This window comes from Betta splendens, chromosome 3, assembly GCF_900634795.4.
Source record: "Betta splendens chromosome 3, fBetSpl5.4, whole genome shotgun sequence".
Lineage (NCBI taxonomy): Eukaryota > Metazoa > Chordata > Actinopteri > Anabantiformes > Osphronemidae > Betta > Betta splendens.
In genome coordinates this window covers 9,768,791-9,908,552 of record NC_040883.2, presented here as the reverse complement: position 1 = coordinate 9,908,552, position 139,762 = coordinate 9,768,791, and the positions used below count along the sequence as shown (strand labels likewise).

The following is a 139,762-nucleotide window of genomic DNA, read 5'->3' as shown; positions in this document are numbered from 1 at the left end:
TCTCTCCTCCTCCCTCCTCTTCCTTTTTCTTCCTCCCTCCTTTTCTCTCATCTTCCTCCCTCCTCTTCTCTGCTCTTCCTTGATTTCTCCCCCCTTCTATTCATCCTCCCTCTTCGCCTTCCTCCTCCCTCCTCTTCCTCCCTCCCTCCACCTACTTTTGTTTTTCTAAAGAATTCTACTTGCCAAGAGCTGAAACAATAGTAGAGCTTTCCAAAACCTCCCTGGCTTTAAACAATGCCATCAATCACAGAGAGCAGCCGGCACACACACACACACACACACACACACACACACACACACACACACACACACACACACACACACACACACACACACACACACACACACACACACTGACACACATGCACACCAACATGCATGCACAGATGCACACACAAACACACACGCACGCACGCACTGAGCTCCACATTTAACTCTTCACACTGACGAAGGCTGAGACCAAGACTGACGAGTGTTAAACTCTCATTAGCATAGAAGGTTTGGGACCGAGTGAAAACATGAGCCTGTGAGTCAGAATTGAGGGGGAGTTATTGGACCCTGTCAGCACCAGGCCCAGTTTGGATCCCACCCAAAAACTGTTTTAAAGCATTTCCTTGTGGTTCAGTTGCTCTTGTGTGTGTATGTGTGTGTGTGTTTGAAACTGAAATCTTTTACTTTTCTCTTCATAAACTGAAGATCAGAACTTTCGGTACTGACTTCATGAGAAGCACTGGACCTGCAGCTGCTTCCTACAGAGTGTGTGATCGTGTGAACCATCCTCCATCTTATTATCTTTCCATTTACTCTGGTTCTGATTTTGTCTCCCTCAGGATCGGAGGAGGAGGTAAAATCTGCTCTGACCTTTGACCTTGGCCTTCAAATCGAAATTGTTTTGCCCTATTGGAAAGATTTGGTTGCTCATGAATTAACACTAGATACTCATCTCAGCATGTGCTCAGGCTTCGTCGTTAAGCTCCAGGATCAGCTCTGCTTTACCTCTGGACACTACATATCCCATCATCCCCCGAGCTCACCTCTGCCACATACCCCATCTGTCCTACCTGAGTCTGTGTTTGGTGCCTTCTGTGAAACCATTAAGCTTAGGTTTCATCTTCTCTTACTGTTATTGGGTGAGTAATCTGATTACTGGTCTACTGCATCCACACAGGATTTACAGGAATCAGATTACTTTGTCTTGCTTCTTTTGCCAAGAATTCCTCAGTTAACGAGCTTTGGCCTTTTTACTCATTTAATTACTGAATCAGATTAAATATAAATGTCCCCATCGTAAATTCAGCCACTAGGCTTTTGAATTTCTTCAAGTTGTCACTTTGGAGCTCTACAGTTGGAGCAGTTCTCTGGCCTCCTCTAGGTCAGGGCGACTGGACTCTGATCCCCTCACCCCCATCCGTCCTATCTGCTCTAGAGCAAACAGCGGGAGGACGCACCTCTGCTGCATGACTTTGATCCCCGGACTTTAACCAGTCACTGGGCAGCTTGTTAATGAGACCCTCCCTGGGTAAACCTGCATGTCCAACGTGTTCAACACATGTCAGTTAGCAGGATAAAACAGGCAACACTTAAACCACTGCAGGAGAAGCTGGAGAGGGACATTTTAACAGGTTTTCAGGCCTTGACTCAATCAAATTTTTTAAATATCTAATTTCAGCTGTCGGTTGAGTGTATGTTTAATACAGTATGAGTCAGAGGTATTGTCATCTGTCAGTAGAAACTGGATAAATAAGTACAACTTCTCATCTCGTTTGCTCGTTTACATGCAGTAACGCAAGTTCAGATGTATTCACGCTCACTGCTTCTCCTCCACAGAGGTCAGAGGTCAACCTGTGGAGTTTAGGGTTGATATTGGGAGTTCGTGGAGGCTGGAATGTGAGTGAGTGCTGGTCTGAACCAAACACGCCTCAGAAATGAAGTGTAGGAATTTTCCTCAGGGGTTTATCTTATCAGTGTTTACTGTAAGCACATCTCAGCTTCTCTGCTGAGTTTAACAGACTGACTGAAGCTGTGGCTTCACTCCAGACGGCTGTTCTAACTAATCTCTCACTGGCTCAGATGGATGTGAGCAGCACCACGTTTAGCGACTGTGGTTCATTCACATTGTGTCAGAAGCCTTAGAGCTGGTGGTGGCAGCAGGTAATATCACATCCAGAACATATTGAACCATGAGACGGTGTGTTTCCGTCTGAACCTTATAGTCTGCTACATTTCCCATGATGCACCTCTCTCATAAGCTGGCAATTATGGCAACCAAGCTGAACCTTTGAGAACCAACGTGTGCATTGAATTTCCTCTTTACTTCCGCTTTACTTCCCCCCTGGTGCTTTTATTTTTTTCTCTGCCATGTCACCGCTGCTCATTAGTTTTGCCTGCGTCCACTCTCTCTCAGCTGTGGTCCTCCTGTAGTTAAAGCATGCCAGCATCAATCGGTCATCTTCTTTGAGGATGTGCTGTCCTCTGATTGGACTCACTCCCTTTTCTCTCCACATTCTCCCTGTCTTGGACCTGCAGCAGGAAGCTAAGCAGAGATGCAACAGCTCCAAAACTCTCGGACTCTCGTTGGGCTGAACCGGTCACTCCCTCAGGAGCAGGGGTTTTGCTGCATTCAGGTTTTGGGCGGACATGTCAGTTTTACTTATCTCTTATTTCTGCAGCAGTGGCTGATGATTCCTAGCCTATGAATTCTTATTCCATGCAGCTCATCTGATCAGTTTCGGAGTGTGTGGTGTTGTGCTGATCGGTTCGTCTTTAACGTGTGGACGGCTGCTTTCAGACTAAATTAAGCTTGGTTCCCTCTGTCTTGCGCTCCTTCCTCTGTCTCTTCGTGGGAACTGCTTGAGTGAACTGCTTGCTCATCCACCACAGCGACCTGTCAGCCCTGCTGTGGCAGTGTCTTCAAGGCGTCGCTCTGCTCAGTGATAAAGTCAAAGTTCCTCATTTGTGCATTTGTGTGGAGAAAAGTTGTCTCGTCACTGCAAAGGAGACGAGATCCTGCCAGGTGATGAAGGCGTCAACTGATTATACACAAGACCCTGGTTCTGTCCTAAGCTGCGTTCACTGACCCAGCAGACATGACATAAACAGCAACATCATTATTTAAATTAATGGGCCTGAATTCGGGGCTGGTGCAGCAGAACGTCTGTCACCCTGACCTCGATTATCCCCTCGGCCTTATCTGTCATCCATGATCCCTGTGGCCTTTGGACTCACTGTCGATGAGGACTGAGAAGGACAGAGACTAGCTTTTGATCCTGAAAGCATCGCAATGTGTTCACGGGTCCACTTCTTGGTCTTCTTCTCTGGCGTCTCGCCGGCCACAGGCCTCGCAGCCGCTGAACTGAGGCGTGCAGCCGGCCGAGCGCTTTGGGAGCAGCCTGAGAGCCGGCGCTGCTCATAACGCTGTGAATTATTAACGCTGCTCAAACGCAGGGAGCAGCACCAGGGTTATCAGATTCAGGTCCGCGCTGGAGCTGCACTCACATACTGAACATTTATTCACCCGTTCAGCTCTGTTTGTTCTGGAAAAACACCAATCCAGTCTGTAGGTTGTTTATTCAGCCTGAGCCGAAGGAATAGCTGCGGAACGAAAGAAGAAAAGAAAGATTTTTAGTCAGAGTGGCATCAAACAGCCTTTACTGATCGGCCTGCTTCCCTCTCATATATTTGTTTAATAGTGTTTTTGTTTCAGTTGTTTACTCATTTGTTTCATCGACATGTGATGAGAGTCTGCTGGAATGTGTGAACTGAGCTTTGCTCATGTCCTTCATCCTCTACAGCATCAGAACAAACAGATGAACTGCAGCATCTTGTCTCCCTGACATCTAAGCTCCTGGGTTTTTACAGCCTCCGCTCAGCAAGTCGCCCAGTGGGGATTTCATGTGTGTTTGGCCTAATGATGGCGACAGACCAGTGATGGTTTACAGAACCCTTTGAGGGAAAGTTCTCTAATTCAAAGAAAAATCTAGTCAATAAGTTTGGTGGTCAGAGGTCAAGGTCACTGTGACCTAATGCCCCGTTTATTGTCATCTCCATTCCTCGCACAAAGCTTCACTTGCCCTTGTGAACCCACCACGGAACCAGGCCCTCACATTCTGGTCTCAGTGAAACTGGAGCAGCTGCTGCTCCTGTTTGTTTCTGTTCACTGTAAACGTGGAATGTGGACTTTTATTGGGAGAAGCTGCAGATGTTGAGCTGTTTACAGAACATGCGTAAGGCCTGGAGCTGACGGTGCGTTCAGGGACAGTAACGCAGTTGTAAACAGGAAGAGCCTCGGTCTGTTAATGTCAACAGGTCGATCTCTACTACTGAACGTCTAACAGGCCCGAGCCACATGCGCACGTTGGACTTCATCAAAGCCGCCTCAGCACCACTAAAACCTAAAGGGTTCGACCTCTGAGGAGCAGGAACGCAATCAGGATGTTGAATCGCAACCTGCAGAACCCTGACTGTTCATGATGTGAAACATGTTATCTGCTCCAATTAACCCTCATCAAACTTTCATCTCTTTCTGATGAATGATGTGGGATCAGTTTTGAGATCTGAGGGAGCTAAGATGCCTGATGGTTGGACCAATCTCTGTGATGGACATACCGGGCCAAGCTCTGTGATGAAAGAACTGGGCCAACCTGCTGTAATGGATTGGACTACAGGTGATGCCGAAAAAGTGGAATTTTTGGCAACCGTTCAAAATACCCGTTTTTCTGTGTCACCCTGTATAAGGTAAAGGTCAGAAGAAGTGTTTCTTCAATGCCTGCGCATGGTATTTTTCTTGGTTTGGACGTCTCTGGATGCTTTTGTTAATGAGGAGCAGCTGGCAAACAAAGACAAACGTTCAGAGCCTCACCTCCAATTATCTGACAGAGAAATCAGATCGGCTGTAATTAAGCTTCATAAATCACCAGCGTGAGGCCGAGAGGAGAAAACAGAGTGCAGATGATGAGACGCAACATGAACAGAAATCTGCTGAGTCTCAGAATGAGCTACGAACAAGTCGAGGCGGCGACGCAGGCTGTGTGTGTGTGTGTGTGTGTGTGTGTGTGTGTGTGTGTGTGTGTGTGTGTGTGTGTGTGTGCGTGCGCGTGTGTGTGTGTGCGTGTGTGTGTGTGTGTGTGTGTGTGTGTGTGTGTGTGTGTGTGTGTGTGTGTTTTCTACCAAAGTGGGGACATTTATGAGAAAGTGGGGACGTTTGGCCAGTCCCCACGACTTTGAAGACTTGTTTGAGGGTCAGGAAGGAATTTTAGGGCTGGGGTTGCATCATTGTTAGGTTAGGTTTGGGGTAAGGGGCTAGAAAAGTGTGTGTGTGTGTGCGTGTGTGTGTGTGTGTGTGTGTGTGTGTGTGTGTGTGTGTGTGTGTGTGTGTGTGTGTGTGTGTGTGTGTGTGTGTGTGTGAGACACACACACTGACACACCCCCAGGCTTTGCTAACTTTCCTCATAGCTTCACACTGAGCCAATAAATGCCAACCACTGTACAAACAGGGAGATATATTTCCTGTCTTGTTGTTCTCCCACGTAAACTGTGGATAATTGTGGCGGAGGATTAAGCTGAGCTGCGTCACAGTCACAATCAGACAAATGTCTGTGTGACGTCTGAACAGCGCATTTCTCTGTCTGCTCTGTTAGGTTCTGCACCTTGGTCTGCTGGCTGCAGATGCAGGCGAAGGAGGAACCATGTGGTTCCGTTGTGTCTGCAGCTTGAACCGTGGACTCACCAACGCTTCCAACTGTGGCTCTGGCCAGTTTTCACTATGATGCATAGTAATAAATGTGACTGACTGGACACCTTCTTTAAGGTCCAGGATCCAGAACCAGTCCTGCTGAGTCGAATGCTGCACTAACTCACCAACTAGAGAGGAACCATGGTCCAGTTGGGTCTATTGGACCTGAGAACACGCCTGCAGGGCTACAGTGGCGCTCGGTAAACTCTGGCTGCTTCGAGTCAAAGAAAAGAGCTGGTTAATGTTTAAAGGCGGACAAACAGAAGAAGTGTGGAGCCAAACAGAGCAGATAGAGACACAGAGCTGCTGACACACTCTCCACACAAGCTGTCAATGAAAGCCAAGCACTTTGAGACTGCAAACACAAAGAGTCTGAAAATAACCACATGTTCTCTCAGCGCTGCAGACACGCAAAGTACACGAGGACATGGAGTCAAGGGTTGCTATAGCGACCGGCTTCATGTCCTCCTGAACTCTGTCAAACTGGAGAACAGCATTGGTCACCGTGAGTCAAACCCAGGTTCAGGCGCATCTGTGTGATCAGCCTAAAGTCCAGACTCAACAGCATGAGGCTGTGGAGAAATAATCAGGTTCTCCAGCTTCTTATCTTTGTGAACATCCTTCATTTGGCTGATGGAGGTGAGAGATGAAAGGAGCTAAGTAGTGTCTCAGTTTATTGAGGCAGCGTAATGGACACGTTCCTTCTGAGTGTGAAGCTAGTGAAATGAAAACCAACCAACACTGATGTCAGGCCAACCTGTCCCGTTCCGACGAGGAGAACACCACCAGACCAACCTTCCGCCGCTGATGTCTTCCGTCTGTCCTCCCTGATCCAGTCACAACATGAAAGACCCGCATCCCTCACAGAAACCCCATGAGTCAGTTGGTCGTCAGCTCTGAGCTGAGAGCTGAAGATGCGAAGAGAGACGAGCCGAGAAGGAAGGATGAGGAAAAGCAGCAAACGTGGAACAGACACAGGGCAGGAGGAGAAAACCCATCCAACACATTTAGGTTCACACGGTGCAGGTCTACATAGAACCACAGGAACCAAGCAGCATCTGAATCAGCTTTTTCATCCTTGTGCTTTCAGCAGCTTCACCATTGTCTCAGAACTATCAACTTTCCCAGTGACCTTTGACCTTTTCTGTCGTGACAATACATAAGAATACGGCAATCTCGGTATTCGCCTTTTGCCCAACCGTTGTCTTCCTCACCTTGGACCCATTCACCTCCTCCCTGCACTTTTCATGTCGAATCGTATTTCAGTCAGTCGAACATGTGGAAGTCATCGCCTTCACAAACACATCTCCATCATCTGTCCAGCGCTCAGCCCAGTTCACCTGGTTCTGATACAGACGCTTTCACGAATGAGCTGATATTTATGTTTGCTCATTTACTGGTTCTCCGCTGGCCGCGGCTGAACCGCGCTCACTGACGCAGAGCGCGTCTGTTTTGGTTTAGTTTCACTCTAAGTGGTTCTACGGCCCAGTTCGCTGTCAGGGATCTTCCCACACGGCTCCACTTCACACACGTGTAGCAGCGACTTGAATAATGTGAGCATGTCAAAAATGTGTTGCGTTAACGGACATTTAAACCGATGATGAAATCTAACATCAAACTATCCAATCAGAGCATTTTGTTGGGCTCAGACTCAGGTCTGACACATTTATTCACACGTCTCCTGTGGAACCTCAGGATTCTGGACTCCTTCATCCATCTGAACCACCTGCTACTGCCTCTAACTCCTCCTCCTCACCTGTTGAGACCGGGTACAGTCCAACTGTCGGCTGCTCAGCCTCCTTCACCTTTATCTGCTCTGAGGAAAAAATCGTTTGCTTCGCTTTGTTTTCACCCTGTTACACAAACACATGATGGATTTGCTTTAATAGGTTTTACCGTGAGGTTTGGGTTCTGATCTGGACCAGCTTCTGCCTCTGAGCTCATTTATGTGATATTTGGCTTTTTTTATGTCAAACACATGTTTTCAGCCTGAACTCAGCATAAATCTGAATTGTCTTCCTTCTTTTGCGTCACTTCACCTGACACTTTTATTTCTCTGTCTCTTGGCTGAGAATGTTGTTGGGTCGGTCCAGTATTTCATTCACGTTACCGGGGCTTTGTTTCCTCTGGTTTTAAGTTCATGAGAACTTTCTTTTCGTTTGTCTTTTTCTGTGTCGAATCTGTCACATAGCTGAGAATATGGGGAGTATGGATCTGCAGCAACGTGCCAGCATTTGTTTGATCCACTGGACCCTCGGCTGTGTGCTGCACTGAGTTGTGTGCGTTATAGGGAGGGATTGTGTTTAGCTGCTTGAGTTGCTTTGTTTGAGGTCTGTCTTTGTCTGTGGTTCTGACCCGCAGCCGTACCTGCTGGGCTGGACCTCACCTTACAGATAATTCAGGTTACCAGTGTGTGAAGCTACCTGAGTTTTACTGACAGACACAGAAAACGCAATCACACGATACTGGAATTCTTCCATCTATAATTTCCACTTTTCTACCACATGACCGGAAAAGGGAAAGACAACACACAAAAACACCAAACCCACGACAGACTGAGATAAAACAAACTCTTTTATTATAGTAATTCAGATTTTTTTATATTTATATATTTGTGAAGAGGCTTATTTTACAATTGAGACATTGACAAACATCAGTTTCAACAAACCAAGATCATCTTTACAAATCTTTGATGAGCCAGAGGTCAAAGGTCATGTCAGAGGCTCAGAAGGCACTGAGTGTGAGTCTGTGACGATCTGGCAGTAGAATAAAGGAAGAGGACACTTTGCATAGAAACCCTTTTCACATTTAGTTTGTCTTTCTCCGAAAAACAGCACATAAATACGAGTCTGTTTGTCTCAGTACCTGCATGTGTGTCAGACGACACCGTGCTTCGTTCCAGGGCGAATAGTGCACATGAGAAATCAGCTCCCACTGTCACCTCCTCTTGGACCAGACACGTCCAGACCTGCAGCAGGTCGTTGTAGCAGGTTTGGAGGTTCTGGACGGTGAGCTGAAGGAGCAGGTACCACAGGTTTGATTTTAGTCTTAGTTACTGTACTGTGTATTGGTCGCTTTGGCATGAAACAGGGAACTAAGAGAGAAACGGCGTCTTGACTTTGAGCGGGAAGACAGATATTTGAGATGATTTGTGTACAATGCTGAAAACAACCCCCAGTGTTCAGTAAAACCTGGCAACAGCTTTTCCTGTACCGTCTCTCAGCTCTTGCACTTCGTTAATGCGAAGGAACACAAGTGAAAACGAGCAGAAATGGTTCATTACTTGTTTCTGCAGGAAGAAAATACACGTCGTGCACATGAAGCTGAGCTTATACACAAGCAGTTGCACGTTGCCTTTCACACATCTATAAACACTTGAACGCATCAGGACAGGATATGATGACGAAGATGGTAACTAGTATAAAACAAACAATAATTAGACAAAGGCGCACAGCAGGCTGGTCTGGGATCAGCACCGTGTCCTACCTTAGCTGCTCTGATATGTGAGATGAGTGCGTCATGGCACAGTCTGTCTAGAGAACAAGGCACAAACAACCAGTCTTCAACCAGCTGATAAAGGCACAAAATACAGTCTGAGCATCCATGGCGTTTGACTGAGTCAGTAAAAGTCATCAGGTGGTTTCAGCTGGGCTCGGTCCGTTTGGGTCCTTTTTGTGAGCTTCCTGGCTCCGCGTTTCACCTGCGCTGAGACTGAGGAGACTTTTAAGCCTCAGTGACACAACGCGATGCTCAGACAGATATTGTAGCAGTGAACAGCATCAACTGGCTCAGTCTCCTCAGTCCGTCCCTACACATGACGACACGTAGAACCATTTGTGTGTATTAATCCAGCAGTTCACCAGTCCACCTCCGGGCTGGTTCCGGTCCAGTTCAGTAGTCTCTCAGCTGCCCATGGGTTTGAAGGAGCCGTCGGGCAGCTGTCTGAAGATGCCCCGTAACGTGTCCAGCTCCCGGGTCAGGTGCTCCACCCTCCGCCTCAGTCTGTCGTTGTCGGCCGTCAGCTCAACCACCTTGTGCTGGGTCTCCATGTTGCGCATCTTGGCCTTGTCCCTGCTCTTACGCACGGCCACGTTGTTGCGCTCGCGCCTCAGCCGGTACTCGGGGCTGCTCTTGTCGACGTACTTCTTGGACTTCCCGCCTCCCCGCTGGTGGTCCAGCAGCTTCGGGCCGCCCTGCTGCGAGTGCTGGTGCTGATGCGGGCTGGGCACCGGGGTCGGCGGAGGAGTGGGGTGTCCCGGTTGGAGGTGCATGGTGGTCTGCGCGCAATGCGCAATCTGGTACTGGAGGTGCGGCATCTGCTGCTGCGGCTGCTGGGAATGCTGAGAGTACTGCTGGGAATGCGGGTGTGGGTGGTGGTAGGTGGGCGGCACGCCCGAATTCAGGTCCTCGTCGTCGCGGGGCTCCTGCTTGATGGCCACGGGTCGGATGCGCTGCGGGTTGTGCTCGTAGAGCGGCTCCAGCTTCGAGTCCATGTAGTTGGACACGTAGAGCTGCTGGGGGCCCGGGACGCACGGCACCGAGTCGTACTCCCCGTTCATTATCTTGAGCTTGTCCTGCCGGGAGCTGTGGTGGAACAGGTCGGCCAAGAAGTCGTCGTTGAAAGCCGACGGGTCGATGTAGGCGCTCAGGTCGATGGACGTCTCGCTGTCACCGATGTCACCGCCGAGATCTGCCGGGTCTCTGTAGCCGTTGTGGGGCTGCTGACCGTGGTTCAGGCTGCTCATCGGGGGTCGGGGCGCGACCTCGTACAGGTTTGAAAGCTCCATGGAGAATCTAAACCCGGGCAAGCATGGCGAGGAGCTCCGGGAATCCAGTTTGCAGAACGCCAGAAAGTTTGTCTGGTCCCGAGGAGGGAGGGGACACGCACAGGACGGCGCACGGAGGACGGTGGGAAGGAACGGGCAGAGCGGAGAGACGCGCTTTTACGCAGCAGAGAGTGCTCCCGCTCAGTAAACTCTCAACTGTCAAAGGGCACTTATATAGCTGCACGTTAGTGGGCGGGGCACACAGGCGCACGCACACAAGCACGCGCTTCAGGATTCAACCCACTATCGCTGCGCAGAGACACTAGATTAAAATGTTAATTGCATTCACAGCCGCTCATTTCAGCGCTGCTGTCGCACTGGACGGGACCCGCGCGGAGCCGGAACCAGCTCACGGTTTGGCTGAAGCCATCGCGCTAACCTGCAGTGAGTTTGGATGTTGTTGGTGAAAGTCTGAATGACAGAGTCAGACAAGTTACACGCTGCGTTATACGAGCAAACCCCGCACGGACCCGTATTATCTGTCTTATCAGCGACCGTGAGGGAGCGGCGATGAGCCAGGTCACGAATTCTGCAGCTCGCTGAGTTTATCACAATCCCATGAATAAGCGAGAGACGACCTGGTGCCTGATCTGTAGGCGCCACGGATGCTAACTTTAGGTTCTGATGAGGTTTTTCATTGTGGTTCGTCGGAGCAGGGGAGACGAGGGGCTGCGATGAGCGTGAAGACGTAGACAGGAGCGCCCCCTGTCGGCAATCACTCACATGACTGGGTTAGTCTGAGCGGGTTCTCGTCCCAGAGGAAGCTCAGTGCTCGTCAGGGTTCTAGTAGGCTTGGGTGGATTGGTGTGTTCTGGATCTCTGCAGACTTTGACAGCGAGTACATTCAAGTCTGGCCTGGTTCAATCATACTGGTACTTGAAGTCAATAGATACATTGTAGTGATGCTTGGAAAGTTTTTTTTTTAATTTTTCCACAATTCCAAGGATCCACAACAGGAGTTTTAGAGTTTAGAGCTTCTGACATGTCTTTTGTGTTATTAACTGGTTTGTTAAATCAATCACTCACCTTGAGATGGACAGTTCTTTCTAAAGGTCCGCGACTGAATGTGGGACTTTTTGGAACAAATTCAAGTCCACCGTATATATGACTGAAATTACTGCTCCTGCACTTTGTTTTTTGGCAACTGTATAAAACTGACCTGAAATCAGTTTTCTACCTTGAATGAGGTCCGGAAATAAAAAAAACTGAAGTCGAGGACATAATGTACTCTACAGTGAGTTTGACTTGGCCCAGAGAGAGCAGATGACTCAGACAGGGTGTGTTTGCTATGTTGACCTTTGACCTCTGGCTGACAGCATTTAACTGATTACAATGCAGCGTCTTAACACTTGACCACACTGATTCTACCTCCTTCCAACACACCTTTATCTCAGAACCACTACTGATCTTATCTGTAAAACTTTATTTATCTTTTTAGCTTTTATTTTTCTTATCTGGCACCTTGGTTTTCTCCTGATGTTAATCCATTCAAACTTCTAATGTAGTCTCCATGTCACAAACTGCAGCTTAACCATATGTGGGGCAACAGCGGCCCAGTTGGTGCCGTTGTTCATGGGTTTAACTCCTGGGGTTGAACAATCAGCGCCTGGTCCAGTGGAGGTTGCTCTGCAGTGAATGTGTTTAGTAATAGCACATAAATGTTTATTTTTAGTATGTTCTATCATGACTGAGAAGAGCAATGGTCATAAATCAGTGAGCATGACACGAGGGAGTCAAGTGGTCGGAAAAAAAATACAGCGTCACTGTCACAAATGCAAACAACCTACAAAACAACACAGTCCAATCTGTTCAACATACTTAACATAATCAACATAATTATAACAGAAAATTGTTTTTAATGTCAAGTAACAGCAGGTAACTGCTGTATTAGATTACACAGTTTAGTGGTTCCTAATAAAGTGGCATGTGACTGTATTCCTAATAATTTGTGTGAAGGAGAGCCTTGTGTGTAAAATATAAAACAAGGCAGCGGGTTCTATTCTCCGGAGAACTACTGAATAATAACGTGTTGTATGTCGTTCAGTAACAGGCCATTGCTTAGCTCATATCTTCATGGACCACAAGCTCTCAAAACCATCATACCAGAGTGGGAGGAGTGAAGTGACACAAAAAGGATTTAAACGTGTGTAAATCTCTGTAAATAAAATCATATAATGTTTTATCGATAAAATATCAACCTATATGACCACTAAATAGAGGCAGGCTCAGGAGCATAATCAGCAAGCATCTGTCTTCAGAATAGCTGCGTATCTGCAGCATCAACATCTGCTGGTTTGATTAGAAAATAAAAAGTCTAGAAACACACAACGTGCTGTGTCCTGCAGTCTTGGAAGAGCTCCGACCGTGACGCTTCCAGCTCAGAAGGAGAAAGACAACATAATTCATTTCCTGCCAATCAGAGCTTTTTCTTTGTTTTTATTTAGTGACTCAAATCTGGTGAAAACCAAAGCTGCTTCACTGGTAAGAGAAGAGAAGGGAAGGCTGTTTGTAATAATGGCCTTTTGGAACCATTAGCTTTCAGGACATGGACCCAAAGCTCAGCTTCACACTAAAAAGCACTATTCAGGGACAAGCAGTCAGCTGGTTTACTGTGGCCAGCACACTCATTCTGAACTAAGTCCTCAGTCATCCAATGGACGTTGTCATGTTTGTTTAATGTGTGGCTGTTTCTTGAACTCTATCTGAATGCCTCACACTGTACTTACATTGGGGTGTTTTGTTTTTGGTGTTTTTTGTTGTTGTGTAATCTGTATGACATTACAGGTTAATTTGATGTTACTAATATGATGTTTGTGATTCCGAGATGACGTCACTGTATGTATGAACTCATTCGACCAACCTGACATTACATAAGGAGAACCGAGAGAAAACTGTCTCCTCCTACTGGTCTAATCACATGTCCGTTTAAGAACATTGCGTCACACTGCTGCACACTTAGCTGTGATTGGACAATCGCAGGATAAGCTCCCACCTTCTCGCCTGTGATTGGTCCAACCTAGACATTACCGTACATGGTAACGAGATTTCGCAATCAGCTTCTCTCCATGTTCCAAACAAAAACACTCACTCTGACACAGGCGGGATTAAACGACAACTTTGTACGTTCGCCTTTTCTATTTTGATGGATGGTTGAGCCCACCGTCGCCCCGTGAAGGTAAAACGTCTCTTAAACTGTGTGTGTAAGAAAAGAGCGCACTACCAGTGCGGCTGGGACTTGTTAGCACCATATGCTAACTAGCTGGCTAGCTGCCCGGCTAACCGGGCTGTGTACGTGTTTGTTAAAGAAAGTGAACTAGTAACGTGCCCTTTGTTCGTATTCAGCGCTTACTTGGGTTCCTGTCATCGTTTGTATTCAGAGCATCGACGCCTGTTGTTGAGTGAACACTGTGTTGGCTGCTTCTAATCTACAAAAAGTTGACAAAAGTAGATCGAAATTCAGAGGTGGCGGGCTTAAAGCGACTGCTTTCGGCTCGTCGACCGAGGCGAGGCGTGTGTCGTGTTTTTATTTTGTCAATCCGGATTAAAGTGACATAAATCTGCGAACTATGGTTCGCCCCGCATGACTCCGGAGTTCCCCTTTTGCTCTCACAAAGCGAGCCGATGATGATGCAACAGCAGGCAACAGCCGAAGCTCCGCTGGGTTTCACCCGGAGCGTTTTTCCCTGCGCACCGCTGAATGGCTGCATGGCAACGGCGCGACCAATCAGAGCAGCGCTACTAATTGTCCGCGCGGAATAACAATTCGACCAATTATCGAGTCGTAGTGGAGGTGGTGGGTGTCTGCGGGGGGTGAAACCACCTGACTGATGGATTCAGGTCAGCTGAGAGTCTGCAGAGCTGCTGCAGATGTACACAAACGGAATGTATTGGTGTGTGTTAAATAAATAACTGATTCTAAATCTATGTTACACATTATACATTTTGATTTTATATATATATATATATATATATATATATATATATATATATATATATATATATATATATAATATATGAGAGAGAGAGAGAGAGAGAGAGAACCATGACCAAGAGGCCAGAGAAATAGAAATTTCATTACCAGCCTTTTGAAGTATATATTTTTTTATTTGTGATTTCATTATTTGTATATCCCCAGCTACCTCCCTTTCCTAAATCATAACAAGGTTGCTTGATTTATGAAAGACTGGGAAAGTGGCCACACGGCCCGGCTGCGTAGCCCCTGTACAACGCAATGTTGCCGCAGAACTGTTACGTGTCTCTGGACATAGTGCAGAACAACAGACTCCCTAAAGCAGCTGACGATTCAAGCCAAGTATGTGTTGATAACTGTTCATGAGCATGAGATACAAACATGCACAGTCCTTGGTAATGTTTTTTTGTTAACGATGCGCCTCAACACGGGGACCAAGGCTGGATACAAGCCCCTGACATCGTGGAGCATCAGATCTATGTGTAACGACCTCAAAGGAAAACAGGAATCACGTCGCTAGTTAAACAATCTCTTTTTTTTTCTTTTAATTAGTATCAGCATTCTTTGCTAATTCTGTGTTGAGTTCATACCTCCACCAGCACAGATGTGGAGAGACGAGAATGAATTAGGTCCCATCAGAACAGCATTGTTTTGGGAAACCGTACTTGTATTCTTCTTGTTTATTTGCGTCTTTTATCCGCATGTGTGACACAGGGGCTGGATAGGTATAACTGACAACAGGGGAACATTAATGCCTGTAATGTAAATGTAGTCTCTGAATGAACAGTAAGTGATGTTCTCCTCTTGTTGTTTAGGTTTGCTTGAGGTGAAGACTCTTTCACTTCTGCTTTCTGTTCTCATCTCATCTCTACACCTGAGGAGACTCTGGTCAGAGATCAGTACCTGAAGGCAACACATCCAAATGAGCCGGCCGTCCCAGCCGAAAATAAACACAGCTGACCACAACAGCGTGAGTGTCATCCAGAGCCAGGCCCACGCCTCATCCTCGTCTCTGCCGGCGTCCGTAGCTGGACTGCAGCAGGTCCCCCAACTTGTACCGGCCAACCCATCAGCCGGAGGCGGCAAAGCCCTCCCTCCTAGCAAGATGAAGAAGCCTCCAGCAGATAAGGACAGTGACGAGTACCGCCAGCGGCGTGAGCGCAACAACCTGGCAGTGAAGAAGAGTCGCATGCGCAGCAAGCAGAAGGCGCTGGACACGCAGCAGCGCGTCAACGAGCTCAAGGAGGAGAACGAGCGTCTGGAGGCCAAGATCAAGCTGCTGAGCAAAGAGCTGAGCGTGCTCAAAGACCTCTTCCTGGAGCACGCACACAACCTGGCCGACAACGTGCAGCCGCCAACAGGGGCTGATGGCTCCAGTCCTGCCCCCAACAACTCCTCCACCAATGGGCAGTGAGGGTGCAGGACATTAAAAATCTGCAGGATACACGGGCTCACTTGTTCTTCAGTGCTTTCATTCATTATTTTTCTTTTATTATTCTGGTCATCCACCACATGCCCTCAAAACAGGATCAAAACTGTTTCTTTTTTATTCTTTTTTTACTGAGCATAGTAAAATTTAATTTTACTTTTTATAAATTCTGTTTTATTCCCAATCTGTTCTGGAACCTGAACTGTGGTCATGTGAGGAGCCAGAAGGACTTAAAGGTCACGTTGTGTTATTCATTGATTGATCAATCAATTGATTGTCTGCAGGACTGGGAGGAGATTAATGTGAGATCTCCAATATTCTGAGTTGTCATCCATTGAACTGACTGCTGTCAACCTGATAAACATCTGGGAATTTGTTGAAAACACCAGATGTGTGACTCAGCACCTCGCACCCCCAGGATCAAGATGGAAACTCCTAAATTCCCTTTTTTTAGATGTGGATTTTCTTCTGATGTTTTGCAGAATTCTTGAAAATATAAAAGGAAAAAAATCTGATGAGAGAATTTTTAGTGTTGTATCTATATTCACTACAAGTTGATGATGTTTTAAGGACATTGCTGGTATTTCAGGGCAGATCCCAGAGAAATAGACACATCCTCTACTAATGGTTTGGAGTCCGTCCATGAAGAGGGGTACATTTAGTTTTACACTCCGGGTCATCCCGTCACATTTGTGGTTGACACACCTGCAGATGAGCCTTAAGCAGGTGTTCTACATGTCCTAGAAACCTGGAATACCTCATTCCATTTGGCTAGTGATAGGGCAAAGAAACAAAAACAGAGCAAAAACAAAAAGTGTTTAATGTGGAATGTTTTGTTTTCAGCCTACCCAGATTTAAATAAGTTGTGCGTCAGGAAGCAGCTGAGCTTAGTGATGTACCAAATCAGAGGACAGGGGACGTCCCAGCAGTCGTAGTAGCCCCAGCTACCATTGATCACTTAATGTGTCATCACTACATATATTATTTTCTTACATTTGATGACTTCAGTCGTTCTTCAGTCAGTTATGAAACTGTAGACGTTCACTTTGTTGCTGGAGGCAGATCACAAGCTCAACTTGTGTGACAATGCTCCTGTTGACTGTTTTTGTCTGATAGTGATTCCTTGAAATGGATTTTGATGATGTGATAATTTATTTACTTTTATCAGCTGAAAACTGGCCACAAATATGACGGTGAGACCCAGGCTGTGTTCAGCTGTGGCCTTGCCCTGTCATCCCCCTCACCTTAACCTGAAGGACTGTCCCGGTCCAGACAGGTGTGAGTTTGTGGTGCTGGGTGGACCCAGACGCCTGTGAGTATCAGACACATCAGGCGAGCCGCAGCTTTAATTAAATCCAGATTTAACCGGGCCGGGTCGTTAGCCGCCTGCTAATGAGTTGTGAGCAGATCTGGACAGGTCGGCGGGGGCTGCGGTGCGTTGTTGTTGTCAGACTTTGTAATTATGTGAGCTTTGTGCGGGCGTGGAGTGTTTCCACAGGATTTGTCTGTCAGGAGCTTCGCCTCCCTGCAGGAATGTTGTTGTCTGTCTGAGTCCTGATGCTCCGGAGCCACTCGCAGAAACGTTCCCACAGCGTTCCCGTGTTGTCATGGTGTGCACTCATTTATAGGAGTGTCTGCCATAGTGGACTTTGTACCACAGTGTGCAAATACTCCGATGCCCCAAATGTACTAATTGAACGTGACTTCAAATCAGGACGACGTCTCATATTATAGGATTATGATAATAGATGCACTTTAAGACAGTGATGTTGAACAGAGGCTGAAGGCAACGTTGTGGGAGGCTGTTCTCTGGTGGATCCTTGCTCAGCACACGATTCGTCTTCACACTTTTCTATGGATGTTTTTCTACAGCAGCATGTTTCTACCGGTGTCTTTGCATGGTGGGTGGGGGTCGTACTGTGTGAAATACCCTGATGTTGGTCTAAATGTTGCTGGGCAGCATTTGTGTCACTCAGCTTTTTTATACCAGAGGAACAGGGTCGGTGTCGTGCAGTGCAAATTAAAAATTGACTATAAAAGTTAACTGTGTTTCGTTTTTTTTATGAATGTTACTGCACAAAACAGCAGCAGTTAAAAACTGTCTGAAATATTTTATTGTTATTTTTATTGTGTCCAAAGATGATTAAATTATTTCCTGCAAAACCAAAACAATTCAATCAAGTTTGTGGAGCTGTTGTTTTTCAGGCCACGTCTTTCTAACATCAGGACTTGTTTCATCTGCTGAGGAGCATTAAAATGTGACAAACAACAACTGGTCTGTGTTTTTCCTAATCAACGATTAACTGGGGTCACAGTGTTAATATCTCCTTAGACTCATAGGAGATGAAGTTTTGTTGGTTGTTGGAGCAGGTATCATACTGAGTGAAGCAGGAGAAATAGAATTAGGTTTGCACTTTGTGCAGTGATGAAAGTCCCATCTTCACTGTTGTAGCTTTGAACCCATTTTTTTGAGTCTTCATGGACTTGACTCCACGCACAGTTCAAGCTGTACCAGATTCTGCTGCTCGAGTTCAGAGTGGAACCTGAAGAAGAGGCAGGTTGATTTCCTCAGATTCGTCATTGCTGGTGTTCTGGATGGCAGACTCACGTGTAACAGCAGCACAGAGGAGCTTCATTCCTCAGTGTCTCGGGATGCAGCTGAACATCAGAAGCACCTCAAAGCTTTTATTCCTATGTTTAAATCATTCAGTTGAGTGTGTGCTTAGGTGAAGCTCTCAGATTGGCCCACTGAAGCTGATTGGCTCCAGTCAAACAGGTGTAGGGTTAAAGGTTGTGGCTTCAGGTTTGTCTCAGCTCCTGTCTGAAGCTTCAATAAAACAGTATTTGATCGCCCTGGAAAACTTTTTTAAGGTAGGGGCAGATCTGCTCAGGTCTTATCATGAGGTGTGACACAACGTGACTGACCTGTAGGTGAAACCACGTCACCCTGCACATAAACACGAGATCAAAATTACTGGTTCTCTGTTCCACCAGAACATCAGTATATTCACAGATATCTTTCCGGAAATACCAAAGACAAACAAACGTGACTGAAACAGTTGCCAAAACTCCCTTCTCTTGTTGAGCTTTTTTTGCCCACATGTTTTCTCTCAGCTCTGATGTTCCTCTTTCAAATGAGACTTGATGCAGATGAGCAGGTGATGTATTGAAGGTTTAAAGGTGTTGAACTTGGGGGTTTTCAGATCAGTGTAAGTGTAGATAACGTTCTTATCAAACGGACACCAAACAAAGAGACTGGATGAAGTTGATGGTGAATGATTGACAGGCTGACGTCGTGATCACCTGAGCAGGTCCAACGCATTTCTTTTGTCTCCTCATTGGTTAAAGGTCACCAGGTTGTAAACGGTCCTGGTGAGGAGCCAGGCGTCTCTGCCTGATACAGCTCCCTCCTCCTCCCATCAGGTCAGCATCTAAAAATAACCCAGCGGCTGCCGTCATCCCTCTGAGAAACAACTCCCTTACAGCTGTGAGGTGAAGCTTGATGTGAAGGGCAGTGGGCCCTGTCAGGTGATGAAACGTCATCACCTGGTTTGGGGACAGCACCTTACGGGACGGAAAAGCTCTTCAGAGGGTGAATGCTGTACCTGACCCAAGCTTCTTCCCACAGGCCATGCAGGCTCTAAACCAGAACTCCACAAGACCCCGAACAAGGCTCATCTGCTCTTTGCACAAACACATGCACAGTATAGAGTACCCGTATATGATGTGCATTGTACATTGTACTATGGCACTTTACATCATACACACACAGAGTTTACAGAGCCACAGAGTTTACTTTAGATTTGTTTAGACTTTATTTATTCTTATTACTATAATTATTGTTCTCCACTCCATTCTTAGCCACATGTAAGCGTTTCATTGCATAACGTATTATGTATGATAGCGCATGTGACAAATAAAATTTGAATTTGTAAGATGGAAGCAGTGGCGTCTTCTCTTCTCCTGTTGCCCCCCCCCCCCTGTGGAGGTGTTTCTGGCCAGGGAGCAGATCTGTGAATGGAAACTGATAAGTTATCAGGAACATTCTTCAGTGTTTGTCTTTCTTTTTTTATGGTTCCTGCTCTTTTTTAGGAGTATATTAATAACGAATCCGAGGGAGGATCAGAACTTTAGGAGCCAACGTCTGGTTCAGCCTGAGGTTCAGGTTGGTCAGAGCTGGTGAATGTGGCTGGGGAAATGAGATCAGGTCGCCTCTGCAGAATCAGGACGCTTCTGCATCACAATCTGACGGCTGAGTATCAGCGTCTTTTTCCATCTGTTTATTGGCTCCATAGATGTTGCCACATCACTTTGATTATTCTGCACTTGCTGTTGATAAAGCTGAATCCCAGCTCTGATCCTTGTCAGGTTGTTGCTTTTGCATAAGGATGGAACTGAGATGGCAGCTGTGAGTTTGATTTATTTCAGTGGTGTCCAAACTACGCATCCTTTTTTAATTGGCCCGTATCAAATCCCAATTTTTCCTGAAATCTTTCTGCAGCTTTCTGATAAAATGAGCACATACGTTTCTGTGATTGCATCTCTCGTGATAGAATTTTCTCATGACTTCCAAGATTTTTCTACCATTGAGAACGACCTAAAGCTGTTGGTGACTTGCCTTCCATTTTCTCCATCGTTCTAAAGACGATTAAAGGAATACTTCGCCAATTTTCAACGGTGGTTGACCAAAAACATGTTGAGTAGTCTTTAAGAATGAGGGGACACTAAGATTCCTCCATAATTTCTATGCAAAGAAATTATCATTTATTCCTCCGCCAAGACATCTCGGTGGATTGAGTGTTGTGTTCCCACAGACTACAACCAGTCTGGTTTTCTTTGTACCTGCCCCAGCAAGCGTCCAGCTGACAGGGAGGTGGAACCAGCCTGCTCAGGCGCTACTGCTCTCTCCGGCCATTGTTTTTCCTCACACACATGTACATACACTAATATTCAATGCTCTGGATTAATTATGGTACGGCGAGTTCTTGCGAATATTTGCACAGGCTGATATTCGTGGTTACTTGTATGAGCCAGAGTGCAGCACAGACGAGTTACGCCGTGTGGTGGAGGACAAGGCTGCCTGCGTGAGCTGGGAACCGGCATCCAGCATGTGGTATGCTGATTGATTTGGTTTAATTAAATAAACCAGGTGAGGCAATACATACTTCATCTTGTGTGAGTGGCCCGGCTGTTTGTGTTTTTTACCACATACTGTACATTATGGCCCCTGGTGAAAAAAGTTTGGACACCTGATCTAGAATCAGATGCAGATTAAGATTAAGGGCTTCTGGTGTTCTGTATTTGCATGGAGGCGCAGGTGAACATTGTGACATAATAACATCTTGTGCCTGTTCTGTTCTGTATGCGACCTGTCCATCAGGTTCTTCTGGTTCAGGCTGTTGTTTGCCTCTTTGTCACTTTTCATTTCTGTAGAAGAGCCGATAAGGAGAATAAGGTTTTTAGTGCTGAAGCCTCGTTCTTCCCACGATGTTTTGCTCTTTCTTCCTCTCCAGATGGGGAGACATGAAAACATTAGAAACTTCAAACATAAAAATGAGCGATGGCCTCGTCGTCCGCAGCCAAGATACGTTTGTTTAAAATCCACCTCCTCCGAGAATCTGGCAAAGCGCCTCACGCAGGAACATCTGGAACACATGATTCGCTTTTGTTCCTTTTTTCTTCTTCTGAATGTGAATGAGTCGCTGAAGCACAGTCGTGTTTTACCAGAGAAACCGGACACGATTCATTGTGCTCAGCTGAGACACCTGCTGACACCACAGACACGCGGCACCGTCCACATGCAGACACGAGCAGAGGCCTGAAACCACGGCAACTCCACCATGTGCAAAATGTGTTTTTAATCTGAAGAAGCTCCACTTCCTCATCCAGCAAATCCAACAGATTCCTTTGAAGAGAAATAAACAGAATCAGAAGTTGACCTGACGTGTGTAAATAAATTATGGATCCATACGTGTCTGACTGTGAGTCTGGGTAGACTGGGCTCACTGGGATGGAACCAGTATAAACAGAAAAGTTTATCTGCTCTGTGCAGATTAAAGATTTGTTCCAGATGGAGCCAATCAGCTTCCTCCCATGACCAGCAGCGGCACCCTCCTCCTCCTCTCCTCCTCCTCCCCCCGCTGCTTCCTCAGGTGTCTAGCCCTTTACCTGGATGAACGGGGGCATTCAGAGACCCAGTAGTAAAACCAGTTGTGGGAACAAACTGTGAGCAAAGAACTGTGGGCTGGAGCCGTGTGGTTCCGACGCGTTCTAGCAGCAGAGTCATTGTGCATGTTGACATTTTTGAAAAGTCACTCAGCAGCTGTGGATAATGACCTTTACTCTTGGCTTGGCCTTGCTCCCGGCTCCAGGGAGGCTGACCTTTGACCTCCTGAAGTGTGTTTTCTCTGTCTTGGCTGCACTTTTCTTCACTTCCTCCCGTTGACACACTCTTACTGTGGCTGACCCTCTGGCGTCCCGCTCCAAGGAGTCCAGATCACTCAGCGTCAACGTCTGTGTGTCTTATAGGTGTGTGAGCAGCTCATCACTGAGCTCTCAGCTTGTTTGAACGCTGCAGTAATCATTCGCAGCCAATCACAGTGATGGCAAGTGTAGCCGGGCATCTGACACAGCAAATGATTGTCAATGTGGAGCAAATAACAACTTTAGCACAGGAATATCATTGTTACTGACTGATGTTTCCCTGGCGGGTGACTGATAAGTGACTGATTGGTGACTGCTTGTCACATCCTGGTTTTAGATCCGCTTTTTTGTTGAAAGGACTTCCTGCTACGTCACATCATCAGCTGTTCCCTGTCTGTACCGGTTCTCATTATCCACACCTGCACCTCATCTGCTATCATTCCGCCGCGTATTTAAGCCCCACCTCTCACCCTTGTCATTTGCCAGATTGTTGCGTGTTATCACCACTTTCCAGCGTTCGTTGATCTTGTCCTGTTGTGTATCGTGCATCCTGTTCTTGACCTTTGATTCCGAGCCTGCCTAGTCCCTGCCTGCCTTGTCTGCCCTGGTTATCTACTATTGCCCGTTACCGACCTTGCCTGCCTGCCTGACCACGATTCTTCTCCCAACGATTTGGTATTGTAATCAGCCTCTCATGTACGACCTTGCCTGTCTCCGACGCCGTCTCTGCCTGACCTTGTTTAATCTCGTATAACCTCCCGTGTATGACTCTGCCTGATCTGGATCCTGTACCTGGAATAAACTATCCTTTTAACATCCCCAAGCTGTGTTGTGCTGTGCATGTGGGTCCGTCATCTACAACGCCCTGACACTGCTGGGTCCCTAACGTTTTTTTAATGTGTCTGTCTTATGTAGTGAAGATCTAAAGTTTGGCCATTTCTGTAATAGTTCAAACCTATTCAAGATTTCAGTAAGGGAGTCAGGCTAATGGTATCGGCTGATGCTAACAGCTGATGCTGTGCTGCTGTGTCATCCCTATGTTACGTTACCTCATCAATAGGTTAGTTTTTAGTTTGTTTTCTAGTTTTACTTCTCACAATTCCAAACACAGGGAAGTGTCCTGAGGTGAGGCTGTTTAAACCAACCAACAAGAAGCCGCAGCCGGAGGAGAACTGTCAGACCTCCAGATGCCTGCTTGATGGACAAGCTGAGGCTTCACTTGTCAGGATGAATTACACAGGAATAACGTCTTCTGTGAACCTGATTCATGGCGGAGGTTGATAACGTCACTGGGAGCTTGGCAGCGCTGCTCTCCACACTGCTGATTTATTCCAGGTTTCACAACTCATAAACAAGATAAACGCTCGGTGCAGGGCTGAGCTCAGTGTCAGTGAGCTAAAATGATGGGAATGCTGTCGACCAGGCTTCACCTCGCAGAGCTGAACTGGACTCCGCTACTACTTCCTCTTTGTAAGGCTGGTCGTCTAACTCACATTGGACCCGCATGGACCCAGCTCTGGTCCTGACATGTCCACTTGTTACTGCTACATCCCCCTCAAGGAGCAGTGGAGCACTTTAATGTGCTGACTGTGTGTTTGTGTGTTTGCTGCGAGGCAGTGAACCCAGCAGGAACGTGGACCTGGACCAGAGGCCTCTGCTGTTTCTCATCGCTCCTCCACACAGGAGGAAACATGAACTGGAAACTCTCCCTGAGAGCTGGACAACAACTGCGAGCATAAATTCCTCAGCATGCTCAGTGTGTGTTTTTAGGCCTTTTCCAAATGAGACATCACATTTAACCCCTCGAGTCCAATGTTCAGCTTTTCGCTTTCTCATTCAATAGCTGGTGAAGTCGACATCATCGTTGCTGAGTGTGAGCCAGTTTAAATCCAATCAGAGCTTGTTTTCTTTGAAGGGTCACATTAGTTTTTTCCCTCCCTTTGGTCCCAGACTAATCTCACTGTAAATCTAATTTATTATCTTCATAAGCAGAGACAATTCAAGTCCAGCTTTGCTTCCTTCCTCCTGCATCCTCTGAGATGTGGATTAGCTAATCGCGGTTAAACGGGCCAATAAGTGCTGAGTTGGGTCCATCGTGAGTTGTGAGCTCCGCCTGGTGATTTGGCACCAGCTGGTCGACCCACAGTACCGGCTGACGACCTGGTGGAGCTCTAACTGCTGGAAATACAGCTGTGGAACCTCATCAGCTCTGACGGGTTTGTTTCATGTCTCAGTACCTACTAGTTATTGGATAGTCAACGTAGACTGTGTCTGCTTCAAGCACTTAATGGATAAACCAAGCTCAGGTTTGATTTATCAGCCCCTAAGTGGCCCTCAAGGCAAACGGAGAAATGGAAGCATGTGTGGAAGTGAATGAGTCAAAATGACACTGAGAGCGAGTAACTCCACACACTGAGCGTCAAACGAATGCAGGTTGTTTGGACTCCATCAGAACGCTAGCCGAGCGTCAAGGCCCTGAGCCACCGCCCTATTCAGTAAACACCCTGCAGGGCCTGCTCCACACTTTAAATATTAAATCCTCGATAGCAGCGCAGCAACATGGATTCAGACACAATGCAGGCCGGCGCCTGCTTTGTGTCCCTGTGTGCTGTATCGCCATCATTTCCAGCCCTGATAGGACACAGATAAAGAGACGCTGGCCTACTTCTCACCTGGCAACTCAGGTGGACATGGACCAGAGATAGGATCATTTATTACATGCACAATCTCCAAGGACAAAATGTACCAAAGATAAAATAAAAGTGGCTCATTCTAAAAGAATGTGGAGCTGCACAAGACCCATCTGTGGCCACAACATCATAAAAGCATTAAAGGGTTAAATCAGCTCAGTTTGTTAATGCAGATGAGTTCATCATTAGTCTGAAGATTTGTGCAGGAGCCTGATTCCTGATGAGTAACTTAATGAATTTACTGCAGTACAGCGACATCTTAAAACGGAGACCAGTGAAGGCCACACCTCAGTAAGACCTTCCTTCATAAATCAAACTTCTGCTGCATTAGAATAAAAGTGACAAATGTAAAACTGTGCATTAGGAAATTTACTAAAGATTTACTGAGGGAAAGTGTGACACCAGAGAATTTATGAATGTTCTTAAAACAGTTCAACCATTCTTTCACTAATAACCTGATTCATTTAAAGGTTCATCAAATAAGAGAGAAGCCAGTCACTCCCTCCGTGACCTCAGAGGAGCCCAAACTGGGGCAAACAGCTGCCTCCATCAGCGTTGTCATAGCAACCACAAGCTGCCTGAGTGACACAAACACAGACAGCGCCTGGGTCCTCCTGCTGAGCTGCTGTCTGCTATGACTGGGCTGAAGGTCATGTTTGACCTTTGACCTTCAGTCTGCTTGTTCAGGTCCAGTCTGTACACACTGTTTGTGTGATCCAGGGACCTGTCAGCGGTTTGTTGAGTGTTGATGGCCATGGCACCAGTACTTACTGCAGCCCAATACACACACCTTTACTGTAGTTCATCTCTCTGTGCCAACAAGTGAAGGCTTGGTTTGCCTGCAACCACTGAACGGAGCAGCACCGCGTCGGCAGCTGGTTCTAAACACCTTCCAATCCTCGTTCTGGGAGGAGGAACCGAAAGAAAGGTTCATCCTGGCTCAGACCAGACCAGGTATGGTCCACGTGAGGACACTTCCTCCCTCCAAAACAAGTTACTTGCTGTCCTCACGCTGCACCGAGACTGTGGTCTCTGAGGTCCTGGCAGTGTTTATGGGTGAAGACTGTGCACTGCACACATAAATTATGGGCCTCGTTGTAATTACTTCAGTTTGCAGAAAGCCTCTGCTGCTGTGTCGGATTAGAAGGAACCATAACTCAGCGCCTGCGGCCTGGCAGCTAGCGTTAGCCTGCAGCTAGCATTAGCAGCAGGTAAGGAGGCCTGACACATCTCTGCTGATTGACTGCTGAGGTTTTATTTTCATGCTCATAAATTAGTTGAGATTTGGGAAGCTTTTCTGAAGTAACGGCATCAGTCTGCGTTCACTTGGGTTCATCCTGACAATGTTGCAGAGAACTGTGGGATATGCACTGTTACAATAGTAGGGTTGGTGGTTTGATTCCCTTCAACTACATGTTGAAGTTTCTTTGGGCAAGACACTGAACTCCAGGCTGTTCTGGGCGGGTCAGGCGTCTGCAGAAGACACGGGAACGCAATGCAGTTATCGCTTCAAAGCTGATGGACTAAACCGGATGCGTGAGACCGAAAACTATACAAAATACAGCATTCCTGCTTTGTAACACAAATGAGGTCTGAGGTCTTCTTTCATCGTGAAGAAGACTAAAATTTGAAATCCAAGGTTCAGCTTGAAAACAGCTAAACTGCATACAGTACCTCTATTAGACACTCTTTGGCCGTCAACAGCATTTTGAATGTACAGTAAACAAATGTGGAGCTGAATGGGCAAGTTATTCCAGCTCATCCTGGGGGGGGGGGGGGGGGGGGGGGGGTGACGAATGTCTGAACACTCCATCCAGCAGTTGTTGGGACATTTGAGTCTGGACTGGTGGACGGACTGATTGACCCGGGCCGGAGCAGCAGGGCATAAATAATGTGGACGGTCTGAGGAGGGAGCTTCACCCAGCAGACGGACCCAGACTGTCCCAATGCTCACACACCACCAGTCGCCATGTGTTTGTGTGCACTGCAGCTGTCTAACCTCTGTACAGCACACATTGGTGCTGGTGGTGGTGGTGGGGTGGGGGGCACTGAATGGCTGCCTTGGGACCTTTGAGCAACACTGGAAGCGTGGAGTTCACGTGTCCTCCTCACTCCGCGCGTCTGTCTGCTCTGCTGCACATCAGGAGGATATCAGCTACAAATGGAGGCTAAATGTCAGCACAGTCTCCAGGCGCTGGAGGGGGGAGGATGGGGGTCACCCAGCTCAGCCAATCAGGTCGTCTGTCCGCCTGAGACAGGGGAACGAGAGGAGATGAGGAGACAGATGACTTCTAAGGAAAGTTACTAAGAGAATGACTAACAGTTCTGAACAGTGGCAGTCAGGTGATAATATTAAATATTTGCTTCAATCTGACAGACTCCAACCTCCAACGTTCATGCCCTACTGCCATAAACTAGAGATACAGTATAATACAGTTTGATCTCAGGCATCAGGACACGAGGAACATTTTAACACGTGTCGTCCGTGCATGTACAGTACAACGAAAAGTGTCGGCATCGGTCGGGTCCGACTGACGTGTGTGTGTTTGGACAGAGCAGACACCCTCTGACTTGTGAAACCCGTTCTGGCAGCCAGGTTTGGCAGCGCTTTGAAAGCCGGAGCCGTGTTGCTCAACGCGCCGTGCCTCTCTACACCACAGCTCACAAATTAAATATGAGCCGATGGCCAGGAGATAAGGCTCATCTCAGGCCATCTGCGGATTTTCAGCTGTGTCCACCTTATCTGCACGTTTGGCACATGAAAGCAACACGCCGTCACTGCAGCAGCGCTGTCTGACCTTTGCCCCCATTAACGGTAGGAGCTGCTCTCAGGTGGACAGATACTCAGAGCTCGACTCAAAGGGCAGCTTCCACATGTAACCAGGAAGTGGACCGGGACAGACGTGGCCCATAGTGATGACACACACCTCCCCTCATATGAACGTCTTTCATGGCTCCTCAGCTAAAGGAGAAGTGGGAACAGTTCAGCTCAGTGGGACTGAATGAGTAGGCGGAGGAGCCATCATTTGTTAAGATGAGCTCAGGGGTTCTGATCCGACTCATTTTGCTTTTGGTTTCTTCAATTGACAGGGCAGTCAAATCGCCCTCGCCAGGTGAAATCAGCAGCCACAGGCGCCGGCAGCTCCTGGATGCTACAGGCCACCTGCTGTGACCCCGCTAATCACCACGCTGCAGCCAGTTACACAAGCGCTGAGCATCTGGAACTTTTATCACCTGCAGACAGAGAACGTGTGAGCTCCGCTATCACAGGATCAAAGCCACTGTCGTTTCCTTCTGCCACCTTATCAGCGCAGCACATGGCAGCAGCGACATGACCAGCCTGCACGTGTGTGTTTACATGGGACTGAACAGTCTGATTTATTCTGCTGGATTAGATGCAAATGAATTATTACAAGTCAATTAGGGCCTTACAGAGAGACAGTAAATTAAAGTCGAGTGAGTCAGAGAAAGAAAATTACAGACACATGGTTCCTCATCTGCTCCCATCAATCATCACGAACGAGAATCTCATTAAGGATCCTGAACATGGAACGTCAGAGTCTATACGCGGTGTTTCCTCAGGCGCCATCGCACACGTCTGACTGGCTCCCACGCTGTGCTGCCTCCTCTGTCCAGAACACAACATGGACCGCCTCCAACAGCAAACAGAACCGAGACCGACCAGACTGAGACAGAAGTAGCCGTGGGCCCACAGCGGCAGGCCGCTGGACGCTACGCATCGTCCCACACCTCCACAGCTGGAGGTCGTCACCGTCTCACTTCCTGTTCGTCAGCGGTTGTTTAAAGCGTGGTTTCTATTGCTGTTGCGCAAAACTACAGAAGAAAAAGCGGAGCTTCTGTTCTACAGCGGGAGAAACGCTGAGAGATGTTTGAAGAAGGTCCAGACCAGTTTGGCTCAGTGACCTGAGTTTGTTATGAATGAGTCCTGAGCTCTGATGAAGATGAAGGTGATCGTCTTTGGTTTCCTGACCCTCAGAGGGTTTGGTCAAAGGTAAACATATTTCCTACATGTTTATGTCGACTCAACACGTTTCTGATGGTTCCGTCATGTTTTCCTGCCTGGCCTGGGCTGCCGGGCTTATTCGGCTCCAGCTGGTGGGAGGTTCAACAGGAACTTCGAACCCTCCGTTATTTGTGCTCATGTTTATGCGTGTGCTTGTATTCGATTTACTTGACTCTCGCTGCTCCATGTGTTTCTGCTTAAAAGGCTGCAGGAGCCTCCTGCTGCGTCCACGACGCGCTCATGTTGGACAGAAGCTGCTCTCAGCTGGCTCGTACGCTCAGATACATGTTCCCAGTTCAGATGCCTCTGAACTGGGCCCTGCTCGTTGTTGCGGGATTATTTTTATTATTCCGCACACACAGGCAGGTGTAGGAGAGTCTCAGGTTCAGCTCCATGCAGCGACCAGGCCGAGCTTCTTAGGACTGAGAGGTTTCTGTCCTCAGTCGGGGGTGAGTCCCTAAATGCACTGTTATGGACCAATCCGCCCCCCACCGTGATGAATAAATAACACTCATTAATCACTGGATCTCCATCTGTCCGTTAGCGCTGATGGAGCTGCTGTAACTGCTGCTCGTTGCATCAGCAGGTTTTGAAACTCGTCCCCGGGGAGCATGCAGGCGGCGAGCGGGTCGAGCAGCGCCAGAACCACACGCATCAGGCAGCCCGGCCAGTCAGAGGGAGGAACACACGGCGCTGCAGCGAGCAGCCGGCTGGCTCCCAGTGTTTGGAGCACAGGAAGCCGGGTTGAGCAACAGCACAACCCAGTTGGTCTGCTCTGTGATTGGCCCAGGAAGCGGGGGGCAAGGAGCCCAAGGGGCGTGTGAGCCCCCCCCCCCCGACTAGAGACACGCACTGCCAGGATCAAAGGTCAAAGCCTGCTGCACTGGCCAACGTGTGGGGCTGCTAACGCGGCAGTAACCGGGCTGCGTCAGGAGGCCTGGTTCTGTCCAGATGCAGGAAGCGTCAGCATCCGCTCCGTCCCCACCAACACACACGTGGTTCCGGGTTTCACTCTGCGAACTCAAAGGCATCGCATTTTCGAGTCCATAATCTGTGGCGGAACATTAGAAGTATAATGTGTATGTGTGTGTGTGTGTGTGTGTGTGTGCTGATCCAAGCCCCACCCGCCCTATGCTGCAGACAGGTTAAAACAAACACACCCAGCGTGCCAAGCGCTGACAGAGCCTGTTGAAGTTTGAAGTGTATATAATAAAAGACCTGCGTGCTGCCGCTTGCAGTCCGCTCCAACAAATACCTCCCTGACACATCAGCTCCTGAACGTCCTCGTCCGCGGGCCCTCACCCCGGAGAACGGATGATCCCGTCGGGCCTGAACGCACCACAACAGGTGGAAATGATCCGAATCGGATCACAAATTATTTAATTTAGTAATCATTATGTACTGTACATTCATGGCAGCAGAATTGGCTGCACATTAACCCAACCATGGATGATGATCTGAGCTACAGGGCCGTTATATGAGTTCTACTTCACACACATATTAAACACCACCGGCAGGTTTCTTCCTCTTTCCCCTCATGTGATGACGCGAGAAACCTCCCACTGCCCCAGATACTGGGCCCAAGTCAAACCAGGCTCGCAATCAGCTCATTTGTTCTGTTTTTAAAGTCAGTCATGGAGGAAGTTCACGTCTCCTGGAGGCTTTAGGGTCATTGGAGGCAGGAGGCAAAATCAGCAGCAGCACTGATGAGGAAACAATCGATAGTTCAGTCCAACAAAAATAAGTGGAGTCATTGAATCGTCATCTGTTTGTGACAGACATGCAGGTCCAGGCCCGGAGCAGGTGGGAACCGTCCAGCGTCCGGGTTTTAGTGAATCTGATCTGGGAGCAGTGCATACGTGGGCATGGCTTGCAGCTGTAGGTGTTGGGCAGGATCACTTTGCTCAGCGTGTTTATGTTTTACCCTAATGATTTATTAGCCTTCATGTGTTCATCGCCTGTGTGACTCTCCTCTCGTCTGCACTGGTTGGTGTTTTATCAATAAGCACCTGATGACAGAGCCAAAACTTTTCTGAGCTCAGGCCAAGTCACTGAACACACACAGCTCAGGTCCTGGAGCCTGGTCTCTGGTTGTGACGTGCTGAATTTTGCTGCTCATCGCAGGTTACATCCTGTCGTTCACGTCTGAACTCTGATGTGGGGATGTGTCTGTATTGAGGACGTTCTGATCCAATCAGATCAGCTCAGCTCAGATCAGCCACATTCTTAACATCTGGAGCATCGGCTGCTTTCTCTCCACCAACCACCTCTGAGTTACGGTTGCATGTTGCTTTAAATTTTCGCGGGTTTCCATTCAACACAACTGATCCTTTAAATCCAAAATGGACTTGTTCTGACAGAGGTTAGTACACGGATCGTGGATCATGTTTCCCACAGAGCAGCAACCTGCTCAGCTTTGCAGTGACTGTGCAGAAATCCCGCAAATGTTCAGGATGACTGGTCCAAACAGCCCTGTGTGTGTGTGTGTGTGTCTGTGTGTGTGTGTGTGGGGGGGGGGGGGGGGGGGGGGGGGGGGGGGTTCTGTGGGGCAGCCGTCCAGAGTTTGCACGCAGTCTATCATCGGTCCTGTCCTCCCCACTCAGCTCTGCGGAGCTTGCACAACCCCCGGTTCCCCCTCCAGCCGGAGAGGACGCTCGGCCGTTTATCTGACGACTCCGTGTGTCTCTCTCTAGAAACCGTTGTGAAACGCTGGCGAGCGCGTGTGTCATGTTTGCTGAGTAAAAGCGCTGGCTCAGCGCGATGGACGCTGGAGTTCAGTGGAGCGGCTGCACACCGAGGTGGTAAAGGTCCCGACGTCGTCCTGGTCTGAACCGTCTTCAGAGGTTCCTGTGGCTCCTGTGGATCTGGTCGCTGCTGAGGCCTGAGAGCAGAGCCCGGGTGGAACACTGCGGGAGAACCTTATCAATATGTCAATCAAATGCTGTGAATGCCTGAAGACTAAAGGCAGAGTCTGCTGATCACCTCCACCTGAAACTGAGCTGGAACACTCCACACCAAGCATCAGTATCAGAGCCACCCAGCGTCCAAAAAAGCACTACTCAGCTCCCAAAAACATTTGTCTTTCATGTGGTTTATGATCATCAGCTGGAACATGATGTAGATCAGGGGTGTCCAAACTACAGCTGTAACAGGCCTAAAGGAATGGCCTTTGGGGAGCGCCAAGGTGCAGAAGAGGTAACTCACTGAACAGCGCACTCAACAAAAACCTGTATAGGGAAAGAACAACTCGTACCGCAGCTTTACGCTGCTCCGACTGTTTGAGCCACAGTCGCGCACCTTCAAGGTCGCACACTTTCCGACACTTTCCGAAGTCACATCTGTGTTTCCAAAGGCCGAGCTTTCTGACGAAAAGGGGCAATATGTGTCTGCGATCGCATCTGTCCTGACAGAATTTTCTCAGCGCTCCCAAGATTTTTCTAGCATTGAGAACGATGTCAAGCTGTTGGTGACTTCCCTTCCATTTTCTCTGATGACGCCGATGTCACAAGTAGATTAAGAACCAAAAGAACCATCTCTGTGACGTCCTTCGCCTCTCAACAAGAAAACAGACTCTGGACCTGCCAGCAATCCTGCAGGCGCAACTTCAGTGTTCCCACTGAGCGAAAATATACTACATGTATATGTTTTATTAAACCCTATTACTTACTTTAATAAATGTAATCATTAGACCGCAGTTTTTTAAAAATATTTCTTGATCTGTTAACCATCCAAGCCTATTTGAATAACAAGTTTTAAATATGTAATTTATTTTGTGTCCCCACCCCCTCCAGGTCTGTCAAGAAGACTGGGACTAAGCTGATTGATTAAGCTTATTTAAATAAACCAGGCGATGCAATACGTACTTCACCTCGACTGCTTGTGTGTCTTACCACATATGCCCCCTGGTGAAAAAAGTTTGGACACCTCTGACGTAGACTTTTCACCTCGTCAGCTGGTCGGAGACCGCGGCGTGATGTCGCCCCCTGCAGGTCACACAGTGCATCTATCTAAAGAGGCTGATGCTGCAGCCACATGCAAAGAAAAGAGCCACAAGCCGGGTTTGGATCGTTCTGCGTCCTAAATGTCTCAGGCACATGTTTGCCACGTGATTTAACCTTCTAATGTGTCGCTTGTCATTTAAAGGATCATGTTTGAGACTTTTTTTTAAATAATCGCATCTTTCTAACCTTCGTCTCAGAGTCACCTTTAAGGACGACGTGCGTCTGACATTAAACCAACACGGATGATGTCAGCAAATCAAAGTCAGGTGAAAGACACTGAACAAACACGGACACTGTGAACAGATCGCTGGGACGTGTCCTCGAACGCACCCGGCGGGGTGCGGCAGCGGTGAGGGAGCTGCAGCTCGCGTTGACACACCTGGACGGCTGCCCGGATGGCAGCAGCCGCCGATAAGGCCCACGATCATATCAGTGTAACATGGAGCTGAGATAAGTGGATGTGGAACAAAGGTCACGGCAATGAGCGACAACAGGAGTCATGTGACGCTGCGCCGGCGACTGTGACTCAGGTGCAGGACGTGAATGTGGATCTGCAGAAATAGGAAGCGCAGCAAAGATGATGTTCACTCCTCCTTGTTTCCTGTCTGCTTGACTTCATTGCATTGATCTGAATACCTCCTAAAGGGAGGGGCCATTCTCACCTCCTTCCTCCTCTCCTGCCTCCATCACTTCCTTTCCTGCCACCTTACTTGCTTTTCCTCCAGATCGTCTAAAAAAGGGTTCAGGAGGCACCAGGATGTCCCGGAATAAATAAATAATAAGACTAATGAGAATAAGAACGAATGAAGTGAGGAAGCAGGAGCAGCAGTCAGTAAAGGACATGACGCTTGTTGCTGAGTTACAGCCTTTAAGGTCAGTGCAAAATAGTTCTGCTTTGGGGTGCTTCACACGGTTTCAGGGTGACTGACGCTGTTTAAACTCACTGTTGTGTCACTGATGGACAAAGTCCTGCGTGTGTTTCACTCCGTTTCATCACGGTCTTATGCAATTGTTCTGTAAACTGTCCTGGTGGAACCGCAGTGACACAGCGCCACCTGCCGGTTCGGGCAGTACAGTACCAATGACAGACACTACTAGTGGGTCAGCGGTGCAAGGACGCACGTCACCTTCTCACTTCTGTTCCAACTGAGTCCATGAGGTCTGATGTAACTTTTTATAGATTTCAGCTGTGGTCCCTTAAAGCAGGGAAACGTGATTCACAACTGTGGAAGGAGACAGTTTCCAAAAATAAGAATAAGAATAATTTATTAGTCCAACAGTGGAGAAACGGCAGCTTACAACAGCACAATCTTAAAGTACCAGTAAACTAGTAAAGAACACTTTATATTCAATAGTCAGGATGTGTCATGTTCTTAATGTTGTGCGAATATTAGCACAGCACAGTTAATCCTTTATAACTGGCCTGTTTGTGGCTGTGTTGACAGAACATCGTTCAGAGACCAGTCTTGTTCCGACCATCAATACTTCTACAAGAGGGCAGTCACATTTAATGCTGTAATTCAGTGGCTACCAAATTTGGTTGGGCCTTGCATTTTAGAAATAGTACTAACCACTAGTTGGCGTGGTTATAATATGTTGGTGCAGTTGGTTATTGTGTGACACTGACATATTTTCCCCATTTGTAAGCTACAGTAGCTTTAGCAGGGAGAAGGAGAGGATGTTATAAAACTTGTACCTTGAATAATTATGTCTTTTCAAGTGTACAACTTTTGCAACTTAGTACATACAGTAACGCGACCTTATGACATTTGATCAGTTTCTGTTTATTTCAGTTACGATGTACTATAATGCAAGAAGCGCCTTGTGTGGACTCTTCATGTTTTATTCTGTTGGCTGGCTGTCTAGCAAATGATAGAGCACATGCTGCGAGGACAGAAGAAGAATGTCAGCTGTGTGATGTAGCGCTAACATTGTACTGCAAAGAAGGCTCTGTGAATGAATAAACCCTTCTTCTCTCTTCCTGCTTTGTTAAAACTTTGCTTTCGTTTCTGATGGAAGGATTTATGCGGAGGGTGGTGCAGTGGGTAGCACTGTCCCCTCACAGCAATAAGGGCCTGGGTTTGATTCCTGGGGTAAACCAGCTGATGACCTGTCCAGAGTGCACCCTGCTTCTCACCCATAGATAGGTGTAATAGGCTCTAGTACGATCCCACATGGGACTAAGCGGTAGTAAATAAATGGATGGATGGATTTATGCTGACTGAAGCTGCTTCGGAAGTTCAGCCTGGTGGAGGTGAAGAGGTCCCGTCCTGATCCAGCAGGGGGTGCTGCTCTACAACCTGTGCTGCACTACTGACATCACACATGGCACTTACGTCATACATTGACATTTGGCCGAAGCGTTTAGTAAATAACAGGAAGTAAACCACAGCTCTCATAGACCCAGTAAATCAGATGTATACTGTACATGGGCAGTAAATAAACTGGATTTACAATGTTAATTAAACTTCATAGTTTCATAATAAATGATCAGTTAAAACGAAAATGTACTAAACTGTTGCTAAGTTTCAGTGTTTTTTGTTATTAGAAACTAACAACAAGCAAGGTATATGACGGTCAAATAAGCCGCTGTTTGACTTTCCGCGGTCAACTGAGCCGTCGCTATTTTCGAGGTGCGCGATTCGTGTGATAGTTACGGTAACAGTGTTGCTATCACAGAAGAAAGGAGACACTCACTGATGAGCAACTGAGGCGATATTATGATTAATGTCGTAAGGAGACGAAGCAAATTTAAGAAATTATGGAATTTTCAGTGAATGTTTAAAAAAATATTTACTGATTGAAAATATAAAAGAGAATTGGCCTCTATTCTAAAACTAGGATTTAAAAAAAGAATATAATAAAAAAAGAATATAATATAAATTGAATTGAATTGAATTGAATTGAGTATAGTTTTGAAGTAATACATAAATAAAATATTGTATTTTACATTGAATGAACAACTGTCAAGGAATGGTGATGTACCAATTTGAGGAAGAGGAATTATTGAAGGTCAAATTTCAGCTAGTGATGTCCATTCGATGTGCAGTACGATAGTTTATTGATGGATAACTCTAAAACTATACAGTAACTATACAGTAACAGATATTTGCTGTGGTAGTAGTCGAGGTAGTACTAAGCAAAACTGTAAAGGAATGGTGATGTACCAATTTGAAGAAGTCGTTTTCTTTAAATCCTAGATTTAGAATAGTGTCCAATTCCCTTTTTATATTTTCCATTAGTAAATATTTTTTAAACATTCACTGTAAATTCCATAATTTCTTTAATTTGCTTCGTCTCCTTACGACATTAATACTCATATCGCCTCTGTTGCTCATCAGAGTGAGTGTCTCCGTTCTTCTCGGTGATCGCAACACTATTACCGTAATTATCGCACCAATCGTGCACCTCGAATATAGTGATGTCTTATTTGACCACGGAAAAGCAAACAGCGGCTCATTTGACCGCGGTTTTAATACGTCAGACGGAGGAATCACATTTGGTGGATCAGACGGGTCAGTGAGAAGCAGATGGTTCAAAACATAATTAAACAGAACTGATTGGTATTAGGTGCTCATTACAACCTTACCGATGATCCTTCCTACCGGTGGCATCAATCTGTATAAATCCTCTTCCCTCTGTAATTAGCGAGTAATGCTTATGGTTAATAATCGATGCGAATGTGTGTGTATGAGTCTATGTGTTACCACTTTTAATCTCGCCTACTTCCTTGTGTGTAACTTTAACCGTGACAGCAATCAAAGAGGGCAAAACAATTTCCCTCTGGCATTAATAAAGTTTTTTTATCTCAAATCTTGAAACTTCGATCAAGTCTAAACTCATCAAACCGGATAATCTAGGATCTCAGCTTCAAAATAAAAGCAGAAGAATTCCAGTCTGGGTTCGTCGCGTGTTTGGATGATGTCGAGTCATTTCAGTTGAAAACTGCAATTACATTAATTGAAATTATGTAATTACTGAAAGAACGACCATATCCAGCATCTGCCAGTTTCAACAATTACACGAACAAAACGTTTATATGTGGTTCGTTTGGGTTTGCGTCCCAGGGAGGCGTTATTCGGGGGAACAGCCTCACTAGCCTCCTGGCGCAGATCAAGCTGGGCGTTTTGATCCGACTCGTTGGGTCCAGAACCATCAGAAAAACGTAGTGAAGGATTTGCAGCACTATTTTATTCTGAAAGGTTGAGCCGGCCGGTGGGGTATAAGTACCGCGAGCAGCCGGAGGAGTCCGGGTCACAGCCACAGCGGCTTCGCTGCGTCTGTAGGCGTGGTACCGCTTGGAGAACGGATCTGTGCCGGCGAGTGCGGACGGGTTGACGCAGTCATGGCCTTCGTCACCTGCCGGGTCCAGTTCTTGGACGACTCGGATCCGTTTATCTGCACAAACTTTCCCGAACCGCGGAGACCGCCGACTGTGGACCTGGTGGAGAACCTGCCGCTCAGCGAGCAGATCGCAGGGATACACAAGCTCCTGGAGGCGCCGCTGAAGGTGGGTCACCGGAACCACGTTGCCTGTCGGACCTTTAACTCTTTTCAACACGCGCGTCGAGTCGAACTGAACCGAACTCAACCGAAAATCGAAACGAACTGAACAGTAACAGCGTAAGAGTAAAACCAAAGAGAGGAACGCAGCAGAATCATGTTCATGGGAATGGATTTTGTTTAGAACTCCGTAGAACCCGACCTAGTGGTGCTTGGTACCGCGCTGGTACAGTAGACTCGCACTGAAAAAAGGAGTCAGGACTTCATGTTTGTGACAAGTCGAGGTCAAATGTTCAAGTCAGTAAGTCAAAGTAAAGTTTACTCTGAGGCTCCTTAACAGCAAGATCAACCAGTAACTGAGCAGAACCTGGTACGGCACCGAACCATCTAGAGCCGGGCCCAATAAATGGGTCCAGTGTGACCCGTTTTTTTCTAGAGCTGTGTCTACTGTGTTACAGTAGTGGAGCCGTTCAGACTGTGCTGCTGCAGCGTGTCGGACCTGATGTTCCACTCGGGACGGAACCAATGGAGACATTCTCATCTGCAATAGATGTTTAATACTGAACAAACTACTGCAGATATGACCCACTGTCGGCAGCAGATGCCTCCGCTGTCCCAGCTGTTGATCAGGTCTCGGTCCCAGTCCACTTATCACACAGGCTAAAGGTCAGCGACGCAGACAGCGTGTATTAGTCAATGGGGTAATGAAGCTGCTGATCTTTTGGATGAAATTGATCCAGAACAGTGGTATCAGCAAATTCCAGTGAGGCGTTTGAGGCCCTGCAGGAATCTTCAGGATCCCAGCCCCAGTAGGTACAGTCCTCACAGACCTCTAATGGTTCCCATCATGCCCTGGGGCTGGACCTCCAGGCTGGTAGGCTCTGAGACCGTGACAGCTCCAGCTTCTCTTTGAGGCTCTGATTTTGTTGAGTGGTGAAGTCGGAGCAGAATGGTTCTGGAGGAAGCGGGTGGGACCTGTAAACAGCAGATAAGCCTGATGGATGGAGGCACGGATGTAATAGGCACAGCAGCATGCAGATAAGAGCTGAACGGGCTTTTCCTGCCGCACATGCCAAGACGCATGTGCTCCAAAACAGCCCATGACCAGTGGTCGGATCAGTACCATGAACCGATGAAACAGGAATGTTGGAATGTCCAGTTTGTCCAGTCGCGGCTCGGTTGAATCAGAGTCCAGTTTCTCTCGCAGTAAGAAGCATCGCTGCTGCCAATGCAGGAGTAAAACCTAAAACTATTAATGACGACAGGTGGTTCCTGAATCACACTTAGCTGAGTGACGGGTTCTGAATGGACCTGCCCCCTGTGGGTGTGTTCACGGGTCCAGGTCGGCTCCTGCCTTTTGAAAAGCTTGAATGAGAGTCGCTCTGTGATGCGAACTACAGTACTGAAGGAATGTGGTTCTGCAGGTCTGAAATGGGCTCAGCATGTCTGCCTGTGCCTCACAGGCTGCTGCTGCTCTAAATAGAGTGGAAGGAGTTCTAGGTTTACCAGAACCAAGCCCGAGAACCAAGCTCACAGGGGCGATGAGATGATCACTAGACCTGTTCAACCCAAACCAGCATCTGTGGGTCGGTTTAAACTCTCAAAGGTTCAGTAGGAGCTGAACCTGCTGGTGGCGGAATCTCACTGTTTTATTGGGCCGACGAGTCCTTCGTCTGGAGGGAGGGAGCGAGCAGTGAGCCGGCACCGGGCTTTGTTCTGGGGAGGAGCGGGTCCAACCTGCCCGGTGGCTCCTCTCGTTTTCTTGTTGGCTTTTATTAGATTTGACCCTGAACTGACAAACACAACACAGACTTAATGAATCACCTGCTTGTTTCACTCCCTCATGTTGACAAGGCTATATTTGGGAACTGGGTTCTAGGAGACGGGAGGTTCTGTCGGGAGGACAGTTGTAGGTTCTTGTCATGACGGATGCTGTGGACGCTTTAGTAAAGAGGGCTCACAGCTCCGTTGGTGCTGAGCTTGTTTCTGCGTCTGATTCTGGGAGGATTCTCTCTAGATGAACAGGACCCAGATCTGTGTTTAGAGCTGCAGGCTGAAATTTTCTGTCCTAACGTTCTGTCTGTCTCTCGCAGCTGGAGGACTGCTCCCTGCAGCTGTCTCCTAGTGGCAGCTACCTGGACCTGGACCTGTCTCTGTCCGAGCAGAGAGACGAGCTGGAGAGTTTCTACGAGGACGTGACGTAAGAACCCGTCTATGAATCATCTCATGTCCACGTGGGTGACGTCATGTGAGCAGGGTCTAATATTACCCGGTAGTAGCGCCGCCTGTAGAACCGGGCTTCCAGATGGGCCGGTGTTCTGCCTGCTACCAGCTGTTATTGCAGCTGTTCACTGCAGTTGTGTCCAAACATCTGCTTTGTGCTGAAACGGCCTGCGTTCGTCTGCTGAGCTCCGCGTTGCTGGAGATCGTCTATGATGCAGATCGATGTTCTGACTCGGCCCGTTTCAGTGTTCTCTCGGCCACCACAGCTTGATGATGTGAAAATAACATGTTTGATTTGCTGCAATGCCAGAACAACCAGCGTCTGTGGAGAGATACAGGCTTTAAAAACAGAACGCTGAAAAATCTCATAATTGTTCCTTTTTTAGTCTGAAGGAGCTCTCTCTCTCTCTCTCTCTCTCTGTCTTCCCCTCTCTCTCTCTGGTTCTCTCTGTCTCTCTCTCTCTCTCTCTCTCTCTCTCTCTCTCTGTCTCTCTCTCTCTCTCTCTGTCTTCCCCTCTCTCTCTCTCTGGTTCTCTGTCTCTGTCTCTCTCTCTCTCTGGTTCTGTCTACCCCTTTCTCTCTGTCTCCCCCCTTTCTCTCTTTTTCTTAGTTTTTCATTCTTTCCATGCCTTCACGCTGTCGTTCTTTCCAAACTGTAATCCCAGCAGGCCTCTGCCTGCCTGCGGCGCTTAATATGGCAACTGTGCTGATCCTGGAGCAGCTCAGAGCACTTCTAGTCATCTTTAACTGTTGTCAGTCAACGTCACATCATCCTGTGACTATGCAGATAAAGTAGGTCCTGCCTGTACAGGCTGTGTCCTGCACGTGACCATAAAGGCCTGTTTTTCAGACAGTTCCAGCTACTTTGCTTTTCCAGGAAGCTTCTTTAGACTAAAAGGAGTTTTCACATATTTCCACAAGATGAAGCAGATTCTTTTGCATGTTCGTCTTCTGATTCTGTTCGTCTCATAGTGCTACATATTGGGTATCGTGTTCTGTCTGTGTGCAAGCCTGTCTTAATGCTGAGTGTACTGGTTTTACTGGTGAGATCCTCTCAGCTTCAACTCTCCTCTTTTTCCACAGGAAAGGAAAGAAGCCCGTCCTGATTCTGAGGACTCAGCTCTCCGTCCGCGTTCACGCCGTCCTCGGTAATTATCTCCTCATTTTTTTTCTTTCCAATGCTTCGTCCTCTGATGACTCAGGGGAAACTTTGCTCTTTGAATCTGTCCACGCTTTGACCACAGCGACATGTCATCCAGAGTCAGCCGGAGTTTTATCCAGAAAACTCAAACCTCCTCTTCAGTCCATCAGTTTTTGTCTTTAGTGTAGTGTTGATTCTCATCACTGTTTAGTTAAAATGCTTTGATGGCGTTCTCTGCTGGTGTGACGTTTCCTGCTCCAAACAGACAGCAACACAAATGTTCCCAGAGGTTCAGCCTTTAACCTTTTGTGATGTAATGTCGGGAGCAGAATCCGTTCTGACGGTGTCTGACATGTTGGACAGACGTTCCCTGTCTGGTGGCTGTGTAACTTTTCCTGGGAACGAAATGACGGACGGGAGCAGCCGATGACTGCTCACACGAGGTCGCATTTAACAATGAGTCACTTTTTAAAGTTAGGTTAGTGTGTCCAGCAGCTGACTCAGCGCTGGAGGTGACGCAAGCGCCACATCAGGCTTTATTGGGGAAACACGGGACAGTGTCCTAACAGTAGCTTAATTCATGGCTTCATATTAAGTTAAAAACTTTTATTATAATTATTCTCAAAGACATGAATTGTCCTCAGTCATGGGCTGAGACCAACCCAGCATTTGATGATCAAAACATGCTAATAATTGTGAGTAGACTGTCTTCTCTGTTGCAGTTTTCCAGCAAAGACCCAGAAGCTCTTATTTTGAAGGAGATCGAGACAGATCCCAAGTCAGCTTCTGGTCACCAGACCTCCCGTTGTCTGAGGGAGTCCGACTCTGATTGTGACTGAGTTCTGCTTATGCACCTGTTTGGCTCAAACCTGTACTGAGGATCCGGTAGTTTTTCATCAGTTTCTTATTGCTGGGTTCGTCCTCCTTCTCCTGACACTGCCCCACCCTTCCTGCCCTGGGGGGACTTCCCAGCGAGCTTCTTCCTCCTCTACGCTTTGGCAGAGAGAGAACGAGCTCAGTGTTTCTGTTGCTGCGTTCAGGGGTAAATGGACATTACAGCTTCTGATGGCTCCTCCTTGTAGGAGTAACTGCAGAAGAGGTGTCCGTGTGTCATCAGTCCTGAAGGTTCTTCTTTAAACCTGCCACCATTTATATCAAAGTAACTTTGTATGTAGAGTGTGTGTGCTCGGGTGTGTGTATGTGTGCGCGGTGGCTCACCTGAAGCAGGTGTGACGTGTGTGTGCTGTCTCACGCAGATTCTGGGTCAGTGGGTGTGAACCTGTCGCGTCCTGACATGACTCAACGCAGACAAAGGAACTGCATTTTCCTGTTGGAAACATTCCCAAAGTTTTAGTTGTTGTCTGCCGTCTCCTTTGGGTTGCAGGTTGGATTCCCCACAAAAGGCTTGAGTCACCTGCTCATGTCGTACTGTTGTGTCATCACTGCAGCGATGACTGTGAACACACAGCTCCGTGTGTCTGTTTGTATTGTCCTCGTCAGCCCTTATGTTTCAAGTCCATTGAACAGTTGTCGTGCGGTTCCGCTCTTGGTTGTGTGCGGCTCGGCTTCAGCTCCAGCCACGGCGTCGCTGTCACGGCCGCGCTGAGAAGCCTGGTGGTGATGGTTGGGAGGTAAAAGCCATCAGCAGCGTGACACTAACAGGAAATACCATGCACTAAGTTTAGCGGGGTCACTTCCTGTCTCTGCAGCATAAACAGGATTCCTTCTGTCTATCGATGGGAACAAAGAAGCAGCGGCTGCAAAAAGGAGCCCTCTGGTCCAACTGGGATTATTGGGTGTTTGCTGGGACCTGTGGCTCCGTAGTTGCTGAGGGGCTTTCAAGGACTTCCAAGAGGAGCTGATCTGACATAGAGTATAGTAGAAGTTCTACCTTTTAAATATAACCAGGAAGGCAGGAATGTCGTAAATCCTCCCTAATTAATTTCCCCTATTTGTTTGTTGATTTGTTTAAGCTCCTACAGTGAGTTTAGGGTTCAGTCGTATGACGTGAGTCATGTGACGCTCACGTTATGAGAGGCTTTTTAGATGGGCAAACAAGCAGCGACGACCGTGAATGTGAGGAAGTGCAGTCAGCGCAGAAGAATGTGCCGCTTCTGGCAGAGGAAGACCCCGAGACGCTTCCTCCTGGGCCTTTCACCTGCTGCAGTGGACCGGGCCTTGGCTGGCGGCCACGTCGCTGAGCGTGGCTCGTCACGGTCCTGTTCTGTGACTCAGCTGCTGATGTCACTGTGATAAGAAAACCTGTTGCTACGTAGCTCACCGCTAAAGGCTGAAATGTTTCACTATGCATGTAGCTACAGGAACACACACACACACACACTTCGGCCCGAGGGCTCAGCAAATGCTCCTCTTTCGATGCCCTCGCGCACATTTGGACAGTGAAATGAGTGTGGTGACCTGTGGAGAGACGCCTGCCCCAACAGGTTCTGAACACCCAGAGCCAACAAACCAGCCGAGGTTCCGCCCCCTCGGACGGTTGCGTGGCGACAGGCTGCAGCCCTGTCCTCAGGTGTGGCCTAGCAGACGCTCGGCATCACTGGAGAAGTCCCATCTGTGGGTGACGGCTGCGTCAGGGTTCGGTTCTGCTGTTCTGTTTGGTTACTGGTTCAAATTGTATTTAGCAGCTTCACTGTTCACATCTCTTTTCCTGTAGGGATTCTTGATTTTTAGAGGTTTTGAAGCTCGGCCAGTGACCTTTTGTCACAGAGCAGCGTCTTTATACAATAGTTCAGTGTTTCTACAGGATCCGAACTCAAGGACTCGCTGTTGGACCATGTTTAACATATTCCTAATAAACTCAGGATGTTTGTATCTGTTTGACAAGATAAAAACAGAGTCCGCTTGTGTCCTGACACGTCCGGATGTGGAGATGGACACTTGGTAACTGATGGACAACCGTTCCACAGTGTCTTATAGCAAAAAGACGAGCGTCTGTCTATAAGTCTGTTTGTAACATGTCCTGACCATCCACACGCTTCTTGTCTTCACACAGTAGTTAATGTGTAGTTTAAAGTTTAGGACTATGAAACCGTTGTTAATGTTTGCTACCTGCTCCTGAGGATGAAGCGGCGCTGAACTCCTACCAAACCCTCATATTTCAGCTCCGACAGGACGCTAATGGAGCTGAAACTGATGAAACTGAAGCTGTAGAAAGTGAAACACAGTCTGATTCAGTCTGTCCTTTAACAGACGTGGGGCAGATTCCACACACTGCTCTGTCTCTGGTGTCTCCTGTGACATGTATTCAGTCATCTGACACCAGGCTTTGAAAGCTTCGTCATGACCTCATAATAACTACCTGCTATTTCTGCTGCAGGAGAAGCTGTGACACCACAGCAGCTGCCTCACACAACAAAGGGCCAGTTCAGTGCTTCAGGGAGTCTCTTTGTCTGATCACGGTCGGGGTTCTGACTTTGATGGACCCGTCCAGCACCAATACAGCATATGCTATGAAGCGGATGTAGACGTGATGATGTGACCTCTGTCTGTCGTGGTTCCCATGTCTGATTGTCATCCTGCAGATGTGCAGCCAAATGCTTTTGCTACTGTTTCCTGCTAGAGATGTTGCACAATAAGAGCTGATGGATCCGGACTGAGTTTGTTTATTATTTTTTTGCGTGCACGCGCGCGTGTACGTGTGTTTGCCTTTTGGCCTAGAGTTTCCTCGTCTAAAAGTCTGTCTTGTCTCATCTGAAGCTGAGTCAGTTGTAGAATGAGATGAGAACTATGTACTGGAGCTGGATAAAGGAGAACCTCACCCTCCTCAGCAGACCACCCCGGTTCCTGCTAAAGGTCACGGTCTAAAGCCAACAGAACCACATCCCCTGCATGAAGCTGCTATGAGACACAGAGGCCAAAACCAGGAGTCCAGCTTCACCAGAGGAGCTGGACTGGTTCAGTCCTCTGGTTTCTTCCTTCTGTACAGCAATCATGGGAGTATTTTGGTGATGCAGCTGCTGGTAACCACGGTGACCTGGGAGGACTTGTGTTTCCTCTGTGTTTCCATGACTGCTGTGACACCTATGGGCGCTTGTTAGTGTATTTGTATGTTTCTGTTTCATATCCTCATTTTTGATTTGTATGTTGGAGTCATTTTCTTATGAATCTTTTTTAAATTAAACAAACTGTCCAGGGAGCTTGGAGTCTCATGCTGCTACCTGTAGTTGTCAGTGTTTTACTCAATCTTCTCTTTCCAACAGTTTTGTTTGTTCTGAAAGTCCATGACCTGTGAGCAAGCAAGAAACTGTTTTATTCCTTTCTGGACACCTCAAACACACAGAACCTCCTCTTCGTCTGGGCCAGCGGAGCCACAGCTCAACAGCCTTGTTTGACTCAGCTGATGATAATGATGATGATGATGGAACAGCTGTCCTGTCTAATGCAGCAGAAAGTACTAAATCCTCACAGAGGAACCGTCCACCGCTGGTGGAGTCACTGGTGTCTGACTCCACGCTGACTCTGGGTTTAATGAACTTCCTGTGTTTGTGTGTTTCAGAGAAGCTGTACAACTCTCAGGGTCCAGAACTCAGACGGTCTCTGTTCTCTCTCAAACAGCTGTTCCAGGTTAAACACACACTGTCATCACATTAGAATCCACTCGGCATCAAAACAAACTAATATTAATATTGTTAGTATTGCAGCTAAGGCTCCAGTTGTTTCTTCACTGTGCTGCCGTGTGAAGTTGCACGTGTCTGTTTGGTCTCTATAGGATGATAAAGACCTGGTTCCAGAGTTCGTGGCATCTGAAGGTTTGACGTGTTTCATCAAAGTTGGAGCAGAAGCTGACCACAACTACCAGAACTACATTCTGAGAGGTGAGAGGACACATTGAGCCCTCAGGTGGTACACGATGCACATCACTCTAACAGGGTCATTGGTTCTGGTGGGTTTTAACACATGAAGCTGCTGTTGCTTAATGTTCAGAGGCTGTAAATCCTAATTACTATGGTCACTTAAATCAAACCATGTCAGAAGTCAATCTCCAATCTACTCGCAGCTTGTAGTCGTGTCACCAACCGCATGGTTCAGGACTAAAGTCTTATTTCAGAGACAGTTGATGTCTGGGCTCCACAGGTTCTGTTCTCTGATTCAGCAGCTCTTCCTGAATCCTTCATTGCGTTCCTCTGCCTCTGTCTTTAGCTCTCAGTCAGATAATGCTATTTGTGGACGGGATGAACGGAGTCATAAATCACAAGGAGACGGTGCAGTGGCTCTACACGCTGACAGGAAGTCTGGTGAGTCCACAGAACCCAGAGTCCCGGAAAATAACTACAGATTTGACTTGTGCTGCACCTAGTCGGTTTGGTACAGACACAAAACTTAACCTTCCCTCCATGATGTAGCTTTTACTTAAGAGTGAAGTGTTGTTTATAAGAGCCTGTAGACCTCAGGGTTGAGCTGTGGCGCCACCTGTTGGACACAGACTGAACATATTTCTCCTGCTTTAGTCTCGCCTGGTGGTGAAAACTGCCCTGAAGCTGCTCATCGTGTTTGTCGAGTACGCCGAGTCCAACAGCGCCCTGCTCATCAAGGCCGTGGACGTGGTGGACACACGCAGAGGTAAACGCGGGGCTGTAAAGGGAGCAGACTTGGCTGTAGGCTTCCTCCTAACAACCCGCCGTGTGCTGTAGGCGTGAGTCCGTGGAGCTATGTGATGGAGGTTCTGCAGGAGAGGAACGGTTCCGACACCGAGCTGCTCATGTTTGCCATGACTCTCATCAACAAGGTAACGGTCTAGTGTGAAACTCTGACGCAGTCGCTGACAGTCGCCCGATTTCTCAGCTTGTGCTGTGTTTTTTTTTTTAGGTTCTGGCAGCGCTGCCTGACCAGGACTCCTTCTACGACGTGACGGACAGTCTGGAGCAGCTGGGGATTGAGACAGTCATCCAGAAACACATGAAGAAGACGGGTACAGAACCAGAACTCAGGGCCCAGTTCAGCATCTATGAGGTACTATTGCTGTAGTACTATGATGCACAGGAGTCCTATTAATGTAATACTATTTCTGTAGTACTTCTGTGTAGTACTACAGAAATAGTATGCTACTGTAGTACTACCAGTCAAAACACTGGGGACGTGATTGGCTGAAGCTCCACGCATGGATGACTTCGTAGCTCATGCATTCTTCAGAAACCAACCAAACTTTGCCCCTCCCTTTCCCTCTGAGGCCCAAAGGCCGCTCCACGCCTTTGTCTCCTCCAGGCTGGACTACTGTAGTGCACTCCTCATTGGGATCGCTGGCAAGAGCCTTCAGAGCCTTCCAGCACTTTTAAAACAGCGCTGCCAGGATTCCTATGAGGGTGCGGACATTTGAGCACATCACATCCTCCGGACACTTCACTGGCTTCTCATCCACCTTTGCTTTACTTACCAACTGGTGCATCCATGAGAATGCCTCACAATATCTCTAAAGAACTCCTCAAGCCACAATCTACAACAAGGGACCTTCGCTCTACAAATATCGTCTTTGGAACCCAGGACCAAACTGCATACAATGGGGGATTGAACTTTCTCAGTAGCCGCTCCACGGATCTGGAATGCCCTAGTTTAAAATACTTTCTCTTCAGAAAAAGCATATTAATAGGACCGTCATCTTTCTATTTTATTTATGTTTTACTCATGGGACTGTCTTTTTACTTATGTGTTAATGTTTTGTCGTCCACATGTTTTATTCTTTTTAATTTCTTGTGTAGCACTTCAATATTTGCTTACAAATGTAAGGTGCTTTAGAAAGAAAATTATTATTATTGTTGTTACTACTGTTTTGTTGCAGGTGGCTCTGAAGCACGAAGATGGGGAAGTGGACGACTCATCGCTCCACCTCCGTAAGGAGAGGAGAAAGGCCACAGGGGAGCAGGAAGGACGAAGGAGACGCCGCTCATCCAGTCAGAACCTCCCAGACCTGCTGCCATCCTCAGCGGGCTCCTCCCGCTCCGCATCTCCCACTACACACCTGTCTCCCACCAGCACAGACCCCGCTGGATCCGGTCCTAGCCCCACATCGGGTCCCGGCAGCAGGCCTTCATCTCCGCTGACCTCTGATTCCAGCAGCTCTGCCTGCAGTCCGGCCGGGTCCAAAAGAGGTTCTCCTGTGCCCCCTCAAACTGCCTCCAATGGTACCGTGTCCACAGACCAGGACACAAAGACCCCGTCCAGTCCGTAAGTTCAGTCTGATCATACTCAAAGATTGGGCACAGACCAACTTAACTTGATCCCTGTGCAGTAAAATCCAGGAGAACCTGGATAATCTCCTGGACTCTGACTCTGGACCCTCTCTGCTCGCTGAGATTCACTTTTGAGGGGAGGGAACATTTGTGCTCATCTCCATGTGCCCCCCCCCCCCCCCCCCCCCCCCCCCCCCCCCCCTGCATGCCTGTCTGGGATCTGGTTCTTCTGGTCTTGGGTCATTTGGTGCTTTATGGTCTGCTTCTAAACCCTGGTGTTTTCCTCCTTATGTTTTTTTCCGTTATTCCGGTGCTGTGGTCTGTTCCGGCCACCAGGGGTCGCTCTTTTCTCAGTCACCACATGTCGGCTCTGGGTCTGAGCAGAAAGTCCAGGCTCTTCTCCAAATCCAGTTCTATCTCTGAAGAGTCTTCATCCGTCTGCAGGTCTGTAACACTGAGGCCAACCTCAGAGTGCTAACTGGACTAACAGTTGAGGACCTCCATTGACATAATGCCTTCCCTAGCCCCTTACCCTAACCATTAAAACTAAAGTCAGACATTGTTCTAATCTGAACCAAAACTCAATACTAACCTCAGCCCTAAAATCATATATTAAACCTCAAACAGGCCAAGAAGTGAGGAACAGCCAAAATGTCCTTACTTTGTCAAATTGTCCTCACTTTGGTAGGAAAATATATCTTTTGGTTCTCACTTCGATGGATGCAAGACACACGCACACACAGTTGTCCAGCGTTGGCATGAACTCTCAGGGTGTTTACTCTCTTTGTCTCTGTGTTGCAGCCCGTCCTCCCCAGATCTCTCTCTCCAGGACAAGTCCTCTCAGTTGAACTCGGAGCAGCCGACCAGCAAGACGGAGACTAAACCCAGTTTCAAGTAAGTGCAGCTGATGGGCTTGGCTGAGTGGTAACCATGGTGACGTGGCTATGGTGAAATGGGCAAATTGGTTTGTGGTTTCTTGTTATCTCTGGGTTGGTCTCATGGATCATGCTCCATGGGTTAGTTCAGTTTTTCATTGTTTATCTCATGACGTCTGATTTTTTTTTGGGATCCTTTCTGTTATGTTATTTTGTTTTTGTTGAATCATCTGTGTTTTTTAATGTACATTTCACTGACTATCTTTTATTTAACGTCTAGCTGTAATCCAGGCTTCTGTCTGGTTTTCACGTTCTCTCTCTTTCCTACTGTAACTTCAGAATGTTTTGTTTCTTACTCTAATCTTTCACTTTCTCACATCTTCATTTGTCTTCCTCTCCTCCCTTATTCCACCTCAGCTCTGAGGAGGAGGATCAGCCCTACTGGTGAGTACACTCTCCCTCCGCCGCCTCCTCCTCCTCCTTCCTCCTCCTCCTCCTCCTCCTCCTGATGCTGAGCTCAGCATAAAAGAACACTTCTTGATGCAACTATTTTGTTTTGTATTCAAACTCTGTATTGGATCTGATGCAGCTTCTGGTACAGGTTCTACAGCACATGGATGTATCGGTAAAGAAACATATAAATACTACAGTATTTATATAGCTTTGAGTGGTCCCCACCACCACCAAGGCCACAAATAGACAAGAGTGGTATCTAAACAACGGTGTGTGTGTGTGTGTGTGTGTGTGTGTGTGTGTGTGTGTGTGTGTGTGTGTGTGTGTGTGTGTGTGTGTGTGTGTGTGTGTGTGTGTGTGTGTGTGTGTGTGTGTGTGTGTGTGTGTGTGTGTGTGTGTGTGTGTGTGTGTGTGTGTGTACGTGTTTTTCCTTCGGCATGGGGACAATAAACCATGTTTTTGCTAACAAGGTGAGGACACTGCGACTATGTGGCGACACTTGGCGGGTCCCCACCAGTCCAAAAGCTTTTTTTGAGGGTCAAGATTTCATTTTAGGGCTGAGATTAGAATTGACTTTCAGTTCAGATTAGAGCAAAAAATAGACGTCTGCCTTTTTATTTGTGATGGTTAGGGTAAGGGGCTAGGGAAGGCATTATGTCAATGGGGAGTCCCCACGTTGAGGTGTGTGTGTGTGTGTGTGTGTGTGTGTGTGTGTGTGTGTGTGTGTGTGTGTGTGTGTGTGTGTGTGTGTGTGTGTGTGTGTGTGTGTGTGTGTGTGTGCGCATCCAGCTCAGCTCTGTATTGTGTCTCTACAGCTCAGATGACTGTAATATGGACAAACCTGTTCTGAGGAAGTTTGCGTAAGTACTGCCTCAGCCCCACTGCATGCTGGGAGCTGGAGGGAGGACAGTGTTGGTCTGGTGCTGGTGCAGCCTGGTGGTGGGTTTGGTGTTGTTTGAAGTGTTTGTAATTTTTTGCCTGTCTTCTTCAGGTATGGTTGTGAAGTGAACTTTACTGCCCTCATCAGACTTGCGTTCTGATTATGGTGTTTGTCCCTTAAAACCTTTAACTCAAAAGCTCGGACCATTGGAAAAGACCTGAGACAGTTCAGAGTGTTTCCAACCACAGAATCCACCCTGTCTCCGTCTGTCTGCTGCGGTTTACACCACAACAATAGATAGTTATATATAATAGTTCTGCAGAGTTTTCACTGTGGTTGTTGGAGTTTCATGTCTTCAGATCTGGAGCTCTAACGGCTTCGGTATTTGTGTGTACTGAATGATATGACTGCTGAACAGTAGCTGCAGTGGGGAAGCAAGTTTAGTTTTTTGTTTTTTTTCTGCTTTGTTGTGCAGTGTTACATAATATACTTGAGTGTTTCTGTTCTGGTACTGTCACTGGTAAGCCATAGTTTTAAAATAGCATACCTTTTATTAGTGCCACAATGGAGAGATTTCTTCAGGCAGCCACACTAGCCACGCTAAAGCTACACACACAGTAGCACACAGTAAAAGTGGAAACTGGGATTTTTTTCATCTATGCATCAGGACAAGTAAGGTTGAAGAACAGCCGGTGAGACTGTAAAGTGGGGCGGGGGGTATCTACAGTTTCTGGTGGCAGTGCTGGAGGATGTTGAGCAGGTTCTAACACAGAGACCACCTCAACCAGGGCGGAGGGTCTTGAGGGAGTCTGTCTCCTCCCTCCACTGACGAGACTGGGTCCCGTCACTGCACGTCAACGTACAAGTTCCTCCCAGAACAGACAGAACAGCTACAATGTTTGTGTGTGTTATCGTTGGTGTGTTTGACTATGAACAATCTGCTGAAATGCATTTTTGTTTTGTTGAAATCTTGTTGGTTTCTGATTTGATTTTAGTCTGGCTTCACTTCTTGATCTGACAAGAAGAAAACTCCTCCTCCTTTTGCGACCTCTTCATGACATCTTCCTGTTCAATTCCGCCCTGCAGAGACACCTTCCTGCACCGCCTGGCAGCCACACAGTGGGAGAAGAAGCGGAGGAGCAGACATCTGAGCCAGGCCAGGCTGTCCACAACTGATGACATCATAACCCCAAGCCCAGAGCCGGCATCAGAGAAGGGCGGCGATGTCTCAGCGGAGGAGTCGAAGAGTCCCGGTGAGTGCTCAGATTAATCAGAATGACAGAAGTCTCAACAAATGCTTACCTTTCAGTCTAAAGAACAGTGTATGTCTGCAGTCCGGGCACCAAATGATCCAACTCCCAGAGTGAGCCACGTAACGAGCGCCGCTGCAGCATTCAGACTGAGCCCCAGGAGTCTGTTAGTCAGCTGCTTGTGTGGACACTCGGGCTCAAGATGGTTAGGAAGCAGTGAAGTGGGTTCTACAGAGGACCCGTTCTGTTTCACTGCATAAAAGGTCTGCAGGTGTGTAGCGTCATGCTCATAACCTGTGTCAGCAGATCTGGGTGGACTGGGCAGAATTTAGCTCAGCTGCGTCACTGCTGCGATGACGATGATCCCACACAAACAAATACTTTTATTGTTTGTGGCTTTAATTCTTCCTTCCATATCTCAGTCCTGTTACCGTCTAAGTTCTGACCAGAACCAAGCCAAACCCTAGTTATTGATGTTCCGCATTCTGAAAATCATAGGGGAAGGTGTGTATTAGGCGTCGCTGTGTGTTTAAATCTCCAACATGTTTTGTGTGCAGCTCCGTTGGTGCAGCGTCAGTGCAGCACCTTGTCCAACGATAAGAGGTTTCTGCTGGACATGCTCTTCTCCAAGATGAGCCCAGCAGCTGCTGCTTCAGGATCAGAGGGAGAAGCCAGCTTCCAGCCCAGTAAGAGAACCAAACATTTGTCCTGAAGGTTACAAAAACACGATCCACAGGAAACTGTTCCAGATTTACTAATCTTCTGCACTTACGAGCCTGATTTTCTGGTTCTGGAAATGAGACCCAGTGTTTTTCTCCTCCTCAGGTTGTGGGGACCCAGGTGGTCGGGGTCTGGTGCTGGATCGTCTGTCTGACCTCAGAGCACATTCAGATGAGTCCTCCAGCGCCAGCCTGGCAAAAGCCTCCCTGAGGACGGAGCTAGAGGGTCTGGAAGGTTCTGCTCAGGCAGCACGGGCCCGACTCGCTGAAGAGACGCAGGTCCGAGTCTTGCAGCAGTTGCCCTTATAGCCATCGTTCAGATTTTTATTAGACAGCAATGTAGTTTGTGTTCAACTGCCAGTAAGTTAAAACGACCCTCCATATGTGGTGATGAAGCTGATCACATCGTCTCCTGCACCATCAGAACCAGCGCCTTCGGCACCAGTCCACCGTGGACACCGAGACCAACTCCCAGTGGCCGGAGTTGACCCCACCCACTCCTCTGGGCCCCAAGGCCCCAGCTGATGCCTGGGACCAGCTGCAGCCCAGCTCTGACGCCCTGCGCATCAAAGACCTGGACTTCTCAGACCTGCTGGACGAGGAAGACGTGGACGTCTTGGACATGGACACCTTCGACTCCTCCTCCCGCTTATCTGGGATCCCTCCCCCTCCTCCTCCCCCCCCCCCACCACCACCGCCGCCACCTCCTCCCCCACCTCCTCCCCCACCTAGCGGCATAGCCCCTCCTCCACCACCGCCCCCCCCTCCACCAGGTGCACCGGCTCCCTCGTTTCTGGCAGCGTCTCAGAAGAAGAAGAAACTGGTGAAGTTGTTCTGGAAGGAGCTGAAGCAGGCGGATGGGCCTCAGAAGTGTCGGTTCGGTCAGGGAACAGTGTGGGCGTCTCTGGACAAGGTGGCTGTGGACACCATCCGCCTTGAACACCTGTTTGAGTCCAAAGCCAAGGAACTGGCTATTTCCAAGGTAACCAGACAATTTGCTCTGAACAGTGTCATAAGGTAGCGTTTAAACTTTAACATCTGCTCTGTCTCTAATGGAAAATAACAAATAAATAATAAAGCACTGTATTCTGTTGACAGCTTCATTAACATCTGTGTGTGTATGACTAGAAAGGACCTGAAACGAAAAAGGCTGAGATTCTGGTTCTGGACTCGAAGCGCAGTAATGCCATCAACATCGGTATGACGGTCTTGCCGGCCGTTCACGTCATCAAGACGGCCATCCTCAACTTTGATGAGTTTGCCATCAGCAAAGAGGGAATTGAGGTAAAGACACGTGAACATCAGAGCTTCCCAGCCTGTGGTTTATTTGGACGGAACCAGGTCAAGCTGACCCATTTTTGTTTTGAGCAGAAGATCCTGACCATGACCCCCACGGAAGAGGAGAAGCAGAAGATCCAGGAGGCCCAGCTGGCCAATCCTGATGTGCCTTTGGGCACAGCGGAGCAGTTCCTCTTCAGCCTAGCCTCCATTAGCGCCCTGGTCCCCCGCCTGCAGCTCTGGGCATTCAAGCTCAACTACGAGTCTCTGGAGAAGGTAACGTGGGGCGAGCTTAGCTCAAGCTCATTTCCTGCTTTCCAGCATGTCCTCCTGTAGCTGTTCCTGTGGTGCAGCAATGGCACCACGTGGGTTCAGTAGAGTTTTCACTGGTGGTGTCGCCCCCTGCAGGAGATTGCTGAGCCCCTGTTCGACCTGAAGCTAGGCATGGAGCAGCTGGCCTCCAACCAGACCTTTAAGAGGATCCTGGCAACGCTGCTCGCCATCGGAAACTTCCTCAACGGCTCCAACGTGAGAACACAAAGCTCAACATGTGATTCATCGCTTTTCATTAGGAAGGAATGTGAACATAGAAACAGAGAGCACGCGCACACATGCACACGCACACACACATTATGACAAACTTGATTCCAGTGTTCGGTCAGTGATGTTGGTAGAACCAGCTCCAGGTCGTGCTCATTTAAAGGACTCCTGCTGGTGATAATGACACAGTAGCTACACTGTAAAAGGTGGGAACGGAGTCTAATCACACTCAGCGCTGAGTTATAACCGCCTGCTTAGGAGTGGGGAGGCCCCTGTTTGAGTGTGCTGCTCACGTTGCTCTTCTGCAGTCGTGCTCAGAATCACGGTGAGAACTTGTCGTTCACGCTCCTTCTTCTCAAACGGACGCTAACGCACAGCTGGTTTGCAGTGATATCTGTAGCTCAGCGTGTTTGTGATCTGTACGTGTATCCACACTGCGTTTAACGTGTAGTTCAGTCCAACTAAGTAACTGTTGCGAGGCAGACTTTGGTTGAGTCGGCCTGATGTTTCCCTCTGCGCATTCACTTAACTGAGCTGAGATCTTCATAAACACAGATTAGATGTAAACACAAGCGGACTGAGATGTGCAAACAGAGGATGAAGCTGAATCTGTGTTTAGAGACGACAGCTTTAACTGCCGCCTCTGTGTCCAGGCTAAAGGCTTCGAGCTGAGTTACCTGGAGAAGGTGGTGGAGGTGAAGGACACGGTCCATCGTCAGTCTCTGCTGCATCACACCTGCAACCAGGTGGTGGAAAATGCCCCAGAATCCACAGACGTCTACTCGGAGATCCCCGCCATCACTCGATCTGCCAAAGTAAAGACCTGCTTCCTGTTCTGTCTCCGTCTGATCGGGCAACGAGCAGGTGGTGACCTGCTGAGTGCTCTTCCTGCAGGTGGACTTTGAGCTGCTCTCAGAAAACCTGGCCCAGCTGGAGAAACGCTGCAAAGCATCATGGGACAACCTGAAGGTGGTCGCCAAACATGAAACCAAGGCAGCGCTGAAGAACAAGATGACGGAGTTCCTGAAGGACTGCACCCAGAGAATCCTCATCCTGAAGGTCGTCCACAGGCGGGTCATCAACAGGTCGGGGGAGCGCGGTCCATTTCCCTGCACGTGATTTATTTGCTGACATTCACTGACGACCTCCTCTCCTTCTGCAGGTTCCACTCCTTCCTGCTGTTCCTGGGTCAGCCGTCTTCCTCGGTCAGAGACATTAAAGTCACTGCTTTCTGTCGCATCATCAGCGAGTTCTCTCTAGAGTATCGAACCACCAGAGAGCGGGTCCTTACTCTCAAACGGAAGCGGGCCACCCACCGAGAACGGACCAAGACCAGAGGCAAGATGATCACTGAGGTAAAGCCGTGGCTGAGCTCCACAGAACCAGCTGTCGGTCAGTAGAACCGCAGCTGAGATTAAAAACTATTTTTGTCCCCCTCCTCACAGACAGAGAAGTTTTCTGGGGCCGTGTGTCAGGAGGACAGCCCCACCCCAGTGTCCACCATGTCCGACGTGGGCCAGGAGGAGGAGCACGAGAACATGAAGAACCTGCTGATCAGCACCAGGGACTCTATGGATCAGACAGGCATTCGGCGCTCAAGGGCCGTTCGCAGTAAGACTCTGATCATTTCCGAAACTTTCTCCCTGAGTTTGCGAACAGCCAATATGATTCCGTCTGACTTTCTGGTCGTCTTCAGGTCTGGGCAGGGTGAGTCCATGTGTCATGTCGGTAGCCAAAGAGGACGGGACCAACTCCCACGACGACGCCACAGACGAGATCATGGATCGACTGGTTAAGTCTGTAACCCAGAACCCTTCGGACCGACCGTCCAGTCCCAAGACCCGTAAACGGTCCAGACTCAACAGGAAGTCCAGTGAGTACCAAGTTACCAGGAACACATCAGAATTAACAGCATCAGGTGTTGCGACGTTCAGTCGACCCGTTAAGCACAGACTTCCCAGCATGCAGTGCGCCCTGTTCTGGTCAGGGTCCGTGGACTTGTTCTTCCTGGTTCAGGCATGGTGTGTAGTGACACTACGGCAGCTATGTGTCCAAAACAGGCTGATATCAGTGTTTTCACTTCCTCAGTAAATCCTCAGATGTTTGGGTTAAAATTTAGATTAAAGGCGTCAGCAGCAACTCTCATCCTGGCCCAAACCGCTTCACACGGTCTGACCCAGTTAAACAGAACCTACACACAGAAGACCAGTTTAACAATGAATAGCTGAAAAATCAAGTCCACATCTTTTGCTGTAAATGAAGTTCAACTTTCTGATGCACTGACAGAACCTGATGCCTGTGTCTGTCGTGTGCTGACCCACTACAGCAAACCCTGAGTCCAGTTGGTCCACTAACCGTGTCTGTGTTGCAGTGAGGAGGACTCTGAAGAGTGGTCTCACTGTGGACGTGGTCCAGGCTCTGGGGCTCAACAAGACCGGAGAGAAAGTCTGAGCTGGACTCTACTGATCCACCGAGACCATGTTTGGACAGAACCATGGATCGGTGTCTGCGGAGGCTGGCTTGTTCACAACAGATCCATCACATTTGAACCAGAACACATCAGGACGATAGAAGCTTCAAATTGTATTTATGAACATTATAAACTTTTCACAGCGAGACGCCAACGATCTTCACTTTACACACAAAGTCTTTATTTCACGTTCACTAATGTTCACAGCAATGAGTTCTCGATGTTTCTCTGATTTAACTTATTCACTGAAGGGAACTGCACATGGAGGTGATGATGTTTTGGTTTGACCCAAACTGAAGCCAACCCGGGTTTCACAAAGGTACAGCAGCGAGTGTGCGTGCGTGTGTGCGTCTTTTAACCTGACAGACCTGAACGTTGACGGTTTTAACTAGCACCACCAGGTGTTGCTAAATTAGCACCACCAGGTGTTGTGCTGATGTGAAGTGCTGAGGATGAAATGAACCAATAAAGTGTTTTCATTAATTTCAGAGGTTTCTCAGTTCTTCCTGTTATGACGGGTCTTTTGATGATAACAGCTCAGCAGCACGGTTTAAGCAGACATTAGCTCCGTGTCCACGTTGGCTTCCTCGGTGAGGTGTTCAGGTGCACTGTGCTTTTCCGTTTTACATTGACCTGAATATTCACACCAGGAGTCGGACATGTGGTTCACCAACACCTAAAATGCGGATGCACCACTGGACTAATCAGTCTCTGCTGTAGTAATGTGGTAAATTATGGTTCTGAGAGAGGAAGAACCTGAAGATGGGTCTATTTCATTACTGCAACATTAAAACCAGAACATTCAAACTATTTGGTGCATGTTTATTCTTCACGTTATTTCAACACAGTTGTGTTACTCGAATTTCAATGCAGTAATCAGCCATTGTACTGTTCCTGAACTAAATGATCCGAGTATCCCACTACCTGAGCCACCTCAGACTGGTCCTGGACCCCGGGTCCGGAGAAGCTGCAGGGTGTGCGTCTCTTTAAAGCGAACTGGGCGGGTCACATGTCCGGCTCCGGTGTCCCCTCCTCCTGTCTTGCCGGAGCTGGTGGCTGTGTCTGTGTATATAAGTCCAGACGATGCGGGCCCGCTGAGCTCCGGGAGGAAGATGCTGCCGCTCGGTCTGATGCTGCTGCTGCTGCTGCTGCTGCTGCCGCCGAACGCCGGTACCGACCTGACGGCGACCGGTGCTGAGCCGCTCCGCGGGCCGGGGCTCGGCTTCTCCACGCCGGTCCCCGCCTCCTCCTCCGCCCCGACGCTCCTCCTCCCCCCGCAGCCCGCGGCGGAATACGGCGCCCCCGGTGTAACTTTGGCCAGGTCCGCGGCGGAGGAACCGGCCGGTCCAGGACAGGAGGAGGAGGAGCATCATCATCACGGCGGCGGGTACCGAGTGGTCCAGTGGGAGTGGAGCTACGTCCAGACTCCTTACATCATCGCCATCTGGCTCCTGGTGGCCAGCGTGGCCAAGATCTGTGAGTGTACGACCGGCCAGTGTAGTGGTACTGCTCCAGACATCAGCTACCACAGAACCCCAGGTGGATCCAGAACCCTGCCGTGAGCATATTACTGTTATAGCCCAAGGTCAGGCACCTGTCAGAACCGGCTGACTGGGTCGCGTTATGTCGTGTCAGGTACAGTTTTATTAGACACTGGACAGGCCAGCTGAGTTCTGACCCGTACACAGGAAACAAAATGATGTCTGTTTTTCACCCATAGGTCGGTCCTGGTCAGTGTCATGGACCACAGGCTTCATGATGTGGATTGTTTAGATAGAGCTGGTTCGGATACATTAGTTGGAGGCGTAAGGAAGCAGAACCGAGTTCTGTTGTGCTGGTTTCACGTTGAGCTGCTGACTGTTCTCAGCGTTGGTGTTGCAGCCCGTCTGGTGAGTGGGAGGTTCAGCTGGGCCCGTTTGTGTTTACTGCAACCTGTGGATGAGCATGAAAGTGCTCCAGGTTCTGTTCTAGACACAAACCTCCAGTCTCACTTCTCCACGTGTTCTGTGCGTGTTTGGGTCGATGGAGTTGATCTTCACACAGGATCTGTGTTCGGGTCGTGGTCACAGCATTTCATTCTAGTCTAACTGAGAAAACAGGAATCAGGCTCTAAAGCAGACTCAGAACCTGACAGGTTATCGGATCAGATCCTTTTGAAGAGTTTTAGTTTTTTTTCCTTTTTTTGAAAAACTTTTAATCCTAAAAACATTATGTTGAGATTTTCTAGTTTCATTTTCTAGTTTAGATTTGAGAGTTTTTCTACGGTTGTGCTGTTAAAGCACATAAAATAAATTATAATCCCAATCCTCTTGATCGGACACTGGTTCTGTCCAATCAGAACAGCGACAGGATCCTTTTTCACGCCTTCCAGTGACTCTAATGGATTGAAATGTGCTTTTCCATATTGATTTCTGTCTTCAGACCCGTCAATGAGAAGAAGGTCTGTTTACTGGTAAAACTCAGAACCCAGTCAAACGTAACAATCAAACAGAACCAGACTGTTCTGTGTGCTGGTCTGCAGCTCACACGCACTAGCTGAGGCTTTGATGTGTTTCGTCCTCACTCGTGTGTGTGTGTGTGTGTGGGGGTGTGTGGGTGTGTGTGGGTGTGTGTGTGTGTTCTACGTTCTACATCTGGTTCTGACTGCTGTACAGATACTGTAGCTATCAGTGTTGGATGGTGAGTTGGTTCTATAACACACATGCATGGACCAGGAGGGTGAAGGGTTCTGATTGATGGCCCGAAAAAAAGAAGATCCTTTAAATTCATGCCTCAATTTCAACATGTGATCAGTGTTTTTCCCATTTTCAGTCAGGATATGAGGCTTAAATAGTTCAGTTGCATGGTTCTAGTTCCCCTCCAGACACATTCAAACTGACATTTCATTTACAGGACCCAGCCACTCCTTATAAATAGCTGTCCAGGTTCAGGTCCACGGTGCAGATAAACCGGTTTTGGAGTTGTCTGTGTCCGCTGGATTCTGACCCACTGTCCTCTTCTACAGTGTTCCACTTCTCTCAGCGCTTCACCACAGTCGTCCCAGAGAGCTGCATGCTGATCCTCCTGGGTCTGGTTCTAGGCGGGATCGTCCTCATAGCCAATAAGAAGCAGTTGTACCAGCTAGAGCCCGCCCTCTTTTTCCTCTTCCTGCTGCCGACCATCGTGGGCGATGCCGGATACTTCATGCCGGCCCGGCTCTTCTTTGACAACCTGGGGGCCATCCTGACGTATGCCGTGGTGGGAACGCTGTGGAACGCCTTCTGCACTGGGTTCTGCTTGTACACCGCCAAACTGCTGGGGGTCATAGGTCAGTCACTGATGCTCATGAACCTGTGTGGTACCAAGACAGAACCTGGTGCCTGTTGTCTGTGTGTGCAGATGAGCGCGTGCAGGCCGACCTGATGGACTTCCTGCTTTTCGGGGCGCTGATCTCCGCCGTGGACCCGGTGGCGGTGCTGGCTGTGTTCGAGGAGGTTCATGTCAACGACACGCTCTTCATCATCGTTTTCGGGGAGTCCCTGTTGAACGATGCTGTCACCGTGGTGAGACGCGAACACGTGTTGCCATGGCAACAGCTCATCACACACTTGATGTTGTTCCCTTTGTGTTCTCATCAGTCTTGACTATGTAGATGTTCTGGTCTCTGCCGTCTCATCAGCTTCTGCTTGATCTGTGATGTTTTTCACAGACACAGTGACGCTTTGCGGCATGTTTTGAACTGTTTCTGGTGCTGCGCCAGTGTCTCATTGTAAGTTAGCAGAGCAGAGGTTGGCCTAAACCTGAGCAGCAGGGCCACAGCTGGATGTTCCTCTAAAGCTCAGACCTTTGCGCCGGCTCCATAGCGTGGTGTCACACAGCAGAGTGTGAGCAGATTAACGGCAGCGTTCTAATCCGCAGCAGCTAATCGTCAGAATATGAGCTAATCCCATCAACCAGTGTGGGATGTGGCTCCCGTGACCCGGGGGTTACTGCAGCAACATACCTCTGTACAGTGCAATGTTACTTCAGAGTGAAAAACTACAACGTCACTGTTCGTGGAAGGCAGCACAACTCACTGAGCTGTTCTGTTATGGTCAGCGGTTCTTCTGAAAGCGTCAATTGACTAGTTTGTGGTGTCGTGCAGGTTCTATATAAAGTCTACATCTCCTTCGTGGAAGTGGGAGCAGCCAACGTGCTGACAGCAGATTACTTTAAAGGAGTCGGTGAGTGGAGCAGAACTGGTCACAGTTCACTCTACCTGGACTCGTCTCTCACTCCCCCCTCCTCCTCACCCGCAGCGTCCTTCCTCATCGTCAGCATCGGGGGGACTCTGGTGGGTCTGGTGTTTGCCGTCATCCTGGGCTTCATTACTCGTTTCACTAAGAAGGTTCGGATCATTGAGCCGCTCTTCGTCTTCCTGCTTGTCTACCTGGCCTATCTGACCGCCGAGCTCTTCTCCCTGTCTGCTATTCTGTCGTAAGTGTGTCCGGCCAGTGGAACCAGAACCATGTCCAGTCAAACTCTATGTCTTTATATGGACCTGTGGAGGCAGCACAGACTATGCCTCAGTAAATGTTTCCTGGTTGTTGCCCTCTGTTCTTAGTATGACCTTCTGTGGCATTGGGGCCAATAAATATGTGGAGGCCAACATTTCCCAGAAGTCTCGGACCACGGTGAAGTACACGATGAAGACTCTGGCCAGTATCGCTGAGACCATCATCTTCATCTTCCTGGGCATCTCAGCTGTGGACAAATCCAAGTGGGCCTGGGACACGGGTCTGGTGTCCTGCACCCTCGTCTTCATCTTCATCTTCAGAGCCATGGGTCAGTCTTTAATAAGGTTGTAAGTGTCTTAATTAAACAGCTGATGCAGCGCTGCAGCTTCTACATCTGATGGTTTAGCTTCACAGGTCAGAGTTTGTGATTATTAAGCAGCTGAAAACATCACTGTGATCGGAGACAGAGGAAAAACCTGCATGCTAATGACTCAGCTCCTGTGATTTAACAACATCTAATTCTACATTACATCATCTTACTGACCTTTTATGACCCCTGTGCTCTAGGTGTGATTGGTCAGACCTGGGTCCTGAACCGCTTCCGTCTGGTCCCACTGGACAAGATCGACCAGGTGGTGATGTCGTACGGTGGGCTGCGAGGAGCCGTGGCCTTTGCTCTGGTGGTGCTGCTGGACGGCGAACAGGTCAAAGCCAAGGATTACTTTGTTGCCACGACGATTGTGGTCGTCTTCTTCACCGTCATGTTTCAGGTAAAAACAGCTCAACCAGACGTGCTCAGGGCACAGCATCATGGGTTATGGTTGTGGGTTCAGCATCATAGTAAATAGTCAGTATGTTCTGACTGGAAAAGATCAAGACAAGTGGGACTAGATGTGTGTTTTATTATTATGCTAATTGATGGTTCAGGTCTGAGGCTGATTCAGGTCTCAGAATAGTTCTGGTCTGAAGATGGTTCCGGTCTGTGAGGACGGTTTCGTTCCATTATAAATACACACAGTGGCAGACATGACTATTTGTTGGAAAGTGAGATCAGTGTGTTAATATTTCAGCTGCCTTGATGCTGATGTTTTAGAGAAGGATGAAACAGCTGATGAGCTCAGTTCCATCTGAGTCTGCAGTGATCTGGACGGTAATGACTCATCCCAATATAGGTATGAATCAAACAGGAAGCGGAAGAGAACTCCTGACGTCACCATGTTTCCACTTCGGCTCAGTTTGGGTTGGTTTGGACAGGTTGTGTTGCCTTTAAGAGGGAACAGGTCAATGAGCAGGAGGACAGATGATCGAAACATGTCGAAGAGTGATGATGGAAGACGGAGGAGGAATCCTCTGAGGATCACACTAGCTCCACGGGCGGAGCAATGTCCTGGACAGCCCCCCAGCACAATGCAATCAATAAAGAATACATAAATATGTATCTGTCTCAACGCTGTGAAAAATAGGAGCTGTGGCCACATCAAATACTGAACAACTGAAGGCAGTACAGTGGACCAGATGCTAAACCCTGGAACCAAACTAGAACTGGTCCTTTGAGTTTGTTGCTGCCAGTGTTGTCACTGGCTGATGTTTAGCAGCTGTGGTACCATCACCATGGTCAGTGTCCCAGGGTTTAATGAACTGGACTGTGTCTGACAGTAAGTGCCCTTGTTTTATCTCTGTACTCAGATGGGTGGGAGTTCTAACAGCCTTGATATGTTGGACCCGGCTGAGCCACAGAGCCGGGCTGCAGAGCTGCAGCTCTTTATTACAGGTTCCAGGAAATCAGGTTAACGCCGCTCTTACTGCTGCTACTGTTAGTTACATCTGATTAAAGGTGACCCTGCAGGACCTGGACCAGAACCAGGGCTGTTCTTCAGGCTGTGTAAGACCTGTCTTCCCTGAACAAACAATAGGTTGTTCACTCATGTGTGCTGTGGTCAGTAGCATGAAAGCTGTGGTGCCCATTTTCACGCTGGACCAGTCTGAATGCAGGAATAGGTGCTGTCTGCAGCTTGCTCCCTGTTCCGGCTTATTCCTCTGCCGTTTCAGGGTCTGACCATCAAACCTTTGGTGAACTGGCTCAAAGTTCCCCGTTCCACTAACAGGAAGCCGACCATCAATGAGGAGATCCACGAGAGGGTGAGCGCATCCACAGCATCACAGCCATGGCCAGCCTGCTGCAGGTGGTGACGACACCATTTTTATTATTTTTATTTTTAGGCATTCGACCACATCCTGACAGCAGTGGAGGACATCGCAGGGCTGCAAGGTTACCACCACTGGAGAGACAAGTGAGCCTAACACAATAACTTCCTATGGTAGTTGTTGTAATGACTGAAAATTGCCCACAGGGGGCGACACACACCACAATTAAACACTGCAGTCCAACTCAGCACTCGCTGCTCTGCTAGAATCGCTTCCTGCCACCTACAGCACCTCCATGTGCGTCTGCTGATGGTTCTGTAAATGAGTGAAAAGCAAAAAGTCTGAGAGGCTGCTTAAAGTCACAGAGCAGGAAACCGCTACAGAGAATGCTGGCTCACAAAATCCTAGGCTGACTAAATAGAAACAAAGTGACACCTCTGATGCTGATAAAATGTAAACAGAAATAAGTATAAATTCCCCCAAAACTGTTATAAATTAACTAAATTAAAAACTTTCTCTGTGGACAAAGTGTCCTTGAAACTAACTGAACAACTGTCTCTCCTCTGTCTGTCTCTCTCTTCATCTCCGTATGTCTCTCTCTCTCTATCTCTGTCTCCATCTCTGTCTGTCTCTCTCTTTCCGTCTGTCTGTCTGTCTATGTCTCAGGTGGGAGCAGTTTGATAAAAACTACCTGAGTAAGCTGCTGCTGAGGAAGTCGGTGTACAGGAAGAGCGAGCTGTGGGAGGCCTATCAGAAGATCAACATCCGAGATGCCATCAGTGTCATCGACCAGGTGGAGACGGGGGAGGGGGGGGATGGCCTGTCAGGAGGAAACTGCTACAGGGGAAATAAAAATGAAAAAAACGTGGTGTCAAGGGAAGAAACTGCCACAGAAGAACTCACTGAGGACTGTTGACCTCTGACCCCTGTCTCTGTGTGTACAGGGAGGGAACGTCCTGACCTCAGCCAGACTCTCTCTGCCCTCGATGGCAAGCAGAGCCTCGTTCCCTGAAGTCACCAATGTCACGAACTACCTGTGAGTCACATGACCTAAAGTGTGAGACCAGCGCTTTTCATGAGGACAATGACAGTGACCCTGTTCGTTCTTCCGTGTCGTTACCCGTCACTGCGCTGGCCTCCGTGGTCCAACAGTGAGTCTGAGCTGTGTGTTGTTGCAGGCGTGAGAATGGCAGCGGTGTGTGTCTGGACCTGCAGGTGATCGATAACATCCCAGGAGCCAAAGTGGAAGAGGACACAGAGACGCATCACGTCCTTGCTGAGAACCTGTACAAACCCAGGAGACGGGTAAGGCTCCAACACTCGCACCATCTGACTGCGAATGTGCAATTAAACAGGCAGCGAGTTCTGACCATGCTGCCGTCGTGTTCAGTATCAGTCCCACTACAGCCGCCATTTCATGCCTCTGGGGGAGAAGGAGCGTCAGGACCGGGAAGTGTTTCAAAGGAACATGAAGAGCCGCATGGAGACGTTTAAATCCACGCGGTACAAACGACACAAGAAGGAGCGAAGCTTCAAGAAGGCAAGTGGATTTTGTTCTGTTCTGGTTCTGTGTTTGGCTGCAACAAGAAGTAGGTCTCAACTGCAGGATGTAGTTTTCTGTTAGAGCTTCCTCAGCGGGTGTGTGGCTGTAATACGTTTCCTACAGACCATCAACCAGCCACATGCCAAGTTCCCTGTTACAGTACACATGTTATAGCTGCAGGTCTGTCCTGTTTATTCTGTCCATCTGTTGACAGAGGAGAGGATCCGATGCCAAAGAGGACGGCGGCGACAAACCCAGACGCAATGTCAGCTGGCAGGACAAAGGTGAGCGACAGAACAGATGGGATGGCTTTAGAACAGAGGAGGTCACGACCTGCTGTACAACCTGAGCATGTCTGGCTTCACCTGGATGCTGGATTCAGAGCTCACACGAAGCGAGACGCCGCAGTGATGAGTCGAGTTCGTGTTTTCAGATCCAGTGGTTGCTCCTGTGGCTTCTGAGGAGGAGAAGGCCGACCACTCTGACCCCGAGAAGGAGGAGGACGTGGGCATCACCTTTGTGGCTCGAAAGGTTGAGACCCCCAAGCAGCGACCCAAATCAGGCACGTGCCCGCTTCAGCTGGAGGCTTCCTGCTTCTGCTAAAACAGCCACACCTGCAGCAGTAACTGTAACTTTGTGTCCTCCTTCAGTTCCGGCAGCTCTGGATGGATGTCAGAGTCCGTCCCCCGCCCCTCTGTCCCCGACCGGTGGAGACAGCCACCTGCCCTGGAAGGGCGGCGTGGGCTCCCCCCCTCCCTGTGTGTCCGTGGAGGCCACCAAGATCATCCCCGTGGACCTCCAGCAGGCCTGGAACCAGAGCATCTCCTCCTTAGAGAGCATCTCATCGCCGCCCGCCCCGCCCGAGCCCGTCCACCCCCGCGTGAGTGTGCTCTCCAAACTGGGGGGGCCCCGTCCGGTCTCCTATACCCCACCGGGCAGCATAGGAAGCAGCACCTCCTCCGCAGGAGCCCGAGTGTCACAGGGCTCGTTCTGCTTCCCGGAGAAGAACAGGAGGAGGAAGGAGGAGGAAGAGGAGGAAGAGGAGGAGGGCGGAGCATTGCAGGAGATGCAGCCGCTCATGTCCCCCATGAGGCTCCCTGGCAACCTGCCCCCCCCACCCCCAGCGCCCAGCTCCGCTCCGGGCTCTGGAAGGAGGAGGAACCCCTGCGTCTACCTGCGCAGCCTGGTGACTGCGACGCCCCCTGGCGGCGGCGACCTGCACAGCCGGGGCCCCACCCAGCTGTAACAGCAGGCCCCGGACCAGCGGAACACACACTGCTCTTCACCAGTCAGCAGCTTCGAGACACTTTCACACACAGATGTCACGAGCGGCCATGCTTCGAACCGTCCAACAGGAAACCAGCTCAGCTGAAGGAGTGTCCATGCCTGCAGACACACAACGTGTCAGTGTGACACAGAGCTCCACGTGGATCAGAGACCGACGCCATGTGTCTGTAGGTGTGAACATCAGTTCCTCCGTGCGATCCATCCAATCACAGCCTTCCACAAATTGCCTTTAATTCTATAGCCTCCATCTGTTTTATACGTCTTGTGTTTGGTGACCGGCGGCTTAGACCTTGTAAACGAGGTGAAACCAGACCTGTCAGACCTGCACATCACCAGCTCATGACAAACATGAAGAAACCAGCAGGACTGATGGTTCAGGTGGTTTAGGTCAGGCCAGTCTGGCGTTTCGTTCTTCTCTGTTTGTCTTCTTGTCATTAAAGTCCGACCAACATGATCAAAACACTCTTCACTTTAAAAACACCTCATAGGTTTATAGTTCCACCCAACTGCTGCTAACTGTAATAAATGTGTAGTAATGGGAGGTGAGCGTTGAACTGTTTCAGTAGTTGCTTGGTCCACCTCTGGTCTCAGTCATATGAGAAGCAGGACAGTGAATGCGTGAAAGCACCTGTTAGTGCTGCTTGAAACATAATAATAATTCATTAGATCCTCCTGCTCAGTAACTATAGCTAAATGCAGCTGGAGCAGAGAAAAATCCGCTGAGTCAACATGATGGTACACAGCTGCTTTTCTTCAGGTGGTGCAGAGTCTAGTCTGTCTCACACAGTCAATCAAATGTAGTAATGGTGATTTGGTGGGACAGCTCTGCTTTCATCTAACCTGGGTCCCCATCATTCCTGCTTCTCACAGTAAGCACAGTGCCCATTATTTCAGCTGTGTGCTGTGTGTATGTTTATGTACTGCTTAAATTCTAGCACAAACAAAGAAAACCATGAAACTGTCTGACCCTCCGTCACCGCTAATCTGTTGATTATAGCGGAGATATCTATGACTTGGACCTGCCTTACACTGCTGTGTAACCGGTCTCTGTTAGTGTTTGGTTGAGTGGAAAGATAAGTTTGGTGTTTGTTGTCTCATGTTTAACTGTCTGCAGCAGCTCGAGGTCAACAGAAATCCATGTGTGCACCACAGACATCACTGAGCGTAGACACGCGTCCAGAGCCAAATGCTTCTGTGCTTATGGTGAAAGGTAGTGTTGGGATGCAAGTCTAACAAAAGACAGAAGCCTTTATGCCAACACAGAGCTGTTAGACTCAGGCAACGAGTTAGCAATGACTTCTGGGTGATTGCTGACTTCATATCTCCCCTTTAATCCCCAAGTCAACAGACAATATTAATTAGAATAAAATAAAATTACAATGTTATTATAGTAGCTAAAATTCCAAAGTAGCCCATTACCAGACCCTGTGATTAAAGGATATTAATAGTTAATATTGCACATGGTAACACTGGGTTTGGTTTGGCTTTTATCTGAATAATTACAAATGTTTAGAGTAGTTAGAGTTTTTTTCAGTAAATTATCTTAGAAGACATAAAGATTGCTTCCTTTAATAATCCCTTACCTTCAGCGAGCCTTGTCTCCGTTGCCTTGTGATAAGCCAGTGACTGTAGTGGCTCAAATGTGCTGCTGCTTGTGGAACGAATGACGGACACAAGCTTTAGTTTGGTCGATGTTGACAACTCTGTGAAACCAGCTCTGTCTTTGTGCCAAATGTTTGCTTCTTCCCAGTCAACAGTCAATAAATGTGAGCTGCGTTTTCTGACCTTTTTCTCACTGAAACCTGCTTCCAAGACTATAAACACTGGCCAGTTAACATTCTGGCTGACAGGCTTCAGTCAACACAAAGACCAGGGATAAGGATTTAATGGCTGCATTCTATGAAGCCTGTCATCAACTATAGTATGGACAAGTCTTGTTACTGTCGTAACTACAGTCCAATAACTGAAGTAACTACTGTAGAATAACTACAGTAGCACGAGTACACACATCAAAGTACCTACAGTATCTTTAGTAACTATACTGTAGTACCTGCTGTACAGTGCAGTACTCAGTAACTACAGTAACACTAACTAGTACCTATACTGTAACTATACAACCTACAGCACACTAACCAGTAACTACTACTACTATACTGACTACAGTACTTACTGTATGTAGCAGGTCTGCTGCTTCACTTCCTCTACTCTGCCGTGTGGTGCTACTCTGTGTTTTAATGAAAGAACAATCCAACGCCTTTCCGGGTCTATAAAACTTTATTCCACAGGCACTGTTTGAAAAAATACTCACAGTTTGGTACAGTAGCTCCATTAAGCAGGTTCTCACCTCTCCTCAACAAGGTTCTCAACAGATTGACAGTTGACGCTTACCTTGAAATCACCACAGATGCGTACAGCTTCAGCTTGTCCTTTCTCGATGACATGGGTGTGGTCCATTCACTCCGTTCAACCTTCGACAAGACTCCCTGCTCCACTAGGTTCTAGAGTTCAGCTTCCACCTTTGGCCGCAGAGCATACGGTACAGGACGGGCCTTATGGAATTTGGGTGTTGCATTTTCCTCCCAATCAATTCTAGCCTTTATGCCCTTAACTGTACCAATAGTGTTCTCAAAGACCTTCTCTTGAGTTTTTAAAAGATTTGTGACTGCCTCTCTGTAGCACTATATGAGCAGCTGCAGTTTGCAGGTGACATGCGCAGAGCTATATGCCACTTCCACCTTCAGTTCCCATCTGGTTGTACTTCCTCACCTGTGTGGGTCCTAAGTCGCACTCTTGTTTTTAAAAGTCTTGCTGTCTTGAGGAACAGCCGTTTATAGTGAGCTCTTGAGATGACAGACACTGCTGATCCTGTGTCTAGGTCTATTTTTAGTGCTTCACCAGACACTTTTGGAGTCAGCCAGATGACCTCTCTGCCTTCATCTTCAGTGATGTTGTGTAGCTTTAAGCAAGGAAGTTCCCTTGTGTCACTCTGTTTCTAAATCACTTACACTTTTAGAAACATGTTGCTTGTTTAACATTGTATTTAATCTTCCTATCCTGCTGTGTTTTGTCTTTCGGGGGGGCGGTTGAATTGCTGACTTTTGTTTGCAGACCCTTTCTATGTGCCTGGATTTATTGCATTTTCTGCAATAAATCCAGGCACTTCTGTTGGTTTATCTTTAAACCAACGGCCATTTGCATCTTGGTCTTGCCACACCTGCAGCACGTTTTATCACTCCTTGACATTTTGTGTAGGCCACTCTTCACACTCTTCCTTTGTAGATCCAGCAAATCTCTAGTCTGCAGTCTCCAGTGATATTACAACATTGCGTACTCTGCCTATGCATTCCACAGACCAGTCGATCACGAAGTGCATCTGAAAGTACACCACCAAGTTTGTGAAACTGAGTGAGTTTGCATAATTCTTCTATATACTCTGTAATGACTGGTTCCTATTGTGAAAACAGAACCTTTGAGCTACCACTATGGACTTTGGGCTCAGGTGATTGTGCCACGTCCAATTTGTTGTGTCTGTAACAAATACTTAATAACAAAGCGTCATCGGTTACACCTACACTAACTACTGTAGTACTTACAGTTATTATACTACATACAGTATCTCTACTATGGTACCTGTAGTACAGTAACTACAGTATCCAAGGGCCCCGCTAGCAATTACGGGCCCTATAAAAAAAATCTGAGGTTGGGCCCTACAATTTAGAAATAGTACTGACCACTAGTGGTTATTTTAGCATGTTGGCGCAGTTATTTAGAGCGTGATGCTGGTAGTATCAAGGTTGCTTGTTTGAATCTAACTGGATTACTTTTTGGGTTTTGAGAAGAACGTATGGATATTCAGTCAAAATTACATTTCACGTTTAATAGTGAAGAAAAACGTATGCTGGTGTTAGAATATTGATTCTGGAAACCTGTCAGAGTGAGAGCTCTGTATTTGGATCCTGGTAAGTAGTTCGAGTGAGCGCTCTTACCGATCTCGTCAAATAGCACACCTTGGACGTATTTTTCCGTTTGTAAGCTAGTTTCAGCAGTAAGAAGGAGAAACGGTAGAAGCTCGTGTTCTACAAATTGTAATATAATGCGAGAACGAACGCCTTTTGTGGTCATGTTTTATTCTCTTCGCTGGCAGATGAAAGTACACGAGGACAGTACATAGAGTGTAGGCAAAGTAGCGCTAACATTATACTGCAAAGGAAGCTCTGAATAAAGAAACCTTTTAAATAATGTGAAATGTATTGTGGGCCATTCTTCTCTGTTTTGTTAAACCTTTCTTTTCGTTTCTGATGGCTGGATTTGCGCTTCGTGTACCGCAAAGACATCGCTGCTTTGACAAAATGACTATCTCGCACTCAGCAGGATCCAGGTGGACGGACAGAACCATGCAGCAAACGGGAGGAGGGGTGGAATCTGACCGGAGAGGCAGAAGAAATGCGTAATTTATTCCTATTTCTAACTATTTCATAGATAAATTAGTAAAATCGAATAAGTTAGTGTTAATAATGTCATGATTTATTTGGCTGGTCTCTGTGGGTCCCTTCAAAGTTCGTGGGCCCTTAGATTCTAACTCCGTTGCCTATGGCCGCAAAAAGCGATCTGAATCCTTTCTGGACTGTGGTTCTCAACCCCAACAAGTCTCCATTTTGGGCCTAACATGCTCACCTTAATTTACCCCTATATCTGGCGCAACTACCCGTTACCTAACGAACCCAAAGTAATCCACCCCCACCTGGTACCGGATTTTGTACTGAAAAGTGGCGAAACAAGGTGGCTAGCTACCGTAACGTCGGCCCAGCTCATTCCCAATCAGTTGTTACGCAACAAGCAGGTAGGTTTGTGGTTTTAATGTGTGGAGCGGGAGAAACGTTACGCTTTTGGCGCTCTGCTTTGTTCTGCCCTAATTAAGTGGCGGTAACTAGTTGCGGTGACACATTTATTTAGTCTTATTATGAAAATGCAAACTGTTAAACGAAAAACAAACGGGTCATTATGGGATGTGACAGCTAGCAGTAGCTGAGGAGCCTTTGGGCAAGTACCTGCTATTTATTCTTCCCGCCACCTGTGCTGTGTGTTAGGCTAAATTTGAAACAGGCAGTTATAATAACTGGACGCAACATGTTAGCTAACATGTTAGCACACAGCTCTAGCAGAGAGCTAACCCCCACTATAGTTATGGCATTATTGTAGACAGAGGCTTCCCCTTAATTAAAAGAAAAGAAAACAATAATATTACAACTGTCAGAACAATATGAGAAGCTGTTCGTATGAATAATAGTTATTGTCTTTCACAGACAAGCTTAAATGAAGGACAGGGAGCATACAGAACATTCCTGCTGGGTTCACATGTTTGAAATGCATTTAACTTTCTTCTCTTGAAATGACTGAACGTGGCTACAGTATAATCAGAATCACGGATGACTCATTATGTAACTGTAAACCCACTCCCACTATTTGTGGGCGTTCCGTAGCTGCAGCATAATTTTTTCTGATGGTAGCGCTTTGTGCCATTACTCTACGTCCCCTCAGAGTCTGAATATTATGCCCTGGAGGTTTGCTACCTACCTCCCTGTAAACTTCCTCGATTGACAGTTTTCCCTGCAGCTGCATGTGTTGCGTAACCCGCAGCTCTGTATCAGCTTGTCCTGAACCCTACGAGTACTGTACGAGGCGATGAATGATGGACAGGCTGTAAAGGAGCTTGTATGTATAGTTGGAGATGATGGTGGTTCTTATACCAGATGAGTAAATAGAAAGCGTGTTCTAATGTGAATTATTGATCTGATCTTCATTCGTCTGTGTTGGCTCGCGCGGCTCTGCATCCAGTTTCAGTCTTAAAACGTAACCTTACACCAGCTGGTGTCTAAGCATGAAAGTCGGTGCTGTTGTTAAACGGGGTGGATTCAGAAGAATGATGTAATCCTGATGAGAGCAGCATGTTGTGCTGACCTCCTGCCTGACAGTGCTGACAGAACGTTCTACCTGCAGGACTGTGGCTTCCACCTTTCCCTGAGACACAGGCCTGGACTTGACTTAGAGTCTCAGACCCGAAGAACAAAGCCTTGACCTGAAGGACTCTTGGTAAGACATGTAGTTTCAGTTCTGCAGGTCAGGTCTCGTCCTGTTTTCTCTGTAATTATTTGTGCAGCCAGCAGCTTAACCGGACCTAGTTGGTGTAAATCAGAGACGTATACTGTACTTGAGATGAATATTATTAAATCACACTTCTGACCTGTGACTTGATGTCTACTGCTGTATGTGTATCCGTGATGCTCATCCTTCTTGTTTTATGTAGCATTGAGCAGTGGTCCATAAAGTACCTGGCTAATGCGGATTTTGGGTGCACAGTTGGGAGGTTCTGGTCCTTTTTTGGAAACAGAGCAGTAGCACCAGGACCAGACCAGTGAACAGGAATTAAGCTATTCTGTAAGGGCTTAGTTCTAAGCTGGTCTTCCTCTTCATTGGCTGCTAGTAATTTGCTCTATGAGGTGGAAAGCCTGCTCACATTCTTCTCTGATGAGCTGTGCTGTCATTCATAGAGCTTCGACTGCCTGTGAGTAATTTTCCATCCTTTTTCATTCAGGAGTGGGAGGCCAGCAAGCTCTACATGCGAGTGCATGTTGGACGTCCCATCCTCCCACCACCTGTCATTAGACCACGTCCAGCTTCGTCTCACACGCTGTGGCTTATGTACAAGGTAACTACAATGTGATTATATAAGAGAACAATAGAGAGATGTTTGAAACCCTGCGGGAGGACTTGCTTCGAATGGCCAGTATGTCATGTGAGAAGCAGTTTTACTTTACAGCGCAGCACAAAGACAAACTCTCAGAAGACAAACAAAGGCTGTAATGACTAGAAGACCCAAGCACAGTACACACAACAGTTACACAACATACTGCAAATATGGCTGATGCTACTCATGATGGTTTCTCCATTTATTGAAATGAAATGCTGAAAGTTTAGATATTGTATTTCAAATTAATACGTTGCTTATCCTGCTCTCATTTGATCGATTGACAAATATGTACTGACCATTGTAGTCTGTTTAAAGTTCATTTATTTTTCCTCAAAGTTTCAATCAGTAATTAAAATATAGTTTAATTTAGTTAGTTACATATTGTATGTTAAAGTAATGTGGTTATTGTGTCCATCTAACCCTTTACCCTAACCCTAATGACTCTGAGCAGTGATGCCATTGGTTCCTACTGAAAACATCAGATTCTATATTTTACCCAACAGGAGGAAGTAGTGCATTAGCTATAGATTATTGTTATCAGCACTCCTGTATGTGAACACTGTTCTGAGCCAGAAGAACTTGCTGTACAGTGTGTTCATGGTGGTGAAGGTTGGATGTTGCTGATGTGTTTTAGTGCTGTTTGGACTGTAATTGAGCTCTGACTCAGAGGAAGGTGAAGAAGAGGGAGAGGAATATTACCACAAGAAGAAAAACCTGCAGACTGCCTGTATAAATTAAAGTTAAATAGGATGATTAGAGTTTGGATGCTGCCCCTGGTATTTTCTTCACATACTGTATTTACACATTAAACAGGCTGGTCTCAGAGCACTGAGGCTAAAGTGCAGAGTTTGCAGGCCCTCCAGGGAAGCCTAGCAGACACCTGAAAGGGTTGGATTCAAGGCAGCCCCCACAAAGGCCTTTTAAAGGCCAGAGTTCATCACTAATTGACTAGTTCACCAGCAGAGAACAGTGGCCAGGGTTCTCAGACAGAAAAGGGAGATGATAGGAAGTGGAGGGCTTTGAGGGCCATGCTTCAGACTACACAGCTGAGTCCTTAAGACGCCGCTTGGACTCATCGCAGGTTTATTTGAACTTTAGGGACCTAACGTTTGAACCGCAGTTCTTCGTGATGAACTTCAAAAATTTGTTAAAAACAAACAGAACAGCTGATCAACGTGTCAAATCATGATTTGTAACTACAGCTGAAACCGATGTAAACAGCTTTTAGATGCAGCACCTGTACTGTTCTGGAAATCCTGGATGTCGTTCTAACTCTTATTGTTTGTCTGGGTGAGAGGACTGTAGCACAGCTGTATCCCGGAACACACAGATTACTGAGCTCCCTTAGAGACGCTGCTGATTATTCATTTGTGGGTATTACCCATCCGTTCTTTTCCCCAGACACAGCTCGGGTCCCTCCGTGGCCACTTTAGAACCTCTGGGGTTAAAGGTCACTAATGCTGGGGTACATTGGCTGTATGTATGTCAATTGAGTCTTTGTGGTTAGATTTACATTTTATTATTGAATTATTTTAAATGACAACATTTATACACTAGATTGGCAGACAGTGATTGTGAAGTTGCATTTTTAGAAACATCCCGAGGTGATAAACCTGTGGAGTAGGACATAAATATCCTTTATACCGAAAAATCGAAAACAGCCTTTACAGCCTGTCCATCAGTGATAAATCACCCCCCGTTGGGACAGTCTGCATGTGTTGGTGATGAACTGCCTGCACATTTACTAGAAATGTTCTGAGGATCACTTTCCTTTCACACGTCAACCTGAGTGGGTGTGATGGTGCTGTGGGTGACTTACACCTGATGCAGCAGGACCCAGCCCATCAGTGCTAATAGCAGCAGCACTTGGTCTGCAGGAGTGTTGGTTTGATACAAAGTGAAGGAGGATTTATATTTGTGTCTCTTCCAGCTGCTGTCAGATGAAATACAAGCAGCTCTCTGCTGTAATAGTGCTTCTCCTACTTCTTCTGGAATGTTAAGTGTCCCCTCAGTGAGGGATTGTCTTGGCCCACTCAAACACAGAGACTGCACAACAAAACAAAGCAGGGCCCTGATGCAAAAATGATCTGCTCATTCCTCTAAAATATGTGGGTATATCTAAAACAGATTGTCTCCAGGTGATTCCTCTTCAGAATGATTTGTTCAGACCTCATTTCATATGCCGTGTCTGCTCTGCAGGTTTTCAGCTGTAGCTGCATTTAGTAACTATTGGTGGAACAAACAAGATAAAATGAAAAATAACTCAGTAAATCGCAATAAGTTCTAATAAGTCCAAAACAAGAGCAAGGTTCGTTCCAAAACAAATGCTAAGGAAAAAACAAGTATTGCAGGCTGAAAGTGAACCAGAATCTCAGGTAAAACCCATCTGTAGGAGGAATGTGCTGGAGGAGTGATGATTGTCTTTAAAAAGTTAATTATGATTATACTGTGTGTTTTCAGCAAATGTGCTAGTGACTGACTGAGATAAAGAGGGGAAGCTGTCCTGGAATCAGGACATCCAACAGTCAACATCTGCCATGGCTTTATTTACACACGTTAAACATAAAGGTACTGTTAAGCAGTAGTACTTCCTTCTGTGTCTACATGGAACTTTGGCCTTTTTAGCTCAGACAGATTCTCATGAGGTCTGATGTGAACAGCTTTCCTGAGGTCATTCAAGGTTTTAGCAGTCTTGATATACAATCACATTTCATTAACAAATTAAATGGTTTCTGCTTTTGTGAGTTTGCCTGTTAGCCTGAAGCCACTAACCCTCTGGACTATGAGTTGATAGAGTGATATGCAGGGAATGTATTGGTAACCCCTGCCAACACCTTCTGTCTATGATACCAGCTGTTTGGTTGCTTAGAGCAGCTGATAGAGGTTCACATGTTCTACCGGCAGTGAGATAGTGAGTGAGACAGACAGAGAGCGAGGGGGTGGAGCTGAGCGGAGCGGAGCCAGGGTTTCTCTGTGAACACATGCTGCTCTTTCTTTCTACACGGACTCTACTTTCAGAGTTGAGTGAGAGAACTGGAGAACTGCATTGTTTCAGTTTGGATTATTTACTGCACTGTGCGCTGGTGCTGGGAGGAGCATCAGCAGGAGAGGGAGTACTTCGGACTCCGGTCGTACTCCTGCTACACAGGGTGAGCGCTGTTAGTTTCTAGTGGAGGACCTGCACCAGTATTACAGTATGTAACCGCAGGCAAATGGTGCTGTCCTGCAGGGCATGAACACAGTTTATTTAAGGATACAGATAGTAGTAGTAGTTTCTGGTAGTGTTTAAAAATATTTGAAATTACTCTTGCTCCACTGTTGTTGCTCTGGTTTTGCTTAAGTCACGGTTCTTGTAGTAATAAGAATTAGCAGGGTCTTTGATAGGTTTAAGTTATGCTGGTTTTCCTCAGTGCATAAACAAGATGGAAAAAGAAGACAAAGATACAGATCTAGATGCTCTTGGCAACCTCTTGAGAGGCAAGGCAGTCATCTTGGAATTTGTGGAATGTCAGGTTATTTGTAAGATGTTTCTTGACAGGTAAACATTTTACAGACTACAAACATTAGTGACTGACTGAGATGTGGCTAATGTGACAGGAATATGCATTTAGCAGCTTGTTAATGCTCTTGTAGCTGAAGGAGAAATGTGCTTCATGGAAACCTGAGGGAAAATAAAGACCGTATATCTCAGATAGATCCACCCTGCTGCTGCTCTGTGACACAATTATAAATCTGTCTTTCTAAATCCGGTGGTTGGTGCTGGAGGTGTCACTGTCTGACTGAGGCCCGAAGGGGCCCAGCTGGCTGCATAGTCTGGAGTAGGAGCCAGGATGGGGACAGGCTAAATCCTCTGTGTTTTAATGCTGTTTGTGATCTTACAGAAATTGGTGGTTGCACCATTTGGGTTTTGTTTTACAGTGCTGTATAACACCTCCTACTTTTACAAATTGCTTTATTTAGGAAGGATTCATCACTGAGTGTGAGTTATTTCCATTTGATGTCTGGCAGCTATGAGACTGCTGTAGCAGGGGTTTAGTGTTTGCTCCTGTCAAAGATAATCGGGTAATCTGACTGATCTGCTTCTGATCTGACCTTCAGACCCCTGGTCAGACTGAAGATGAAGCAAAAAGCACTGCAGAGTCATTAGTCAGAGCCTGCTTAGACCTTGGTGGTTTGTTTTATTAGTCTCTCAAGTGCCTGAGGTGGATCAGAGCCAAGGAAAAAACAATTTGTAAGACGTTTATCAAGATCTGAACTGATGCACTGCAGTCAAACTATATAATATCTGCTGTATGCTAAGCATTACTTAGACTTTTACATGCTCTTAGGCCATCGTCAGCCCTGCTGAGGGCAATGGTCCATGTAATCAGGCTGAGACCATGCAGGAATCACACCGGTGACCTACACTTCACCTCCTGCTGCCACTAATGAGCAAAACAAACAGCCACTCTGTTCTAGAACATACTACAGTTCTTAGGGATCTAGAGGGTTGGAACTGGCACCAGACACATTGACACACGGTCCATCTACTTCCCACCAAGTGACCGAGCTGCTATAAAATCATACCGCAGGAATAATTATACAGACAAGGTTACAGTTTGTCTGCTCTGTGGTGCATGCCTTTAAACCATAAGCTAATAGCAAGTTTAAACATGTCTGGATTCTACAGTTGATGTTCTGTTCTCATGTCCTTACAGTACACGTCTTGGACAATGGTGGCATATCAACTGAACTGCCCTACCCATTGCTGATTTGTATCAGGCCTACATCAGGGTGTGATGATAAGAGATCAGATAGGGTAGAGCAGTGGAAGACGTCTTTTGATGTGCTTTATCGTGGCAGAGCTGAATTCAGTGGAACTACAGAGAAAGCGAACCCATGTGTTACACACAGGATATTAGCTCTTGCCCTTCATCCATGCCCTTTCCTACCTTCAATTTCCTCTCATGAGCCCCAGAACATTTACTGGCCTGCTCTGTCTTCTCATAATACACTGCCATTACTGAGTACATGAGGCTCCTTCCTCACAGAATAGAAAACGTTTTTCCTCAGGGGAACCTCAAACAGCAGCTTGATGGGGTGTTGCTTGTTTCACGTAGTGCTGTCCACTGTATCTTACCTTACATCGATTATAGTTGTTATGGTTAAGACTATGGTTCCACACTTCCCTCCTGGTTCCATCTATCGTTTTTTTGCTCCACTTGTCACCACGGTACTGCTTCACACATAAATCATTAGCTTTAATATTTGTAGAAAGGTGATACTTTTTACTAGAAGCTGATAGAAACAGCAGTACGTGGAGCCAACATCTGGTGGTTCACAGCGTGATCATAAAGATAATTCTGTTTTGTCCTCAGCCTCCGGATATAGCTTTCAGTTAAATGGAGCAGATCCTGTTCTAACTGTCACAGGTCATCTCTGCTGGGATGTGATGAATCCATCACGCAGGTGTGAAAACTTTTCTGACCTTAAGTCTTTGGGGAGAGATGATCCGTGAGGGTCTGTTTCCTCCTGTCCTTCTGAAAAACTGACTAGTGTCATCTTTGACCCCTGTTCACTCTATGTGACTTTACGTGATAGTGAATATTCAAAATTTGTTTATATATGTTTTTTATACCTGAAACATAATGTGTTGTCTTCCAATTTCATGGTCCTTTACTTGGTAGAGTAAGTAAATGGTTGAGACTGAAGTCCACATGCTGTAAGCAACATAAATACATGTAAATGGCTGAACACATACTGTGTTTCTATTTACTCAGAGAATTGACCAAGAGATGGAAGAGTCCACACAGTCAACTGTACTGAACCATCTAAACCAACAGAATGTGGCTAAATCTAAAGGACGTTAATAAGAGTTCCATGTGAAAACTATTAAAAACTATACCAGCTAGTCATAAATAAATAAAAGGTCCAGACTGATTGACTAACAGCTATGCTTCAAGTACATTGTATAGCTACTGCATAATAAGAGTGTTTTGCTGTGATTTAAAAGATAATCAGGACTGATATACAGTGGGTTCATCTCTTCTCTCCATTAGACAAACGTTATTATGGTATAATGCAGTGCCAATTGTCATACTGATGGATCTCCACCAAAAAGCATTATTCTGTGCAGTTGGACATGATGGAGCTGATGATATTTTGTACCGTAGATACCTGGTCAAATTAACAGCATGATCTTTATCTCTCCTCCAAGAGGTCGGCTGCAGCAGCTTTTGATTGGATTTTAGGGATTCGTCAAAAATGGCTAGGCATGTTGCATCCAGGCAGTTTTACAAACTCTCCCAATTTAAATGTTGTAACTTAACTTGGAAGAACGGATGGCCTTTCTGTGGATCATGAATTCATTTGATTAATGGATCATTTAAACACAATGGCTCAGATAATTGGGTTCTACAGATGTAACGTGCGCCTTTTCAGTGATCAGTCCATTAATTGTTGTTTGTTCTGAGGAAATGCTCCAAATGGTGATGCTAATGGAAAAACAACAATCAAAACAGCATGTAATCAGGATCAGAGGACAGATTCTTGGGGTGAATGCACTCTGCAGCTCTTGTTTCTTTAAAGGGTTAAAGCTTACTGCCAGATTCCATAATTGACAGTGTGAACAAAGAGCTGGACTGAAATCTGACAGCTTCGAGTCCTATCTAAACTGTGCTGGAGGAAATGAGTCCGCAGTCTCAGCTGGAGAGCAACAGCTGGCCATTGCCACAGTGAATTCACCTCTTTGTTTGGGCTCAAGCATGGCGTTAGCATGAGGACAGGAGCTACTGTAAGATGACACACGTTATTGTTCATCTACTGTACAGTAGAAAATGGATAAAAAAAAAAGTAAGTTAAAATATTTTCTGCTCTTATGGTGATCTGTTGACAGTTGTTTAAAGTATTTCTACTGGTTTGCCCTCCCCTATTGGAAACCAAATAATGATATAGTTAAACCAGCATTGACAGGTTCTGGTTTAATTATGAATTTCTTCATCTGCTTTAGATGGAATTGGAAAGTAGGTTCAGGGCGCTTGTCCTAGAGTGAGCTGAGAAGGATCCGTTCATTAGCATTAGCTTTGAATGCTGCCTTGCTTACAAGTCTTACATTGCTTGCATTGTACACCCTGGAGACAGCATCTCTGGCATACACAGCATCTACAGATTGTTGCTATTTGTTTAAGCACAGAAGTAACATCTTACTGTCATGACTGAGGGTATTCAATTCAACACCTGGTCACACAGACTAGAGTGAGGCTGCTATAAAATGCCATGCTGCCAGCAGGAGGAGACAGAGGCATGTTGAGGGGGGGGCAGAGTGATTGACAGCTGGAGGGCGGGGCTTAGCCTATGAGAGGATCAACAGCAGTTAAAGCAGAGCCAGAGCTTACGGGACTGTCTCACAGCACAGAGTCAGAGTGAGAAGGGGGTCGAAATGGTCTTTAACTGGAATATACACCTACTGCCAAGACACAGCTTACACAATGGTAGGATCACCAACCAACACACGCACATGGAACTTTTCTCCAGCTCTGATTGTAGCACATGTAGTTAGTGAGTGGGGGGAGGGCACAGCAAGGGTGTAGTGTTTCAGTCAAGGTGTGATCTTCAGACATTTGTGGTGAAGGGTGAGTGTGTGTTCAATAGTCCTGCAGAAGGCAAACTCTTATTTTAATTCGTATCATGTTAAACAGTAAAGACGGATGACAAGCTGATTGGAGTGTCAGACAACGGGTTCCTATTGATTAAAAATAAGCTTGTAAAATGTAGGGAATAAATAATAAGTACAAATAATCCTTAATTTAGTTACCACAGAGCTGCTTAAATTGGCACACACACTGTTATGTTGTAACTGTAGCTGTACATATGGAGTATATAATATTAATATAGTATAATATTATACAAGCACAGTGTGGTTTGTGCATGCTTAGTGGATGTATTCCAGTTTCATGCAGGTTAAGGTTTATCTGTCTGTTGCTTTAGATTGAGATTTAACTAAATAAATATGTAAGTAGTTCCATTTTCACCACAATATAGTTGGCAATGTCTATACTGTAAATGAAATGGACCCCTGACGAGGGCATCCTCTGCAATGTTATTACGTTATATCCTAATGTTCAGTATATATTATAACACTGTTACTGACTATATTAGGATAATTTCAATATCTGGCTTTTGGAACATTAAATCAAAAGTTTGATTGATTTAACAGCTGTGATAAACAGTTCATGGGATCTAATGGAGGGAAACAAAGGGAAGGAAGACTGAACTGAGCAGCTCAGTTGTTGCTGTTGTCTTCCATCATTTCACAATGTTTGTGGTGTTCTCAGCAGGCCAGGAACCACAGCTGCAGCTGGGAACTGCTATGTTTTCCTTGCCCGGTTTATGACAACAGTTATTCATTGTGATGATCACAGTAATATCTGTTTCCATAATTAAATTACAGAAGTGCTCCTATTCCTCCACCTTCACGATTCATCACTTCGAAAGGCTTTAGCATGGTCTCACATTGTGTTGTGTTTGCTCATGCAGTACTGTACATACACACACGCATTCCTTGTAGATGAGTGTGATGTGCATGGCCACTGAGGCTAAGATGCCTGCCGATGCTTTGCAGTATTGTTCCTGGGTCTATCTTAGTTTAGCACCACGCCCAGAAAGAGCAGAACATTCTTTTAATGTTTTTGTTTTACTTTACTCTGCCAGAGGTAGAATTACTCATTTGTACCAGTCTGCCATCAGACTGTAAACAATGCCAAAATCAAACCTGAAATCAAATCCATTCATTTCCATGTTTCCTTGAGCTGAAAAACCAACCTGTGAATATTTCTTCTAGTTTAAAAGCTGCTTTTTTGTTTTTGTTTTTGAGTACTGTAGTCAGAAGTACTGTGAGCATAAATATATAAAAAATAAAAATATAATGTGTAATTTTTCTTTAAACCTGGCAACAAGGCACTCAGAATCTGAATTGCCAGATGAAGATAAGAGTGGAGGCAGTGAAAGACACTAGAAGACATGTTCAGGCTCTTCCGTACAAACTGTAAATCAGAGATGTTTGGGCTTGTCGAGGGGCTTCTGGGTGAACACACAGAGGGAGGGGAGCGTCCTGAAGAACTGCAGGAATGTTCATAATGGAGCCCTACTGATGGATGAAAGCTCTGATGTGGTGACTTTCATTTGGTCCAGTGGCATACAGTATGTGCTAGTTGTATATTAAAGGCAGTCATTTGTTTCACAATGTGCTGGGTGCTTTTTAATGTGCTGTCCACAACTTAGTTTCTGTAATGTGTCAGATAAATACATCAGCTTTTACTTATGTTAGCTTCACCAAAGGTAGGATTTAGGTGGCAGCTGTCTGTGGTGTATTTAGAGCTGTGCAGAGAGCAGTTTGTGCTGGGAGCCTCAGGCTGGCGAGGTTGTCTGGATCACGTTTAACACACTGACCCACTCGTCGTCATTTCATGTCTGTTTTCACAGTCCCATCGGGTCAGATGTCAGGGGAGGGAGCTCACCCTCTGTACCTGCAGGCTGCAACTCACCCAGAAAGGCTTTTATTTGTGAGACCCGTTACTAACAGGAAGTATTTATTGCCTGTTGTTGAGGGTTGCATGTTGGGTAAATCATCTGAGCCAAAGTGTTAGTCGGTGTGCCTGAAACATACAGTAAAGCATTTAAAGCCCCCACGCTTAAATTGAACACAACCAACCAACGCTGTGAGGTTCTCTGACCTACTTCAGTGTGAGCCGAAACCTTCTCACATGCTGGGAGAGTATATTTAAGGTGGACGGATATAGAACCTGTGTTATATAGGCAGACAAGAAAGCAAGGGTTAGCACAAAGAGCTGGGGATTATTTAGCTTGGTATGTATTGCAATATACTGTAATGTAAGTTGTCTTATTGGTACTGTGTGATGGCATTTAGTTATTTTATGAACTTTCTGACCTGTATTTGTTAGCGTAAGAAGGACTTCATGCACTGTATAGGTGCTAAGCTGATTCCAGTGTCTGTAGAGTTTTCAGGAGGGATTTGGTGAATTTTGATTTGTGCCAGTAAACTTTTGGAGGAATGGGAGGTCTTAACAGTGAAGAGTTACCACATTCAGAGCAATTTGTCTTAATTCTGCATTCAGCAAACCATAAAAAACAAACACTTGTTGTCTTCAGTCAGGTCTGCTGACGTGTATAATGTAAAAGATGGGAGCAAACCCATTGGACCTGAATGTAAATAAACCTTCTAACTGTAGCTTCCTGTACCTCTCAGCCTTTGGGAACAGAGATTAGGGATATAATCCACTGTTTGTAATCAACCAACTGCTGTGAAGCAGGTTTCCTCATGTCTTTTTTTGTATCATGTCACAGCTGCACCAGAACCAGCCTGGCTATCCTGAAAGCACATGTGACACAGGTAAAGAGCAACTGTGGACATGATCTGGATTCATGTGTTAACACTGTTTTATTTGTTTTGCTTCTCTACCTTAGTCATGCAAATGGTGTTATCCCTGAAGTGCTGTGAATCTTGATGGCTCCATTCCTACTGTAAGGGTGCTTTCACACCTTAACTCGTTTGCTTTGGTCTGAATCAGTTGGTGGGTTTGTAAACATTTAGCAATTCCTCCTTGGTTCAGTTTAGTTTCACACAGAAAAATCCAAGAATACCAAAAACACGTCTCCTCAAACTACGTGAGAACGTTCCATTTACTTATTGATCAGATGCGTCTTCCGCGGGAACAGAAAAATAAATATGGGAAAAAGGTCATGTGTTGTAGACCACGTTTGTGTGACAAGAGAGACAGTTTTATGATGAAGGCCAACCTACGTGGGTTGGTCCTTGTCCTGCTGATTTTTTTTTATTACATTTCTTGCATTTACCACTTAACGCAAATCTTACAGTTTGTAAATTAAATTGTGAATTGTGTTCTCACCAGGAGGGCCACACCAGAGTTTGCTAGATGACGGGGAGAGAAACCACCTCATTTTGGGGGTCTCATGTGGTTGTTTGATGCACACTTCAGTGCGATTACCGTGTTCATACCAGACAAAATGAACCACACCTAGAGAGGAAATGAACTTGAGTCTGATTAAATTGAACTAAATCCCGTAGGTGTGAAATCACCATAAGATGGTGATTTCTCTCTAGGGTTAGAGACACTTTCGTGACACACATGAATTCAAGGACGGATGAATTACCTATGTATTTCTATAAAGGCTTGAAGTCAGACTTTTTGCATTTGCTTGCTCCTCACAGCTGGGCTCAGCTTACTGATCAGCATTGGACTCATTCAGAGTCTGGCAGGCTGTCAGTTCTGAGGTTCCCTCCTCTCAGCTGCTGCTTGCTGCCCTGAACGTCCTCTCTAGCCGGTCTTGTCCCTGGAGCAAGGCTGCAGAGTTTACTGCTGGGCTGAGTGGAACAAATCCTCCCACAGCTATAAAGGTTCATTCCAGCAGTCAGATAGGATCAGACAGGTGAAACTTTGATCCCTGTGGGGGAATGTCTGTCATCTTTAGACAAGCTGCCACAGGTGTGTACAAACAAACACATCAGGAAATAACTATGTGACTGGCAACAGAGTCACTTATTAATGAGAGGATATTAAATTAGATGTCTCTTTAAATGAATTGTCTTTTGACTAAATGCTTTAGCAATACATGAAAAGCTAGAAGTCATTATTACATCTTCTCATTTGCTCTAGCTGTAGTTTGGCGTTCATGAAAGTTAGTTGCGTCTTTGCCCCCCTGTTTGTCCAGACACTTAGCCTAGCTGTTAATTCACACGAGCAGCACAAAACAGACGTGGCTCGTTTTGTTTGGTTGTTTGATTTTGAGACGTGCATTATCACAGAAAGATGTTGGTATCCCCCCATGCCCAGGTCACAGGGCGCACACCACCCACCCTCTCACTCCAACACTCCACACATCAACTCCACAACATTACTCCCACTTGTACTGTACATCTGATCAGCGAGTCCTAGTCCTGAATCAGTTACATGAGAGTGAACCTGATGAGTTATAAAACCAGTCTGTTTTGTTCAAGGTGGACGGTCACCATCTTCTTTGTCTTTCTGCTGAAGCAGTAGGTGGTTCTTTAATAAGTTGATGAGAATCTTTGATTCTTTGAGTTGTCAGTGAAGATGGAGAATACAACTGCATGCCAACAATACAAAAAGTATAAGGTTTATACTGTAGGATGAAGAGGAAAAAAACTGCTAAAAGTAAGTAGTTGTACTGTAGGAAGGAAAGACATTCCCTTATTAGTCCCACAGTGGGGAAATTTGTTCCCTGCATTTTGACCCATTCCCTTGGAATGAGCTGCCACATGAGCAGCACTCGAGTAGCTAGTGTGAAGTGTGTTTCTCAAGGACATACCTGGAACCATGGACCTTCTCCTTCCCAGGTCAATGCTCGTGCTATCAAGTCACACATGAATCATATGATGTCTCATTAGCATTAGCTACATGTGAAGTTCATAACACAGCACCATCTATTTCTTATGCTGCCACAGTGACAAATCTGCTTAAGTAGAAAGGAAGGAGTCGGGAACATTTTGGTAAAAACCCTCTCTATGGAAAACAGCTGGCCTCTCCTGCCACTGTTCACTTGTGGTGAGGTCAAATGTCATGTCTCCTGTGGGCCCCTCATTTTAGAGTTCCTCTCGTCTCACACTGAAACTGTGATTGGTTGCTCAAAAGGCCATGACCTGTGCTTTGTGGAAGGAAGCTATGACCCTCGTTATGGTCCGGTTGTTAAACACACCAACGGCTTCGATATGGTCAGAGAGTTTCTTCAGCAGGAGCAGAGACCAAAGGATGAAGGATGTTCACCCGCCACTCTGGCAGTGTCATCTGTTTGATTCCATTCTGTTCTGTGACATAAAATTTAGATATACAGACCTGAAACTGGAAGTACATCACTGACATCACATCAGATATCATTTGTACCCCTTCATATGAACAGATACAAATACAGATGCTGGTTCATACCAGGTTCTTTAGGGTCCCATCTTTGTGGAACCTGACTGTGAACCTGTGTGTTGCTACAAAACTGGTTTTTCCATTAGCAGTCAGCAGAGCTGTTGGTCGGATGAATCATGGCCCTCCAGGGACAGGGAGACGCCGCCACAGACTATTTATTAAAACCGGCAGAACCTGAGAGATTGGATTAGTTTAACCTAAAGGCTCCATCTGGATGATTAAACAAGAACCCTGTCCCTCACAGTCTTGTACTGTGGGGGACATGCTGGATCAGAGAATTTAATCTGCTCTTCCTGAACCTAAGCCTCAAACAGCTGAATGTTACCTTATGTTTGCGAAGGGCTGGGTGTGAAAGGCATGATGGGGGTTGTAGTCTCTTTCTCTTTCTGTAGTTGTAGTTGGATACACTAACTACACTGTACAGTCTTTGTTATGTCTGAGGAGGCCTCACGCCATCATTTACATAATGTGTTGAAATATTCTGCACGATTGGACACAGTTTTAATCCTCTGCTATTGAGCCATGATCAGGTCTGTCTGGTCTCTCCTGTCCTGCTTCACACAGTCATTCACACTTAATAATACAGTGTATTATGTGGCCTTTCACTGCAGGCTAATAATAGGAGCTGAACCTTCCAGCATTTGCTTGCTGTGGTTACTGGCAGGCTTCTACCTGGTGACTGGGATTTTTTTTGCACTAATATGTTAAGCACTGCAGTGATAATGCCATGTTAGTATTAAACCTGGTGAATGTAAACTAAGTTTGTTTTTACTAAGTCAAGGCTTTTCTTTTCATGGCTCTGTCCGTGAAGGAAGGGGTTTAAATCCACAACTTTGACTTTCAGTTTTTTCAGTTTTGCACTGACTAATAAAACTGTAAATGTGATGTTTGTTGTTTGAGGATCATGTCTCTGTCCATTGCATTCTGCAGACCCAGGAGAAAGTGCAGTGCTAAGATTAGTACCATTAGTACCTGCACACAGACGAGAGAGATGGTGCCTCAAAAGTTCTAGACATTCCAGGGTCTTCAGAGTTTAGGCCTCTCTGCAAAAACATTTACATGAGGAAGTGATGAGGGTTTCTTGGTTTAGAGATTACGGTTTGTCCTTATAGTTCCACACACTCCTGGTGTTATAGTAGTTGTTTAGTCAGTGCTGAGCTCAACCAAGACTATTTTAGATAAGACGGTAAAACAATATGTGATGATGGTTTCCCAGATTCCAGTCACTTCTGAGTGATCCAGTGTCCTAACGTTAAATACTGCTTATTGTAGGGCACGTTTCCTGTGGTCGTGTTCTATGGTAAAGAACAGATCACCGGTCTTGGTGTGTTGTGAAGTTTGCTTGCTGTTATCTTGTCCACTTTGCTTACATAGACAGTTTGAACTTGATCTGTGATATCCATAAGCCACCAAGCCTTTTTCATCACCCCCACTGTCACCCTCCTGCTGCCCAGTGTCATCTGATATCCTGCTGCTAATATTGGCCTCAGCTCTACATTTGGGTGCCAGTTGTTGTGTGTGTGAATCCTGCTGGAGTCTCATCCAAAACATTTAGCTGTGCACTGACAGAACTCGTCTGATAGATACAGTATGTCCCCCATCAGGAAGCTGACAGTTGGGTCCAGGTGAATGTGGGACAAGCAGGACTTTACATGAGCATCACTGCTGTTTCACAGCTTAGCGTTTCAAACAGTCTCTTGAACCGCTGGATGTTTATAAGGTAGTAAAATGAAAACCACTGGTGACTGGTCTCATGACTTACTAGCACCTGGTAACGTTTATCTCCACTGTCTCACACCACCTCTTCTGGTTAAATATTTTTACCCATTGTGTGATTTCCAATCACAGCAATGGGTTTGGTTTAAATTAAAGCAGATCATTATTTATATTTATATCATCTATGTTATAATAAAAAAAAATAAAATAATGTTGAACTGATATGACTGATGATAATAAATGATAATAAGCTAGGATGTTTCCATGTTCTTAAAAGTATGAAAGATAAAGCAGGAATGCATGTTTTTGACCATGTTCTAAGTTAAACACACAAGAGGCTGGTGTGAATGAGATGTTGGCAAGCCAAGTGTGACACTGGAGCTTGGAGATGGAAAACCTGCTGCTCTGAGTGGTAGGTGTTCGCGTTAGTTGTGACTCAGCAGAGTAGGGTGCCATTTCAAAAGCTGAGGAGTCTGAGATGTGGCATGGCTCAGGAATGTGATGCAGAGGTGTGGTGTTCAACAGCAGCTGGATGTGCCGTAAACACACACTCACACATTCTCTGTTATAACATCTTGTGTCCATTCTGGTTTGGATTCTTCTCATTTCTAGCCACAGAACTACCATGTAATTTGAAAGGTCTTGCGTTAAGATCCTGATTGACCTGCTACTTTGTTTCCCTTACAGGACTCTGAATCTTTGGATCGGTGCATACAGACCACTCTGTCAGCCCTCTATCCACCCTTCCAGGCCACATCCCCAACTGTCCTCTGTCAGGTCCTCAGTGTGGTGGAGAGCTACTACAGAGGAGACGGCCTCCGCTACCTGCTTCATTTCCTTCTGCCTGCAAAGCACTTCTTACAGAATCTCCAGCAAGATGCCTGTGTAAGTGTCCTGTCCTGTGCTGTCTGTAGTGGATTTAGACAAGGGTGACGTCCAGGAGGGGTGAGATGCATTCACTTTGCTGGTCCTGCTTCGGGCTTATGCTTAAGCAACTAGATGTGATCTGGTGGATGTACTGTCAGGAGCATAAATATTTGGACAGACACATTTGATCTCATTTTGTTCTGTACATTACCACAGTGAATTTTAAATGAAACAACTCAAATGCAGTTGAAGTGCAGACAACTTTAATTCCATGGGTTGGACAAAAAGATTGCATAAAAATGTAAAAATGAAAACATTTTTTAAACACAATCCCTTTATATCAATCATAGGCTCGTAAGTAACAATTGAAAATTTCTTCCATGCTTTTGCATGGGCAGGTGTGGGCACTTCTCTTGTTATGCCATTTTCAATGAAGCAGATAAAAGGCCTGGAGTTGATTATAGGAGTTGTGCTTGCATTTTGAAAATTTTGCTGTGAACAGACAACATGCAGTCAAAGGAGCACTCCATGCAGGTGAAACGAGCCATGATTAAGCTGAGAAAACAGGAAAAAAAGTATGTAACAAGACAAAAGTATGGAGAAGGCGTGGAGAAGCTCATGATCCAAAGCATACCACATCATCTGTAAAACACTGTGGAGGCAGTGTGTAATGGCCTGGGCATGCATGGCTGCTAATGGCACTGGGACGATAGTGTTTATTGATGACGTGACACAGTACAGAAGTAGCCCAATGAATTCTGAGGTGTTCAGAGACATAACTGTCTGCGCAGATCCAGGTAAACTGATTGGGCGGCATTTCATATTACAGATGGACAACGAACCAAATTATACTGCCAAAGCAACCCAGGAGTTTATTTAAGCAAAGAAGTGGAATATTCTTGAATGGCCAAGTCAGTCACCTGATCTTAATCCAATTGAGCATGCATTTCACTTGTTAAAGACTAAACTTGGGACAGAAACGCCCACAAACAAACAGCAACTGAAAGACGCTGCAGTAAAGGCCTGGCAGAACATTCAAATGGAAAAATCTCAGCATCTGATGATGTCCATGAGTTCAACCCTTCAGGCTGTCATTGCCTGAAGGGTTGCCTCTAGGGTTTTCAACAAAATATTAGTAATGAACATTTTATTTTCAGTTATTTCATTTGTCCAATTGCCTACAAGCTCATGAAAAGCTTTTGTAAATGCTTTAGTTTTTCACATTTTTCTGCAATGTTTTTGTTTAACAGACAGAATTAAAGATGAAAATCTGCACATCAAAGACATCTGGGTTGTTTATTTAAAATTCACTGTGGTAATTTACAGGGAAAAAATAGAAAAAAAATTGTCTCTGTCCAAATATTTCTGGTCCTGACTGTAGTTGGGAGTATGCGTGCAGAAGGCTCAAGCTCCTCGGTGAGCCAGGGCTCTCACTGATGACTTCAACAAACACCTTCTCACCTTCTCATGCCTATTCTTGCCTGAGCACCACATGTTTGGCTGATGTGTCATGTTTGGTGAGACCTGATTGCTGCTGGGTGTCTCCCTCAACCACAGACATTATTCAGACACAGGCCGGACTGCAGTTTGTTCAATTCCATTTACAGTACATGAACAACATCAAACTAGCTAACACTTATGGCTGCTGCTGTTAGAGAAGCAGTATCTGTCACAGTGTCTTTTTGTTACACTGCAGGTGATGAACAGATGATTGTAGCTACACATTGACTTGACTCCAGTACATTGAGAGGACTAGTGAAATCTCTCCACCCCTCAAAGCTCTTACATATAGATGAAGACGGTCTGATAAAATGGTTAGAAACAGTGGGCAGCTGTGTTATTTTTCTGTCTGGGTATTGATGAGTTAATAATATTCAATCTTTTCACCTGATAAAGACCTAATTAAGATGTTTTTCAAGCAGTAGTTTAGGTTAAACAGCGACATTAGCAGGTCTTTTACAAATTAGTGTGTTTTTCACATAACTTTTAAATTTAATTGTTTCCTCTCATCCTCCTTGTCTCTCCTTTACTCAGCTGCAGTACTGTGGTTTGTTGTTCCGTCATGAAGGCTGGCCTTTGTGTCTCCACGAGAAGGTAGTCATTCAGCTCTGCCCTCTCGACCGCCACCACCTACATCCTGGAGACTTCTACCTGCTGGTTTCTTTTCCTCGAGCACACAGCGCCCCCTGCAGGACCAGTATTTCCTCTTCTCCATGTCTACTGCTGTGCAGCGTGTCTGGTAACCATCATGTGGAGCAGCAGGAGGTGCCAGAGGTAGCCCGGCAGTCCCTTTTTAGCATGGCCTGGCTTGCCTCTGTCAACAGGGAGAGGGAGCAGCGAGGAGTTTCCAGGCTGGAGCGCTGCCTCCTCTCAGCCAATGGAGATGTCTTCAGGGTCCCCTGGGAGGACCTAGTGTACCCACAGTTCATCAGCAGGCCCCCGACCTCTCTGAAAGAGGACAAGGAGATCTCTTTTAAGGACAGTAATATCTTCGTAAACACATGTCATGATGTATGTAGCAGTCCTGACTCCTCAGGGCAGGACATGAAGCTGACAACTGATCAATCAACAGCAAGCAGTGACAGTGAGGACTCAGAGGGCGAGTATGTGGAGCTGACTGAACTCCCACTGCCTCGCTTCTCCCCACAGAAAGGCTCCTTAACCCAGTCCATTAGCCTACAGCACCGGGCCAGGACAAGCACCACGGCACATACTTACTCTGCTGCACCCATACTAAGATACACCAACACACACACTGCTGCTGCTACTGACACACATTCTACTGTCACAACACACACTCCCAAGAAACTTGTCTCACACTTCTTCAGACCATGTGTGGAGGCCAGCTCCCATAACAGCCATTGCTCCAGGCTTATCAAGGAAAACTTCAACCAGGACTCTAATGGACCTGTCATCCTCAAGCCCATCTCCATTGCCTCTTACTCCTGTTCACCCCCTGAAGGTGTGGTGTCCTCCAGCAGTCATTTGGAGCAACAATTATCACAGGAGGACAAGGAAGGTACTGAATCAACCCAGAATGTGATTCTAAACACTGAACCTGAAAAGTGCACAGAACAAACAGAGGAGGATAAGGAGGTAGAGATAGAACAAACCGAGGAGGAGGTGCTAAAGACAGAACAGACAGAGGAGGATGAGGTAGAGACAGAACAGATGGAGGAGGTAGAGACAGAACAGATGGAGGAGGTAGAGACAGAACAGATGGAGGAGGTAGAGACAGAACAGATGGAGGAGGTAGAGACAGAACAGATTGAGGAGGTAGAGACAGAACAGATTGAGGAGGTAGAGACAGAACAAATGGAGGAGCAGGCCGTAGAGACAGAACAGACGGAGGAGCAGGCCGTAGAGACAGAACAGACGGAGGAGCAGGCCGTAGAGACAGAACAAACGGAGGAGCAGGCCGTAGAGACAGAACAGACGGAGGAGGAGGTGCTAGAGACAGAACAGACGGAGGAGGAGGTGCTAGAGACAGAACAGACGGAGGAGGAGGCCGAAGAGACAGAACAGACGGAGGAGAAGGCAGTAGAGACAGAACAGACGGAGGAGGAGGCACTAAAGACAGAACAGACGGAGGAGGAGGCGCTAGAGACAGAACAGAGGGAGGAGGAGGCGCTAGAGACAGAACAGAGGGAGGAGGAGGCCCAAGAGACAGAACAGAGGGAGGAGGAGGCAGTAGAGACAGAACAGACGGAGGAGGAGGCGCTAAAGACAGAACAGACGGAGGAGGAGGCTCTAGAGACAGAACAGAGGGAGGAGGAGGCGCTAGAGACAGAACAGAGGGAGGAGGAGGCGCTAGAGGAGGACAAGGAAGGTACTGAATCAACCCAGAATGTGATTCTAAACACTGAACCTGAAAAGTGCACAGAACAAACAGAGGAGGATAAGGAGGTAGAGATAGAACAAACAGAGGAGGAAGTGCTAAAGGCAGAACAGACAGAGGAGGATGAGGTAAAGACAGAACAGACGGAGGAGGAGGCGGTAGAGACAGAACAGACGGAGGAGGAGGCGATAGAGACAGAACAGACGGAGGAGGAGGCGATAGAGACAGAACAGACGGAGGTGAATAAGGAAGAGACAGAACAGACGGAGGAGGAGGTGATAGAGACAGAACAGACGGAGGAGGAGGCCGTAGAGACAGAACAGACGGAGGTGAATAAGGAAGAGACAGAACAGACGGAGGTGAATGAGGAAGAGACAGAACAGCCGTGGGAGGAGGAGGCGGTAGAGACAGAACAGCCTGAGGAGGAGGAGGAGGTAGAGGCAGATAAGAAGGAGGAGGTAGAGGCAGAACAGACAGACGGAGATGTACTGAAGCATGGCATGTTGGTGGATGTAAAGGGACATAAGAAGATACAGCAGTTGGAGGAAACAGAGTGTGGGGGGGGTGAAGGTTTACTACAACACACACACAAGGAGAATAAAAGTGAAGTGTCAGAGGGGAACGAAAAGGAGTTGAATGAGGATGGAGCTGAGGAGGTGAAGCTGGAGGAGGAGGTTCAGGTTACAATAATACAAGAAAGAAGAGAAGACATAAAGATGAAAGACAGAGAAGAGGAAGCAGAGAAAGGGACCAGAGATGGAGAAAAGCTTGTAGAAAAAGACACACACAATAAAAACCTTGTTCTACAAACACACGCTGATGACAATAAATTAGAAACACACAGTATACAACAACCAGAGGACTCTGAAAACAAACGTTCTACAGACTGCCGCACAGTACAGACTGACTGTGAGCAGTCTGAAGAAGTCAAGAGGCAAAGGCCATCAACTCCAGCGATGGATGTAGACTCACCTTGGACTGAACCACACATGGATGATGATGATGAAGAGGAGGAGGAGGAAGACTGTGGCTGTGAGGAGGTTGGTGAAGGAACTGCAAAGCTTCACACTGAAGGTACAGAAACCAGTTTCTCCTCTTCAACCCACAACCCATCGACTCTTTCTCTCCTCATGTCTCACCTCCTCCCTCCATTCCTCCTCTGACTGACTGATTTAATCCTCTTCTTTTCCTTTTCAACTTCCTCGTCCTTCTCATACCACTGGGGCTCACATTTTAACTATAGGTGATCCAGAGCAGAGAGCAGGTAGTGAACTGCTTTGTGGACTGGAAGCAGTACACTGTGGGGACATGTGACCAACAAATTATTACATATTTTAAAAATGGTATCAACATGTGACTGCTTTTGGTATGTGCACGCATTCATGCATGTTTGGATGATGAACATTGGACCCAGTGCCTCAGTTTCATCATCATCCCCAGACCCCTGCAGTTGGACACAGTCCCCATTTATTACAGCATCAACTGACTTTTATTTCCATTTTAAACACCAGCTGTGTACAGTGTCAAACATTCTCTGAAGGTCCTGGTGGGCTTCTGTCAGGAGAACCACATCAAAACCAAAGCCTGATCCCTAATTGTGCTCACTGCACATATCAGAAAAGGCTTCATAGCGGGTAGTTGTTAGTGTAGCTGCTGTATTGATGCCATGCTCCAGAGCAGAATGACCAGCTGTTGTTTCAACTCACTAACTCAACAGAACAGTTCTGTATGAATGGAAACTGGTGAGGGTTCAGTCCTCACACAGGCCCGTGAGTGTGTTTGTGTGCTTCCCTCCACAGGTATTGGTACAAATTCATCTTCTGTCCAGTCAGAGTGCAGCCCGGATACTAGTTCCACTCAACAAGAACCAGAATCATCTGCTGCCTCGTCCCTAAAGCAGCCTAATTCTCCCATAGCCCCGGTGCTGATGTCCCTATCTGGCTTCTACAAAGTGCTGCTGAGCTCTGGAGCCGTCTGCCTGCCTGGTGAGAAGGAAAACACAGTGGTTCCACCTCTCACCACCTCAGGTTTTTGATTCTATTCAGGCTCCATTACTGTCCACTGAGATGGAACGACAGCAGACAGACAAAAGCTAAAGTTAGATGTTACATCATCTGTAAGACTTCAGACTTCATCAGAGGTTCACTTGTGAGCAGTCATGTACAAACTGAGTTGGTGTCAAAAACATTGTTACAGTGCACACAGCTCAGTGTGGGAGTTCTTATTGTCATGGAAGGCAGCAGTCAACATAATGTATCTGTGTCTCTTTCAGGAACCAGAGATAAAAGTGGACGAGCTCTGCTGCTCGTCTACTCCACCAGCTCTGTTTGGTCCAGCCCTGACTGTGACAGTGCCGAGCTGCTCCGCCTACTGCTCTACTACACCTCCACCCTCAGGTACACTCTCCCACATGATCTATATATTTGCTAGCGTACAGGAGTTGTCCCTCTTTATCTGTTCCCGTGTGTGGCAGGGAGGAGGTGCAAGCACTGGGGCTGACGGTGCTGGTGGATGCCCGCAGAGCTGCTCCAGCTGCTGCCCTGTTCTCCGCCCTCAGGTCTCTGCAGGTGAGATTCAGTGTTTGTGAAGTGTCTAATGTTGAGGATTTACACAAAACAAAAAATGAACAAAAACACCAACTGTGTACAATATACATACACAGGTCTTAACTTGGGTCTAAATGTTCTAAAGCTAATGTCGACCTGTTTTTATGTACAGTACATGTGTACATGTTTACACAGAGATAACGTAGATAAAGAGTGTGAAACCCTGACCTCTGTGCAGAAGTGCTTTCTTTCAGTCTGGGTGATTAAAAATAATACTTCGTCAATATAAAAATACATTAAATAAACATTTTAAAATTGTTAGAGAGACAAAATGTCTGTTCGATCCAAAGAACATTGTCTGAGTGAATGTGTCACTGATGTAAACCCTCAGGACAACAAACAAGGCTCCATTCACACAGTGTTACTGCTGATCAGCAAAGAATCATCTCAACGCCTGGACAAACCTGACCAACCTCAGGTAACAGCCGATTTCTCCTCACACACACCACCTGGGATAGGTGCAGCATTCACAGTCATTGTCACTGTGTGTGGTGCAGGTGGAGGTGTTGAGCTCTCTGAAGGCTTTGCAGAAACACGTGGAGCTGCGTCATCTACCCGCAGAGTTCGGGGGATCCTTCAGCTTCAGTCAGAGCAGCTGGCTTTGCTTCAGATCGGTCCGTTTACACCTACATGTACACACTCCGAGACATTACCTCTGTGCATCTTGTCCAACAAGATGGAAAGTTTAATATAATTATCATACTTTTATTTTTGCATCAGAGTTTCTACTAAACACAAATGATTGATTAAATTGTACTGATGTGGCCCAAACAATTTACTAGGAGACAAGAATCAGTTTATCAATTTATAACAATAATGGTAATAATCAAGAACTGTCTTTGGTGTGTGTGATTTCACTTACACGTTTGTCACAGTGAGTCGGTAAAAAATGAGAAAAAAAGAAAGAAAACACAAAAAAATCTGAACAAAGAGAGAGAGTGGATCATCTCTCTGGCTGTTGTAACAACAGGTCTTTGACCAATAAAACTGCAAACATTAAAAGGGTTATAGCTGAAAAATTGAACTTAGAGTTAACCAAGAGATAAAGAGATGTTGTTTCATGGTGTCCATCAGAGAATAGAGCAGCTGAGCTGTCAGTGTGAAGATGTCATCAACCTGCTGCAGAAAACCATCAACATCCTGCAGAGCACAGCTGTGACTGCTGCTGCTGAGGTACCACACACAAACACTTTAAAGTCACTTAAATCTGAATTGTGGTGGAATCTGATCAACAGGATACATGAAATCACTTTGTGCCTCATATTTATAAGTGAACTGTAAATATTCATTGGTTTATTCATTCATTAATATTGACTGTGGGAATCATATAAAGACAAGCTGTTACCGTGCTAACACACCTCCAGCATCTGGTCACCGATACTGGTCCCAGTTTAAGACCTACAACCCTTTGTGATTGTCAGGGTGCCGAGCATCTGTTGTCCAGGTACAAGGCGATGATGTGCAGCATCCTTGAAGATAGCCGATTGGTCCAGCTACAGCAGGAGGGTGGGGCCTCTCTGTCACGGCTACGCAGGGAGGAGAGCAGCCTCAGCATGACAGAGGAGTACCAGGTGGAGGTGGAAGCTGTGTCTCATCTGTACAACCAGGTGGACGAGCTGCTCCATCGCCTGGTGACTCTGTTCAACTCCAGGACCCAGGAGCTAACCTTCATTCTGGACTTCAGGAACCTGGAGCAGGGTTTCGTTGAGGTCAGTCTGAGCGCACTCAGTACACACTTACACCTAAACACACGATCAGCTTCCCCGTCCTGCTACGTCCTGACCACATTTGTTTAGCGTTGAACGGTTTAACTTTCTTCTCTGTTTGATAGTCAGAGTAAAACACGGAGCACCAACAGGTCACATTAGAGCTCTTTGACAAGTCTAGATTTTGACTCTGTCCAGATTTTGACTCCAACCACACACTGACAACATGACAGGTGGAATGCGCTGGTAACAGAATCAAAGCCATGTTAAATATCTATATATATATATATATATATTATATATATTTTATATTTTGTTTGTGACGTCTCTTGACATAAAATGTGTGTGTGTGTCAGGTGATGTCCTGGCTGGACGACGTCGGGGAGATTCATCTGAAGACTCTAGAGAAACCGGAAGATTCCCTGGAGCTTCTCAAGAATAAACAGCAGGACTTTAGAGGATTCTTCACAGCAGCTTACGTATGACCCACACCCACAGCAGGAGTAGTTAATCAGCCAGTAGCATCAATCACATAGTAACATTCTGTCCGTGTGCAGGACCAGTGCAAACGGGGCGAGGCCTTGTTAGGCCGTCTGGAGCAGTGGAATGGCGTGGCGTCTGCTGACCTCCACGATTATGTGGTCAAAGTTCACTCATTCTGGGCTCGGCTTCAGGATTTCTCCCAACGAGTCAAAAGCACCGGCCAAAGCATCGAGCGGGCTGTCCAACTGTATCACTTTTTAGACCAGGTATTGATTCTGCCTCACTGATCAGAACCAATCTTTGATTAGAAAGAAAGAAAAAAATTAAAAAGTTGCCAAACTCAGTCAAGCTGGAGTTATGGGAAATGAAACCTGGTGAGATATAAATAGAAACATTTGATCAGCTGAAAAGCCGTTTATCAACACAAAAATATAAAGTGGTTTAAAGAACTGGAACCTGGCACATCACCACCACCCCTCCTCATGTCATACTCCTGCACTGAAATTATAGGCTGCATTGAGGACAAGAGGGAAGAGGGTGAGGAGGAGTATGTGTCAATATTGTTTTGTATACTGCACTCAACCTCTTGTGTGGGGGTGCGTGTTGAGGAGGTTTATACACGCTGTTATTACAGACATGTATACAGTAAATCCTGTTGTTCTTTTAAAGAACCTGTCAACTTAAAGCGATACTTCATCGATTTTTAATGGGGTTTACCAAAACAATGTTGGGTAGTATTTAAGAATGAAGGGACACTCCATACACTCCATATTATCTATATTAACATTTATTTCTCTGTAAAAAGCCTCTGAAACAGGGGAGAGTTTTTTTTTTTTGCCTTGGGCTAACAGAGGTAGTGCTTGCTGGATTCCTCTGTACCTGCCCCAGCAACGGTCGGGCTGAGAGGGGGTGGAGCAAGCCTGCTGGAGCGAAACTGCTCTGGCTGGCGTATGCCAGATGCATCATGTCTCTACGCTGAAAGAAGCACTGCTGAATCTAACAAACAAACGTTCAAACATTACTTTACATTTTTAACAAAAGTTATATTTTAAGTGCTTTTGAAAAAAGACATAGTTTCTAGGTTGTTTAGCAGCTTTTTGTTTGGAATCCAAGCAGACAGTTGTCTGCAGATTCTTCACTTAGCCAAAACCCCCTTCTTTTCTTCATCTGCTGTTAGTGGCTGAAAAGACAAGACGGTTGTCCAAGAGTCTGTGATGATACGCGACCAGCCAATTTTACCTACAAAAGGATGAAATCAATTATTTTTAGTATTAGAATTGCTGCCAGCCAGGCTAATGCACAGGCTAACGTTAGCAACGTAAGCTAGCGCTACTTCTGACAGGCCAAAACACAAGCAGCAGCTCATAACTGTACTCAAACTTCATAGCACAAAACAATAAATGTTCATTGTATAAATGTTCATATTACTTACTGAGTGCTCATTCCACCGTTCTGTCCGGTTGTTTTTTTTCTAGTTTGTCCTTGGCACCCTGAAGCTAGTCAAAGCCAAGCTTCAACAAAGCTAAGCTTCGACTGTTGCTATGTTTACAAGCAGCACAAAACGGCGTAACTCGTCGGCGTGTACTCTGGCTCATACTAACCAAAAATATCAGACTGTGCATGCTGAAGTACTTGCTGTCTTCTAAATAATCTACAGTGGGATCTCCGGCCATTGAATATTAATGCTGTAAGCGTATACAATGGTGGTCTCAGCAGTTGGGCTCCAGCAGGCTAGCTCCGCCCCCTCCCAGGCTGGCCCCGCCCCCTTGGCCTGACCGCTGCGGCGCAGCTAAAGAGGAAACCAGGAAGCACTAGTTGTAGTTTTTGAGCCCACGGCAAACAATCTGCCAAGATGTCTTATGGGAGGAAAAAATGATAACCTCTCAGCATAGAAATCATGGAGCAATTTGAGTGTCTGCTTAAATATAGCAAGGAGGACCTAATTGCTCTCAACGATGATGTTCTGAGGGACCCCCATTGGAAATTGGTAAAGTTTTCCTTTTCAACTTAGGTTTGTCGTATGAGGCTGTTTGATTATAAAGAAAACGCCTGGGGGGCTGCCTTAGTCTTTAGTAGTCTTTAATAGAACATGTTGATGTTTACAAGCTGAATTCACATTCCCCATGGTCGCACATGCTGGTTCCTACTTCTCCAGACAGAACCGAAGTAGTGAGAAAGACAGCAAACATGAAACATACGTGTGAATGAGTCACACGTGACTGAGGGTTTACAGAGCATGGGTGTGGTTCATGTATCACTCCAGTGCCGAGTTTTCCATTCTTCCTTCTTTAACTCCTTCGTTGCCATGGTGACCCCCTCCCTCCTACTGGGACCGCCCATCTGCCATTCAGCCTGTGAATGAGATGAGTGGGGGGCCTGTGTGTGTGTGTGTGGTCAGGATGCCGCTCTGTGCTCAGTTCAGTCAGGGTGCAGCTCTTCAGCAGGACACACACAGAGGTACAGTAACTCTACAGTAACTTTATGTAGTTTGTGTTGTTCCTCTGTGCAGGACTGTTACTCAGAACATTCCTGTCAGCGTTGGGAGGAAGTCTACATTGGTAGATGTGTCCATAATCTGCCTGCAGGTTCAACTGAGCTACAGATGGAGCAGTGTAATGGACATTTAGTAACTTACTAGGAACAAACTAGTGGAGGAATAGAACTCCATCCCGGGTTCCAACCCAGCTTTCTGTCTAAGATTAGTTCAGCTTCATCTTAGATTAGCTTAAAGTGTGACCAACAGTGTCTGTCGTTCAGCAGCAGGCAGACTTGGTGTCTCCAACTGTCCAACTCCGTAGACTAATGCCAAAGTGGGGAGAGTTGGTGTCAAAGTCTGTTGCAGAAGATTCTGTGGTTATGTGACATTTGGAATGTTCCGTTTATTGATCACATTGATTTTTGTTTTGCTTCCACAGCTGTTATATCTACAGCTGGTGGATAATATCTGAACTAAAGACTGGAAACAAATGGTTCTAGGTGGTATCAGTCTGTTTGTCGTGTGGATTCCTCAGAAAAAAATGGTCAAAATGAAAAATTATATGTGCTTTGTCACTTACTCTATGAAATGACTAAGACTTGAGTGTAATAACTATTAGAATATTTAGTTTATGATGTTCAAGAATGAGAATACCTTTTATTAGTCTTTATTAGGATCAAAAGAATAAGAAGAAGAAGAACCTGAGCTGGCACGTTACAACTGGGGATTGCTATACTGAGATGCAAGTGTCCACAGTGCTAAGATAAAGTGAATAGTAGGTGACATATTAGTGACTGATGTTTTCTGTAGCCCAGTTAGTAACAACAGAGTAAACCTCAGATTTCACTGAGCAGAACAAAGGTCCAATTAAACTTTTCATCTCTGTTCTGAACAACAAAAAATAAAAAGCTCAACTCAGTATTTATGCCAGTGTGTTTGAAGTAGAAGCCCTGCTCCCAGCCCTGCCCCCTCCTTTCATCTGGTTTTCTAGGGTTTCAGCCTCCTCCTCTCCTCCCCCTCCCCCTCATGTGTCCTCTTTGGTTGAGTGGCTCTAGCCTGGAGTCCTCCAGAGCCACTGTGCTCAAACCTCAGACTCTGTGTGCTCCTGGTCAGCCCTCCTCCTGCTCCTGTCTGTGCAGACAATAACAAGTAGCTGCTGTCACAGTAATGCTGTTTGCTGATGTTTGTGGTGGATCTGAAACCCTGAATATAAACATTTTCTGTTTGTATCCTTGATGGATTTCAGGATTTTCAACTTAAGGCTTTGAAAACGTGACAGTGATTCAACTGATCATTCAACTGTCATTATCTATTACAAAACTTCATTGTGGATTTGGGTTTATTTTGCCCAAAGAAACATTTTTTTACTCGATATTTTTGTAAAATCCTGAATTCACCCTTAATACACAGTCACTGAAAAAGATATTTGGACCTCAGCCCAGTTCCACGGTTAATACCCACAACTAAGACCGATCAGGAAGCGACTCCTCTTTTCTTACAGTCATGAATTGGACAGGAGAGGGAGTCCTGTGTCGGCTGAGTGACCTCCAAACAGATTAGGGAGCTGATGTGTTGTGATCAGTGCAGCTGTTGGGTTCCCACACACTCCCTGGGCTGACCCAGTGGCCTACTGACGGTCTGTACACTGATCACCTACAGCACTGTTGTTACAGGCACTGGCAGAGAAAGTGCTGGCCTCCTCTGGAGAACTGGGGCCTCATGCACAAGGGGTACTTACACACAAAAACATGGCATAGGTCCTTGTCTATGCAAACGTTCAGATGTGTCTGTTGGGGATATACAAGGAGCACAAATAATAATAACTGGGATTTATCTATGATAACTGTCTATAGTTTGGAAAGTGAAACATTTAATTATGACAAATTATTTGAATTATTGGTTAATTATTATTGGTGTCAATCAATCATCATGAGTTCAGAACCAAAGCAAACTAGTAAAAGGGGAAAAAAGACTCCGGTGGTGCAGAGACTGTTGAGTAAACCAAGCAGCTTCATCAGCCTGTCTGTGAATTACAGCCTTTGCTACTGCTGTGGTGTTCAAGTGGTGTCAGACAGTACAGTGTAAAAGAAAACATGTACGCAACATAAGGTCTGTTGTTTTAAAGTTGTTTTTCTTTCATACAGTAGTTTGGGTCAAAATACAATAACTTTAAAGTGACAGTACCATATTTCTTTATTTCCTATCTGGCATGGGACATGGGTAATCAGGCTTTGTCTGGGCCGTCTTGTGAGCGGTTCTGGAGCTTTCTGGAAGTTGAAGAGACTAGTCCAGAATCTCGGGGGGGCAGAGAACGAGGAGCGTTGGGCTCCAGGTAACCACCTTTTAGCTTGGCAACTTTTGGACAGACCTGGTCCATTGTGTGGTCCGATCAGGGTGCTTATGTTTCTCCCCAGTTGTTGCAAGTGTCAGCAGAGAGACAGATAATATGGCCAGAATGGCCATTTTGGTGCCCTAGGTAACCGTAACTACTTATCTACAGCTATTGGCCCATTAGCGGATCCATAGAGGATCTATTAGAGGCCCCCATTCTTGGAGAGCGACACAGCGAGAAGCTTCGCAGCCAGTGCACACACAGCAGCTGACCACACTAGGGTTCCAGCCACGGGGGATCCAGAGGGAGCTGCAGACCAGTAGGTATATGCCAGTCAATCCTGAGCCGAGCCATGCCAGATGTGGGACGGGGTCAGCAAGGCATGTCTAGTTCCCATACAATGGGACCTGCATTGATACTTTGTCGATACTGTGTCAGTGAATACTGACCCCTGCTGGACTGACTAGTTGACGGACTGAACTGACACTGATTAATTAAATTTGAATTTAAAATCTCCTCAGCATTTTTAGGTACAGTCAATAAATAATGTTTTACAACGTTTTTCCAATGTTTTGAAATTGGGTCTGTTACTCTTTTTTGATACAATTTCTCCAGCTGTAGAAAAGACCCACTTACATGGTACATATGAGGCCTGGGATGCAAATAAATTGTAAGGAAAGCATTTGGAGGAAATGTGGAACACAAGTGATTTAACTCTAGAAGTGTTGCTAGGGTCAACACACTTAATGACTCCAGATTGGAAGCAGTGTCTGCGACTTGATGCTTCAGGTGTTCATGTAGGTGTATGGCTGCCTGTGTGTGTAAGGTTGATGACCTTTGACCCTGGTCTTTTATTTTGGGCCAAAGCTGACAGATGTAAGAAAGCCACAGATTCCTTCTTTAGCTAAACCCTCTACTTTTCTTCATCTACTGTTAGTGGCTGATTTATAAAAAACCAAAAAAAAAACAAAAACGGTTGTTCCTCCAAAGAGTCTCTCTGACAATACATGTAACATTAGCAATGGCTAGCGCTACTCCTGTTAGCAACATAAGTTAATACTTCGCCTGACACCCCAACACGCAAAGTACAAAAGGTATCAGCTTGTAACAGTGTTTATTTGACTTTTCTGTCTTGGCTGTTTTTCCAATTTCTTCTTGGTATCCTAAAATAGATTTGCAGCGATCCTCTGTTCATACTGTATATAGCCCAAAACTGATTAACCGTAAGACACATGTTCCCCATCAGCAGTACAATCCACAACTTCATCTTCAGCTGGGATTTTTAGGCTTCAATAGAACTCTAAGTTTTGTATTGCATGTTAAACCTGACTTGACCTGTGTAAACAATCTGAATATTGTGTGATAATGTAATGTGTGGTTTGCTATGGTAATCACTTTTACGTTGTTGATTTCACTTGACTAAAGTGTGGTCCTCTATCGTCAGGCCTATGGATGGGCGTTGGCGGGTATGCGGCACCTAGCAGCTATCAGCATGGAGGACTGCACACTCCCGGACAAATGTCAGGCTGTGATTGGCTGCCTGGAGGACTACCAGCGGCAGCATCCACCAATCCCAGACGCCCGTTTCCAGGAGATGAAGGCGATGGCAGAGGAACTGCGGGGAGAGCGTGGCCTTCGTCAGTGGAGCTTTGCCTGGTCCAAGTGTCAGGAGACCAAGAAGATGTTTGACAGGAAGATGGAGGCAGCTCACAGGACCCGGGACTTCGCCCATAGACAGCGTTCTGACTCTGCCCACAGCAGAAGCTTCACCAACTCCAGGAAGTCCCTGATGGCACTCTGGGGGGTCCAAGAAACACCGCCCCGCCACCCTGAGGAGGGCTCTAATAACTCACCTCCATGTATCCCTTCCTCCCCTTCCACCCCCCAGCACACACCCCTCTTTCAGCGTCTGATCCGCAGCTTCTCCTCAGACAAGTCCCCAGACCTGAGGGATGACAGCTCTTCTGGTCCCAGCCCCCATGGCTTTAACTCCTCTGCCTGCTCCAGCAGGCGGCAGCAGCTCAGGAAGACTCAGAGCTTTGACTGCCCCCCTACCCCCGAGGTGATGCACTACGGATCCTCTACTCGTGCCCTCAGCGAGCCTGTGCGCAGAGGAAACACTGGTGTGTTTATCCGGGGGCTGGAGGTGAGCAGCTCTGAGGCAGCCAACCACACGCTCTCCTCCAGGACAGGTGCACAGGGTTGGGTAGGTCAAGGGCCACGCAGCCCTGGGACACCCAGCTCTCACCGAACCAGCACTGTGGCAGACTCCCGGCCCAGGGGAAGGTAAGTAATTGATCTCAGAGCCTTCATTGAGTTTATTCATGGACTAGATGTCTCTCTTGTCCTGAGGCAAGTCTGAGAGTTTTATTATTTGTATGTAGTAAGCTGCGTCACATTGTGGAGGAGCTGGTCACCACAGAGAGGGAGTACGTTCGCTCCCTGCGCTACATCATCCACCACTACTTCCCTGAGATGGACCGAGTCGACGTCCCTCAAGACCTGAGGGGAAAGCGCTCTGTCATCTTTGGAAACCTGGAAAAACTTCTGGACTTCCACAGTCAGTTCTTCCTGAGAGAGCTGGAGGCCTGTTGGAAACACCCGTTCCGGGTGCCACACTGCTTCCTCAGACATGTAGGTCCACAGCACGCACAGATATTTTGACATCATCTTCTGCGTCAACCAATAACTAAATACTCTTTTCTTGTAAACCTGACATGTGACATTCAGATGAAGCTGCAACATGAGCAGGTGTGTTTTTGTTCTGTTTCTAACAGCAGGAGCAGTTCGGTCTATACGCTCTATATAGCAAGAACAAACCAAAGTCTGACGCGCTGCTGTTAAACCATGGCAATTCCTTCTTCAGGGTGAGAATGCAGACCATGACCTTTGACGTCTGTAGACTCCTGAGTCCTACATTCCTCACATACTAGAGAATGAGGCCTTCAGACTCTGACCCTCTTCTGTCTGTAGAGGAAGCAGGTGGAGTTGGGTGATAAGATGGATCTGTCGTCCTACCTGTTGAAGCCCGTCCAGAGGATGAGCAAATACGCTCTACTCCTCATGGACCTGATGAAGGAGGTGAGCGAGGCTCAGGAGACAGAGCTGGTTGCGCTGCAAGCCGCCACCAACATGGTAAAGTTTCAACTTCGCCATGGCAACGACCTGCTGGCAATGGACGCCATCCAGGACTGTGACGTAAGTTTATCAGGAACAGCCTTGTTACTTCCTGTGCAGTGAGACTTAAAACACATTGGTGTGACTTCACAATGAACCTCTAGACACACACCAGAGGCTGCCGAACCTCATTAGACTCTTCCAAGTTTCTTTCACAGTTGATAATTGCCTTTGTCTATGGCTGCAACACAAAGAATTACCATGTAAAAAGTTTAATTGTGGTTTCAGGTGAACCTTAAGGAGCAGGGTCAGCTTATCCGTCAGGATGAGTTCACCGTCTGCACTGGCAGGAGAAAAAGTCAGCGTCACATCTTCCTGTTTGAGGAGCTCATTCTCTTCAGTAAACCCAAGAAGATGGAAGGAGGGCTGGACGTCTTCATCTACAAACACTCCTTCAAGGTAAACTCAAGTCATCAGCAGTTAGCAGTCCAAACCAGAGTGTGAACCATTAAACCTAAACCTGTCCTTTAGACAGCCGACGTGGGACTGACAGAGTCCACAGGAGACAGTGGGCTGAGGTTTGAGATCTGGTTCAGGAGGAGAACGTCTAAGAGCCAGACCTTCATCCTCCAGGCGACAACAGAAGATGTGAAAAACGCTTGGACGAGCGATGTTGCCCGAATCCTGTGGACCCAGGCCACCAGGAACAAAGGTACAGACAGAAGAGTCCCAGCTGTGTGGGCAGAGCGGTGACTGGGCCACTCACCGTTATTGTGTGTGTTCAGAGACCCGTCTGAAGGAGATGGTGTCCATGGGAGTAGGCAGCAAACCATTCCTGGACATCCAGCCGAGTGACGCTGCCATCAGCGACCGAGCTGTTCACTACATCATGAAAGGAAGAGGTATCCCAGAAAGCATTATGGGATGGTTTTTTATGATTAGACGGGTTTACATCAGAACCAGGCCTACTGTGTTACTCTGATGTCTATGTCCAGGAGCCAGGACACGTGCTTCCATCGCTGTCTCTGTCTTTGACCACTCAAAGCCTCTTAAACGAGGAGCGGTAACCTCTGACCGCACAGCATCAGGACAGTCTTCCTCCAGTCTGCTTGGCTCCCTCAACCTGCACATGTACAGGTAATCACAGCACTCGACTGTCAGTACGTGTTTATATCACCTTGACACTAAAACATTTGCCCCCTTTAGCCAATCCCTGCCCTCCCCTCCTGATGCCGAAAACTCCTTCATCACCTCCTGCATTGAGGAAGACGAGCAGGAGCAGGAGACCAGCAGTCAGCCCTCCATGAGTACGTCCACGCAGCTCACACTCGTCTTCCCTGTACCAGTAATAAGCCCAGCTGCAGTGAAGTGTTTAGTTTCCAGTCGTCAGAACCACTTATCAATTAGTTGGGCTACATTTTACTGAACAGTGTGATGGCAAAAATAATGCAGATGCTGGCAAAATCGCAGAGAAAACTGATCAACTGGCAGCAGGAGAACGGCTGCATCCTAAGATCTTAATCTGAGCATTAAACTGAGTATCCATCACACGAAGAAGCCTTATTAGTTGCTGGTGTGTTAAAGTTACTTTTTTACTTACTCTGTATTGCTTTGACTCCCAAACATCATCTGGTTGTGCAATCATCTCCTTCGCTACACCACTACAGAACAGCTCAACTTTTAAAATGTAAAAGCAGCAAATTACAGCAGCATTAAAATATGACATGTTCTTAGTGATGTCACTGTTACTTCAACGCCAGAAGGAGCCCAAGGGTCTGTGGAGTGTGTGCCCCCGTGTGTTAATGGGTTTTCTCCTAGTCCAAACACATACACATACACATACACACACACACATCTACATGTGAACAAAACTCTATGCTTGCTTTGTTTATTTATATTTTGGATGTTTATACAAGTTTTATTAATCAAACACTGGACTTTGTGTTTTATTTAAGTTACTGAGTACCAATGAAAATATTTTATAAATATTTTTTTTATCTGATTAATCGAAAACATAATGGGCAGATTCATCGTTAGTTACAGCCCTAAACTTGATACAGTTTGCTATGTTCAGGTTGCATTTTTCAGAGGTTTCACACATTGAACCAGAAAACCTACGTTTGGTCTCTTCTGTCTCTCAGCCACAGAGAGTTCGGGTTCATCGTCTCACTGTCTCTCTGGCTCCACTGGCTCGGATAGCGGATGCATGTCCTCCCATCCGCCGGAGACTCTGTCTGAGGAGACGAGCCCCCCGGCCTGGCCGGCCTCCTCTGGCAAGCAGCAGCTGAGCCGCCAGTTCCCTTTAGCGGTGAGTAGGGGCAGCTGTGAGGCGACCTGTACAGAGAGCAGCCATTAACTGTGTGTGTCCGTCTTCAGAAATCGTCTCCAGTCATCGGTCCAGCCACCATTGTCTGACCCAACGGACTCCGCAGTAAGTCAGGGCTAACAACTCACTGTCACACTGGACCTGCACATAAATACTGAACTGTATTTTAACTTAACCTAAAAGCAGATTTAGTCAAGTGAAGTCAACTTTATTTTTAAAGCACTTTTAAAACAGCAGACTGACCAAAGTACTTAACAGTTTAAAATTTAAAAAAATATTTTTGATTCCTGATTTAAAACAGTTAAGACAGTTGTTTGGTTCCTTAGGTTATTTAAGGTCATAAACTAGAGCTCTGATACCGGGTCATCTGTAAACCTGCCAGTGAATTGAACTGTCAGAACCTGATGATCGGAGTCTACGAATCTGAATATATATATCTGTATGAAACATTTAATAAATCAAACTGGATAGAATGAACTGGCAACACGACTAGTTAAGTACAACACTCATGTTCAGGTGGGACTCTGGTCGTTCCGTGGCCCGTTCAGTAAATCCAGATGGTCTCAGACACTTGGACCACAGGCTTGTCATCACGTATTGTGTAAAACCCAGTGTGTCTGTGTGTGTCTGCAGGTTTGTGTCCTCCTTCTGCAGTTCGAGGTTCAGGAGAGTCTGATTCAGTCTGCACCGTTCAACTAAAACCACTTTGATTATTTATGTTTTTTGTGCTCCAGTTGCAGCTGCACTACTTTGTTCTGTAAATAGTAAGTGTTGGACCGTAGACAGGTTAAGTTTGTGTTCTGGGCACAGCTGGTCTCATGTACATGTGTGTAAATAAACCACAGCTGCGCTGCTCCCACTTTTCTTACTGAGTAATAAACATTATTTGGTTCAGAACCTTCTGAGTGTCCGTGTCTGGGTTCTATGAGGGACTGGTGGGTTTGCCGATCTTCTCTCCTCTTACTCTGGCAACATCTGTTTACATCTGTGTAAGGTGGTTATTCTGAATTCCTCAGGACGTTTTTGTCAGAAACTCATTGTTCCCACGAATCTCTCAGATTTTAACCATTTCGTTTCGGAGCCATGAACCATTTAGGTTCTGTTCCTAATATGCATCAGAAATAATAAAGCCAATACCCTGAGGCAAGTGCTGGATTTAGCAGACAGAACCGCCACATGGACCACCGTGTTTTCGATTACTGTCTACAAGCTGCAATATTATGATAAGAATAATGACAACCTTAGTTTCCACACTGTAAATTTCATTTAACAACAAAGTCAGGTGAAGTATCTAAAGGCAATAAGAACATTTACTAGATCGAAACAAAGGAGGAACTGAGCTGTGAGATAACTTAAGACAGCTGAGTGGTGTGGACAGGTTAGACTTGCTGGTTTTACAACTGATTCTTGTGAATGAGTGGTGTACAGGCAGGTAGCTAATAGCTTATTATTACTATATTATATATAACTTATTAAGGAGGAAGAATCTGTGGAAGCTCTGGTTCACACAGCGAGGGAACCCGTCAGCAGTAATCTGACCACTGCCCCACCTGCTTCATGTCTTCAGGTAAAACTGTGGTTTAATAAATGTTTTGTCATACATCCTGCTTCTTCAGGGGGAAAATAGTTAAAATTTTGTTGGAACTGAAACATCGAGTTTAATGTATTGAACTTGTGTGTAGAAACAAACGCTTCCTCTTCCAGTCTCCTCGTGTTACATCACCAGTTAGTGCTGGAACTTGCTGGTCCTGTGTCTGGTGCAGTTCGCTTCCTTGGTAGCGAGTGTAACAATGAGGTTTAGAAAGTGATTCAGAGTCTACAATAATCCACTTTTTAATTAATTTTCACATTTAGACTGCCGGGGCAGCCGGTGTGGGGCCGTGGGCGTCAGGCAGCCTCCCAGCGTCTAACTGGAGGCGAGGATCTGGTCGACCCAGCCGCGGAGCTCAGTGACGCGAGCATAGACGGCTGGAGTGGAGGTTGAGCACATGCTGCTTCCCCAGGACACAATACCAACCAGATTCCACTCATTGTCCTTCTGACACACCAGAGGACCCCCAGAGTCACCCTGAGGACAGAGACGGGTCAGAGGCAGGAGAGACAAATCAGAGGCCGCTGAGGCAGCTCAGAGGCAGGTTTGACCAGGTTCTCACCATGCAGGAAGAGGCTCCGGCTCCTCCGGCACAGATCATCTTGTCGGTGATGTTGCTGCCCCAGTTGTTTTTGCACTGCTGGTTTGACAGGATGGGCAGAGCTGCCTGCTGCAGCTTAGTGGGAGTGTTGGCGTCTGTGACACATTCACCACAAAACATCAGTACAGATGTTTGCGTGGTTCTCATATTTAAAATCAAGTAAATGCAGAATGATTTCAACCCTTGCTGGGTTCTGATCCATTAGGACTTGGACTTGTGTGGTTAGAAACGGATCAGGTCTGGTGCTGCCGGTCATCTCACCGCTGTAGCGGAGCAGACCCCAGCCGGTGGTGACGCAGGTCATGCCAGCCGGGTAGTTGTCCGTGGACCCAGCCAGGCAGACGGGGGACACGTTGGTGCCCAGGCGGGCGGGCGTCGCCAGCTTGATGAGGGCAATGTCATTGTTGATGGTTCTGGGGTTCCAGTCGGGGTGCGTGAACACCTGGGAGTGGAGCAGAGTGGACGTCAGCAGGACTCGGTCGCGCTCTCAGAGCTGATGGGCTGCTGGTGCGTCTCACCTTGGCCGGACTCAGCACCTGCACGTTCTCAGCAGAGCTGGGACTCCTGTCGTGTTCTCCGGCAACGACTCGGTGGTAGGTCCTGTCACAGACACACACAGGTCAGCAGTCGGCCTGTTTACTGCTGCAAGTAGCACCAACTCAGACTCCCAGAAGAGGTGAATGTGTGACAACATGTAGCAAATGATCCCTGCATCACCCAAAGCTGTTTGGCAGCTGCTACTCTCAGCAGACAAGCTGAGAGTAGCTACAGCGCCGCCAGCAGCAGTTCCTCCCCAGGAGACTCAGACCTGAGGAATCAGCACTAAGTCCTTCTCCACCGGCATCCAGCCTCACCTCTCACCTCTCACGGCACGCTTCAGACCCAATACATGTATGTCTATGTGTGTTGGCCTTGCATAAGTGATTCTCTACTTACAGTAAGAACTCTGTTTCCCCTTAGTGTTGTGGTTAACCTTCAGGTGCTGCTGTCTCCTGGGTGGAGCTTGTTTGTTCTCGCTGTATCTCTGTGGGTTTGAGGATTTGTCTGTGATAGTTGTGACTGGTCCAGTTTAGACTCGCCCCTGTCTGAGAGCTGGGATAGACACCAGCAGGTCTTTACAAGGATTAAGCGACTAAGATGAGTTTCCTTGTTAATACTACTAGTATAGTACATGGATGAAGCACTATATTGTCAATGGGTGAAGGTGAAGATGCTATTGTACTGTCATGTGCTGAGTTGTGCTGTACTGACATGACGTTGCAGTGAGCAGCAGTCACCACCCAGTTCTCGTTGATCAGAGATCCTCCACAGAAGTGGAAGCCATTGGATTGCTGAGAGAAAAACAAACAGAATCAGTCACTGCAGAAGAAGGAGGAGGAGGAAGAGGAGGGGTGACTCACCTGGAGAGACACCTGCCAAGGCCACGAGTGGGGCACTGCCTCCTCACCGTTGACGATTCGAGCGTATCCGGTGATACGGGGGGGGATGGCGGGAACACCGCAGCCTGACGCAATGACAGGAATCAGCAGACAGGAATACATCTAAACCACCATCATCATCATCATCATCAGTCTGTCAGATTGAGCCTGAGCTGGTCAGCAACAATTTAGATTTCAATGACTTCATGTCCTTGATTGAGAAGAGATGAAGCTCTGTGCCACAGTGTGAAGTCAATTCTATAACTAGAGAATGAATCTGTCTCACCGTAGGCGGCGCCGATGAAGGCGAAGCAGGACACGATCCACAGGAAGCCCATGATGATTGCGATGATGTGTTGCAGGTCTGAGCGTCCGTTTTATCCTGGAGCCTCGCTGGGCCTCGACCAATCAGAGCAGCTGGCGGCTGGTTCCGCTCGGCCGTCAGCTGGTTATCAGAGCTGCAGCAGCGTCGCTGTTCTCACACGTCCCACGCCTGCTGCTCTGTGGTTGGTTGAACCGTCAGCCGCAAACGCTGTTCACTCCACAGAGGTCAACAAAACCCCGAGGGGTGAGTCAGAAACAACAGCAGCTCCAAACTTTGACTATTTGAAGCTTCTCTGTGGGTGAAACCAAAAAGACATGTGCCCATCTCACTGCTGTCATTAGTCAAGTGGCGCAGCTTCAAAACCTGTTCCTATCCCAAAGCGTGGGCACACGTCAAGCTGCCAAATCTGCTCCAGCAGTGGACAGATGGGAACTGAGCAGCGCTTTAGTTTATTGTTTATTATTTGGTTCTAGTTATGACACCTAAGAGATTCCTTTCAAATGCATTGTACTTGTGCAATGACAATGAGGCTTCTGTTCTATTCTACTGAATAATCTGTCGCTCAAATCAGGTTGTTATCGTGGCTGATGAAGGTTGTTAAGGAGCTGAGCCTTGTCTCTGTCACTCAGTCTGCACTGGATGACTACGTTTCTATTTAGATTTTGCACTACTTAGTGGAAGGCCTGGAACTGAGCATGTGAAGCCCGGTCCGGTCCAACTGTGGGCAGCAGCATCCAGGCCACCACCTCACCGGGTCACAGCATAGACACCTGAGATGTGGCTGTGCAGACTGGAAAGATTTACAGTACACTGAACGAGTGAGAACAAGCCGCACACCAGGGAAACAGGAAGTAGGACCTTCACAAAAAAGACTCCAAACGTTAGGCTGTCAAGCTGCCAAACATGACACCCTTTAACATCTTGAAGCCTTTGACTAGACGTCATGACGTTACTGTACAGCGATTAATGGAGAAAACAAACTCGGCCAAAGACTCTGGGAATCCGCGGATTATCTCCAGCTGCGGTGTTGCCATGTTCCAGCAGTTAATGATTGGTTGTGTTGAGGTGCAACAGTCCTGAACCCATATGTGACAGAGGTGGTACACTGTATATTGATAACAATGTGGACAATGGTCTAACAAGTAGAAGCTGTAAATGGATTCTTGTACAGGGTGAGACTCAGGAACCACATCTGTCTGTTTCCTCATAATCTGTCTGATCTGTCTGCTTCACTGCAGCTGCTGACTGGTCGTCAGGGGTCAGGCTTCACTGGATAGTTGGGGTCATAATGCCACTGGACCTGCTCTGTGCTAATATTAATGATACCTCTAACCACAACATCCTACATCTGACCCCTGACCCCTAGTCCAGGGTGGGTAGATAAGCTGCACAGGAGGCAACTGTTTCCATGGAGACACTCACACCATCAGTCGGACCCAGCGCGTCACAGACAGCAGCCCCTGAGGTCGGAGGTTCTGATGTTTCTGATGGCGCTGAGCTTAAAGCCCCTCTGAGTCAGGGGACAGAGGGGAGAAGCAAAGTCTCCAGTGTGTCGCTTGGCCGCAGAAAAAAAGATAAATCACAAGCCTCCACGTTGCACGCCCTCATTAGTGTCATTCTCATTTCTCACGTCCATTTGTTTCTGGACATTTTAAGCAATTAACTCACATGCACATTTCCTTTGGACAAATCAACCCAACACTGAGATTATCAATATGAGACATTTATTAAAGACAACAGTAAACAGCAATGAAGAAAAGTAAAGTGCACACAATACAAAGCCAATGTCTCCAGATAAACAAGGACAAAGGCAATGAATGAATGTTTCACCTCAGCTGCAAAAGGACTCACTGTCCAGGACTCACTACACCTACGTATCAGGTCAGACACTTTATTGTGTGCAGAGCTTTAGGTTTGTTATATTAGTGTGAAGATGTCATGACAAACATCAATTCAAATAGCTTTATTTATTTCCTGAACAGATCAGCACGCTCCATCTTCATAGCAACCACTTGATGCTCAAGCCCTCGTTATTCATGAAAAGTGTGGATTAAGGGGTCTTAAATGAAATGACAAGGCTCCAGGCGACTGGAAGCTGCAGCTGACGGAGTCAAAAAATCCTCAACACATCATCCCGACACCTGCTGCTATTTATGGATTTATGGAAATCATGCAGTTAGAGCAAAGTTATTCATTTTCTTAAGAGCACGAAGTAATGATATCCCAAAATGGCAGAGTTCAGCTCTGTAGTGAGAGGGGGGAGAGAGTCAATGGGTTCCAATGCTGATGAACATGCAGCCGACAGATGCGTCTGAAGCCTCAGAGCGACAGGTTGACTTCCTGCCACCGGTGCTGATGGTGGATCCACATTCATCGTGCCACTGATCGTGGATCAGTTCACCTGTGGACCTGATGTGACCTGCTGATCAGACGCACGGCCCCACGTTGGTCTGAGGTCATAAATCATGGGGAGGAAATGAATCTGTCACATCTGTGTCAACAAGTCAGTGACCTGCTTTACTGGAGCCTCAGAAGTCGACCGGCAGGTGCAAACATGTCGTTTAATTTGTGAGAGTTTCCTGTAAAATGTTTTATAATGTGTGATCAGCTGATAATGCGCATCCTTCTCTCAGACTCAGATTCTGCCCACTGGGTCACATCTGCCTCCTCAGCTGTATCACCCTCTATCTGAGGCGCAGCACCGTGACTGCCTGCTGCTCCCCAGGGCATGGATTAAATGCAGAAATAAATGTCCACCATGTTGGATCAATAAACTTTATATTATTAATTATAAAACACGAAGTTTACCTAATCACCACAACTCAAAAACTGAGTTCACTAGAGTCCAACCTTCTATTTTATGACTCCATCAACAATAAACTAAAAAAGGCTTCACAGGAGATGAGAGATTTCTGCCTCGAATATTCTAACCGAGTGCATTTAAATTGAAATGTGGACAGCAAGTTCCCAGGAAGAAAACTCCTTGCACCTACCAAAATAAAAGCCTGACAAACAACAACTGAAACTTTCGCTGTCTGTCTCTCACTCTCACGCAAACACACACACACACACACACACACACACACACACACACACACACACACGCACACACACACACACACACACACACACACACACACTGTTTTCTACTTGTTTTCTCAGTAAGCCCGACTCTGTGAACCGAACCAGAAGTTCTATCGAGTGAGCGACGACATCGTGCTAATTTATTTTGAAATTCCCTCAGAGGAAGCGGCCGTGTTTCAGTGAACTTGTCGGTCTTCCAACACTCTCTAGAGTCCGGACTCCTGGGGGTCATGGTTCTCCTGAAGTCTCTCTGCCTTCTCCTCTGACCCTCCACGCGGAACCAACATGCTGCTCGTGGGAAACGACTCCTTCGGCTCGCCTCGGCTCCTGGACTCCAACAACAGCTCCGAGCCGATGGAGAACGGCGCGTCCGGGCCGGAGGCGACGGTGGTGCCCGTGGTGTTCGGGCTGATCTTCGTGGTGGGGCTCGTGGGGAACTCTTTGGTCATTGTGGTGATCTGGAAGGTGAGGTCCAGCGTCGGGGGGGGAGGCGGGGGGCGGCGCACCGGCAGCCCCACCAACGTCTTCATCCTGAACCTGAGCGTGGCGGACCTCAGCTTCCTCCTGTTCTGCGTCCCGTTCCAGGCCACCATCTACTCCCTGCCGGAGTGGGTGTTCGGAGCCTTTCTCTGTAGCTTCGTCCACTACTTCTACACCGTCAGCATGCTCGTCAGCATCTTCACGCTCGTCGCCATGTCCGTGGACCGGTACATCGCCGTGGTGCGCTCCAAGAACTCCCCGTGCGTCCGGAGCCGGAGGAACGCGCTCTGCGGCGTGTGCGTCATCTGGACACTGTCTCTGCTGTGCGCGGTACCGGTGGCGCAGCACTACGTCCTCACCAGTCACCCCAAAGCTCCCAATTTGACGTTCTGCTGGGAGGACTGGTTCGGAGCCCCCAGGCTCTCGTACAAGGTGACCATCCTGCTGATCGGATACCTGCTGCCGCTGCTTCTCATCAGCTGCTGCTACGCAAAGGTCAGTTAGAGAAGCTCGTGTAATGTTTCACCCCCAGCTGTAAAACCCATTATAATAGCAGCAACGGGGACAAAAGGGCGCGCGCAAAGTCCGGTGGATTGTAAAACCCGCGTTTCGGGCCATGGTGCAAAATGCAAAATGTATGAAAGGAAAGATTCTGATACTGCTTGATATTTATTTTAATTGTATTAACAAACAGACTCTGAGCTGACTTTTATCTGCTTCGCCTGTCAGTGGAGCTGAGTGACGTCACAGATGATAAACCATCTCAGCTTCAGCTTCTTTTTATAGTAACAGTTTTGTTTAGGCACAGCTTCAAAGTGTTTGGCTTGTCTGAGATCATGGTGCTGCTCATCAGTGTCTCCATGACAACAGCGCTGAACCTGCCAAACCAAAGCGGACAGAACCAGGTTGGAAGAAATTCTAAAACAAAGTTTTAGTGACTCCACCAATATGAAAAAGGAGAACTGCTCACGGTCCAAACAGGTCATCACTGAAGCCTGGTTTCAATGGGCTCATGGTTCTGGATCAGCTCTCTCGTCTGGTCTTCTAAGGACCCACACATTCAGTCTGGAGGAATTCATCAGAACTAATGCCGGTGCCGTTGGGTCACAGGGATCAGAACCCAGGTTTCATTCATTTACTTTGAGTCTGTCTGTCTGTCTGTCTGTCTGTCTGTCTGTCTGTCTGTCTGTCTGTCTGTCTTCCTCTCTTCACACTGTTTTTGTGCTTTGTGTTTCTAGGTTTTGTTTCATCTTCATAAGAAGATGAAGAACATGTCCAGGAAGTCAAAGAGCTCTAAGAGAAAGGTATGGCCTCATTTAGAAACAGCTGATCAACCTCTGCCTATGACAAACTGTTTGTTATTGGACAGCTGTTCCTAATGTGAGCGCTGAGTGGATCATAGGATCCGTTCTCACGCTCTGTCTTTGCTCTCTGCCATTGAGTAAGTGATGGGTCTGAACCAAACAACCACACAGTGAAATGTCCAGCCTACGTATAGGTCGGATGCCTGTTATCGCCGCTCTCATCAAGCGGCTCCACATAACTTCTGTTTGTCCTTGGATGACGAAGGAAGGAAAGAAGCATGAGGAGGAGGAGGTTTCATTAGATGTTTGTCAGCTGAACTCATCAGTGAGTCTGTGAACACGCACTGTAGCGTCTCCCTCAAACACAACCTGACAGTTGTTTAGGACCTTTGTGTTGGTTTCAAGGTTAGTCTGATTGGCCTGATTGGCCACATTTGTACCACTGCAAATGGTGGTAAAATGGTTGTGATGATGATGATGGAGACGTATTGGCTTATTGCTGATGGATGGAAGCTGTCACTCAGCCTGTGGGCTGCTTCTCTGCCGCTGCTAATGTTTCCTGTTTTCACATTAAACCCATGATGAGACAAACTACTGTGATTGTTCTCAGTAACTGATTGATGGACTGGGTTTTTATCTTCCCCTTGTGTCAGTCGAGTGGTTGGATCTGGTTCAGAGAAGCACTGAATGACTTCAAATGCAAATCCTTGTTATCATGGAGGGAAGGAATAAATAAAACCAACCCCTTCAACATGTCAGCTCCAAATGTAATGCAAATATCAAATGTCCCCCAGAACTCCAGCAGATCAAGTTCTGATTGATCCGCTGCTTGTCTGGAGGTTTGTGTTGCTTTGAAATGTTGGTGGCCTGGTAGGTCAGTAGGTAGAGCATCAGCTTAGGAAGGTCCCCGGCTCAATCCCCATGTCACCAGGTGTGTCCTTGAGCAAGACACTTCACACTAGCTCCCCAGGCGCTGCAGGCAGCGGGCCACCGCTTTACACGTCTACGTGTGTAATTACAAAAATGACAGCCGACAATTACTATCACTAAATATTTGGCGATTGAACAGGTTTTCATTCACGTGAAGATGAAGGAGCAACCACATAGGACAGAAAAATAAGCTAATAACCCAAAGATCAGATCTCCTGAGTTCCTGGTTTGAATGGGTTTTATGGTTTCTTTGTGTTGCAACCTTGTGTTGAGCTTGTAAAATCTTTGTTTATAACTAAAGTCAAAGTCTGTTCGGTCGTCTTACATGTCCTAATACATGTGAAACCACTGTTCCTAATTGTTATACGGTTCCTGATGTTCCCTGGATCCAGACGTTGACCGTGTCACGCTCCGGCTCCAGGTTCTATGCTGTAAATCTCACATACAGTAGTGTGGTGACTGTTCACAGCAGCAGTTGGCGTCTGCATGCAGAGACCCTGGTCCGGTTTGAGCCGTGACTGTTTGCTCTGTGTTCTCCTACAGACGGCTCAGACCGTTCTCCTGGTCGTAGCTGCCTTCGCCATCTGCTGGATGCCCCATCACGTCATAGCCATGTGGGTGGAGTCGGGCACCTTCCCCTTGAACAACGCGTCCTTCGCCTTTCGCCTCGTCTCCCACTGCTTGTCCTATGGGAACTCCTGCGTCAACCCCGTCCTCTACGCTTTCCTGTCTGAGAACTTCCGGACGGCCTGTCGCCAAGTCTTCTCCCGCTGCTCCCTGTACCCGCCTCCACCCGAGGGGAAGGCCGCTCGCTTCCGCATGGAGAACTTTTCCACCACACGCTCCACCACCAATATCTGATGGAGGACCCAGGTCGCGTGACCGCAGGCGCGGCGTGATTGGTTGCTGCTGAGTCGGCCTTGACTCACCTGTGTGTAAGGAAACACCAGTGGACAGAAACTGCTTCATGCTTTGGGTGTTTGAACTACAGTAAGTGTGAGCTTTTACCCACTGGATCAGCTTCACTTTGCATTTTGCATTTATTTATAGTTCCAGTCAGTTTAAGCTCTTTCTAGATTTCACTGGATCCGGCTGTGCCACATACTGTAGCATCTCCCTGAAGTTTACAGACGCTCCGTCGCTTGCTTCAGCTGTTTTCTGCAGTTTAATAGTTTAATGCCATTGTTTATTTATGTTTTTCTTTGCTTCAGTTCAAACTTAAAGAACCATTTGTGTTGTACATAATCACCTGCTACCATCCATTGTTTATCAGGCCCAGTACTAGGAAGCTCATCGTATTATGATGAATGTTCGAGGCGTCGGGAACTGGTCAAAGACAAACGTTAAAGACGATGAACGGCTCCAGTGGAATCTGGTGATACAGTCACTTAGCAGAGCTGCAGACGAGTCTTTACGTTCCTCCTATGTGTGAACAGCCAGTCTGTACTTTCATTATTAAACAAACCAGGGGCCATGATTTGTCTCCTCCTGTGTTTGTTTAGCAGGACTGACACCAGCGGCCTGAGATCGAGTCCAGAGACTTTGGTTCAGGTCACATAATGCATCTACATGACTGAGCAGCACGTTACTTTAAACCTTGACAAAGGTTGATTTGATTGACTTTTAAATGCCAGACATTTGTTATATGTTGCAGAAAATATAGTTTTTACTGATAAGTGAAATAAAATTGCCAATAAAATACACAAATCTACCAGAACGAGTGGTCTAGAATAGACTTTGAATCATCTGTTGAATCAACGCTCTCCCGCCCCTGAACGTCGATGGGCTCTGTCCGCTTGACTGCGTTCGGCTACTGGCCACATCCGGACGTCCGCCGGCGATTAAAAGTCAAATAATCTGTAGCATGTGATGAGTCTGTGTGAAGCGTTACTAAAACCAGCAGAGGGAGCTGGGAGCCCGGTTCCATGTGTGCCACCACTATACTGTAAGAGCACAGCTGTGGAGATGATAGACCTTTAATTTCACTGAAGCCATCAGTGGTTTTAATCCAAACGGCAGCAGAAAAGAATAAATAACAATATCTGTGTGTTGAAAGTGGTTTTGGGAGCAGATTTACCTCCAATCTCCATTTATTAAATCTCCATCCATTAAAGCCCACCAGCCTCCCCTGTCCTCAGCAGCGTCCACTAATCCTGATTACAGGGGAGGACGAGGACTCTGGCTGTCACAAGCAGCGCAGACAGAGCAGAGAGGAACAGGAGGAGGACGTGGGGACAGCATGGACGGCCGGGGAAGGAGAGGCACCAACGGCTCCGTCAAACGCTCGTCCATCAAGCGCAGCACGTCGTCAGGCTCCCAGAAGGTAAGACGGAGCCACTGGCCTGCAGGGACCGGTCCGGCAGCAGACTTCCCTGACCAGGTCCAGTGAAGCTGCTTCCATCAACAAAGTTGTTAGAGGTCGGTGAGTGTGTCAACGGATGATAGGATGGATCTACCTGTCGTTTCCAGGAGCCTGATTGACAGCTGGAAACAATAAACACTACACTAGGAATAAGTCAGAGCAGCAGAAACTCAGCCCAGACTTGTGTGGAACAGGACTCCAAAGGAAACTGGGCCCAAACAAATCAGAACTCAGAGCCAGGTCCCAGACAGCTTCTTAGAGCGTTAACGTTTAGGACTCGTGTCTTTTGATGAGTGTTGGCTTGTGTCGTAAATCCTCTGCCTGTAAAACATTGTTTAAACCTGCGTCCGTTTCTCTAAAACTAATTTTAATCAGTGATGACTGAAACATCAAGTCCTCCAATAAAACTTACTGGAGGAGCTTCCAGCTTCTGGACCGTTTGAGCGGGCCGTGGGCCAGCTTGCTGAAGGTCCCGTCATCTTCCCGTCTCTGGGTCAGATGCTGCAGATGCTCCATGAGAGGCGCCCTCTTGTGGCCACTCTGTGGTCAGACAGGCACAGTAGCAGCTGTCTTCACGCCACCACTCAAACACTACTGTACCCTCTGGTACCGGCCTAATTTAAACCTGCTTAAAACCAAATCTGCTGTTTAAGGCTAGTTTGTTGCTTTGTTCTCAGACTCCTTAGCAGCAGGAGGCAAACACTGCTACATCCTGCGTCAGGAGAGAATAAAGAAACAACCTCAATACGCCACAGATATAAGTCTCTGAAGAAGAAACATTACCTTTATATTAAGTATATGAGTCTTATAGGCCCCATCAGAACCTTCAGGGGTTCAGAATCAAACTTTTCACAGGAAGTTCATTCATAAGTGAATCTTAAAATATGCCATGGATGGTTTTATTAATTACATTAATTATTTTGTACTGGTTCTGTTCAAACAGGTCTACTTCCTGTCTGTGTCAAAATAAAAGACTGCTTAGTCACATAAATTTAGTTTAATACCTTGAAAATCTCCCATTTGTTTCTTTTACATGTTATCATGCCCTAGAAGTTGATAATTTTTTAATCTGACTTTCGTTCCCGAAACATGTCTATTATTGGTCTTATTGTCTGTTGATGTAACAAATATCTGAATTTAACATGAAAAGTGGATTTCATAGAAGCAGAGGTCTAAAACAGTAACTAACCCGAGAGCATGAAGCCGATTTTAAGGAATTGTTGTGGTTTTTTTTACATTACATGACAGAAATCTGAATGAATGCTAGGACTAGTGTGTCCACCTCCTGCTCATGGGAAAACATGGGACCAGAACCTGGTCCCACCTCTGATGAATGAGACTGTGCCTCGTGTTGCTCACACAAACACAGAGCTGCAGGTTTAGTCCAGGTCTGTCTTTTAAGTTCAAACGTTTGTTGCAGGTCAAACGTCTGCTCAGCCACCACCTCTTCTACATGGTGGTGATGATAATGAAGATGATGATGCTTCATCTCAGAGCTTTGTGAAAGGCTAAAGCCAGACCCGAGTGTCCGGAGGCGGTGGATCCATTCTGTCTCCTGGCTCAGCCTGGTTCATGAACAGAACTGAAACAAACAACCACAGAGGTTCCTCCTGTGAATGATCAGGCTCCTCTGATTCATTTCTACACAGAGCTGATGGGAAGGCAGCAGTGAGCTGAGGCATAGTGATGGTGATGACGTTGAATCTTCACTCACGTGAAAAAGACAATAACATTGAGGCTCGTTTCACTGGCAGACATTAATCCTCCATCATCCTGAGAGCAGGAATTTCACAAAGTGCTGCAGTGGCTCACAGCAACACACAGCAGAGCCGTCGTGTTCAGCGGTGGGCGGGTTTGAACACACGTCTGCAGGGCACGTCTGTGTTTGTCAGGATTAGAGAACATAAGAGGATTTGTCGAACAAAGACATGCAAAGCTCCACTCTCTAGTAATTAGCCAGATGCATGTTCAGAGCTGCAGCTGATTGTAATGACAGTGACGTCCTGTGTGTAGAGGTGCTTCTGTCAACCATTTATCAGACTAACCACCAGGACAATCAATATGCTGTCAGTGCAAGAGGATTCATAGCTCATGTTTTGTCGTTGATGAACAGCAGCCTCAACATCTGGATTAATGTCTGTGTCTGTCCTTAGATTCAGAGAGCGTGGATTGAGAAAACGTTCCAGAAGAGAGAATGCATCCAGATTATTCCCAGCAAAGACCCGAGCAGGTACCGTTGATTCCCTGTCCATTAATGAGTACACGCTGAATGGTCTCGTTAGTGCTTCACCTCCTGATCCACACGTCTGCTGCTCAGGTGTGGTTGTGGTAAGTTGGTGGCTCAACACACCATCCCTCCAGGGGCCAGAGAGGAGGAGGCCCCACTGGTCCAGCTGGAGGTCCATCCTCCTGAGAGATGGAGTGCCCTCAAACACACCCAGACCTTCTCCACCGACACCTACGGAGTCATCGAGTTCCAGGGAGGAGGACACGTCAACAAGGCCGTGGTACGATATTCTGCAATTAAAAGCTTCATCACAGATGAAGGCAGAGTCACTGAAAACCATTCTTGGTCCTGCAGTACATCAGAGTCTCCTACGACTCCAAACCAGACGCTCTGCTCCACCTGATGGTAAAAGACTGGCAGCTGGAGCTTCCTACGCTGCTCATCTCTGTCCATGGAGGCCTGCAGAACTTTGACCTGCCCCCGAAACTGAAGCAGGTTTTTGGAAAAGGCCTCATCAAAGCAGCTGTGACCACAGGTGCCTGGATCTTCACCGGAGGAGTCAGTACAGGTACAGAACCCGCTGGTCTGGCACTGATGAAACCCTAAGTAACACGATTCAACAGAGCTTTGTCCTGTGGAGCTTCAGCTTAGACACAATCATGTTTTTTATTAGTAAGTACTGTTTTCTATAATGAATGATGATGATGACGATGATGATGAGTATGAGGTTTCAGCTTCATGAGCTGGATCCTAAACTTTGTGATGTTTTAGGTGTGATCCGCCACGTTGGAGACGCTCTGAAAGATCATTCATCAAAATCCAGAGGGAAGGTCTGTGCTATTGGCATTGCACCATGGGGGATCGTAGAGAACAAAGAAGACCTGATCGGGAGAGATGTAAGTGAACTGAAGACTGAAGAACTGAAGATGAGTGAACTGAAGGTCCAGAGAGAGAGAGAGAACAACAAGAGGAGCTACTAAGGTCATGACCTACCTCAATATCAGTTGGTAGAAGGCAGAACGTTTAGGGAAGATGTCCAGCATCTGAGTCTGTAGCAGCTGATGATGGTGATGATGATGATGGTTCCTAGTGACCTGAATCATCTCTGACTATCAGCTTCATCACAAAGGAAGGTTTTAGGTCTGGTCCTAAAATAGAGAGTGTCTGCTTCTAGAACTGACCTGGAGCTGGTTCCACAGAGGAGCTTGGTAGCTAAAGGCTCTGCCTCCATCCTACATGTAGAACCTTAAGAACCAGTAGAGCAGTAGTAGAGCTATAAGGTCTGGAAGACAAGATGGAGCTGATCATTAGGAGCTTTAAAGTGAGGAGAAGGATACTACAGTACTGTGTCACCCTGACAAAGGACGCTGCTAGGTGGTTCTAGAGACTTACAGTAGAGTGTGATGTATAGATAAAAGCCTACAGCCTGGACCGAACATGACCTGTAAGATGCAGAGGCTCTCACTCCTCCCTGGGATCTTTGCCTCCTCCTCCATCAGTAACCTTGGTTGTTCTCAGGTGACCCGGCCGTATCAGACCATGTCCAACCCACTCAGCAAGCTGACAGTGCTGAACAGCAGCCACTCCCACTTCATCCTGGCCGATAATGGGACCACGGGGAAGTACGGGGCTGAAGTCCGCCTCCGCCGACAACTGGAGAAACACATCGCTTTGCAGAAAATCAACACACGTGAGTGAAAGAGCCAACTAGGTCCATTCAAACACATCCAAGATCGCCAGAGTCCAGGTGATACTTAGATGTAAGGGAACGACATCAAATGTCACTGAAGGTTGGAAATGTCCCAGATGAAGTGTTCAGTGAATAAAACACAGACTTGACGGAGCGATTGCACCGGAGTCACAAAGCTCCAATCCACAATCCCAGAATCCAAGTCAGTACTTAACCAGCAAAATCAGTAGAAACAAGAGAAACCGTAGAACATAGAGATGAGCAGCACTAAGCGCTTCACTCCACTCCTGCCTTTCCCCATCAGGCCTCATCTCATCATGTGGCCACACATGTGACCTGTGGGTTTCCCTTTGTCATCCTATGCCTGGAGCTGAGTGCAAGGCAGGGACAGCAACGGGAGGCTCAGCCGTCACCTCTCTGCCGCAGAGGAACCAGGGGAACAACAGAGTGGTCCCGTCCAGCAGCTCCCACTCCTCCCTCTCACGTCTGTCTTCTCTGTGCCAGGTCTGGGCCAGGGAGTCCCGGTGGTGTGTCTGATCCTGGAGGGAGGTCCCAACGTCATCTCCATCGTGATGGAGAGTCTAAAGGAGGATCCTCCGGTCCCTGTTGTGGTCTGTGACGGCAGCGGTCGAGCCTCCGACATCCTGTCCTTCGCTCACAGATACTGTGATGACGATGGGTCAGTCACAAGACCTGGGTCTGGGTCCCAGGGTTCTAGGAGAACAATTATTAGAAACCAGCAGGAAGTTAATCAGAATCAAATTATTGGGCTCGTGTTCAGATTAGTCCAGTGTGTGACTTTGTCTACTGTCACGGTGCTTTTATCCACAGGTTGGTGGGTGACAGCGTCAGAGATCAGCTGATGGTCACCATCCAGAAAACCTTCAACTACAGCCGCAGCCAAGCGCAGCAGATCTACCTCATGGTGATGGAGTGCATGAAGAAGAAAGCTCTGGTGGGTTGGACTCAGTACCGCTCCATGTCCGTGACCATAAAAGCACTGTGACATTAACATGATGATGACGGTTTGACCTTTGACCTTCAACTACTGCCTTTAATGGATTGTTCTGTGACCCTCCACCATTTATGTAATCCCACAATCCTCTCCTCTTCACTCTGACAACAGCTGCAGCAACAGACTGTCCATATGTAAAAAAAAACATCAATTCCCTTAAAATGGTTTGTTGTCAGATTAAAATGCTTTTCTGCAGGTTCAGATGTCGTGACATGAGACTGTTGGTGCTTCTTAAAGAGCAGCAGGTTCCAGTGTTTATAGAAAACGAATCCCCAGCTTGGTGTGTTGCAGGGGGAGAAGCTTCGCTGGAGGGTTCACAGCCCAAAGAAGAGCGACCCTTCATCAGCAGCTGCTTATGCTTTTGTACCAAAGGGATCTCCCCATAAAATAAGCGCATACTTGAATGGCTCTGTTGTAATGCATTGTGGGTATTATGTCACACCAGCCTCTCTGTAGCCTGCCTGATGTTAACATGGACATGTTTGTGTGTAGATCACAGTTTTCAGGATGGGCTCAGAGGGACAGCAGGACATTGAGATGTCCATCCTGACTGCCTTGCTTAAAGGTACTGACACACCTCACATTTGCAGCCTGAGCTTGACCCCCGGCCGACTGTTGCTGTGTGTGTTGTGATTCCAGGAACGAATGCGTCGGCCTCTGACCAGCTGAGTTTAGCTCTGGCCTGGAACAGAGTGGACATCGCTCGCAGTCAGATCTTCGTGTGTGGACACCATTGGCCCGTGAGTTGGTCCCTCGGTTGACAAACATGACCTCGGGTTCAGATAAGAACTGGGAACGCTGCCAGTAAATGACCAGCAGCAGAAAAGGAGGAAGGTGCCGTCTGGAGGAAGCAGACGTTAGGCAGCTCCTTGATTCTGCCTGGACCCGTTACTCTTGGACGATGGCTTTTCCATTTCATCCATCTTTTTGCAGCCCGTCAGTGCTTCAGCCACCGACCGACCCAAAAGCCCAGCAGCCCAACACGGAGGGAAAGCAAAGCTCAGGGGGAAGAAAGGAAAAGGAGGCAAAGCGAAACCCGAACAGGCTGAGGAGACCGACCCCAGGAAACTGGAACTGCTCAATTGGGTAAACACACAGCTTTATGAGGGTCGCGGCATCCTGATACAGATGCTGATGGCCATACTGTAATTTGATGCAGGTGAACTCCCTGGAGCAGGCCATGATGGACGCGCTGGTGTTGGACAGAGTGGACTTTGTTAAGTTGCTGATTGAGAACGGCGTCAACATCCACCACTTCCTCACGATCCCTCGTCTGGAGGAACTTTACAACACGGTGAGTCTCACCTGAAGCACCTACTGTACCATCACACGCTGCCTGAGGGTATTTCCTTGCAGACGTAGCTCTGCCCCTTTATCCTCTGTTGGTACAGAGGTTGATGTCTGTATGGTTACTCAATACCACAGATGGCAATGACTGATGGTGATCACTAATTAGTTCTAAGAGGCTGCAATGTTTTCCTTCCTCTAGTCAAGTCAAGAAACCTGGAACTGACGCTTCATGACCTGTTGGACTCTGCTTTATTCATCCAGTTAAACGATAGCATGAAACATTTAAAAACAAAAGCTTTGTGCTGCAGCCTCCTCTGCCTCATTGCCATGTTTATCTGAGGCTTAGCATCCATCACTGCTCTCTAATCTTAATCTGCTTCCCTAAAATCAAAAGCTCTTAAAACATCCAAAGTCACATTATTGTCAGATCAAAGTGAAGCTCTCTGCTGCCGTCTGTGTGTCACCGGTTCCATCTTTAGCTTCTTCCCTCATGGTCACAATCCATTTATTAAGACAGATGTGTTCACTCTGACAGTAAAACCCGGTTCACCTACATTTTCTCTCTTCTTCTTTGCTGTTCTGCAGAAGTTGGGACCAGCCAACACGCTGCACTTTGTGGTCAGAGACGTGAAAAAGGTGAGTGCTATGCTTCAAGTTACATTTCCATTAGGTCAATAGTCAGGAACCTGAGACAATCAGTCCAAATGTTGTCATCAGTTATTGCATATGTAGACCTGCAACTGGTTCTGGCTCATGAGATGTTTGATGGAAGCTGTAAAATCATAATCTGTCTTCATATCCTGTGTGTTTCAGGGGAATCTGCCTCCAGATTACCAGATCACATTGATTGACATTGGACTGGTGGTGGAGTTCCTGATGGGGGGAGCATACCGTTGCAAGTACACAAGGAAGAGCTTTCGCACACTGTACAACAACCTTTATGGCCTCAAGAGAGTAAGCAAACTCTAATAACCACGGCATCAACTGATCCAGTGGATCTATTACGAATCAAAGCTTTTCTCTTGCAGCCTAAAGCCCTGAAGCTTCTCGGCATGGAGGTAAGTTATCCAGGATTCCACTGTTTTTTGTAACAGACACTTCCTGACACGTTATGGACTCCTGCTGCAGGACGATGAGCCCCGGTCCAAAGGAAAAGGAAAGAAGATCAAGAAGAAGGAGGAGGAGGTGGACATCGACGTGGACGACCCAGAGGTCAGCAGGTTTCAGTACCCCTTCCACGAGCTGATGGTGTGGGCCGTGCTGATGAAGCGCCAGAAGATGGCACTGTTCCTGTGGCAACGCGGAGAGGAGGCAATGGCCAAAGCTCTGGTGGCCTGTAAGCTCTACAAAGCCATGGCCCATGAGTCGTCCCAGAGCGAACTGGTGGATGATATTTACCAGGACCTGGAAAACAACTCCAAGTGAGTCCATCAGAACCACCATCCCATTTAGGTCTGTATGAGACTGTGTTTACAAGTCCATATCTGATCTCTGTATCCTCCACAGGGAGTTTGGTCAGCTGGCCTACGAGCTGCTGGATCAGTCCTACAAACACGATGAGCAGGTGGCCATGAAGCTCCTGACCTATGAGCTGAAGAACTGGAGCAACTCCACCTGCCTGAAGTTGGCGGTAGCCGCCAAACACAGAGACTTCATAGCTCACACTTGCAGCCAGATGCTGCTGACTGATATGTGGATGGGCTGTCTGAGGATGGGCAAGAGCAACAGCCTCAAGGTAGCAGCTCCTGTTACACACATGTCACAGATAAAGTCTTTACTGCATCAGAAGCTCAGTCCTTACTTTGTGTGTTTGATGATGACGTCATTTACAATCTATTTCTATTGTCCATCATGGTGCAGGTGATTCTAGGAATCATCTTCCCTCCTGCCATCCTTCTTCTGGATTTTCGTCTCGGAGATGAAGCTTCACATCATTCGTCTAAAGAGCACGACGAAGGCAAAACTAAAGAAGATGACAAGTCAGGCAAGGTACAAACCAGCAGAGGCGCTTTGTTGTGGTTAGTAGCACCACGGTGGTAAGCACTGCTAGGGTTCATTTCATCATCAGCCGGTGTTGTTGAAGCTTAGTGTTTATAACCCTCGCCTCTAGTCCCAGCTGGGTCTGGTCATCGAACACTTTGGCTAATTCATTTCAGGACGCTGTCTCTAACATCGACACCACATCAAAGAAAGGAGACGAAGAAGAAAACCAGAAGAAACAAAGGAAGATTCCCTTAAGAAGGAAGATCTACGAGTTCTACACAGCTCCGTTCACCAAGTTCTGGTTCAACACGGCAAGTAAATGTTTCATTCATCGATTTAAAATGGGATGATCAGCATTTACACTGACAGTGCTGACAGTGACAGTGACTGACAGTCTGTCTGCCCCACACATCCAAGGCCCAACCTCAGGTGGTGTTGTTGTTGTTGTGTTTAAGGATTTAAAGAGTGGATCTCATCTCAATTTGGCCAATTTTTGCGTAAAAAATAGGTTCAAAATGATCTGCTTCTAAGTCCAGACTCCACACAGTACAAGACATTGCTTAGTGCCTATGGTCGGTCCAGTATAAATACTTTAAGCTGAGCTGGGAGTGGTCTGATCTGCCAGGTTCTGTTCAGCCAGATGTGTTCTTCATTGATAATTACAATAGGTCAGACAAATGAAAAGGATGATGTGTGAACACACAGAGTATCATATTTCTTGCTTCCAGGCTACAGCTGAACAGCCACTGCTTGTTACCTGCATCTCCTTCTTTTTTCCCCATGTGTTTCCCTTTTTAAACATTTGATTGTGTGCTGACCTGTCACCTGTCAGATCTCATACCTGGTGTACCTGATGTTGTATAACTACATCATCTTGGTGAAGATGGAGCGGTGGCCATCGCTGCAGGAGTGGATCGTCATCTCTTACATCATCACTTTGGGGGTGGAGAAAGTCAGACAGGTAAACACACCTGTGGCCGATGACCCGGTGAAACCATTTCTACGCTGATGACACCATCTTTGTTTCCACATACAAGTGGTCCTGCTGGGAGGCCATGGGAGAGTGAAAAACCTTTAAACCTGAGCCTTTTGTTTACTCTGCACTGCTGTCATGTACCATATACTGTGTGTTTATGATTATTCTATAAGGCACCTCTCTGCCTGCTTGCTTTAGATCCTGATGTCGGAGCCAGGGAAGCTCAAGCAGAAGATCAAAGTGTGGTTGGAGGATTACTGGAACATCACTGACCTGGCTGCCATCTCAGTTTTTGTGCTGGGTCTCCTTCTGCGGCTGGAGAACGAGCCCTACATGGGTTACGGACGTGTCATTTACTGCGTCGACATCATCTTTTGGTATATTCGAGTCCTGGACATCTTCGGGGTCAACAAGTACCTGGGCCCTTATGTCATGATGATCGGGAAGATGGTACCACACCCTGTGCTGACGTCACAAACCTATAGGAAAGCGTTAACACAGCTGTGATGGTCCCCCTGTTTGTCTTGTAGATGATCGACATGCTCTACTTCGTGGTCATCATGCTGGTGGTGCTGATGAGTTTCGGTGTAGCTCGACAGGCCATCCTCCACCCAGACGAGATACCCACTTGGCGTCTGGCTCGAAACATCTTCTATATGCCGTACTGGATGATCTACGGAGAGGTGTTCGCTGACTCCATAGACCGTAAGACTAGAGTTCATAGTAAGACTCCTGTCAGTCCTCACCCTCCAAACACCACAAGGCTTCATGCTTTTATTTGCTGATGACACTCATGTTTAGTTTACTGACTAGTAACAGACATAGTAACATTACATTCTACATGTACATTATTGCAAAACAGTGATCAGGCCTGTACATGAAACTGACTGTTAGCATTTTAACATTGTATAAGAAACTTTAAGTGTGAGAAAGGTTACGTTCACTGATGTGCTTCTGTGCTTGTTTACTTCACAGTTTATGCGATGGAAATTAATCGTAAGTATTTCTTCATTTGTTTAAATTAGCTAATCACAGTCAAACACACTTAGTCTTTAGGTTCTGCTTGAAACAAAAGAAAGTCACGAATTGGAAGAAGCTAAAAGATTATTATTATTATTTATGTGAGCAGGTCAAGAAAGGACGAGAGACAGAAGTTATTATATATGAATGTACAGAGTTGATTAGAAATGTTTTGTTGATCCAGCTCCATGTGGAGAAAACATGTACGATGAAGACGGGAAGAAGCTTCCTCCCTGCATCCCGGGAGCCTGGCTCACTCCAGTCATCATGGCCTGTTACCTGCTGGTCGCCAACATCCTGTTGGTCAACCTGCTCATTGCCGTCTTCAAGTCAGTGTCCTGCTTTACTTCTGTTTCATTTCAAGAATGAAAACATGATCTTTGACATTGACTACATGAATTTTAAAAACCTTCAGATGAATGCAGCGAAATCAAATGTTCAGTATTTAGACTTAACCCATTAGTTCTACTTTGTGGGATAAAAGTAGTTGTTTTCAAATTAGTTGTGGGTTTTAATGAGCAGAACCTTCTTCACAGCAACACCTTCTTCGAGGTGAAGTCCATCTCCAATCAAGTGTGGAAGTTCCAGCGCTATCAGCTGATCATGACCTTCCACGAACGCCCCATCCTCCCGCCGCCCCTTATCGTCTTCCCCCACATCTACATCCTCCTTAAGCGGCTGTGCTGCCACTGCAGACGGAGGCAGGAGGGGGAGCAGGATGACCGGAGCCGGGAGCGAGGACTCCGTAAGCCCCTCTCTCACAGTAAACCATGCTCCTTGTGTCAGACAAGCTCAGAAGCCACGTTTGTTTCCACAGAGCTGATGCTGAGTGCAGACGAGCTGAGGAGCCTCTATGAGTTTGAGGAGCAATGTGTGGAGGAGTATTTCAGAGAGAAGGATGACGAGGAGCAGTCATCCAACAACGAGCGAATCCGAGTCACGGCAGAGAGGTCGGCATCTTTCCTTCTGTTACACACAGTCTCGGATTGTTACTATTAACTCTGTTTGAATGTGTAAAAACATTGTAAATAGTAGTCTGCAGTAGTGAAGACGATGATACGTTCAGACAGTAGTTTGTGTTGCTGTTTGTTCTCAGAAGCTGGAGTGTGTTTTTGTGTGGGTTCAGGGTGGAGAACATGTCTATGCGGCTGGAGGAGGTGAACGAGAGGGAGCACTCAATGAAGGCGTCCCTGCAGACGGTGGACCTGCGCCTGGCCCAGCTGGAGGAGTGCTCTGGCCGGATGATGAACGCCCTGGAGAAGTTGGTGGGCATCGACCGAGCCGAGCTCGCGCAGATGCAGTCAAGAGGATCTTCACCCTGCAAGTCGGCCGCTCTGCTGAGACACTGCAGCATCAACAGCGCAGACGGGTGCAGTCTCTACCGCTACCAGCTGGAGCACGACGACAGGAACTCTGTGTCCGGAGACGTGGATGGAAACGACAGGAGAGTCCAGCTGAGTCCGGGTACTGCACATCAGACAGTTCTGCATGCTTCGGAACAAGGACGATGCTGCTACTGGAATAGCTGTGAATTGGTTCTAAAGATTACTGACTATTTGTGGCTGCATTTCCTCTTTTCAGAGTGTGGCTCCACCCTGGAGGTGAGAGGACTGAAGGAGACGCCTCAGTCTCTGTCCTGCATCGGCATCGTGATCTCCCCATGCAACACGAACCCGGACTCGGACATCTACCAGCCTTCCCCCGAAGCCAATGTGCATGAAGCGCAGAAGGCCCGACTGGAGGCAAAGATGACAAAAGAAACAGAGAAGCAGGGGCGAGAGGCCGATGACAGTAACCAAGGTACCAAGGAGGAGCTATCTGAGCTGCTGTTGGTGGGGGAGGACAGGATGTACCCGACGCTTCGCTCCAAGAGTCTCAACACCAACCCCAAGAAAATAAAGAATAGGACGAAGCAGTGTGAAGAGAGTCCTCGCTCGGCCGGCAGCGTCAAAGACCTGGTGTCGGTGTTCAGCGACCAGGTGCACGATCAAGGACCCGGTCCATAATTTCGAACTGCTGATCTGTAGGGGTTGGACTCTACCACAGTGAAAGTGAGTGGCGCTCCCCAGTTTGGAGGTGGATGGATATCGGACCCACCCAAATGTCTGTCAGTTCACTGGGGGTGCTGGTGCCACCACGGATTAGTAGGAAATGCTTAGTAGTGTTGGGCTTGAGTGTAACTGACGGTGAACCTCTTGATTCATAGCTAAACCTTCAGAGGAAAACAGTTTTGTCCTGTGGGACAGGCAGGAAGTCTATTCTTCTCCACACTATGGTTCTACTTCTCCAACATGTTTGTGGATTTTGACTTTACGGTACAGTAGGTGTGAATGTACGACCTTTCTCACTCATGAAGATTAAGACACAAAAATCCAAAGTTCTTCCTTTTGGCCTCACTTAAAACCTGAAATAACCACAGGCAGCAAATAAAACCCAGGTTGGGCGCACACTGGATACGTGCCTATAGAAAGGAATGAATGTTCACAGTCCACTGGAAGATCCACAAAGCTAGAATTCATTGTGATGAAGTGATTCATTCTGTGGTTTTGCTGCTTGTTGTTCTTTTTTTCTATTATCTATTTCATCTTATCTCTTGCAAATGCAAACATTGGAATTACTGTGAATTATTGCAGACAATCGGAGTTTTATATATAGTGTATATATATATATAGTGTATACTGTATATACAGTACATTATATATTCTGTCTGTTACATTTGGAAACACAATTAATGTAATTAATTAACTTATTCTATATTTTTTGTGTTTTATCTTGTAATAAACCTCTTTATAATAAAGGGAATAATATCTACCTCTGTAGAATCATCTTTGGAGAATAAAGGCATGAGAGGCTTGTTTGTAGTTTGTGGTTTGTGGCTCCAGTCAAACACATCAGCTGCACCTGTTTCATCTGTTCCTTTAGATACTTTGTAACTAGTGCTTTATTTCTGCGCTGCTCGTGGCTGCAGGTGACCTGAGCCGATGGCTTTTCAGGGAACTGATTGTCTGCAGATAGAATAGAAAGTTTTTCTGAATTCATATCAGAGGAACCAATGTTTTGACATTTGAGACCAGACAAGAATGAAGCTGAAAACACATCTTTTAGGATAACTAATGTTCAATTCAGGTTGTTTTATTTATTTTTTTTATTAATGCTGAAGTCTTATTTTTAATGTTTTAATGCCTAATGCTTACTACTATAAATTACTTTAATTTTACCCTAAATTATTGTGTTTTACAGACACACAATACGGAGACCTTGAGTGCAATATTTAATACAGTACATGGTTCATGTTGGAATGACAATCAAGAATCCTTGAATCCTTGTATCTCTGCCTTTATTTATACAACATAATCATCAACATCAGAGCTTAACAGAGACATGATGATAAAGAACATGTCAAAAACACATAAAGATTATGCAAAAGCTGCTACAAAGTTTACTGGACATCAACACACACTGAAGCTGTTGTGTAGGCTGAATAATCAAAGACATGGTGTGTTTAGTTATTGATCAGATGATGAGTACAGCAGGACAGACATACAGCAGCTCCATAACCTGTGAGCCGACAAGTTTTAACATGTCAGTTTTAGAGGAACAAATGAGCTTCATTTTAGGTTACTGTGGCTTTAACTGTCAGATCAGGGTCAAATATGAGCGACGTGTGAATCGATTCAGTTGGGAAGGTTTGGCACATATTTTTTAAACTGCATTACCTTTGTCGCATCCATGTTTCTGTACAGTTGTACAGTTCTAACATGAAGAGGTTTGGTCCACTGAGAGCTGAAGGGACTGTCATGGTTACTGTCAGGATCAGCAGCTTCCCATCCTATTTCTCGGTCTTGAGCTTGTTGTCGTAGGTTCCAGCGTGCTTGTACGCTCCCACATAACCGGTGTTCTCCACAATCTCCTCACGGCCCTCACGACCTTTGCCCTTTCCGCTCTCGTCAAAGCGTTCTTTGTGTGATCCTGTATAGCGCGATGTGTCCGTCAGACGATCCACCGCACCCGCTTTTGCCACTTTCTGACAGAAAAACAGAGAAGAGAACATAAACAGTCTCGACCTTTGCCTTCACTGATTCTGAAAAAAAATCATATTCAATATGATATATAGATATTCATCATCAATATTATGTTGACTATGTTGATATTAAAGTCAAATGCAAAAGCTTAAAATATTAAAAAAGGATTGACATTGTGCGTCTTACGATATTATATTTTCATGACAATGCTATGGCATAGTGTTTGATGAAAAAAGTGGCACAGTATAGTTTGAGATGAAAAATATTGGTATAGGTTTCATGAAAAAAATTCCATAGTATCGTAAAAAAAACATATCATAGTACAATATATGGTGAAAAAAGTGTCATAATATAGTTTTTAAAAAAAGTATAGTTTTTTAATGTGTCATATAATATGTGATTAAAAATGTTTCATACCTAGATTTGTTCTTTTGGCAGATTTTTGTGGCTTGTGTACAAACCTGGCAACCACATCCTCACTCGAAGTGATTCAAGCTTCAAACTGTAACTACAGCAAACACAGAGGTTTCACACCACGTCTTGTCTCACCGTTACTCCCACATTGCTGGGCTCTTTGCCTTCCACTAGTTTGAAGATGGACTGCAGCGCCTCCTCTCTACTTTGACCTTTGAACCTCTTTGGAGCCAGCTCCTCCAGAGCTCTCTGAAACTCCTCGTATGTCATCATTCTGGATGTCTTTTGTCTGTGCACAAACATTGATGAACGTCACTGCAGTTGGAGTTATAAGATTATAAAAACTGCATTATGTAAATTTATTCTACAAATATCTGTGCAATCCAAAAATAGAGCACATAACTGTAAATACAATATTGTGGAAGACATTCACACACTCATTCACAAGATGCATGTTGCATATCTGATGTTGCAGACTCACTTGACTTTAGTGAAGACAATGTCCACATCTGTGCTGGTGACATTCTTGCCATCAGTGATCTTGCAGTCTTTACAAAGTTTGGCCCAGTTCTTCCCGTTAAGCTCCTTCCCTGATGCTTTTGTGTCTCCATGAACAGCAAACCTTTTAAAAGATGTCAGGAGCTGGTCCATGTCTGCACTCTCCGCCATGATGGGAAAATGATCTGCAACACAATCAAAAAAAGAAAAACAATCATGTGAATCAATTTAAATTGAGCAACAGCACTTAAAAACTTTATAAAATAAGTTTTGCATACAAACTGTGCTCACTGCAAATACATAAGAAGTATATATATATAGGTATAAGTATATAAGCATACAGATTCAGGGTGAAGTTGTGATAAATATCACCCTGTAATATAGTGAGTTCTACCGTCAGTGCAGAAGAACCTGTAAAAACACTGGCTGCTCAGGGTGTGAGGTGTGACCTCATGGTTTGTTCACACACAGTGATTGTCATGGTTACAGAGGCTCCAGGATTCTGGCACAACACACAGGGAGCGATGTTCCCTCTAAGTTTTCATGTGCTGGAGCGAACACACAAACTTCCTGAACGACATCAGACGTGTGTGCATTGCATCACATAAATACAAGTTACATGGTTTATTAAAATGTTCCAATTCTTTCAGCCTCTTCCCCAACAATGTACCAATCCCCACTGACTCACATTGCAAAACAGCACATCATGAATATGAGTTTATGTTATTTTCAATTCAGGTTGGATTCTTTTTTTCAGTTTAGATGGAACAGTGACAGGGAGGGTCAGCTTCTTAGGGTCCACACCCAACTGCTGCAAGAAGAAGCTCCTGATGAAGCCTTGTTGGGAAAAAACAATCAGAGCTGCTGTAAGACTTGGTCGGCGGGGCTGAAGATATTCTATGAAACGGTTAGTGACTCTGGAGACACAGTTGGTGAAAAAAAGAAAAGGTGATTTCACTTAAAACTTTACTTGATCAAAGTAGATACCGTAACCAGCAGTCTATGCCTGTCTCCACTAGGTGATAGACTCAAAGCATTAACTATTTATTTGGTTAACCACATGAAACTAATTAGTCAAATATCAAACCTGTTTAAAATACATTTAATCTTATGTCTCATGAATTTGTTCATCTAAATTAAAACAAGACAGTTACTTCGGATGAAGCTATCTTCCGGTTCTGCTGTGAGGAACCCTAATACTAATAATAACAATCCTAATACTGATGGAGGTAAACACCAGCTTTCTTCATGACTGACAGAGTGTTGCCCCATCCAGGTCTCTGAGACGCAACCCCTCCGAGGGTTTAAGCTGTCACACATCTTAGACTCAAGTGAAACCTCAGCCTTGTGTGGATCATAATACTGTACGTCAGTTTCCTAAGTCTTCGGTACATGTGAACCAGTCTTTTAATGGAGTCTGTCCCATCAGAAAGACGTTCAGTCCTGTGTTATGAAATGTTCCTGTCTTGATCCTGGTCAGTTGTTCACCAGGTGTAGATATTTGCTGACGTGAAACGTTACAGTGGGATTAGTTGTCAAAGCACAGTGTTATGTTTAGGGGCTGGATGGGATCCAGATTCAGAGGATTCCTGATGCCAGTCTCACATCTACAGCAAGTAGGAGGGGCAGCAAAAGCAGCAGGATGTGTTCAGGTACAGAACTGACTGCTGGTCACACACAGAGGTGTGACCCAATGTTACACATTGCTGTTACTTTTAAAAATACTCCAGCCACCCAATATTATTACAATTTCAAAACAACCGATTATAAGGAACTTCTATGACGGGAGCGGACTAACTTAAATCTTAGTTTGCACAACACAATCAACATTGAGATAAAACACAAAAAAAACGTGATTTATTTGCTGCTTTTGTGTTGTTTTGTTTAAAATACTGCAACAAAATAAGACATGTGCTGTAACTGCTGTGGGAACACAGTCATAAATAAACAACAATAATAGTTCAGTGGTTTGATGGCCACATGTAGTAAAGTTTCGGCATCAGAACCAACAGATTTTGTCTTCCTAAAATAAATCCAAAATAATTAAAACAGAAAAATAAAAGCATCCACAGGTTTTCTGTCTCTGCACTTTGTCCATTTCCCTCCAGGCAGATGAAGAGCAGCAGACTCTGCAGCACTCGCTCAGCTCAGGCTTCATTAAACACATTAAATATATTTACACAAACAGTCACTGTCCTGCAGGGTCCTACCTGTCTGTCCTCTGTCTTGTATCCTCTGTCTCTCCCTTCTCCACTACCATGCACACAGGATTCAAGCTATGAACTGCTGCGGGCTTGTTATCGTCTGTTTATTCTGTCGCCATGGTGACATCCTGTCCCACATCAGGGGAGGGCAATAAAGTCCTGGGAGGGAGGGGAGAGGAAGGGTGTGCTGGTCCCTCTGCAGTGCAATGCTCCTTTCGGCTCCACAAGCAGGACATCAGAGGTCAGAGGTCAAAGTACTGTGCTGGATTTGTAAATAGGCAAAAACTGTGAGGTCATTAATGATGCTGTTGAACTAATTATACACTTCAGTGGCAGGTGTTTACCTACAGTGCACCCCCTCATCATAGTAATGTCAGAGACAGCTGTAGTCGTGGTAACTGTAGACCATAGCAACAATCACCAGGTGACAAGCATGGCCGGAGCTGTAACGGGGGAAACTGCATGGGTAACCATGGCAACCAGACAACAACTACAGCAACAGCTGTAACCACAGTAACTGCAGACAAAAAGGGTGGCCGCAACTGTAACCAGGGTAACTGTAAGGGTAACCATGGTAACCAGACACTAACTATAGCAACAGCTGTAACCACAGTAACCACAGACAAAAGGGTGGCCGCAGCTGCAACCAGGGTAACTGCAAGGGTAACCATGGTAACCAGACAACAACTATAGCAACAGCTGTAACCATAGTAAGCGCAGACAAAAAGGGTGGCCACAGCTGTAACCAGGGTAACTGCAAAGGTAACCATGGTAACCAGAGAACAACTATAGCAACAGCTGTAACCACAGTAACCACAGACAAAAAGGGTGGCCACAGCTGCAACCAGGGTAACTGCAAGGGTAACCATGGTAACCAGACAACAACTATAGCAACAGCTGTAACCATAGTAAGCGCAGACAAAAAGGGTGGCCACAGCTGTAACCAGGGTAACTGCAAGGGTAACCATGGTAACCAGACAACAACTATAGCAACAGCTGTAACCATAGTAAGCGCAGACAAAAAGGGTGGCCACAGCTGTAACCAGGGTAACTGCAAAGGTAACCATGGTAACCAGAGAACAACTATAGCAACAGCTGTAACCACAGTAACCACAGACAAAAAGGGTGGCCACAGCTGCAACCAGGGTAACTGCAAGGGTAACCATGGTAACCAGACAACAACTATAGCAACAGCTGTAACCAAAGTAACCACAGACAAAAAGGGTGGCCGCAGCTGTAACCAGGGTAACCAGACAACAACTATAGCAAAAGCTGTAACCACAGACAAAACTCTGTGGTACTAGTAGTGGTACTACTGTATGACTACAGCCGTAAGCCTTGGTCAACATAGAATCCTGGAGAATCAAGTCATTACCACAAGTACAAGTACAAGATGTCTCATTTAATTAAAAACTGCCTCATGCCCTTCTTGACTTATTTCAGCACAATACCAGATAATGTAGTGTGTCTGTTTGTTCTGTTGTCATAACGACAGGACTGGGTTTGATGGACAGTATCCAGCCAGACTAGAACAGCAGGTATCAGAGTTCAAAGAGCTTCATCATTAATGAAAGACTTAATCTGTTCTCATGGGAATAATATTTATTTGATTTTAGATTCAGTCAAAACTGGAAAACCTGTAGATACTTGCCTCTGACTCCGTCCAAAGAGTAATCCAAACCTAGATTCACCATCTTGGATGGTGGAACCTGACAATGATGGATTTTTTTCTAAGTATGATGAGCTAAAAGGGAAGAATGAATCAGTTTGTGTCTGCTTGTTGTGGTGCTGGTGGGAGTGGGGTTGGATTCATGGGACTGCAAACTGTACAGATAAATAAATATGACTTTATGGAATGAACATAAACTCTTACACAAGGTCACATATGTATTTTTGTGCTGTTTGTACTTAAAATATTAATTTGTTGTGATTTTTTCTCAATAAGTTGAGTCATGTGTGTTTGTGTGTGCAGCAGGAAAAGACCTCATGTCTTCAATGATGTCAGCAGGAAGCAGCTGCAGCACAAATTCAGGATGACACTGTGTTGTTGAGGGTGGGGTCACAGAAGCATCAACAATTCTTTAATTTTCAGTTAGCAGGTCCAGTTGATATCATACTGGTACCAGGAATTAGCTCCAGCCTTCCTTACTTGCTCTGCTACCTGTTGTGTGTCTCATGCTCAGCGACCCGCGGACAAACACCTCCACTCCGGGACCACACAGATTGCACCACATGACGGTGCATACAGGAAATTTATCAGTGATACCGGATTACAGACATTTTGTTTTGTAGTTGTAAATACTTTCTTTTGTTTTCCAGAGTGAGCGGCTTAACAAGTAAGTTTCCCTGATGTGGGATGAGTAAACAAAATAATCTGATCTGAAGCAGATGAAATTCTCAGATCCACAGATGATGGAATATCTCAAAACCAAAGTCTATTGAGGATAATCAGGTTTATTTCAAGTTTTTGGTCACATGGTTCACATTTAAAAAGTCACCACAGCACAACTGCAGCTTTGTTTGTCTGCCAGACTGGGTCAGCGCCAGCGAGTGACTGTGTGGGTCACATACCTTAAGCTGCCGCTCCTTCTTGATTGATGTTGTTATGGTGTTGTCCGGACCGTTGTCGGGGCAACTCTTCTTCCTATTGTGAGGGATAGTGACAGACACAGGCACACATACGCCTGTCAGCCTGTCAAATTAAAAGCCCTCGCTGCCTCTGATCCGAGTCCCCGAAAACTCAGAAACTCCTGCCAGAATCAGGCGCTGTGAAGAGCTGTGTTGTATAGGAGCCACAAGCCTTCATCAGATGAATTAACATCAGTATTCAGTGTTCAAAAGAGGCAGCAATATAAAGAACAATACATTTTTTGTGACCACCTCCATCCCATTTTATTGGACCTGTGTGTGTGTGTGTGTGTGTGTGTGTGTGTGTGTGTGTGTGCCCGTGCCCACCTGTGTTTATCATATAGGACTCCAGAACTATGACTCTTCATCAGCTGTTGGTTTAGTTGCTTCTCAAAGCGCTGACAAAGTTAATCAGCTCTAACTCTCACTGTTTGAACTGCTGCCGCTATTATTCTGTATTTATTCGATTTTAGCT

The 139,762-nt window shown here is 46.6% G+C and overlaps 9 protein-coding genes and 1 long non-coding RNA gene across 14 annotated transcripts; 6 read left to right on the top strand and 4 right to left on the bottom strand.

The window, feature by feature from the left end:
• Positions 1–8,287: 8,287 nt before the first annotated feature.
• Positions 8,288–10,720, bottom strand: cebpa (CCAAT enhancer binding protein alpha). The gene has a single exon (XM_029144398.2). It carries the CDS (start codon positions 10,516–10,518, stop codon positions 9,634–9,636), a length of 885 nt encoding a protein of 294 aa, XP_029000231.1. The 5' UTR covers positions 10,519–10,720; the 3' UTR covers positions 8,288–9,633.
• A 114-nt stretch (positions 10,721–10,834) lies between these two features.
• Positions 10,835–18,133, top strand: cebpg (CCAAT enhancer binding protein gamma). 2 transcript variants are annotated; one of them, XM_029144400.3, is made up of 2 exons: positions 10,835–10,941; positions 15,343–18,133. In XM_029144400.3, the coding sequence occupies exon 2, from the start codon at positions 15,450–15,452 to the stop codon at positions 15,939–15,941; it is 492 nt and encodes a 163-aa protein (XP_029000233.1). In that variant the 5' UTR covers positions 10,835–10,941; positions 15,343–15,449; the 3' UTR covers positions 15,942–18,133. The 2 variants fall into 2 exon arrangements, with proteins under 2 accessions (XP_029000233.1, XP_029000232.1); XM_029144399.3 differs by lacking the exon at positions 10,835–10,941 and adding an exon at positions 13,576–13,732.
• A 19,203-nt stretch (positions 18,134–37,336) lies between these two features.
• On the top strand, positions 37,337–57,098 carry fhod1 (formin homology 2 domain containing 1). Its single transcript, XM_029143546.3, has 27 exons — positions 37,337–37,604; positions 39,691–39,797; positions 40,904–40,968; positions 45,478–45,545; positions 45,691–45,796; positions 46,122–46,216; positions 46,430–46,541; positions 46,613–46,707; positions 46,788–46,931; positions 47,755–48,140; positions 48,482–48,589; positions 48,947–49,039; positions 49,438–49,464; positions 50,289–50,333; positions 51,440–51,606; positions 52,161–52,289; positions 52,429–52,601; positions 52,747–53,304; positions 53,451–53,606; positions 53,694–53,876; positions 54,009–54,128; positions 54,794–54,955; positions 55,035–55,225; positions 55,303–55,495; positions 55,586–55,751; positions 55,837–56,013; positions 56,512–57,098. The coding sequence occupies exons 1-27, from the start codon at positions 37,440–37,442 to the stop codon at positions 56,589–56,591; spliced, it is 4,071 nt and encodes a 1,356-aa protein (XP_028999379.1). The 5' UTR covers positions 37,337–37,439; the 3' UTR covers positions 56,592–57,098.
• Positions 57,099–57,620: 522 nt separating this feature from the next.
• Positions 57,621–67,844, top strand: slc9a5 (solute carrier family 9 member A5). Its single transcript, XM_029143553.3, has 16 exons — positions 57,621–58,086; positions 59,615–59,917; positions 59,989–60,152; positions 60,734–60,812; positions 60,888–61,065; positions 61,193–61,413; positions 61,653–61,855; positions 63,135–63,224; positions 63,306–63,376; positions 63,897–64,023; positions 64,175–64,266; positions 64,409–64,535; positions 64,621–64,770; positions 64,988–65,057; positions 65,207–65,335; positions 65,424–67,844. The coding sequence occupies exons 1-16, from the start codon at positions 57,723–57,725 to the stop codon at positions 66,017–66,019; spliced, it is 2,964 nt and encodes a 987-aa protein (XP_028999386.2). The 5' UTR covers positions 57,621–57,722; the 3' UTR covers positions 66,020–67,844.
• A 2,734-nt stretch (positions 67,845–70,578) lies between these two features.
• Positions 70,579–108,122, top strand: plekhg4 (pleckstrin homology domain containing, family G (with RhoGef domain) member 4). Its single transcript, XM_055507254.1, has 25 exons — positions 70,579–70,900; positions 72,653–72,766; positions 88,162–88,359; positions 90,376–93,253; positions 93,979–94,164; positions 94,452–94,575; positions 94,653–94,746; positions 95,117–95,203; positions 95,283–95,399; positions 95,860–95,958; positions 96,207–96,494; positions 96,848–96,970; positions 97,049–97,240; positions 103,227–104,068; positions 104,167–104,416; positions 104,560–104,649; positions 104,756–104,980; positions 105,188–105,358; positions 105,431–105,611; positions 105,685–105,801; positions 105,895–106,036; positions 106,106–106,206; positions 107,041–107,207; positions 107,276–107,330; positions 107,859–108,122. The coding sequence occupies exons 1-24, from the start codon at positions 70,727–70,729 to the stop codon at positions 107,312–107,314; spliced, it is 6,999 nt and encodes a 2,332-aa protein (XP_055363229.1). The 5' UTR covers positions 70,579–70,726; the 3' UTR covers positions 107,315–107,330; positions 107,859–108,122.
• LOC121202104 (uncharacterized) lies at positions 97,740–98,721 on the bottom strand. The gene is made up of 2 exons (XR_005897410.2): positions 98,407–98,721; positions 97,740–98,213 (listed from the first exon to the last, which is right to left on the bottom strand). It is a non-coding gene; the product is annotated as an uncharacterized LOC121202104 (long non-coding RNA).
• A 918-nt stretch (positions 108,123–109,040) lies between the features above and the next one.
• On the bottom strand, positions 109,041–111,277 carry LOC114852777 (chymotrypsin B-like). The gene is made up of 7 exons (XM_029145413.3): positions 111,122–111,277; positions 110,818–110,921; positions 110,669–110,748; positions 109,936–110,017; positions 109,679–109,859; positions 109,379–109,512; positions 109,041–109,293 (listed from the first exon to the last, which is right to left on the bottom strand). The coding sequence occupies exons 1-7, from the start codon at positions 111,171–111,173 to the stop codon at positions 109,132–109,134; spliced, it is 795 nt and encodes a 264-aa protein (XP_029001246.1). The 5' UTR covers positions 111,174–111,277; the 3' UTR covers positions 109,041–109,131.
• A 3,056-nt stretch (positions 111,278–114,333) lies between these two features.
• On the top strand, positions 114,334–118,669 carry galr1b (galanin receptor 1b). 2 transcript variants are annotated; one of them, XM_029144729.3, is made up of 4 exons: positions 114,334–114,709; positions 114,830–115,219; positions 115,963–116,028; positions 117,502–118,669. In XM_029144729.3, exons 1-4 carry the CDS (start codon positions 114,530–114,532, stop codon positions 117,817–117,819), a joined length of 954 nt encoding a protein of 317 aa, XP_029000562.1. In that variant the 5' UTR covers positions 114,334–114,529; the 3' UTR covers positions 117,820–118,669. The 2 variants fall into 2 exon arrangements, with proteins under 2 accessions (XP_029000562.1, XP_029000561.1); XM_029144728.3 differs by having other exon boundaries at positions 114,334–115,219.
• Positions 118,670–118,784: 115 nt separating this feature from the next.
• LOC114852386 (transient receptor potential cation channel subfamily M member 1-like) lies at positions 118,785–132,786 on the top strand. Of its 2 annotated transcripts, none has more exons than XM_041070062.2 (28): positions 118,785–119,281; positions 121,474–121,550; positions 121,638–121,827; positions 121,902–122,115; positions 122,319–122,443; positions 123,066–123,237; positions 123,742–123,916; positions 124,069–124,192; positions 124,745–124,817; positions 124,892–124,992; positions 125,186–125,338; positions 125,412–125,546; positions 126,128–126,178; positions 126,356–126,496; positions 126,571–126,600; positions 126,671–126,963; positions 127,049–127,277; positions 127,403–127,531; positions 127,699–127,836; positions 128,358–128,486; positions 128,700–128,951; positions 129,032–129,206; positions 129,477–129,497; positions 129,706–129,850; positions 130,058–130,266; positions 130,339–130,471; positions 130,648–130,985; positions 131,103–132,786. In XM_041070062.2, exons 1-28 carry the CDS (start codon positions 119,198–119,200, stop codon positions 131,525–131,527), a joined length of 4,461 nt encoding a protein of 1,486 aa, XP_040925996.1. In that variant the 5' UTR covers positions 118,785–119,197; the 3' UTR covers positions 131,528–132,786. The 2 variants fall into 2 exon arrangements, with proteins under 2 accessions (XP_040925996.1, XP_055363429.1); XM_055507454.1 differs by having other exon boundaries at positions 129,032–129,224.
• Positions 132,787–132,841: 55 nt separating this feature from the next.
• tppp3 (tubulin polymerization-promoting protein family member 3) lies at positions 132,842–136,819 on the bottom strand. 2 transcript variants are annotated; one of them, XM_029144730.3, is made up of 4 exons: positions 136,666–136,819; positions 134,439–134,640; positions 134,093–134,246; positions 132,842–133,545 (listed from the first exon to the last, which is right to left on the bottom strand). In XM_029144730.3, exons 2-4 carry the CDS (start codon positions 134,624–134,626, stop codon positions 133,351–133,353), a joined length of 537 nt encoding a protein of 178 aa, XP_029000563.1. In that variant the 5' UTR covers positions 134,627–134,640; positions 136,666–136,819; the 3' UTR covers positions 132,842–133,350. The 2 variants fall into 2 exon arrangements, with proteins under 2 accessions (XP_029000563.1, XP_040925997.1); XM_041070063.2 differs by lacking the exon at positions 136,666–136,819 and adding an exon at positions 135,144–135,478.
• Positions 136,820–139,762: the final 2,943 nt, after the last annotated feature.

Coding starts and splice junctions, on each gene's coding strand:
- cebpa (XM_029144398.2), bottom strand. CDS start 10,518: ATGGAGCTTTCAAACCTGTACGAGGTCGCGCCCCGACCCCCGATGAGC.
- cebpg (XM_029144400.3), top strand. CDS start 15,450: ATGAGCCGGCCGTCCCAGCCGAAAATAAACACAGCTGACCACAACAGC.
- fhod1 (XM_029143546.3), top strand. CDS start 37,440: ATGGCCTTCGTCACCTGCCGGGTCCAGTTCTTGGACGACTCGGATCCG. Junction 37,605..39,690: donor TCCTGGAGGCGCCGCTGAAG/GTGGGTCACCGG, acceptor TGTCTCTCGCAG/CTGGAGGACTGCTCCCTGCA. Junction 54,129..54,793: donor ACTTCCTCAACGGCTCCAAC/GTGAGAACACAA, acceptor CTCTGTGTCCAG/GCTAAAGGCTTCGAGCTGAG.
- slc9a5 (XM_029143553.3), top strand. CDS start 57,723: ATGCTGCCGCTCGGTCTGATGCTGCTGCTGCTGCTGCTGCTGCTGCCG. Junction 58,087..59,614: donor GGCCAGCGTGGCCAAGATCT/GTGAGTGTACGA, acceptor CCTCTTCTACAG/TGTTCCACTTCTCTCAGCGC. Junction 61,414..61,652: donor CTTCATCTTCAGAGCCATGG/GTCAGTCTTTAA, acceptor CCTGTGCTCTAG/GTGTGATTGGTCAGACCTGG.
- plekhg4 (XM_055507254.1), top strand. CDS start 70,727: ATGCTCACCTTAATTTACCCCTATATCTGGCGCAACTACCCGTTACCT. Junction 95,400..95,859: donor GCTGGCTTTGCTTCAGATCG/GTCCGTTTACAC, acceptor GGTGTCCATCAG/AGAATAGAGCAGCTGAGCTG. Junction 106,037..106,105: donor CTCAACCTGCACATGTACAG/GTAATCACAGCA, acceptor TGCCCCCTTTAG/CCAATCCCTGCCCTCCCCTC.
- LOC114852777 (XM_029145413.3), bottom strand. CDS start 111,173: ATGGGCTTCCTGTGGATCGTGTCCTGCTTCGCCTTCATCGGCGCCGCC. Junction 110,922..111,121: donor CTTCATCGGCGCCGCCTACG/GTGAGACAGATT, acceptor TCATTGCGTCAG/GCTGCGGTGTTCCCGCCATC. Junction 110,749..110,817: donor CTTGGCAGGTGTCTCTCCAG/GTGAGTCACCCC, acceptor TTTTTCTCTCAG/CAATCCAATGGCTTCCACTT.
- galr1b (XM_029144728.3), top strand. CDS start 114,530: ATGCTGCTCGTGGGAAACGACTCCTTCGGCTCGCCTCGGCTCCTGGAC. Junction 115,220..115,962: donor TCAGCTGCTGCTACGCAAAG/GTCAGTTAGAGA, acceptor TTGTGTTTCTAG/GTTTTGTTTCATCTTCATAA. Junction 116,029..117,501: donor CAAAGAGCTCTAAGAGAAAG/GTATGGCCTCAT, acceptor GTTCTCCTACAG/ACGGCTCAGACCGTTCTCCT.
- LOC114852386 (XM_055507454.1), top strand. CDS start 119,198: ATGGACGGCCGGGGAAGGAGAGGCACCAACGGCTCCGTCAAACGCTCG. Junction 128,487..128,699: donor GGGTGGAGAAAGTCAGACAG/GTAAACACACCT, acceptor TGCTTGCTTTAG/ATCCTGATGTCGGAGCCAGG. Junction 129,498..129,705: donor TTATGCGATGGAAATTAATC/GTAAGTATTTCT, acceptor TTGTTGATCCAG/CTCCATGTGGAGAAAACATG.
- tppp3 (XM_029144730.3), bottom strand. CDS start 134,626: ATGGCGGAGAGTGCAGACATGGACCAGCTCCTGACATCTTTTAAAAGG. Junction 134,247..134,438: donor ATTGTCTTCACTAAAGTCAA/GTGAGTCTGCAA, acceptor GTTTGTGCACAG/ACAAAAGACATCCAGAATGA. Junction 133,546..134,092: donor CCAGCAATGTGGGAGTAACG/GTGAGACAAGAC, acceptor TTTTTCTGTCAG/AAAGTGGCAAAAGCGGGTGC.